This window comes from Mustelus asterias, chromosome 11 (assembly GCF_964213995.1).
Source record: "Mustelus asterias chromosome 11, sMusAst1.hap1.1, whole genome shotgun sequence".
Lineage (NCBI taxonomy): Eukaryota > Metazoa > Chordata > Chondrichthyes > Carcharhiniformes > Triakidae > Mustelus > Mustelus asterias.
This window is the reverse complement of record NC_135811.1, coordinates 28,421,168-28,565,346: the sequence shown is the minus strand read 5'-3', so window position 1 is coordinate 28,565,346 and position 144,179 is coordinate 28,421,168.

Below are 144,179 nucleotides of genomic sequence, written 5' to 3'. Positions count from 1 at the left end.
CTCAGGCAGTGCAGCACTCATGACTGCACTGAAGTGTCAGCATTGATTTCTATGCTCAACTCCTGGAGTGGGACTTGAACTTAGAACCTTGCAACTCAGGCATGAGTGCTGCCAACTGAGCCATGGCTGACACAGCTTTGAAAGATAAGTAGTTAAAATTAATGTTGTTATTTTTTAGTTGAGCAGTGATAAATGCCTCTTAAAGTGTAGGAAGAATGGTGCCACTTAGGCTAATTTACCAGTTTAATAATTGCAATCTGTCAAATTACGAAACTCACTGAGGCAATAGCAGACGATTCACAGGAATCAATCATGTGTCTCCAGATGGAATCTGAAGATTATATTTGTTATGACATATTTTAATTAATTACTTGGGAGAAAAAAATCTACGTACCAAAAGTACATAATATAGCTAAAAGTAATTTATTTCAATTTGTAATCTGTATACAATTGTGATGAATGGGTCAATAAATGATGAGAAATATCAGTAAAATAAATATAGTTACTAGCATGGTTCTCCCAGCTTTCTACAGCTGTCAGCTTTTGTTTCTTAAGTCCATCAGAGCTGATGTTGTTCTTCACTGAACACCTAATTTACTATGTAAAGATCATAACCTTCCTTAGTTTGCTGGTATTATACACGACGAGAATTTAGCTAACCTACAGATATTCTGTTTTATTTTAAGAGTTCATGCACTTTCATAATGTGGGATAATAGTCCTGGAAAATAGTATAATTCTCCTCTGTTTCTTTACAGAAAAAAAAGCCAATTTAAACTGCATCATTATTGGTGCTCCCCGAGGGAGCCCCTAGCCCCTGACTGCCTCAGAATTAACCATAAAGGTATCTCAATTCAGCTGGAACGTGGAAGGAGGAATCATTGGCTTTCTCACTCGTGTTAAAAAATGCTTTAGTAGTACAACTATCGAAAATGTCTACAAAGCCTACCTTTTATATTGTGTTTTCTCTCATAATTATGAATGCTTTATTCAGTGGCTTCTCTATCTGCCACACATGCACAAACATGTTGATAAATGGCATGTCGCACCTCCAGAGACACAAACACAGCAGATTAAACATTAGACTCATATCAATATGTCACTGAATATCGCCGGTGTTGGTTTTAGAAGGTTAGGTGGTATTAAGATTCTTCACGCAATTACCTGTTTGTAAATGTCTTCAGCTACTCCACATACAGAAATATGAGATTGCCACCAGAAATTTAATATAATTCTGGCAATAAATTAAAATGCCTAATCAGAGCTCAGCTGAGGTAATCACAATTTAGCACATTAACAAGGAGGAAATGCCATTTGTGGCCTTTATACGTTACAATGTAGGGAGTAATGCAAAACACCTACTGAGGCAGCATGGTTGCACAGTGGTTAGCACTGCTGCCTCACAACACGAGGGACCCGGGTTCAATTTTGGCTTTGGTGGAGGTGTGGAGTTTGCACATTCTCCTCCCAAACTCTAAACATGTGAAGGTTAGGTTGATTGGCCATGCTAAATTGTCCCTTAGTATCAAGGGGACTAACTAGAGTAAATGTGTGGGCTAATAGGGATAGGGCCTGGGTGGAATTGTGGTCAGTGCACTCGATAGGCTGAATGGCCTCCTTTTGCACTGTAGGGATTCTATGAAATGTCTATCTAGCCATTAAAAGCGCAAATTATTAATACAGAAAATAAAATGACTTATTTTACTGATGTTGAGGGAGCTATTATTGTACAGCAAGAATTTTTGAGGTGAGTCATGATCTTCAATATGGAGAACCTAACCATTCACACTGCAAGAAATAGCCTGGGAAAGATAACCAAGGTAGTTGCCCAGAGTTAGACTGGGAGAGGGCACTTCTTTTTGGCGGGCTTAGAATTTCATTACTCATGGAACTGCTCACAGCTTGCATGCCTGTTATGACCAAAAGTGACCCATGATGTAGACAGGACCATAATTTCCATATGAAATGGGATGTGTTGCCTGAAGCAGACACATTGGAGGTAGACTCCAAAATACAACTGTACGCGAAGTGGTAAGGCCTCCAATCCCAGTTTGACGTCAATAGCAGGGAAAATCAACTCTTCTATCTCCAAACATTGCTTCATCCTCTCTAGTTTTGGCATTTGAAGCTAAGCTAGTCTTGACATTTGAAATGCACATTGCTTAAAATAATAATTGCAGAAAATGCTGGAAATACTCAGCATGGCAGCAGCATCCAAGGAGAGAGTTAACATTTCAGGTTGATAAACTTTCATCAGAACTGGAAAATGTCCATGGTGAGGCAAAGGCTGTAGTAAGGACTGGTTCTGAGACATTCAGGCAGAACCCAATGTTTGTCTAACTGAGCACAAACTGACTCAATGTAGGATGGAATTTAATGTGCCCTGTATGTTGAATTTGGTGGTGGAGAGTGGCATTTAATAGGGTGGGAGGGTCATGGGTGGGGAACCCACCATCTTTCCACTCCACCCCAATCACCTCTGTGGCTGGGAGCCCCATGGATATGGACAGCTCTCACACCCTGCTGCCTGCCAACTGAGGCCTTTAAGTGGGCAATTAATTAATAAATGCCCACAATAGGGGCTTCATCCTGCCACCGCTGAGTAGTGGCTGGGTCTTATCGTGCAGAGTTGCTTGTGAGCTCCTGGAATGGTGGAGGGGAGTGGAGGTGGTGGGGGTGGGGGTGGGGGGGGGGGGGGTGATGGGGGGTTTGAGGGGGTGGGGGAATCCTCGTTCAAAGGCACTCAATGCACAATTGAGGGACCCAGCATCGGGGTGCTGGGGGAAATGGGGGCGGGGGTGGGGCCATCCTGCCTTTGCAAGGGACTCCCTCCCTTGTGACCCGCCCTCCACTCCCTGTGACCCCCACCCTCCCTCCCTCCCTCCATCATCCACCAATGGCCTGTGACCTCCTCTGGAAGGTGTGGTAATGGCAGCAGCCACGCATCTTCCCAATAGAGCTGCCAGCCTCTGATTGGCTGATTGCTCTCGGTACACAGGACTTCTGCCACCATGGCCCTTGATCCCTGCTGTCCAGTTAAGTGTCTGGCGGGCACGGCTCTTGTAGCCTCCACTGAGTCCAGCCCAGATAGGACATCCAAAGCTACAAGAAATGCTCAAACTTGACATTGCTAAGCTTTTATGTATATTGACCAATCTGACAGGTTGTGATGTAAGTACTCCTTCATCATAATGTTATTCCAGTCAATAGGGTGGTTGTTTCTCGAGGGCAGGAGAATTTTATGTGTTCTCACTATCTGAGGGGAAGAGGGTGTGGGGTGGTAGTCGGATTCAAACCTTGCACCCTTTGGCTTGGAGGTGGGATTGCGAATGGAAAGAGGTGCCAACACAACCGGAGAACCCAGGAATCTGAGGAATTGGAATGGAATCGCACTGCACTGTTGCAAAATGTATTGTTACTTAATGTTAAGAGGCTACTCATCATTTGGAAGGGTCTGAATATCTCAATACTTTGGACAAGCCATCAGGTCTAATATAATGCCTTAGAAAGTCAAAATCTAACTTATGACTTTTGACAACTATCATGCAAAATAAATTAAACTTATCTAAGGATAAATTATTGCCAATGTCATTCTTCATCCTGTGATAGTTATATTTGTAATTCAGAAAGGGAGTCATAGAAATACCTCATTGGATGAAAGAAAATGATTTGTCTAAATTATAAACTTTAGAAATAGGCAAATAACGAATAGATCACCTTAGTCTGCTTTGCATTCCAAATGTGATGACTGACAGTGGTGTTTATTTTAGACTTTCCTGATTGGGTGATACAGCCTTACTGAGACTTATTTCTAGAAGTGTAATATTTCACACAGCTCAGCAGCAGATTATAACTTAAATCCTTTAAGCGTCATTTATTAGTGTCCCATCATTTTTGTTGTGCACGATTTACTTTCTAAATTTGCTACAATTCTGAAAGATAGGACCTGGTAGGATTGGAATGGTGGGTTAGGGGTGAGGGTGGGGGGCCTTTCAGGCTTATTGCTCCATTCCCGTTGGAATCCTATTGGCTACTTAAGTGTCTGGAATGAAACAGGCAATGTTATGGACAGGGTGAGAGGAAACTGCTGAAGTTCTCTTCACAACTATCTGTAATTAATAGAGGAAGATGTGTCTGCATGTGTGTGTGTCTGCGTGTGTGTGTGTCTGCGTGTGTGTGTGTGTGTGCGTGTGAGTAGTGGTGTGCAGTAAGTAGTCTCACAACACCAGGTTAAAGTCCAACAGGTTTATTTGGTAGCATGAACTTTCAGAGCGTTGCTCCTTCACCTGATGAAGAAGCAGCGCTCCGAAAGCTCGTGCTACCAAATAAACCTGTTGGACTTTAACCTGGTGTTGTGAGACTACTTGCTGTGCCTACCCCAGTTCAATGCGGCAACTCCACATCGTATGTGTGTGTGCGTGTGTTTACCCCTCAGTGTGTGAACAATTTAAAAACCAGCAGCAAGCTTTTTGTGTGTTTAAATATAGGAAGAGAATTGTTTATTTGCACACTCACCCTGAAATCTAATGCTATGCCACTCACACACTCAATCGCACACACAGACACACTCAGGAAAGTACAACTGAAGATGAGAGGGCACTTTTTCACATTATAAGCAAAAAGAATAGTTTGTAATTCATATGATTGTCTTCATCTTAAAAACATTCTTTGCAGGCCTGATGAAGAAGACATTTTCCACTCAGAAGCATAGTTTAAGCGAATTCAACAGCCATTAACCCAAGCTTCTACCCAAATGCTGCAGGACCGACTCATTTCTGCTAATAGGTCATTCTTTTTGTATTTTACCATTTTCCCTTTTGCTTGTTTTATTGTTGGCAAATAACATCAGACAATTGGAGAGCTGACACAGGCTGATAGGAAATCTGCAGTTTAATGTGTGCAATGTTGTGAGATGTTTTACACGCTGAACTAGCATTAGTCTATGTTACAGCTAGTCCCTGTGGGACCTATTTAAATTCTGATTTCTTATCTGTACGACTACAGTTCTGCACTCATTTCATTGAGCATGCCACATCAATTTATAACGGTATTTTATAATTTAAAAATAGTTAAGTATGGAAGGATAAAATCCATCAAGGTTTTCTGTGCATGTGCGGACATGTGCGCATGTGCAGATGGATATGGCGGTCATCTTTGTGGCCATCTTGAATTGGCAGGAGACACAGGCTGGGATCTTCTGGTCCTGCCCGTGACTGGCATTGTCATGGGCAGGACTGGAAAATTTGAAGAGAGATCGAAAGTCAACGTCCGTGATCCAGTGGTCTCATTACCCTCGGGCACAAGTCCTATAATGGCTGCTAATTCTTGTGAGCGGCCAAAATTGAGCTTTCTGCTGGTGAATTCCCTGCCCCCGCTAGTGACGTGATTTGGGCATGAACATTATTTCAATATATTTACATATTTTTACATATTATTAAAGGGATTGACTCAGTAGTGTCAGACCACAGCACATGCCACCACATCCCCCCCCCCCCCCCCCAACCCCCACCCTCCCCCCCTCACGTGGCATAACATCATGCTGGCATGAATTACTACTGATTTTCAAAAGTGAAAACAGGTTGTGATGACCATGCCGTGGGCAGTGCCAAGGGGGCACATGAAGGGGGCAGTGCCAACGGGACTCTAGCAGTGGGGGGTGTTACCCTCTTCCATTGGGGGAGAAGGTTACCCTCATGTGTGGTGGGGGAAGAGGGCGCATAGCAATGCCTATGGGGTGGGGAGTAGAGCAGAGAGCCCCAGTGCCTGCTGGGGTGGGAGGGGGGAGGTGGGGGGGAGATGTGTGAGCTCCGAAGCCTGCAAGGGAGATGTGTTTCCCAACTTTGATGTTGTGGTGGGGGTCTGCCCTGAGGTTGACGTTGTGGTGGGGGCGGGGGCGGAGTGGTTTCACTAATGTTGGCATTGTTGTGTGGGGCTATCTCACTGTTGGTGTTGTGGTGGTTGGGGGAAGGGTTGCACCAATGCTTGTGGTGGGCATCCCGATCTCTGTGGGGATATCCCAGTTTATGTGAGGGGAGGGGTGGGACCTTAAATTTAAATTTAAAATGGACGCCCCGATCTCAGAATCCCGGCTTTGCCGACGTTTTAGGCCCTGCCCCTCCAGCTAGCTGTATAATCCTCGCCAGCGCTCTGAAATTGCACAGAGTGTTGATTGATTAGACAAGAAAAGGCGAGTATGAAAACAACGACGTTCACACAGCTTTTCTCACCTGATCCAACACAGTGCAATTCTGGAAAAATTCCACCCAGCCTCTGGTCTTTCTCTACAAATGGTCCCTGTGACAATGCCCGTCGCTGGCAGGGCTGGTAAATCCTGCCAACAGTGTTTTCCAGAATGGTGGTGGTCTTGGGTTGATTGGCCACATCATAGAAGCGTAGAATCCCTACAGCGCAGAAGGAGGCCATTCAGCCATCAAGCCTGCAACGACCATAATCCCACCTAGGCCCTATCTCTGTAACCCCACATATTTACCCTTTTAGTCCCCCTGACACTGAGGACATTTTAACATGGCCAATCAACCTAACCCACACATCTTTGGGCTGTGGGAGGAAATCGGAGCACTCAGAGGAAACCCACGCAGACACGGGGAGAATGTGCAAACTCCACATAACAGTGACCCGAGGCCAGAATCGAACCCGGGTCCCTGGTACTGTGAGGCAGCAGTGCTAACCACTGTGCCACCATGCCGCCTGGCCCTATTTTATTGGTTGAAGACATTTATCCTGAGGGGGTTAAGATCACCTTTTTTATTTCAAAATGGATCCATTCAGAAATATCTTCTAATGGTATCAGAATATGTGTCGCTAACAACTTTTCATCTGGGATATTCCCTTTTGTCTCCAGTTGGAATGCACAAGCCAGGTCACCTGACCTTCAGCGACCATCTTGGCAACACATTGTCCACTTTTTAAAGGAAAAGTCAATTTCAAAGGATATACATAAAATCATAGAATCCCTACGGTGCAAAAGAGGCCATTTGGCCCATTGAGTCTAAACCAACTCTCTGACAGGGTATCTTTCTCAGGCTCTCTCCCCTTCCCTATCCCTATAACCCCATATATTTCCCATGGTTAATCCATCTAACCTACACATATTGGGACTGTGGGAGGAAACCAGAACACCCAGAAACCCACATAGACATGGAGAGAATGTCTAAACTGCATACAGACAATGACCTGAGGCCGGATTTGAACCCTGGAGCTGTGAGGCAGCAGTGCCAACCACTGTGTTACTGTACTACCCTTGTGCCACCGTGCTTTAAAAGTTGTGAATATATGACCTGCTGTTGCTGGGCATAACAGGCAGGAATTTCACGAATTAACGTAAATTAGCTTCTATTATGTCAATTAGACCAGGGTGACTAACCGTCACTTACTTTATGCCTTATATTTGAGGCTACATCTGTGCCTGGGGTCAATTTTAAAAAACTCTTTCCTGGGATATGGATGTTGCTGGCAAAGCCCACATTTGTTGTCCATCCCTAATCGTGGTTGAACTGAACCACATGGCTCTGGGTTACATGTCGGCCAGCTTGGGGTAAGTACAGCAGATTTCCATCCCTTAAGGGATATCAGTGAACCAGGTGGATCTTTACAACAATCAAGGATAGTTCCATGAATACCATTATTGAGACTTGCTATATATTCCGGATTTATTAATTGAATTTAAATTCCAGCAGAAGTCATGGTGGGGTTTGAACCCATGCCCACAGAGCATGAAACTGGCTTGTGGATTACTAATTTAGTGATATTACCACTACACCACCACCTCCCCTGAATGCTGTCAGACACTGTTTTTCCTGTGGTTCTGTGTCTTCACCAGCCCTGGCAGCAACCCCCTGCCACCCCGCTCATTCCAGAGTCTCCCGTAATTCTCTCTGGGACAGTTGGCCTCCCTGAATTGGGCCCTAATTGCATCTGAACCCGAGCCTCGGGAAGGAAGCCACTGTGGCTTTCCTGCCAGGTGCGTGTAGGTCAGCGGCTGCTGGAGAGGAATAATCCTCCAGGCAAAATGGAAAACTCTTTGTTTTGGGGCCTGGAGATACAGGAATATTCCCTTTGGAACACAAGGAAAATCACGGCCTACACTGCGCGAGAGTGTCCTCCGCCTTCTATCATGTGGGAATCTCTCAAAGCTCTCCTTCTACTGAACGCACAACTTACCTGTTTGCCATGCAGTCATCTTTGGTTCTGCTTGGCGGCCTCCAGCTGCCAGAACCTCACCTCCTGCTTGTCGGGCAGCTGCCGGTTTCAGGTGGGCAGGGGATCGAGGACCGAGAATGAATTATCTTGCATCTCAAACTTATGCCAGCGAATGCATTGTGCGTTTTCCCAACCGTTTGCCCGTCGGAAATTCACTGGGGGGTTAAAACTGAACTCAAGTATTTAGACACCCTGTGCACCATAATAACCTCTTTGCTGTCAACATGTGTTCCAGCTTTGATGAGAAGCCTCCTTCCCTTTCCTCTATTACTTCAATTCAATTTCCATGAAATGATAGCTAGTTTGTGTGAATCTTTTTTCCTTTAGACATCGTTTTCCATCCTTTTGTAATCAAGGTAGTGGAAGAATTTATTTGTACAAGTCAAATAACTGATTTCAAATGCTCAAGCAATTAATTGAATTTATTTCAATCAACTTCGCATCAGATGGCAGTGAACCCGACAATGGGACATTGGAGGCTGAGTATCCACACTCGGGTACTGTTTAAAGAGTCTATACATCTTTCAATCTGAGGATCCTCGTATTTATTTCCTTTCACTAGCTACCTTCAGGTTGCCATGATGTGGAGATGCCGGCGTTGGACTGGGGTGTGCACACAGTAAGTAGTCTCACAACACCAGGTTAAAGTCCAACAGGTTTATTTGGTAGCACGAGCTTTTGGAGCACTGCTCCCTTCATCAGTGAGTGGACTTTAACCTGGTGTTGTGAGACTTCTTACTGTACCTCAGGTTGACCTCATCTATGCCATGAAGGGAGATAAACACGAGTAACGTCTTTGAGAAACCACTCTAAATAAGGCCAAAGTTGACTTGTATTTATCGTCATAAATGGGAGTGTCCACTGGGTTTGTGATTATTTAGCTGCAGTAAGCAGCGTGTAATCTGATAGTGATCGCTTCAGAAAATAATTGAGTATCGTTTTCTTAATCCATCAAATTGATCTGTGGTTTCTTGATCCTCTTACATTTTAATAAGAGGTGGTTCTTGCACACCCAGAAGTAATTGATGTTGTAATATTTCCCCTAGTTTTAAGTCATAATGTTACTCCATCGGGAGAGGGTTGGAAGATTGACCATCTACAACAGGTCTATCAGCTATCCTTTCTGGTCTTTGTAAATGTTGATGAGCTCATTCACGGAGTACATTGTTTTAATTGCTTCATCAGATTAAATAAGGAGGTTTACAGTTTGTAACGTGATGCAAGTTACATTAATTGGCAGCTCTATAGCTCAGTGGCTCCCATGTATGGTGAAAACGCCCCCAAGTGTGCTGTGAAAAGAGTTTCAAAATGATTCAAAATTCGTGTAATTAAACTAAAACTAACCTTCGTCTTGGCATCTCCAAGACCCGAAAAATCTGGGAAAGAACTGCACATGCATGGTTTAGATTTTTATGTTGGTTAGGCCCATATGTTTGGGGTGGCATGGTTGCACAGTGGTTAGCACTGCTGTCTCACAGCGCCAGGGTTAGATTCCTGGCTTGGGTCGCTGTCTGCAGAGTCTGCATGTTTTCGCTGTGTCTGTATGAGTTTCTTCCGTGTGCTCCGGTTTCCTCCCACAGTCCGAAAGACGTGCTGGTTAGATGCATTGGCCGTGCTAAATTCTCCTTCAGTGTACCCAAACAGGTGCCGGAGTGTGACTAGAGTTTCACAGTAACTTCATTGCAGTGTTAATGTAAGCCTACTTGTGACACTAATAAATAAACTGAAAACTTGAAACCAACAAGACTTGGAGCTGAAGACAAAGGTCCCACATGCCTGCACAAGAGGTGTAAATTCAACAAGGGTGCAAAAACCCTGGGAGAAGCAAGAGAGACAGAGAGAGGTTAAAAAAACAAGCGAGAGAACAGAGAGAAGTTGAAAACACAGTTCCCATGAGGGAAGAAGACAGAGAAAACAGGAGGTGTACCTCAAACTCTTTTTATAGTATTGTGCCATCATATATAAAAGGTTGGGAACCACTGCTTTAGCTTTGAAATTCTAATTTCAAATGTTAAATAATGGTGTTGAAAGAGTGGACTAACATGTGTGCGTCTTTTCAGGAAGAAGTTCCTTTAATCAACATCTGGTTTGATTATTCCTGTGAGTAATCCCAGGCTCTGGTAACTTTTTGGCCAACATTTCAACATTGACTTCAGCATAACAAAAGGTACAACATGAGAGTCATTCTTAAACTGGGCTGAAACTCTTATTATTTCATACAAAATCGGCTGCCTGTTAGCTCAGATGGTTAGAGGGTGGTGTTAATAACACCGAGGACGGTGGGTTCGATCCCTGGAAAACTTGTCCACAAAACTCGTCCGTTTGAAGCAGGTACATTATGTTCAGTTGCCATTGATCACTGCGCCACTGCAAAAGGCTTTCTACCCGGTACTTGTGCTCCACTTGCAGTTCATTTAGAGGCGGCGGTGGCGTAGTGGTCTGGACTATTAATCCAGAGATTCAGGGTAATATTCAGAAGACCCGGGTTCGAATCCCACCACGGCAATAAAAAAATCTGGATTTAACATTCTAATGATGACCATTGCTGATTACAATAAAAACCCGCCTGGTTCACTAATGTCCTTTAGGGAAGGAAATCTGCCATCCTTGTCTGGCCTACATGTGACTCCAGAGCCACAGCAATGTGATTGACTCTCCGATGCTCTCAGTTCAAGGGCATTTATGGATAGGCAATAAATGCTGACCCAGCCAGTGACACCCACATCCCAGGAATGAATACAAAAACAGAAAATGCTGGAAAATCTCAGCAGGTTCTGATGAAGAGTCATTTAGACACGAAACGTTGGCTCTATTCTCCCCCCACAGATGCTGTCAGACCTGCTGAGATTTTCCAGCATTTTCTGTTTTTGTTTCAGATTCCAGCATCTGCAGTATTTTGCTTTTATTTTTAAAAAGTAGTTGGTGCTGGGGGGTAGGTACAGGAGAGATGTTAGGGGGAAGTTTTTCACACAGAGGGTGGTGGGCGAGTGGAATCGGCTGCCGTCAGTGGTGGTGGAGGCAAACTCAATAGGGTCTTTTAAGAAACTCCTGGATGAGTACATGGGACTTAATAGAATGGAGGGTTATAGATAGGCCCAAAAGGTAGGGATATGTTCGGCACAACTTGTGGGGCCGAAGGGCCTGTTTTGTGCTGTAGTTTTCTATGTTTCTATGTTTCTTCATTCAGTGAGGCCATTTCCTCAATATTTTTAGGAAATACCAAAAATAGCTACTTTGTGCATAACACCTGCCAAATAAAGGCTGACCAACTGATTAAGCACATGAGTACAATAAGCATATGTTCACCGAATTCCGTTCTGACTATGTGCTGCTCAGTAGGAATACAATAACACCGTAACTGCAACCCATTCAAAATGAAATTTTAAAAAGCTGGAATTGAAGGGAACTTTTAATCTTGTATTTTTAACCTTTATTTTTCATGTTGGTAAAGAGACAACTATTTGGTTGGCACGTCCTAGCATTAAGAATTTAGCTCACATTTCTTTTCAAATTAATCAACATAGACTTGCTTTCAGGTTTAAGCAAAGGCAACCTGACAGCAAGACAGTCCTGTTCCTTTCATGTTAGTTAAAAGCAGCCTTGCTGCTGGACCCTAAATCAGTGCGCATTTTTCATCTTACTCCAGAATTAATGATCTTGAAAAGTGACTTTGTTTTCGACCATTTTGGAACCGGTTAAAGTGGTTTCCTTTCTTCCTGAGGTGATCTACATAATGGCTTTCTGCTTCATTCTGTGGTCGTTGCTTTTTTTTTTGTTCGAAATGTGCTGATACGGAAACCTATTAAAATAAAGCTTAAAAGCAGACGGATATCAAGATTTTTCATCCATTGTGAATTATTTCATTTGTTCTTGCAAAAAACCCTTCTGCCAAATCAGTAAATTGGTAATGCTTTTTAAATTTGGGAGTTGGACTCAGTCAATTTAACCTCAGATAAATGTTTGATGATGATAATACTGTAAGAAACAGAATGCTGGTCTGTTAGTTAATCACAAGTATTTCCAAAACAAAAAGTGCAGTTGCCCAGCTTAAACCGACTGTTATTTTTCCAAATAAAATGATTATTGTCTTTACCAATTCAGGTTAGATTTTCTCCAGACCCCATATGTAGTGGAATTGTAAACAATTTCTTCTCTCATGTGTTTCAGAACTCAATGCAAGTAGAAATGAGAATAATTCTTGGAACAGCATTGGGCCAAATGCTGCTGAGTGTGGCTGTTGGTTAGACTTGCACATGCCCAAGGACTTTTTGTGGGTTTTGCATGACAAGGTCCTGTCATCCAACTACTGGGGAAGCGCCATGATGTCTAAGGAACACCTGGAGGTGCCTGAATAGGACAAGTGACTGCTGAGTCTCCTTAGCCTATCAGATTGAAGGATCATCAATGAGCGCAAAGACTCAATCAGGGAGTGCCAGTTAGAATATTGAATTCAATGTCAAACCACATAGAAAAAGTGAAATAGAGAGGGAAAGAAAGACTTAATTAAAAATGAGAGATATTAGAGACAGAAAGAAATAATCTATTTCTTTTTAAAATCATCGAGAATAGTTGAAAACTGAATAAATAAGACTCTACACTTGCAAAAGTTGCTTTTGATGCCAGAGAGGTTGTGATGCTTTAGATATATTTTGTAATCTGTTTTGTTAATCTTAAAATTCATGTATATTTGTTAAACTGTGGGGGAGTAAAGAAGTATTGTATCATAATCTAACTTTGCATGTTTAATTTTTTTCTTCTTGTTAAAACTAATTAGGGTCCAGTGACTCTGTTCCTGCATATTTAAAAAAAGAGTAAAAGTTACGGGGTGAGATTCTCTGGTCTTCCAGCCTGATTCCCGGCAGTGGAAAGCAGTATGCTGTTTGCTAGCAGGGGAACTAAACTTGCCAAATAAAGCTCGGACTTGTCCATTCCAGTGTACCCTTTGTTACGATCCCAGTTGCTGTTATAACTGGGCAGGAAGATCCCAGAAATGGCTCAAAGGGCTTTGGCTGGAATACTCTGGTCCCATCAGCGGCGCACCCCTTGCCTGTGGGTTTCGCTACGGCGTTGGGGTGGCAAGTTTAATTCATAACTATGAGGTGAGCATAGAAACTTCAAGCCACGCGATGTATTTGAATGGGAGCCAGATGGCAAGATGTCATTTTCTAGAAGCTTATGGAGAAGCAGACCGATCGGACAGCATTCCCCAAACACATTCCCGTGTTTATGTAATGCTGATCTGGAATTGGAATTTGCTGTCTGATTTCTGTGTAAGTATCAATGAATGCTGTTAGCCTCATCACTAAATATACACCAAAATCCAGCCCATTGAGACTGTGCCACCATTTCTTCCCTTGCTGGTACATGCCCGTGATCCAGATCATAGGATGCTTATTGGCTCAGAGGTATAAGAATACAACAGACTATTTAAATCATCTTGCAAGGGTTTCAGCCATTTTATTCTACCCCCTCCCCCTTTCATCATACCAAGCTAACAGCGGACGAAGAGAGTAACTCGCAAGTGACAACTCAAAACGGCGTAATTTAAACAAAAAAAGTGTAACAAGTTAGGGTTTTGATTTAAATGTTCTAGCAATGCTTTCTTTCGTGTTCGTATATAGCCTTAAGTAAAGAACAAGTCCAAATTCAGATAGAGAAAACACAGTTTTTTCAGACTATTAGCCCACTGCCCGTGGGAGTGCTGGCCGGGATTGGAGTTGATGGATGACTGACCCTCTGCAACGTGAAGCCTGTGAGATTTTAACTCAGATCGGCCTGGGGCCCACTATCCTCCCACCTGCACCTGGCTGAGAGCGGGATATCAGGTGGCAGGAAGCCACAGCCAAGGCCTGACATCTGCTTGGTATGGCCCCTGCTCTGACCAAGACTGCAAGAAACTACAAAGGGTCGTGAACAAAGTCCAGTCCATCACGCAAACCAGCCTCCCACCCATTGACTCTGTCAACACTTCCCGCTGCATTGGAAAAGCAGCCAGCATAATCAAGGACCCCACGCACCCCGGACATTATCTCTTCCACCATCTTCCGTCGGGAAAAAAATACAAAAGTCTGCGGACACCTACCAACTGACTCAAGAACAGCTTCTTCCCTGCTGTCATCAGACTTTTGAATGGACTTACCTTGCACTAAGTTGATCTTTCTCCACAACCTAGCTATAACTGTAACACTACATTCTGTAATCTCTCCTTTCCTTCTCTATGTACGGTATGCTTTGTTTGTATAGCGTGCAAGAAACAATACGTTTCACTGTATAGCAATACATGTATCAAATCAAATCAGAGAGGACATTGACCTTTTCTGATCCTGTGCAAGCCAGTTACCCTGGCGTCTTCTCAATAGCTAAGCACATTTTGATGAATAAAACCAGCTTTTCTTTGCTTTGACTGTGATTCACTCCAATGATTGTGTGGCAAGTATTTCCATCTTGTGCTGTACATGTCAAAACCAATTCATCCTCGACTTCCAATATGTTCCTGATTCAACCTTGCTGGTGTTTTTTTTCCAAATATTGGACAAGAAACAGTTTTGAGAGGGATCCAAGGGAAAAGGGAAAGGGGTCAGCCTTCCAAGTGGTTCATTCATTTTTTAAAAAAACACAGCGGAACTTTATAAACATGGTTTTATTTTGAAAAAATTATGTTTTCCATTCCAAGGCATGTGATCAGATAGAGAAAACACAGTTTTTTCAGACTATTAGCCCACTGCCCGTGGGAGTGCTGGCCGGGATTGGAGTTGATGGATGACTGACCCTCTGCAACGTGAAGCCTGTGAGATTTTAACTCAGATCGGCCTGGGGCCCACTATCCTCCCACCTGCACCTGGCTGAGAGCGGGATATCAGGTGGCAGGAAGCCACAGCCAAGGCCTGACATCTGCAGCCACGCAATGAACTTGGCAGCAGACAGACTCTGCCATGTTGTAATGTTAACAGAGAGCAGGGTCAGGTTGGACTTTCCATTTCCTCATGAAAAGTGTTTTTAAAATTGCAGCTTCACACTGGGCTGAAGTGACGCTGGATCACACTGGCAACCTGACTCTTGAGTTATCCTCATACTTTTCTTTGTGACGCAGAGGTGAAGCTGTTTTGTGTCAATTAGAAAGGGCGATATAATTGGACATTCAGTTTGTCGACCAGCTGCACATATCACTTGCATTGACATTTGAGACACGTCAACTATCTTCTCTTCCCAATGACCTAATTCTTACAAACATTGCCGTCCTCAAGCAAAATCTGTTTAACTTTGCTGCTCTGGCTTTGAGTTTTACTGAAGGAAATAAAATAAATGATACAATTTGGACAAGGCAACAGTTGTGCTAGAGTTTCATAGAATCCATTGACTCTGCCTACACTTCCCGCTGCCTCGGAAAAGCAGCCAGCATAATTAAGGACCCCACGGACCCCGGAAATACTCTCTTCCACCTTCTTCCGTCGGGAAAAAGATACAAAAGTCTGAGGTCATGTACCAATCAACTCAAGAACAGCTTCTTCCCTGCTGTCATCAGAATTTTGAATGGGCTTACTTTGCATTAAGTTGATCTTTCTCCACACGCTAGCTATGACTGTAACATTACATTCTGCACTCTCTCGTTTCCTTCTCTATGAACGGTATGCTTTGTCTGTATAGTGCGCAAGAAACAATGCTTTTCACTGTATAATAATACATGTGACAATAATAAATCAAATCAAATCAAAAATCAAAAAACATAGAAACATAGAAACTAGGAGGAGTAGGCCATTTGGCCCTTCGCACTTGCTCCGCCATTCATTTTGATCATGGCTGATCATTGAATTTAATATCCTGATCCCCCCCTTCCCCTCCCATATCCCTTGATCCCTTTAGCCCCAAGAGTTCTATTTAATTCAATTGGATCAATAATTGTCTTGTTAAAGCTGAGTGAAAGGAAGATATCTGTGAACTTATTTCCCAGTCACATCCCACGTTTATCTTTTTTGTCTTTAAATTTATGATATTCTAGGAATTTAATGCGAATTTATGATATTCTAGGAACAAACATGTTGGCTGGGATTTTCTGCCGGCATCTACTGGGATGAACACGGTAATGTCGGTGGAAAGTCTCGCGAGACCGCTGAAATGAGAATCTCGCAATGAGATCTTGTTCTCTGATTATCCCCTCCCCTTGTCGGTGACGTAACACGGTTCCCGCGGAAAGGGTGGGAACCTCATTTAAACACCTTTTAATAAATTGAAATATACTTAATGGGCTTCTCTGTCATATGATCCCCCACGTTAACAACTGCTCTTGCAAAACATAAACACGCTGGAGGCACCAAGGTAAATATAGCCCTTGGGGGGCTAGGGAAACATTTGGGTAATTCCCTGACACTGTCCAGGGTAACACTGGGAGCCGGTGCGATGCAGATCTCCACTCCACCTGACGAAGGGGCAGCGCTCCGAAAGCTAGTGGCATTTGCTACCAAATAAACCTGTTGGACTTTAACCTGGTGTTGTTAAACTTCTTACAGGGTAACACTGCCAGGGGACAATGTTAGAGACGGGCTCTCTGGGGAGCGCCATTCAGGAGTTCCCCTTATGTTTGGTCGAGTGGGGGTTGCCTTACAACCTGTGGGAGGGGGGAATTCCCTGTATCCATGGGGACGGTGGGTTGCCCAGGAGCTTGTGGGGGTGGGGGGATTATTCTTTTCAGTGCAGACTGGAGGGCGCCCCATCTCTGTGGAGCCAGCGTCGCTGGCTCAATCAGGCCGTGCCCTGCCAGTGAGATGACAAACACTATGGGTGGGATTTTCCGGCCACGCTCACCCCAAGACTGGAAAATCCCGCCCGAGGCCAATGGACCTTTGTATGGATCGCCACCACCCCCGGCCCCCAGCTGCTACGATTCCCGTGGCGGGCAGGACAGGAAAATTCCACCCTATATCTCCAGATTGTCTGTGCACAGAGTGCCATAGAAGGTGGAGCGAAAACTCGGCTGTACAGCTGGCAGGCTACAAGTTGATTTTCTCACCTCAGCCAGCTCTCGGTTCAGAGAGTGCAGAGTTATGTCCATTGCGTGGACCAGTGTAACATCATGAAATTCCACTTCTGTACCATGAATGGGGAATGCTGCCTATGGCCCACTGCCCACCATTTGTGGAATTACATTAACTAATCCTAAATGTCTGGTAGATCTGTTCAAGATGTGCGCTTTGTTTGCGCTCTCGTTTGACTGAATACAATCAAAATATTTTCACAGATAAACCATTTGGATGGGTCGTTTCACTATAAATGTTAATTTTGTAATGTGAACTTGCTTGATGTGACTGTGCACCAAGGGATTGGAACAATGTGAATCACCTCACTGACCATCAAAGCTGATTGTGTAATCTGTGTATAGCTGTCAGGCAAGGCTCCATGCTGAGCACAGCCTCGCTGCATTTAGCCTGTGGAATCAAACCAGTGGATACTTGTACAATACCCAAAACCTGGCTGTCTGAAAACTGAACATTTTGTAGTTTGTACACCGTTTTTATCAGCATGAAGAAAGCTTGCTGCTGATTGACAAACTGTCATACATTAGGTTACCTTGAAGGTATCTTCAACCATGACCGCCGACAAAGAATACAATGGGCGCTCTTCTCAGGGCCCGTTCACTGCAGGGGCAAACGCCGTTGTGGCCGTTAAATCGCATGAGGGGACCACCGCAGGATTTGTGGCGGCAAGAACTCAGTTTGAGATCTTCCCCGCCCCCCCACCAACTTAATCAGGTTCTTGATCAGAAAGAGCAAACCTGATATCCATGAAATTGACTTAATTTTAATATCATTATACGCTTAGCACCATTGCTTCTGGGCACATTAAAGGCTCACGCCAGTGGGAACCACTACTGGCTTCCAAAATGAAAATCTGTTGTGATGACCATGCCAGTGGTGCGGAGATAAGTATAGTCTTTGGGTGGTGAGGGACAAGACTGGCCAGTGCCCATATGTGTGTGGGGGCCTTTATTTTTACACTGTGAGCCACCTGATCTCACTGGAATTCTGACTTCCACACAAGTGTTTCCAAATTCCACTCTTGAATAAACATGCCTTGGAATCTTCCTGCAATCATGGCTTTCTCTTGGATACCTTCACCATGGATCCACTTCCAGGATTTCAATCTCTCCTTTCAGTACTCCTCTGCCTTGAATTACCACACACATTCAAGCTTCCACACAACTTCCCAGGTACCTAACCTCACCAACAGAACACCACAGCTCCACAGGCTATATTAAGGTGTCACCAGCCTTAGAATTACTTCAGATGTCTGGCTTCCTGTTGTCAACTTCTCCAAGTCTGCACCTTTCAACCCCGTCTTTAACTGAGAGCCCCTCTCTGCCCCTTTCTTTAGTTTCAGTGAACAGTCCTTTGTTCAGATTCCAGTTCTTTGTCCCTTAGACTTCAATCTTACAGGGGCTTTTCTATCACTCCTCAGTTTCTCAAAAACTTTGTTCTTTAGCTTCTAGTCCTTGCTTTCTGCCATTTATTCCATTGTCCTGCCTCTGCTGGAAGTTTCTATGAGAGCTGCCTTCTTGTCAGATGCCTGGTTCCAACTGAACCATAAATGCTTATGCTTTTCAGTGTGGGCCATGGTTGCCAAGCAACAACCTAGTCTTGCTTTAAACCCTGTTCATTCTCACATCGTAAACCCTTTTATTACAATGCAGGAACAATTTAAAATGACCAAAACCCACAGACACGTAGGCATCTTTGTTTAACATGAAACTAACTAAAGTTTCAACCCTCTCTTACATAGAAACACAAAATTAAATTTACTTAAAGCTATATTTTATTTATAATACCCACAAATACAAATATTGATTACTTAAAGCTACCATTGTTTCCTGACAAATGTAGGGAACCAATTAATTGGCCCGTCCAGTTAAGAAGGCCCTCCAGCACTTATAGATTAGCAGCCCCACCACCAGAGGTAGAAGCTGCCAATGTAGATAGCAAAAAGAATGGGCACCTCAAGATGGAGGTGCTCTCTTAAGATCTTTTACAAATTGGTAAATACAAAGAGGCCACAACTGTCTGGCCATCATCACAGAGAATTACCCATTGGGCATCCAGGGGCTGCAGCTTTGGCTCTTTAGCTATGCTGGATGCAGGGATGGGGTGGGGTACCCTTGCAAGATGGAACGCTAGCTCCCAGCTTTGCCCACTGGGATGCCGCCTCCATCCTCACAACATGAGGAAGGCTGGAGCAGTGGCCAGGTAAAGGTAGGAGGGATGGTGCAGGCCGACTGGGTGCTCTTTAAATGTGGTGCCCCTACTTTCAACACCATAATTCCAGTTGGTGTCAACCGAGTGGCCTTAATAAGCTTTTTTATGCGATCTAACAAGCTACCCAGTGTTTGCAGGCAGGTGGCTGTCATTCCCTCCCCGCCCCCCCACTCTCCAGTCTGATCTATGGCAAGATGGCCTGGAGTTGGGCACATGCCAGTAAACGGACATGCCAGCCAGCTGTAGGAAACTGCTGCAGGATTCACTGAGCTTCAGTCTCTCCTCTTCAGCTGAATGGAAATAAGGCCCAGGATGAGGAAGGGAGAGTTTGTTTGGAGGAAGAGAGAAATGGACCATTTGGTCAATGATTGCAGCCGTCAGAGCCACATCTTCTAATCTGAACATGGCAGGTAGAAACCTAGGATGGAATCTCTCAACCCGTCAGCAGCTGGAAGCTTGGCGCATGGGGAGATTAATTTGCCACAAGGCCAAAAATCAGTTTCCCAACGGCGAGATGAGCTTTAACAATTAAGTTCTTGGGAATCAAATGGAAGGTTGAAGGTGGTGAAGCTTCCTAACAAACAATGTTGGAATGACCTTTTGCATGCATTAGCAAGTCATCACTGCTCATTAAAAGGCCACCCCGCCAGAATTAATCCCCCCTCCAAATTAAGTTCCCCACCAACAGGAAATTAGAACATTCACTTTTATGACTGCATGTGGCAAGGTAGACTTAATCTATGATTAATGGTGAGTTGCTGCTGTATTGTCCTCTTCAGAGAGGGTCCATGAATGCCAGCCTATGTTCGAAACCAGATGTTGGCGAACAAGCTGCATGGAGGACGACAAAGGAAGGGAGGGAAGTTTAGTGAGTCATTACAGTGGGCCATCCACCTGTGTTGTGTGATTCTGCCCTTGAAGTGGGGACTAAATCCCTGAGAGGTGAAAGAGCTGCTGTTGAAATAAATGTGGCCTGTTTGCTTTTTCCAGAAGATGGCATGGCTAGCAGGGAGGAGCGTCAGAGACCATGGCCGAGATCCCCGACTTTGTCTGGGCCTGTGATTCTCACTGCTCTGAATGTAGATTTGGCCGAGCGCCAAATTCTCCGTTCTCGCTGGCAGTGACAGCGGGGCGGCCGCCATTGGAGAATTCCGGCCCATGATGCTCAGCTGCACCATGATCAGAACTAAAATTCCATTAGCAAACACTGCGGGGGGGGGGGGGGGGGGGGTGGAGAGATTGGGGGGGGGGGGGACACTGAAGCCACTGTGAACAGTATCATAAAAATGCAAGAGCCTTGCCCCCCCTCATCCCCATGGCATTGAATGGGAAAGAGCTTCTCTGTCACGACAGAACGAGGGGAAGAACAGTGTGTCGAGGACACTTTTCCAAAGTTGTACGATTCTATCCTGATTTGTACACCTTTCCACTCGCTTTCGCTACTCCTCCAGCACACGATGAGCAGAAGGCTCAGACCATCACTTCCACTGCGTGTTTGAGCCTGACTGCAGACAGATTGAGAAACAATTTTAAACAAACATCAATTCAAGGTCTCAATTCCATTAGTCTCACCTCCTTTCAGACTGATCAGCTCATTCACGGAATAGAATTGTACACAAACAGTGCTGTGGCTGTGCGGATTTGGATGTTAGGCACCTGGTGTCCATTAGTGTTTCAGGCTTCAAATCTGCCAAAATGAGTTCGTGTGTGATTTTAGCCAGTTTCTCCCTGCAGCCTTTTGCCTGAGTGCGTCAAGTTAAGAGATGAAGCAGGGTCACAATCGTGAAAGGTATCCACCTTAGGCTATTCAGAATACAGGCACAAAAAAAATAAGCAGGCAGGTGCGGTCAGGCTGACAGTGATGAATAGAGAAGTATTCTGTCAAATTTAAAAGGGCTGACAAACAGAACAAAAAAAAAACTGCTGCTGCAAAAAAAAATGTTCAATCCATCACTCTTTTAATTACTTTAAAACTGTCCTGTTAAAAAAAGGCAAAGAAAATGCAGCAAGTTGTGAGATGATTAAAGAGTGAATTGGGTAGATTTTAGCTTTAGGCTTATAAATGGCAGGCCTAGGGTGGAACACTTGACAATTTTGGTGGGTGGAAGGCCTCGTCAGGCCTTCTTATATTGCAGCTGATAAAAATGGCGGCTGCATGGTAACAGGGCAGTACACGGTGCACAGCGATTTGAACCCACTGCCGCCACATTGTGCCAGGGCAGATTGGTTAAAGTTATAATATTATAATATATTAATATATCGCCTTCAAAAAAGGCTTTGAGAATTTTTTTGCCTGAACCATGACTTTACCATGCATAGGGCACACATTTTAATTCACCCGCCTAGTGCAAATGGGGCATCAGTAGCTCTAAAATAGCAGAGTTGCTCTTACCATTCTTATCCGACATGGATTCCACCCCTTGTTATATTTTGTGGGGTTCTTCTGCTAAAAGTAAAGTGAAGTTTATTTAGTGGTCACAAGTAGGCTTACATTAACACTGCAATGAAGTTACTGTGAAAATCCCCTAATCGCCACACTCCAGCGCCTGTTCGGGTACACTGAGGGAGAATTTAGCATGGCCAATACACCTAATCAGCACATCTTTCAGGAAACTGGAGCACTCGGAGGAAACCCACACAGACACGGGGAGAACGTGCAGACTCCACACAGACAGTGACCCAAGCCAGGAATCAAACCTGGGTCCCTGGAGCTGTGAGGCAGCAGTGCTAACCACTGTGCCACCGTGCCACCCATGGTGGCCTAGGCATTTGCTTGCGTCATTACTGTATGACATATATGGAGACCCCCAATGGAATTCCGAGGGACACTGGACAGAGTAACACTCCGCACGTACTGCCCATGTAATGCAGAGAGGTCTCCGAGAGCTAAGTACAAGATTACTTTTGTGGAGCAGGATGCTCCACAGCGATACTCTGGGCTGCTATGTACTCCCCCCAGCTCCCTCCCATGGAAAGGCCCGTCGACCTCAGGTGGGATTTTCCGGCCTTGGCACGAGTGTGGCTGAAAAATCTTGCCCATAGTGTCCAACATTAGATGTGATTCTGTGATTAGACAACATTTGCTAAATAATCCTCAGTGTACTAAATATTTTGTATGACTGAATCAAATTGTAGTTAAAGAATACGAGCTAAGTTTTAAGATTCAGTCAGACTTATGGTGCGGCATATTTGCATGCATTGGAAGCTACATATATTAATACACAGGGCCCTGTTCTTTGCAAACCGAAAGGACAGTTATGCACATTGCACCTATTTTAGTTGAACAAAGTACGTGTCAGTGATTCACTGGTTCATTCCTCAGGGCAATGCCTTTGCCAATCAAAGTCAAGCTGCGTGGTTTAAGTTTCAAATAATGCTCGGCAGTCACCATCAACTAGTGTATTCTCCATGCCAACACCTTTACCAATCAGAGTCCACCTGCTAACTAATCAGCACCCTCTTCTCATACAGTATATAGTTGTTTTCCACTGACATTTGTATCTTGCAATTGTCCTGATGAGTGCAAGATTAAAAGCTTTGACGAAATGTCTTTTTTCAGCAATGTTCAAGTTCTGCACTACCAAACGACTGTAAGTATATCTCATTGTACAAACGTCCCTGGTGGCCTGAGTGTGACTCTGAGTACAGAGGATGCTTCTCTTTATTTATTTTATTATTGTCACAAGTAGGCTTACATTAAAACTGCAAAGAAGTTACTGAGAAAATTCCCTAGTCGCCACATTCTGGCGCCTGTTCGGGTACACGGAGGGAGAATTTAGCATGGCCAACGCACCTAACCAGCACGTCTTTCAGACTGTGGGAGGAAACCGGAGCACCCGGAGGAAACCCACGCAACATTGGGAGAACGTGCAGATTCCGCACAGACAGTGACCCAAGCCGGGAATCGAACCTGGGTCCCTGGAGCTGTGAGGCAGCAGTGCTAACCACTGTGCCACCCTACTGTTGTGCGTACAGGGAAATTCAGGCTGTTCCCAAATGGTGCGGATGATGCTGCTTTAATGATGAAGACCCCTGGAATTGTTCAGTAGAATCTTTTGATAATGAGGACTAAGTATGTGGCAGTTCAAACGAAAGGATCAAACACCTACAGCTCACAGTGCTGGCTGGAGACTGAACGTAATCTTGGAAGAGAAGAAGTATAATGACGGTGGAATAACTCTATATTGAAAAAAAAGCTACACAAACTTTTAGTCCAAATGAGGTATTTCTTCATCCATTCCACACTCCTGGCAGATACGTACAAGGAATGATGTCATTGATTCTCATTCCTGAAATACAGATAACAGCTCATTTTTTGGTAAGTTAAAGGGAACAGTGCAAATCCAACATGTTCCTGAACTTTGAAATTTGAGTTTTTAAGTGATGCCAATTTTCATGGAGTCAGCACAGTTCCAATATTCCCCTCTGATTTGACCATTTGCGCTGGTTGCTGCGCCAAATTTCCTGAGGGCAAATTTTCGGGGGAGGTTTATATATGATGCCCCTCCCCCCCATGAGAAAGGTTTTTTGCACACCGACGGACTTTAAAAGATAAGGGCTGCCTCACAGGGATAATGTGCTGCCGGACAGCTGTAACAAGCAGGGAGTGCGACTGCTGCCCCTCAGTGGCCAATTGGCCAGCAGCCCCTGCAGTACCGGCAGCGTCAGAACTCAGTGGAGGGCGCTACTGAGACCTCAGGCAGTCTCACAAAGAAGACCGCACGGAGACTGGAGTGAGGCTAGTCTGTCTTCTTTTGGGTGGGGAACGATCTGACTCCCTATGGAAAAATGGGAAGAGGAGTGGTAGAGTCAGCTTTTAGATGCCAAGGTGGGAGACACTAAATAAGGGGTACCTTTTTGGGGGGATGTTTCCTCCACTTTGCAAGGGCAACTCCCCCCTCCCCCACCGAAGACCTCAAACAATGGAAAAGTGGGCTTCCCATTCTCAACCACCTTCCACTGTCCAGCATCTGATGGCAGTGGAGACAATATGAAGCCCTTAATTGCGGCTTAATTGGGCAGTTAAGGGCCTCAATAGGCCTAAGGGCAGGTAGTCTAGTGAGCACCATACCCATCCATCGTATCATGGGGAACGGATCAGGAGTGTGCAGGTGGGCTGTGGGCTAAACCCCCCGTCATATCTTAGAAAAATGCCCCTGCCCCGGGACAGGGTGGGTGGATGCAATTCTCTCCCCAGTTCCTGGTGACCTTGAAGCATAAACTGTATTCAATGGAACTCAGACACGCTCATTGTATAATAAACAAAATCTCAGAGATCCTACAGGATGTTTTAGCCAGAGCAACTGGCTCCGTGATAAAAGGAAGTTATATTTCAAATTTGTATCAGCATTGTTTATTACTTCATTGCTTGTTTTTCTGCTTGATATGTTCTGAATGGTGTCTTTTGTTTTGGTCCAGCTTCTTCCCGAATTGTCATTAATCTTCATCAGATATGCAAGAACGCCAGTGATAGTTGCTGATTTACGTAAACACAAAGGGACAGAATATAAGTTAGTGTTTGTTTTGGAACATTGACCCTTTGAAAACTGCTGCACTCTTTCTGAAACCGAACTACTGTACGAGGAATTTGTGTTAGCATTCTCTAAATGTTGGTGATTTATCGCTGTAATCTTAGCTCGTAATAAGAGTCCTTACTTTATAAAATGACTTGCCTGGCACTGCCCACAAGGACAAGCATTGGGTTGATTTGAGCAATTAATGGGTTGGCTGGCAGAGTTGGCAGCTTAATATTGTTAATAATTTCTTAATCAACGATGTTAGGTGCAAATGGAATGAACATAAGTTCCCATTTGATTTGATTTGATTTATTATTGTCGCATGTATTCGTATACAGTGAAAAGTATTGTTTCTTGCGCACTATACAGACAAAGCATACCATTCATAGAGAAGGAAAGGAGAGAGTGCAGAATGTAGTGTTACAGTTGCGGTAGGTCCATTCAAAGGTCTGATGGCAGCAGTGAAGAAGCTGTTTTTGAATCAGTTGGAACGTGACCTTAGACTTTTATATCTTTTTCCCGACAGAAGAAGGTGGAAGAGAGTATGTCCGGGGTGCGTGGTTCCTTGCTTATGCTGGCTGCTTTTCTGAGGCAGTGGGAAGTGTAGACAGCGTCAATGAATGGGAGGCTGGTTTGAATGATGGACTGGGCTTCATTCATGACCCTTTGTAGTTTCTTGCGGTCTTGGGCAGAGCAGGAGCCATGCCAAGCTGTGATACAAGCAGAAAGAATGCTTTCTATGGTGCATCTGTAGAAGTTGGTGAGAGTTGTAGCAGACATGCCAAATTTCCTTAGCCTCCTGAGAAAGTAGAGGTGTTGGTGGGCTTTCTTAACTAGAGCATCTGCATGGAGGGAACAGGACAGATTAATGGTGATCTGGACACATTTCTGAGGTACAATTGAAAAGATGTCTTCAGAAGGTCAAACGCCCGCGGTGTTTGTTTTTACAACATTTTGAAGTTGAGATGGTTAAGAAGGAAGACATTTTTGACCAATACTATGTCACTTATTACTCTTCCTCTATCTCTTCATTTATTAAACTGGTATCAAGAAAATTCAGTTCTCTAAAAATGGCCACACGCTAATGTGGCAGTGAACATCAGCTGAGCTCAACAGCGGAACTGAGTCCTTGTCCAGAGCTCTCTGGTCTCGAACACCCTGCAACCGCTGCCAGCGAGAATTTGGCACTCAGCCAAATCTCCATACACTGCAGCGGGACTGGAGAGTGCTGCACCTCTGCCAGTGCAGCACTCCCTTGGTTTTGCCTCGGGTACTACCAACTAAGCCAAGGCCGACACATTGAGGGCATCTTAGCTGTCTCATTGATTTTTAATGGCCGCTCAGCAAAAAAGCCCAGGAGGTTTTGGGGCTTATTTTTGTGGACCCAGGGAAAGTAAGCAAAACGCCTCCTGAGCACCCAATAAAACTCGAGCCAACCGTCAAACTGATGAAAATCCTCTCCGATATTACCTCATTCACCTCACTCAACACTAATCTCCAAAGCAACTCAGACACAGGGTAGGATTTTCCCACCCTTCCCGTCGGTGGGATCCTCCAGTCCTGCAGAAGGTGACCCACCTCCATGGTGGGTTCCTCCCTCCCAATCCCCCACGGTGGATTCCCCAACAGCATTACTGGCGAGCAACGCAAATGACCACTGACCTCAGTGGGACTGGAAGACCCAGCCGGTGGCCAATGGCAAGCTGTCTCCGCCGCCCGATAAAGGTGGGGGTGGGGGATTCTCACCCTCCCAGTCGAGAAGATGCAGGTGCCAAACAGGCTGCATTTAAATGAGCCACTTACATGTGAGTCACAGGTTCAAGGCCCAATCCAGGGCATAGGTACAAAAATCCAGGCTGTATTTTTTTTTGCGGAAGTATATTTATTCATAAAATATTGAAAAGAACATTACAAAATATTTCAAAATGGTTATCGCAGAAAGTGCAATGATATTCCAAATTTCTACATAGATCAAAAAAGTTGCACTCTGAGGTGTCTCAATACAATTGTTGTACATGTAATATTCACCATACACACTCAATGTGCATCATACAGCCCAAGGGGTTTTTATATTTTCCACCCTCTCACTGTACTATGGTTGAAAGGTCTTAGACAGCGACCTTCCCCCATTGTGCCTCTGCAGCAGCTATCCCAGGCTTTAGTGCATCCCTCAGTATAAAGTCCTAGATCTCGGAATGTGCCAGTCTGCAACACTCAGTTGGGGTCAACTCTTTACACTGGAGAACCAACATGCTTTGGGCAAACCAAAGAACATCCTTCACCGAGTTGATGATCATCTAGTAGCAGTTGATGGTTGTCTTGCTGTGCATCCCTGGGAACAGCCCTTAGAGCACAGATTCCTGCTTCATGGAACTGCTCAGGATGAACCTCAACAAAAAACACCTTGGAGCAAATTTTCTCCGTTCCATGGAAAGGTCCGTTGACCTTGGGAGGGATTTTCCAGTTTCGGGGCAAGCGCAGCCAGAAAATCCCACCCCTCATGTCTCTCCAAACCTCCTTTGCAAAGCCAAATGCCAGAAAGAGGTGAACAATGGTCTCTTCCCCACCACTGCCAGCTCGAGGGCAACATGCAGAGGGGCACGACTCTGAGCATGTCATAAACATCTGACACGGAGGGGCTGTCTCACCACCAGCCATGCTAGGTCTTGGTGCTTGTTTGAAAGTTCTGGCGATGTGACATTCTGCCAAATGAGATTAACAGTCTGCTCAGGGAACCATCTGACAGGATCCACCATCTCCTTTTCCCGTAGGAGCTCTAGAACGTTACCACTGCCTATGGGCTGGTGGCCACAGGTGTACCTCTGTGTAAATCTTTCCATGAGGTATGGGTGATACGGCATGGTTCAAACACTTGGAGCTTTCCGCGGTAGTGTGGCCAGACCCATCCTTTACGACACCCGAGACAGGTAAAACCGCAGCCCGGCTTGGTGTATTCCAGGGCAGTGCTGAGGGAGTGGTAAGATTCTGGCTGATGTCTTTCAGCTGCCGGAATTTTACTGACGCGCCTGTCCCGGAATCGGGGCGGGTGAAGTTCACTGAATAGAATTCTCCGTTGGCCTCAGGCAGGATCTTACGAGCCTCAGGCGGGCGAGGCGGTAAAATTCCAGCATTTAAGTTGGCTCTATCTACCTGCTTAGGAGAAAGAGTCCATGGCACTATTTCAAAGAGGGGCAGAGTGCCGGTTTTCCAGGCTAATATATATTTCTCAATCAACATTGCAAAGACAGAATGGTTTGTCATTGCCACATTGCTGTTTGTGAGAGTTTGCAGCACACAAACTGACTGTCCCCTTTCCTACACCACAACAGTGACTACACTTTCAAAGTACTTACTTGGCTGGAGGTGAGCCTGGCAGAAATCAAAGTGTGAAGCTGTTGCTCTACCTCATACCAGTTTTGGACACAAGTCAATGTCTCCCCATTATTCTTTGGTAGGTCTTATGAAAAGAAACGGGTGTATTTTGAAAACTGAAAAGATTTTTCATCATTCCAGAGCATTTACTCATCAGGTACTTTTGTCTAACTTATACATCGACTGGAGACACACACATGCGGCATTAACTGTAGGGAAGATTACTTTCTTTCACAGAGGATTATGGGTGTGTCTGAAGCCACAACCTTTCTCTACTGATCATCAACATACTTGAATGTATCTAGGCCTTTTGCAAGAACTGCAGCAAGCACTATTAACAGCCAACTATGTAGATGGTTTCAGGAGCTATTGCAAGAAATACTTCTAGTTCCTTGCCAGTTCCTGGCAAAGATCTTTGTATTAATTAAAAGTTACATGATAGTGGAAATCCAGAGCCTTTGGCCAGCTTAACAATCTTTATCCACTAATTCATTGCATATTAACTTTAATGTGTAGTTTACTCGAAAATGTCAACTGGGACCTAGGTTGTTATTCAATATGGCTCTCAAGTACCAATTTTGTGGCAGGTTGGTCATTGCAGCATTAGGATATTTTTTAGTGAATTGGTAAATCTCCATGCTAACTGGATGTACCTTGCACTACGGCAAAATGTATTTACCAAAACAACCAGTTGAAATGAGCACAAAGCAGAAAATGGCGACGGTAACTGAGCTACTCTCCTGGATTAAATTTACTTATATTTACTCAATTTCGAAACATGTCAAACTCAATTTTTCCTTTCTGTTTTCACTCACCTGTTGCTGTGGTGAATGTGGGCATCCACCAAATACGCTTTGGCCAAACAAGTGTATATTTTAATTTTAAGGCATGAACATTTAATTACTTTAATCACTACCACATTATCTAGAAATATTCATGTATATTAGTGAAGAAAATCAGTGACAGACATATCATCCAGTCAACTCAGTCTAGCCCCAGGAGAAAGTCTTCAATGATTTGGATAATACTTGGAAAAGTCATATGAGGAGTATTCATAGAATCCCTACAGTGCGACAGCAGGCCATTTGGCCCATCGATCCTGCACTGACAACAATCTCACCCAGACCATATCCCCACAACCCTACATATTTACCCTGTTTGTCGCCCTGACACTAAGGGCCAATCAACCTAACTCACACATCTTTCGAACCGTGGGAGGAAACCGGAGCACCCGGAGGAAACCCACGCAGACACGGAGAATGTGCAAACTCCACACAGACAGTTACCTAGGCTGGAATTGAACCCAGGTCCCTGGCGCTGTGAGGCAGCAGTGCTAACCACTGTGCCACCATGCCCTATTAAGGAACAACTTCTTAGGATTGACGGTACATTGTCCCTATAGAAGAGTTGTCTTTCCCTCCAGAGGAAAATGTAAACAGAGTGAAAAAGAAAGGATAAACAGGATAATACAAGAATGTTGAAAATTATAAAGTAAGCTGAGAAAAGTAAGAAATATTATGCAGAACATTTGATCTTGTTTAAACATTGTTTTGCTTAACTGCGTGAACATGAAGAATATAAAAAATATCCAATCATTCCATAAACAATAAATCATGTATAATAGAAATGACTCAGGGTAATGGATCACACCCTGAACTCAATATGACATTTTGCCTTCTGCATGGAAATTTTTAACTATCTCAGAACAGTGGATGACATTAAGAAGACTTAATAAAGGCATGATTTTGTTTTCAAGGAAAGGTGAATCACACTTTGCACAATTTATCCAAGCATTTTAGACTCTAAGACCATGAGAAATAGGAGCAGGAATAGACTATTCAGTCCTGCGAGCCTGCTCCACCATCTAGTAAGATTATGACTGATCTCACATACACTGCATCCACGTTCCTGCCTTATCTCCTTAATTTCCCTACTGATTTTAAACCTATCGATCTTAGCTTTGAAAATGTGCAAGGACTCGGCCGCCACAGCTTCCTGGGGTAAAAATTTCCAAAGATTCACCACTCTTTCAGAGAAGAAATTCTTCTACAAATCCGTCTTAAATAAGCATCTCCTTATTCTGTGACTGTGCCCTCTGGTCCTACACTTTCCTGTGCATGGAAACATCCTCCCAGTACTTACCCTGTCCAACCTTGTAAAAATTATATGTTTCAATAATATTACCTCTAATTCTTCTGAACTCCAAGGAGTACAGACCCAAATCATTCCTCATATGGCAGTCCCTCCATCCCCAGGATCATCCTGGTAAACCTCCTCTGTACTGCCTGTGATAATATATTTTTCCTTAAATAAGGGACCAAAACTGTACACAGTATCCTAAATGTAGCCTCACTAGTACCTTGTATAATTGCAGCAATACCTCTGCTTTTATATTCCAACCCCTTTGAAATAAAAACTGGCATCCCTATTATCTTCTGCACCTGTATGCCAATTTTCTGGGTTTTATGAACAAGGACCCCCAAAGTCCCTTAGCGCTTCAGCTTTCTGCAGTCTCTTTTCATTTAAATAATAATCCACCTTCTCATTCTTTCTTCCAAAACGAACAATCTCACATTTTCCCACATTGAATTCCATTTGCCAACATTCTGCCCACTCACTTAACTTATCAATATATCTCTGTGAACTATTTATATCCTCCGAAAACTCTGTCTCCTCCCCCATCTTTATACTATCTGCCAATGTGGTCACATTTGTGTTCCTTCCTCCAAATTATTACTATATATTGTGAAGAGTTGAGGTCTCAGCATTGATCCATTTGGCATTTCACTGGTAACTGCCCTCCAACCTGAGAAAGACTCCTTTAATGTTTCCCTTTTGCTGTTTCATTAATTCAAGGATACTTTTACTGACTTATAACGATTCCTAAAGAAAAGATTGTGATCTATTTGTACCTTTGATATTCTGATTACTTCAAAACAAATGATACTAATGAATCAAGTCTGTTGTTTCAGCTTTTGCAATAGTTATACTTTTAGTTTATCTGAAGGTCACAGTTTACCCTTTTCTTCCTCCAAACGTGCTTTCTTCCATTTGGTGAAGCAGTGGCATAGTTGTATTGTCACTAGACTAGAATCTAGAGACTCAGGGTAATGCTCTGGGGACCCGGGTTTGAATCTCACCACGGCAGCTGGCGAAATTTGAATTCAGTAAAAATCTGAAATTAAAAGTCTACTGATGACCATGAAACCATTATCGATTGTCATAAAAACCCATCTGGTTCACTAATGTCCTTCAGGGAGGGATATCTACCGTTCTTACCCATTCTGGCCTATATGTGACTCCAGAGCCACAGCAATGTGGTTAACTCTGAAATGCCCTCTGGAAGGGAGGGCAATTAGGGATGGCCAATAAAAGCTGGGCCCAGCCTGTGACACCCACATGCTGTAAAATGAATAAAAGAAAAAGAAGCCTTTCTTTGCCATCCTTTACTCCCCAGTGGCAGACGATTTGTTGGTTTAGTTCCGACTATTTTGTTTGGCTGTTCATCAGGAAGAGATGTCCAGAGCAATGCAGCTGCTAAGCAACAGTGATGCTCCCATTCCTATGGGGTGTGCAGAATTTCAGTTTGTGCCTCCTAACCAATCCTGCTAAGTCTGCTGGGAGCCCACAATTAGCTATTTCAGAAGTTCACATCAAGGCTCTGCCAGTTCATGAAGTAACACATTGCTGCATTAAAGCACGATACTGAATCTCTTGTAAATTCTATCTATTCCATTGAAAAGAATGTCCAATAACTTGACCCTTTATCAATACAAGAAAAATGCAAAATTCCTCAGGTTGGCATTTTTCAAAGACACATTATAAAGAGGACATTCGTTATGCTTGAATATGAAGGTTGTCATAAGCATTTGTTAGAGGATAGGCTAATAAGAGACAAAGTGAAGAAAATACAGCAGCCACCCTAAACAATATGAGTGACCAGATCATAAATAGAACAGGGGCAGGATTCTCCCAGCTCGCCCATGGCAGGTTCTGTAATAGGCGGGCATGCAGAATCGGACAAGAGCCAAAAAGCTGGAAACCCGCCAGTGTTAAATTATTTTGTAATTCTCCCAATATCAGGTGAATGTCGGGTCGGTCTTCCAGCTGGCAGGTGGTGCGATACTATTTGCATTCATTTGCATCTCATGAATGCTCATTAAAATAGCCGCCCTCGCCGGTGTCCCATCAGGCCATCCAATCTTGTGTCAATCCAATCCAGCGGGAAATCACATTGGTCTGAAAGCCGATTGATAAAGAATGGCGTACACAAGGTGGTCCTCGGTTTGTCAGAGAATTCGAAGTGAGTGCAACATTTCTGCCCTCGTGCTGCGCTGCTGCTGATGCATTGTTCACCACTCTGCCAGGACAGGCCAGTTCCTGCCCTCCATCTCCATGCCGAGTTGGTCTTCATGGACAGCACCGTGCTGCTGGAACCATGGGTCCTCCTGTGTCACCGAGTCTGGTCAGTACAGTGCCTGCGGTTGGACTGTACAGGGGTCTCCTTCCCCCTGGTACCACACCAGTGTCTATCTGGACGGCACTGTACTGCAGCACTCATGCAGCCACCACAACAAAAGTCCAGAGATCAAATTTTCCACGCATCCCACCACGTGTTTCACATCGGCGGGTGTGGCCCACCATTGACTGGTGGCTGGATCTTCTGATCCCACCATTGTCTACGGGGTTTCCTGTTGAATGCATCCCTCATTGCTGGGTAACCTGGGGTGGGGGATACATCATCGGCAAGACTGGAAGATCCCATTGGCGTAAATGGCTGGAAAATTCCAGTCAATATGTTTTTAATCCACTGAATTCAACAATCTATTTATTTAAAATGAACTAGCAGATCTTCTGTGATGTTGATGCTGTAAATGATAGGATTCCCTGTGTTACAACGATAAGGGTATTTATGTCCTATTGTGGCATTGTCGTCAATGTCTAGATGGATAAGGCCATTGCTGTGAATTTACAGTCACTGAATAAATCTTCCCATTTTTATTAATTGGTGTTTTTTTGGTGGTTAGGCAGGCAAATTCAACAATTTGGTTCATTATTTTGGGAAAAAGTAAATAAGTGGACATATCGACATATAGAAATGATATTCTCTAATTTAAAGAGGTGAATTTCAGCTCCTGTGCAGTAACCTCAGCAAATCAATGAAGGAAAGACTTGCATTTATATAGCACCTTTCACATCCAAGTGCACTTTATAGCCGCCAATTAAATACTTATTGAAGTGTAGCCTTTCGTGTGCAGGAAATGCAGCAGCCAATTTATATACAGGAAAATCCCTCAGATGTGACGATGACTCGGTAATCTGTGTTTGTGATATTGATGGAGGAATATTGGCCAGGGCACCAGTGATAACTCCACTGCTCATCCTCAAAATGATTCCATGGGATCTTTTATGTCCAACTGAGAAAGCTGGCAGGGACGGGGTTTAACTGGGTCTCTTCTGAAAGATGACGGAGGCGATTCTCCCATTCCGACTCACTAATCTTTTGGCGTGTTGGGAGATGCGAGCGTGTACCGATGCGTGGAATTCGCGCATGCGTCTCCCACCTCCGGAGACCACAGAACCACGCAGGAAGCTGACGGGAAGATTAGGTAAGTATTTTAAATCTATTTAATGTCATTTGCATGTGATTATTTGGCCCGGGACTGAATTCTCTGGGCCTGATAGCATCTCCCACCCCGCCAGTTCAATTTCACTCCGGCAGGGTTTAGAGTAGCTTCCCACTTTCAGGGAACTAGCAGGAGGCCCCATTGAAGTCAAGGGGGGAAACTGAGACCCCCAGGGGGGTCAGGCAGCAGGGGGTGGTGCCCCCGGACATGGACACCCTGGCAGTGCCAGTCTGTGCTCCTGGCACTGCCCAAGGGGCAAAGTGCCCATGCCCAAGGGGCATCGGGCAATGCCAAAGGGCTGGGGCCTAAGGAGCAGGGCCTGCTGGGGGCGAGGCCTAGGAGGCGGTCAGTGGGGGTGGGGAGTCCCGCTGCCACTCTGCCATTTGGGTCTGGTTGATGCAGGAGGGAGGCCAGTGGTTGGGGTGGGCTACGGGGGTGGTCTGCCAGGGGGGTCTGTTGGGGTGGGAGGGGTCTGCCTCCCAGGGGGGGGTGTGTCTCCTGTGGGGGGGGGGGGGGTCTGCCAGGATGGTGGGAGGAGGCAGGTGATGCAGGGGAATTGTCACTGCTGGAGGGGTGGGTAGCTGGCGATAGGGGTGCTCCTGGATGGGGGAGGGGTCGGGGCTGGCCCAGGAATGCTTGTGTGGGCCACAATCAGGCCATGATGGGAGCTCGGGAGGCAGCACTGTGAGGGTCCCAGGCTAGCCAGTGATCGAGCTGACCAACAAACAGCAGGCTGACAGATAGGGCCACTGCGCATGCGCAGAGTCCTGGAACTGTCAGACTCTGGGGTGAATACGCCCCACCCCGCTCCCCCCCCCTGAACTTTTAATGATATTCATGATTGTGACCTCTGCATTGCACAGAGTGTGGGAGATTCGAGTCTGAACTCCCACTGAAAAAACAATCATGAATTATGCCATTTTTCCCATGAATTCAGTACTTAGAACTTTTTTGGGAGAATCGCCCTGACATTTCTGATATTGCAGCATTCCCTCAGTGCTCCTCTGGAGTGTCAGTCTAGATGCTCACGGTCTAGGACTTAAGCCACAGCTACAACACACAAGAGCTTACAAGTGCCCAAGTCAGGTAAGAAGGCACTAACTAGATATTAAACTTTATCTGATCAACTGTTGATAGAAGGCTTTCCTATTTCTGGTCTTGGTTGCCAATTTATAAATTACCAGCCATCCAGTTAGTAGCTGGTAGAGAATAACAACTCTTATGAAAGACTTCAATGTTTCCCATCACCTCCTTGTTGTGTGTATTTTGGGAATGGCACTGCACTCTGACATAAAAACAGAAACGTGTGTTATATATACAGCATCTTATTGCTTCTCAATCTCCCAAAGCAGTGAACATAGAATTCATTATGCTGTGCGTTTGGTAAATGATGTGGAGATGCCGGCGTTGGACTGGGGTAAACACAGTAAGAAGTTTAACAACACCAGGTTAAAGTCCAACAGGAAATAAACCTGTTGGACTTTAACCTGGTGTTGTTAAACTTCTTACTGCGTTTGGTAAATGGCAGTTTTGCACACAGCTGCTAAGTGGAAAGTGGTGCTTTTATCTCCCAAACAGCAATGAATCAAATAATTGGTTAATCTGTTTTTGACAGCATCGGTTGAAGGAGTAATGTTGGTCTGGAGACCTCTGACTCTTCTTCAAGTATAGCAGGAGCAAAATGGCAGCACAGTGGTTAGCACTGCTACCTCACCAGTGACCAGAGTTCACTTCCAGCTTTAGGTGACTGTGTGGAGTTTGCGTGTTGTCCCTGTGTGTGCGTGGATTTCCTCAGGGTGTTTGGAATAGGTTAACTGCAATCTTCCACTTTAGACCTAATTTGTTAATTGTTTAATTGTTTAATAGAACTCACCGGGATATATAATGGGGTTACAGGTGGCACTGGGTATTGGGTGTGTGTATGTGTATGTGAAGTTGTAAAAGAGAATAAAGTGAGTTTGTGAAGAAGCTGGACTTACACCACCTTTATTACTGGACCGCAACTGAGAGGCTTAACACTGGGTGCTCTGGTTTCCTCCCACACTCTAAAGATGTGCGGGTTAGGTTGATTGGCCAAGCTAAATTGCCCCTTAGTGTCAGGGTGATTAACAGAGTAAATACATGGGGTTATGGGGATAGGTCTTGGGTGGGATTGTTATCGGTATAGGCTCGATAGGCCAAATGGCCTCCTTTTTCACTGTGGGGATTCAATGATTTGTCCACCTGACCCTGAATTTGAACTGGAGCTCAGAACTGCATTGCCCTGACAAATTTAATAAAAATTAATTGATTTTCTATCCTGTCCTCAACAATTACTTCATTATAAAAACAGAAGATGCTGAACAAACTCAGCAGGTTGGGTAATTGTTTCTCTCCATAGATGCTGCCAGACCTGCTGAGTTTACCCAGTATTCTCTGATTTTTATTTTAAATTTCCAGCGTCTGCAGTATTTTGCTTTTATTTATCTCAGTTCCTTTCAAGATACCCTCCCCCCCCCCCCAACTTCAAGATACCCCTAAAACTTTAAGTGCTTGATAAACAAACCTTGTGAAACATCTGGTGCTGAAGTGCCACAACATCTCATAAAGAGCATGATTTTCAGCTTTCTGACCTACTTTCAACAGACAATTCAAACAGGTGCATGGATTAGTTCAATGATAAATTATCTGCATTCATTTTGTAATCACTCAGCTAATTTACTGCCCGAAACATGGAATTCCTAGGGGATTACATGAAGCAAGCATGACAAATTACTGGTCATTCACTTGGCCCTCTGCAGGTCCATTTAATTAATATTCTTTCTCACAACTGTGGCCAAAATCCCGACTTTTGCATCATAAAAGCGTAAAATCAGGAAAATGAAAGCACAGTTCAGAATGATCTTACAGAAATTGCCGTCTATTTTTACAGTTGATATTTATCGAGGCAAATAGTTACACCCACGCTGTTTTTCTTTCCCTTTGGGGAATAGTGAGCAAGTGGTAGAAGAATTCCTAATCTAATTCTCGGCCCATTGAACCGTGTTATGAACACTCATTCTGTTGCCAACAAGTCCTGATGCTGGACTTGAACCCAGAACCTCTGGTTCAGAGGTAGAGGGGCTACCACTGAGTCACAAGACCTCCGATTTTTATCAAAGATAATTGCTTGTTATTCCATCCTGAGATCTATTGGGTCACTAAGCTTTAAATAGGAATGATATTATAATCAGTACTCTTCTCATACAGATGCTGAATGCATCTGCACCAAGCTCCCCTTTGGGATCTTGGTTACTGTAAGAAATCAAGGGGCTTTGATGAGGATTAAGTAACAAAAGGCTTTATTGTCAACGAATAATTAGCAGGATTATATATGTGGGGTTATGGGGATAGGGCCTAGGGGGGGATTGTTGATGGTGCAGATTCGATGGGCCGAATGGTCTCCTTCTGCACTGTAGGGATGCTATGATTATGTATTTACACTGAAAGGCTCAGACAGAATAACAATGTGACTGTCTAACATTCCTCCTTGGCACCAAGTGATGATCCTCCCCGACCCAGGCTACGCACCTTTTCACCCGTTTGGCTAACAGTCCCACCCCTGTGTTCCATAGGATCCAGCCCAATCACGTAGCCCTCAGAGAATATCCCCTTAAAGGGGCCATGCTACCACACTCCTTCCCCCTTCACCTCTGAAGTCACCTAAGAAGGAAACAAAAAGAAAACGTCATTAACATAAGCAACAACTTTCAGAAGAACATCAGGAGTGCCCCAAGGCAACCTATCATAAGTTTAGTGGATTCAGCAAATTCCGAACTCTGGAAGAGCGTCTCAACTCTGAGTTAGGTTCGTCTGGTAATGAAGAATCAGGTCGGGCCGAGGCGAGAGGTGAACTCATCAAACAAGGCCAATGACCCTTAATTACCAAGACAGGTAACTATACCATCTGATCCTTGTCGGACATTCTGACAATTGCTGCAATGTTTCTCCTGTATATGTAGACAATATATCTAAAGGCTTGTTCCAGTTCAATGGTCAGAGGCCATTTTGAAAGTAACAAAATACCTGCTCCCTTATGACTGTAGCCGTAACCCCTGTGTTGACTTCCATTTTAAGAGACCTGCCGTTTATCATCAAAGCTATTCTATAGGGAGCATTTAGTCAACACTGGTTAAGGGTAACTGATTCGAGTTATTCGTCAAAGGGGTTAAACTAACCGTTGTGGGGCATTTTTTGCACATTCTGTCTTGACTGCTTCACTCTGCACCACGCTTGTAAATGGCCCTTTCAGTTTCACCTGAAACACGATGCAGGCAATCTTACCAAAAATGCGGCCGAGCGAACGAGACAACGGGAGAGAATCGCACTCATTTTTTGGGCGAACTCCCAGGCGCAATCGTCCGGCACTTAGAAACAAAGAGTCCAGATGTGACTCACGCCAGCAGGGGGAGTCACATCGGGAAGCACCCCCCTGCCCCTCCCCCGACCACCCCACCTACCGCCCCCCCCCCCTCCCACCCTTGGACATGGCCCCCCTTGCCCGATCGCGTGCCCCCCAATCCCCCCCGGAATTTGAATTTGATTTATTATTGTCACGTATTGGGATACAATGAAAAGTACTGCTTCTTGCGCACTATACAGACAAAACATACCGTTCATGGAGTACATCGGGAGAAGGAAAGGAGAGGGTGCAGAATATAGTGTTACAGTCATAGCTAGGGTGTGGAGAAAGATCAACTTAATATAAGATAGGTCCATTCAAAAGTTTGATGGCAACAGGGAAGAAGCTGTTTTTGAGTCGATTGGTACATGATTCCAGGTTTTTGTATCTTTTTCCTGATGGAAGAAGGTGGAAGAGAGTATGTCCGGGGTGTGTGTGGTCCTTGATTATGCTGGCTGCTTTTCCGAGGCAGCAGGAAGTGTAGACGGAGTCGATGGATGGAAGGTTGGTTTGTGTGATGGACTGGGCTACATTCATAACCCTTTGTAGTTTTTTGCAATCTTGGTCAGAGCAGGAGCCATACCAAGCTGTGATACGTCTGGAAAGGATGCTTTCTATGGTACATCTGTAAAAATTGGTGAGAGTTGTAGCAGACATGCCGAATTTCCTTAGCCTCCTGAGAAACTAAAGGCGTTGGTGGGCTTTTTTAACTATAGTGTCAGTGTGGAGGGACCAGAACAGGTTGTTGGTGATCTGGACACCCAGAAACTTGAACATCACCCCCTCCAATTGCCACCCCTGCGGATTGCCCCCAAGGTCATCGCCCACGCCTCGATTGCCGCCTCAACCAATTGCTGCCTCCCCCCCGATCACCGCCCTGAATGATCGTCGCCCCCACCCCCCCCCCGATCGCCGCCCGACCAATTCCCCCCAATGCCGAATACCCCCCTTCCCCTCCCCCTCCTACAGAGCACTCCTGCCTCCCTGTCATGACCGTGCCCTGCCAGGGCCCTGCCAGGGCCCTGCCCTGTCATGGCCCCACTCAATCAAGGCCCTGCCCCTTCAGGCTCCTCCTATCCCATCAGGCCTCACCCCATTGGTAGGCAGTGCCAGGGTGCCAGGCTGGCAGTGCCTGGGTCCCACTGGTGAGGCCATCATATCTGGTCCCTATTGGTGGAGACCATTTGTGTACCTCAATGGTGAGGACCTCCACCGATGAGCAGGTAAGGTCAAGTGAGTCCAGATGATAGCTGCCCCGGCATTGCCCAGGATGTGAATTCTGCTTACATTTGGCCAGGTATTATTTGAATAGCTATTGAAAAAACAAGGTTTGAAATAATTGGACAGAATTTCATCTTCACTATTTGGGCAGTAATATAGATTTCCTTATGGAACATGACTTATTTTAATTCCATCACAATTGGAAGAACTCCACAGAGATTCAACCCTTTGATGCCAATGTAAAACATCCTTTTGTTTGGGAACTTATTATAGCAAAGTAAAATCTTGCCACCATATTGGTGGTTTAGTCGATAAATATTGAATAAAAAACAGATCCTAGGTCTGCCCCAGTAGTTCTGTATTGGGCTATTTATATTATGGTCAAGATACAATACAATGGAATCTACTTATTTAAAATTAGTACCGTGTAATGAGATTTGAGAAGAATACATTTTAGGATTTTTCTTGCTGTTTTGAATACCTTATTTCTTAGTCCTTCATTTCTGCCGCACTCATCATTATTATCGGTGTGATATCGGTGAGATCACGGTTGCTTCGCGATGGAGGCAAATATGCATTGAGCAAAATTTTCCGATCCTGCTATCGGCAAGTTTTGTGGCGCATGGGGCAGCATGGGGGCACAGTTGTTAACACTGCTGCCTCACAGCACCATGGACCTTGGTTCAATTCCAGCCTCGGGTCACTGTCTGCGTGTTTGTACATTCTCCCCGTGTCTATGTGGGTTTCTTCCGGGTGCTCCAGTTTCCTCCCACAGTCCAAAGATGTGCAGGTTAGGTTGATTGGCCATGCTAAATTGTCCCCTAGTGTCAGGGCGATTAGCAAGGTAAATATGAGGGGTTACGGGAATAGGGCCTGGGTGGGATTGTGGTCGGTGCAGACTTGATGGGCCGAGTGGCCTCCTTCTGCACTGTAGGGATTCTATGAAAATTAGGAGGGAGGTCAGAAATTGGATTCCTGCTGGCGGGAATTCAGTTCTGAATTTTCCACTCATTACTTTCATGGTGTCTGATGGTGGGTCAGTTTCCTCACGGATTGATCCATGTCAGGAACGCCATTCGTATGCATTACTATGTCATGCATGCTCATTGGCCACCTGGATCTATGAGTTTGTGTTTCAGCTGCAAGAATGAATTAAGGATGTGTTAGTAGCACAGACACAGCTGTAGGGCTAGACATTGAGTATCTGTTTGGGAGTGGGAAGTCTAATCTACCTACTCGTTACTCTTGAATCAATTGGATCTATCAGTCCCCAGGGAGAAGTAAGATTGAATATTGAAGCCTGCGCTCAATGCTGCCTCTTGATGGCAGTGATCCAATCGAGGAGGGGAAGGGCCCAATCCTGCCTCACACAGCCTTAAGAGGAGGCTGGGCCTCAGCGCCATTGTCCAGGGGACCCCCAGCAACACCCAAAGGTTGAGGAGGTTAGACCAATTCCACAGAGTCGACTGAGGAAGACTTTTCTATTTGGAGGTGAATGAAAGACAAAACCATGCTGATGCGGGATAAATCACACGGGAGGCTGGATGTACCCGGGAAATAAAGGCTTTTATTGCCAACAATAACGGAGCTACTATATACAATATACAATCCCAGACTAAAGGGTCACCAGGCAGAGCAGTGACCTTTATACCTCTCCCGGAAGGCGGAGCCAACTGGAGTGTACCATAGGACTATATTAACAGGTAGAACAGCCCAACCCTAACCCCAACAGTAACATATCTACAGACTCATAGTGCTGGCCAAACCATGGCTCAGCACTCCTGGTGGTAACCAACAATGGTTCACCACACATGCATGTCTGCACTTGTCATGTGAGCTGGTAGTTCATTTCTGCCACATTCTGCGGGAGGATCTAATGCCCCATGGACTGGGAGGACATCCCCTGCTAGTGCTCCTGAATGTCATCGCTGCACTCAATGCTTTTGCCTGTGGTCATTCCAGGGATAAGCAGGGAATCAATGCAACATCTCACAATCTTCAACACATAAATGTACCAAGGAGGTGACAGGTGCCCTCTACAGTAAGGCTCATCATTATGTGAAGTTCACATTCGATGAAGCTAGCCAGGCTGCTAGATTTCAGGGGTTTGCGACTATCCCAGGTTTCCCTGGAATACAGGGTGTAATTGATTGAGAGCTCCATCGCAACATGCTCCCTAATGTTCATTAACAGGAAAGGGCGCCACTCCCTGAACATTCCACTGGCGTGCAATCATCAGAGGCACATCATGTACATTTATGCCAGCTTCCCTGGGAGTTCCTGTACTCATCCATCCTGAGTAACTCCCAGGTACCTTACATATTCGAAGGGCCTCAGCGATTGCAGGGGATAAGGGATTGTTTGCTTGGGGATAAGGGATATCTGCTCAAATGATGGCTCATTGCACCCATGCATCTTTCTCAGAGTGCCTTGGATGAGGGATACAATGCGGCACATATGTCGGCATGGTCCATCATCAAGTAGACAATTGGCATCCTGAAGATAGGTTTCTGATGCTTGGACTGCTCGTGTGGGGCTCTGCCGTGTTCTCCTCAGAAGATATCCCACATCATCGTGGTTTGTTGCACCTTTCACAATCTGATGATTCAAAGGGTGAATCCTTTGCCAGACGGAGACATGGAGGAGGATGAGGGCACCTTTGATGTTGAAGAGCAGGAAGGACAGGAACCTGAAGAAGGAGATGAAGGCCTGCGCCCACTTGAGGAAGCCATTGAAGAAGCATGGCTTGGAAGATGTGATGATGTGGAGATGCCGGCGTTGGGCTGGGGTAAACACAGTAAGAAGTTTAACAACACCAGGTTAAAGTCCAACAGGTTTATTTGGTAGCAAAAGCCACACAAGCTTTCGGAGCTGCAAGCCCCTTCTTCAGTTGAGTGGGAATTCTGTTCACAAACAGAGCATATAAAGACACAGACTTAATTTACATGAATAATGGTTGGAATGCGAATACTTACAACTAATCAAGTCTTTAAGAAACAAAACAATGTGAGTGGAGAGAGCATCAAGACAGGCTAAAAAGATGTGTATTGTCTCCAGACAAGACAGCCAGTGAAACTCTGTGGGGGTTACAAATAGTGTGCCATGAACCCAATATCCCGGTTGAGGTCGTCCTCGTGTGTGCGGAACTTGGCTATCAGTTTTTGCTCAGCGACTCTGCGCCGTCATGTGTCGCGAAGGCCGCCTTGGAGAACGCTTACCCGAATATCAGAGGCCGAATGCCCGTGACCGCTGAAGTGCTCCCCAACAGGAAGAGAACAGTCTTGCCTGGTGATTGTCGAGCGGTGTTCATTCATCCGTTGTCGCAGCGTCTGCATAGTTTCCCCAATGTACTTTGCCTCGGGACATCCTTTCTTGCAGCGTATCAGGTAGACAACGTTGGCCGAGTTGCAAGAGTATGTACCATGTACCTGGTGGATGGTGTTCTCACGTGAGATGATGGCATCTGTGTCGATGATCCGGCACATCTTGCAGAGGTTGCTGTGGCAGGGTTGTGTGGTGTCATGGTAACTGTTCTCCTGAAGGCTGGGTAGTTTGCTGCGGACAATGGTCTGTTTGAGGTAGTGCGGTTGTTTGAAGGCAAGAAGTGGGGGTGTGGGGATGGCCTTGGCGAGATGTTCGTCTTCATCAATGACATGTTGAAGGCTCCGGAGGAGATGCCGTAGCTTCTCCGCTCCGGGGAAGTACTGGACAACGAAGGGTACTCTGTCCACTGTGTCCCGTGTTTGTCTTCTGAGGAGGTCGGTACGGTTTTTCGCTGTGGCGCGTTGGAACTGTTGATCAATGAGTCGAGCGCCATATCCTGTTCTTATGAGGGCATCTTTCAGCGTCTGGAGGTGTCTGTTGCGATCCTCCTCATCCGAGCAGATCCTGTGTATACGGAGGGCTTGTCCGTAGGGGATGGCTTCTTTAACGTGTTTAGGGTGGAAGCTGGAGAAGTGGAGCATCGTGAGGTTATCCGTGGGCTTGCGGTACAGTGAGATGCTGAGGTGACCGTCCTTAATGGAGATGCGTGTGTCCAAGAATGCAACCGATTCCGGAGAGTAGTCTATGGTGAGTCTGATGGTGGGATGGAACTTGTTGATGTCATCATAGAGTTGTTTCAGTGATTGTTCACCATGAGTCCAAAGGAAGAAAATGTCATCGATGTATCTAGTGTATAGCATCGGTTGAAGGTCCCGTGCGGTGAAGAAGTCTTGTTCGAACCTGTGCATGAAGATGTTGGCATATTGAGGTGCGAATTTGGTCCCCATGGCTGTTCCGTGTGTCTGGATGAAGAACTGGTTGTTGAAGGTGAAGATATTGTGGTCTAGGATGAAGCGGATGAGATGTAAAATTGCATCTGGAAACTGGCAGTTGTTGGCGCTGAGCACTGAGGCCGTTGCAGCAATGCCATCGTCATGGGGGATGCTGGTGTAGAGTGCTGAGACATCCATTGTGACGAGGAGTGCTCCTGGTTCAACTGCTCCATGTGTGCCGAGTTTCTGTAGGAAGTCCGTCGTGTCGCGACAAAAGCTGGGGGTTCTTTGTACAATGGGTTTCAGGATGCCCTCGACATAGCCGGAGAGGTTCTCGCACAGGGTCCCATTGCCCGATACGATGGGACGGCCGGGTGTGTTTGCCTTGTGTATCTTCGGGAGGCAGTAGAGATCTCCAACGCGGGGAGTACGTGGGATGAGAGCACGGAGGGTGTTCTGAAGGTCCGGATCAAAGGTCTTGATCAGAGTGTTGAGTTGACGGGTGTGTTCTTTGGTTGGATCTGCAGGTAACTGTCTGTAGTGTTCCTCGTTGTTTAGTTGTTGGTACACTTCTTTGCAGTAATCCGTTCTGTTCAGTATGACGATGGCCCCTCCTTTGTCTGCTGGTTTGATGACAATGTTGCGGTTGGTCTTGAGAGCGTGGATGGCGTTACGTTGTGCTTGGGTGATGTTCGGGGCTGTCTTGTGAGTGCGGCTGATGAATTTGGTGTTGACGCACCTCCTGACGGCTTGGGCATACATGTCAAGTCGAGGGCAGCGGCCTTCCGGAGGAGTCCAATTCGACTCTTTCCTCTTCGGATGCACTGTGGATCTCTCTGTCGGCTGTTCCGGTTCATTGGCTGTCCCATTGTGTTCGTTGTTGGCCTCTTGGGGTTTGTGGAAGAACTCCCTCAGCCTCATTCACCTGATGAATTCCTCTGTGTCTGCTGCGAGACTGATGGGGTCTATTTTGGTGATGGGGCAAAAATTAAGCCCTCGGCTGAGAACTTCGATTTCATCTGGTTGAAGTGTGTAGTCCGATAAGTTGACAATGGACTTCCCTGCAGTGGTACTGTTTTCTACTGTGGTACCGGGGGAGGCTTGGTTGCTGCTGGTGGTGATGTCGAGTTTCTCAAGTTTCCTGTTCTTGGTGTGCATGTAGATGGTCGCAGACGCTGCGACAACGGATGAATGAACACCGCTCGACAATCACCAGGCAAGACTGTTCTCTTCCTGTTGGGGAGCACTTCAGCGGTCACGGGCATTCGGCCTCTGATATTCGGGTAAGCGTTCTCCAAGGCGGCCTTCGCGACACACGACGGCGCAGAGTCGCTGAGCAGAAACTGATAGCCAAGTTCCGCACACACGAGGACGGCCTCAACCGGGATATTGGGTTCATGTCCCACTATTTGTAACCCCCACAGAGTTTCACTGGCTGTCTTGTCTGGAGACAATACACATCTTTTTAGCCTGTCTTGATGCTCTCTCCACTCACATTGTTTTGTTTCTTAAAGACTTGATTAGTTGTAAGTATTCACATTCCAACCATTATTCATGTAAATTAAGTCTGTGTCTTTATATGCTCTGTTTGTGAACAGAATTCCCACTCAACTGAAGAAGGGGCTTGCAGCTCCGAAAGCTTGTGTGGCTTTTGCTACCAAATAAACCTGTTGGACTTTAACCTGGTGTTGTTAAACTTCTTACTTGGAAGATGTGCTCAGGCCATACTGCTGGCCACAAGATTCCAGGAGGAGTGAGGTGCAGGCAATGGAACACAGCCACTTTACAACCAGTAGCATCAAGAGCAAGTTTAGCATTCAGACTTGCACCTTCAACCCTCATAATTGACCAGGCCCTAATCTTTGGAAAAGTCAGCAGCAAACCCTGCATCTATGCTCTCTGGGAAGTGAAAGTCAGCACGACAGCGCAAACGCAGGGTCAGAAAGCTAGATGCAGTTACTGCCACCTTAATGAGAAACTTCTAGCGGACACTGAAATGTGCTTTGACACTACCCATGAAGGCAGCTATCTCATTTTGAGAGGCAATTGCAGCTAACTCTCCACTGAGCATATCTAACTCCATGCTGTCTTGTAAGGAATATCGGTTACTAACGCATTTTGCAAACACTTCCAGTAGAGAATTCCTGACATAACACAAGGATCGGGTAACTAGTGTGACTCAGCTACACATCACATGGGTGTGAGGTTCATCAAGGGAAGTGATCACTGAGTGGGAGCATGGCTCACCTTCCCTATAAGAGAGGACATCCATGCATTTGCACAATGCTTTCAAATGACAAGACCATTCTCATGGACAGCACATGTATTTACAAAGGTGTTGCCTATGGCACCTGAGTAGTCAAACAGCTGACAGGTTTGAGCTTTCAAGATGGGTGAGGAGTGAGAGAGAGTGTCCTCTCAAGACATTCTGTTCCCGTCTCTTCAGTGCTATTGGTTTCTACACAGATTTGTTTTATTTCTGTGGTCCTTGCAATAAATATGATTTGTTAGCTGGTCAGTTTTGATCTTATGACCACACAATCAGTACTTCCATTGTCCAAATAAATAGAACATAGAACAGTACAGCACAGAACAGGCCCTTCGGCCCACGATGTTGTGCCGAGCTTTATCTGAAACCAAGATCAAGCTATGCCACTCCCTATCATCCTGGTGTGCTCCATGTGCCTATCCAATAACCGCTTAAATGTTCCTAAAGTGTCTGACTCCACTATCACTGCAGGCTCATAAATGATTCAAAGTTAGAAACCATTGCCACACAATGAGAAATGCACGGGTGTTGTTCACACCTGCTTATTATGCACTGGTTTCTCTGAAGCTCTCTTTGTTAACAATCAATCTCAGAGACAGTGGGCGGAATTTTACCGGCATGCCAGCTCCGGAATCGGGGCGGGCAAGGTTCCCAGAATGGGAATCTCTGCTGGCATCGGGTGGGATTTTACGATATCGGCCGAGCGAGGCCGTTGAATCCCAACCAGTCAGTCCAGGGTTCCATGGTTTTTGAGTTTTGAGAAACAATAGGTGTCGTGAATTCCACAAATGGCTTCATCTCAGCACACCAGCCAATAATTTAGCCAGGGGTTTTCCGGAGACTTGATGTAATTCTGAGCCTGTGCAAAAATTTTAAAAAGTTACCTGACTCTTGGTGGCCATCTGAACAGTTGTTGCTTTAGTCTTTCTAAAACTAAGTGATTTTCAGCTAGTGAAGACATCAAGTCATTTTTGATAGAAAGCCTGGATTCACAACAGTATTGGAAAGGAGGTGTGTGTCCTTGTACATGAGTTACAGGAGTTTAATATGCCGCAGTTAGCAAACAATTTGAAGGTCAGATGTCATGATAGCCTTTACTACAAATATAAGGCTTATGTTTTCTGAAAGTATAGAGGACTTTGATGTGACCATATCTGGAGCGCCAAGTGCACTTTAGGACCCCTTACCAAAGGAAGGATATATTTGCCTCAGCGCAATGAAGATTCATTCGATTGATACCTGGAATCAGAGTGTTATCCAATGAGGAGAGATTAAATAGATTGTGCTACATTCTCCAGAGTTTACAAGAAATGGCGCCGACCTTGTTGAGAAGTATAAAATTCTTCAAGGATTTCATAGGCTAGGTGCTGTTGTTTCCCTGGCTGGAGAGCCGAGGACTGGGGGAGGGTGAGGGGGAGGGGGCCATGGCCTCAGGATAGAGGGAGTCGGAGAGGAGAAGAAATGTCTTCACTCAGAGCGTTGTGAAGCTTTGGAATTCTCTACCCCGGGGGGGGGGGGTGTTGAATACATTCATGTTGGAGATTAACAGATTTATGGGCATTAAATGAATATTTTGAATGAATACTTTTCTTCAGTGTTCACCAAGGAGAGGGGCCATGTTTTTCAGGAAGAGAAGGTGTTACAGGCTAATAGGCTGGAGGAAATAGATGTTCAGAGGGAGGATGTACTGGCAGTTTTGAATAAACTGAAGGTCGATAAGTCCCCTGGGCCTGATGAAATGTATCCTAGGATTCTTTGGGAGGCGAGGGATGAGATTGCAGAGCCTTTGGCTTTGATCTTTGGGTCCTCACTGTCCACGGGGATGGTGCCAGAGGACTGGACAGTGGCAAATGTTGTTCCTCTGTTTAAGAAAGGGAATAGAAATGACCCTGGTAATTATAGACCGGTTAGTCTGACTTCGGTGGTTGGTAAATTGATGGAAAAGGTCCTTAGGGATGGGATTTACGACCATTTAGAAAGATGCGGATTAATCCGGGATAGTCAGCACGGATTTGTGAAGGGCAAGTCGTGCCTCACAAATTTGATAGAATTTTTTGAGGAGGTAACTAGGTGTGTTGATGAAGGTAGGGCGGTTGATGTCATATACATGGATTTTAGTAAGGCGTTTGATAAGGTCCCCCATGGTCGGCTTATGATGAAAGTAAGGAGGTGTGGGATAGAGGGAAAGTTGGCCGATTGGATAGGTAACTGGCTGTCTGATCGAAGACAGAGGGTGGTGGTGGATGGAAAATTTTCGGACTGGAGGCAGGTTGCTAGCGGAGTGCCGCAGGGATCAGTGCTTGGTCCTCTGCTCTTTGTGATTTTTATTAATGACTTAGAGGAGGGGGCTGAAGGGTGGATCAGTAAATTTGCTGATGACACCAAGATTGGTGGAGTAGTGGATGAGGTGGAGGGCTGTTGTAGGCTGCAAAGAGACATAGATAGGATGCAAAGCTGGGCTGAAAAATGGCAAATGGAGTTTAACCCTGATAAATGTGAGGTGATTCATTTTGGTAGGACAAATTTAAATGTGGATTACAGGGTCAAAGGTAGGGTTCTGAAGACTGTGGAGGAACAGAGAGATCTTGGGGTCCATATCCACAGATCTCTAAAGGTTGCCACTCAAGTGGATAGAGCTGAGAAGAAGGCCTATAGTGTGTTAGCTTTTATTAACAGGGGGTTGGAGTTTAAGAGCCGTGGGGTTATGCTGCAACTGTACAGGACCTTGGTGAGACCGCATTTGGAATATTGCGTGCAGTTCTGGTCACCTCACTATAAGAAGGATGTGGAAGCGCTGGAAAGAGTGCAGAGGAGATTTACCAGGATGCTGCCTGGTTTGGAGTGTCGGTCTTATGAGGAAAGGTTGAGGGAGCTGGGGCTGTTCTCTCTGGAGCGGAGGAGATTGAGGGGAGACTTAATAGAGGTTTATAAAATGATGAAGGGGATAGATCGAGTGAACGTTCAAAGACTATTTCCTCGGGTGGATGGAGCGATTACAAGGGGGCATAACTATAGGGTTCATGGTGGGAGATATAGGAAGGTTATCAGAGGTAGGTTCTTCACGCAGAGAGTGGTTGGGGTGTGGAATGGACTGCCTGCAGTGATAGTGGAGTCAGACACTTTAGGATCATTTAAGCGGTTATTGGATAGGCACATGGAGCACACCAGGATGGTAGGGAGTGGGATAGCTTGATCTTGGTTTCAGATGAAGGTCGGCACAACATCGTGGGCCGAAGGGCCTGTTCTGTGCTGTACTGTTCTATGTTCTAAAAGGGAATCAAGGGATATTGGCTTCAGGCAGGAAGGTGAAGCTAATGGAAAAGTTTAACCGTGATCAATTGAATGGCAGAGCAGGCCGGAGGGCCAGTATGACCACTCTTATTTCTTATTAGTGTTTGACATTTGAATGTCTCTTTATCAGCAATCTAAATCTGATGAAAACACAGTTCACATGACAGGCTGTGCTGAGACCTGTCACGAGGCACTTCCCTACAAAGGAATCAGGAGGGTTACTGCACTATTTTTTCAATGGCCTTTATTTTTCTGTATTTAAAACAATCACATTTAGCTTTTTCAATGTGGTGGGGGAAAGATGTCACCATCCTCTTGCATAACTGTAACATTTCCTGTTCTGCATTTTAATCAATCTGATTCTAGACTGGGGATTTCATTACGAGTTTAATTCAGGCTGGTAGTGTACTAGATAACATATTTGCATTAGACTCCCTTGTGTATTGTCTTAAAGGAGTTTGACCTATTAACCAGAGCACAAAGTAAATTAAATCCCTTTGTAGAATATTATGAGCTGATTTTGTAATGAATTTTCAACACTGTCTCAAATTCATTTGACGGAAATCTTGCACCAGAAAGGAAACATCATTTAGTCTGCGAAACTTCAAATGCAGGTGCTTGGGGTCAAAGGATGGCCAATTACTTCTTTTGATCCCTTTTAAAAATTGTGTTTCTTTTCTCTTTCACTTAAAGTATTTCTAGGCTATAGAACTTTATTGGAGTTGCATACAGCCTGTTCCCAGACCTATGCTACGTTTGATCTGCTCTTTATGGAGGATGGAAGTTAATTTTAACTCTATCCACCTTATGTAAATTGGACAGGTTAGTTGCCCACCGTGGAACTACTGGGAGTCGAGCATTCTTGATTTTAACATGCTCAACTGAGTAGGTCACAAGAACCTTCTTCCTAAGATGGCGGACAATATTCTTTGCATGATCTTGCCAGGTCCTGATAACATCTTCAGGTCCCAATTGCGAATCTAATTTGAGCGGGAGTGGATTTCCCGGCAAAAAGAAGATAGAAGGGAAGAGGAACGGGTCTACATGAAGCCTCGGGGGTCGAGAAGAAAAATGTAAGATTACCACGCCATGGACTCATACCCACTGCCACCATCTTCCCGAGTATGAGACTGCCCTGAGATAGTCCCAGCAGCCAATACAGTCACCTGCTGGGCCATACAATCTTCCGGCACTTTCCAATGTCCTCCTGCTGGAAATGGTGGAAGTCAGACATCGGGATTTAAATGGGGTTTGTGAGGGGGCAGAAATGGGCCTAATTTCTGGAGCAGTGAGTGGGTTTCTGATTTGCCACCCAAATCTGGAGTTGAAATCTGGTCAGACGTTCTCTGCTTTTATTTAAAATTGGGAGCGAAGCTGAAATCACGCACCTTTTTCTTTTCTGTGCCTATGTTCTGTTTCCCTTCGATCACCCCTCCACATCCAGAAATTGGAGTGAAATTGTTAACAATGATCTTCTTATTTTAAACCTGTTGTTGCTTGTCTTCTATGGCCTGGTTAATGAGCTCTCAGTGAATGCCATGATGTGGAGCTGCCGGCGTTGGACTGGGGTGGGCACAGTAAGTAGTCTCACAACACCAGGTTAAAGTCCAACAGGTTTATTTGGTAGCACGAGCTTTCGGAGCACTGCCCCCTTCATCAGGTGAGTGGAAATACAGTGACTGAAAATACAAACAACCAGGTATTAGTTGAAATGGAATTAAGTCAAGAACTGGCTGCACTGTTGACTTTTGCTGCAATTGCTGTATTAATTGGATCAGCATTGGCAGAACAATGCAAGGACCCCCCCCCCAGAGAAATCACATGGGCATGGAGCTGACATGTTCCACGCCGACCCAAGCCATAAATCACTGTGGTGCAGACTAACAAGGGCTGAGTGGGGCTTCCACCCACTTATAGGGGTGGAGGTCCCACCCTCTGGGGCCGCATCAATTGGCCTGCAGTTCCACCAGTCCTGGTGCAGCTCCAGGAAAGCGTCAGTGACAGCTGCATGGACTGCAGGAGAAGAAGACCAAAGCCCGTGGATTCCCACAGCAAAACAAGCCTAATTGACTCTGAATTATTCACTTCAGTATGATGTGCGTGCTGCCCATCTCAGCGCCCGCCTGTCCCCTGGATTATGAGGGAATGCTTAGGGATGGCGGGATGGGTGCCGTACTATTTTACACTCCCCCTTCCCCTAAGGGAAACACACCATCAGGTGTACATACAATTTAGTCCGCGAATAGTGGGGCCTATGCCAGATATCGAAAAGCTAAAGGTTTAAATGTTTACGGGCGGCATGGTGGCACAGTGGTTAGCACTGCTGCCTCACAGTGTCAGGGACTCGGGTTCAATTACCGGCTTGGGTCACTGCCTGTTCAGAGTCTGCACGTTCTCCTCTTGTCTGCGTGGGTTTCTTCCCACAGTCTGAAAGACATGCTGGTTAGGTGGATTGGCCACGTTAAATCTTTCCTCAGTGTACCTAAACAGGCACCAGAGTGTGACGACTAGGGGATTTTCACAGTAACTTCATTGCAGTGTTAAGGTAAGTCTACTTGTGACACTAATAAATAAACTTTAAACTTTTAAATAAATCATTAGAAGTACATAGAAAGCTAATGTGAAAATGTTCAACAAAAATCCCACAATGAATAATATGAAATATAATTTACTTTCTGTTTCTGATAATGTAACTGAGAGGGTGACTATAAAATAGAAGCAATGACTTCATCTCAATTTGTGAATGTGTAAATCAGTCTTTTAAAATCCAATGTCAGTGAATCAGGCTGCACAAACTATCTTCTCTGCTTAATTTCCTCCAGTTTCTCACTCTCTATGGGTAAATGGACATCCTTGGCATATAATGAAGTTGAAAGACTATGAAACAAGACAAGATGGACTGCCATTGGAGGTGAAACAGGTTGACCTTTGGCAGAACCCCCCCCCCCCTTGCGAGGAGTGCAGGTACTCCAGCCTACCCTGGGTGTCACCCTTCAAATTGATCAGCCCTTACTCCCAGCCACTTCAAGAAATCGGAGGCCAACTGGAAAATCCCAGTCAAGCTCCTTAAATTTAAGCATGGTTCTTAATAGGCTTAAAGCCTGCCCAACTTATGGGGGTTGGCCGCCTCCCCAGGCCCTGAACTCGCCACCCCCGGAATGACCAGTGCTGAGCATCTCAAAAGTGGCGCTCCATCCGGCACTTGTATTTTTGGGACTCCCCACACCTCCTGTTCCTGACCTCAGGGTGGGAGGGGGTGGGGGAAGGTGGCTGAAACTTCAGCCCAACGTAAGCATTATTGTAGAAAAGTCATAGTTGGTCAATTTTTTGTTGGGATGGCTAAGAAAATACATGAGTTGACTTGGGGGAGAAACAGAAGTAATTAACATTTCTGTACATTGGTGCAAAACAAACTGTCATGGAAATGCCTGTCCTCCATTTGAATAATTTCTCTATTGATGACATGGGCAAAACCCAGGCTTCCTGCTACAGAACATGGGGTGAAGACACTTCCAACCATTGTGTAAAATGGAGCACATATTAAGGTGCCGTTATCTGTGTTTCTACTTTATTACTTCATGATTACTGAGCTTTACCAGACCTCTCTTGGATATTAGAGTGAAAGGATACTCTTTAGTCTTTTGTGGACTGAGGGTTTGCAATGTGGCTGCATCGCCACAGTCCTGGTCACATTCTATTACTTGCCAGCTTGTCCTGTACAAAGTGTGGAACTGGTTTAGCACCTGCTCTTGTGAATGGGTTGGGAAGATTTGTAACACACGCCTTGTATAGACTACACGTTGAGAGGGGGAAGTGGCAAGTTGCATGCAAAAGGTGGAATTGGTTGTTTGAAAGAAAGTGGATACATTGCCAAACTACCAGAATTTCCCTGAGAAGACCAAACCACAATGACAGCCAGATTTTTGTAAGCAGCTTTTTGATTTGGTTTGATTTATTATTGTCACTTCTATTGGGATACAGTAAAAAATATTGTTTCTTGCGTGCTATACAGATAAAACATACCGTTCATAGAGTACATAGGGGAGAAGGAAAGGAGTGGGTGCAGAATGTAGTGATATAGTCATAGCTAGGGTGTGGAGAAAGATCAGCTTAATGTACGGTAGGTCCATTCCAAAGTCTGACTGCAGCAGGGAAGAAGCTGTTTTTGAGTCGGTTGGTACATGATCTCAGATTTTTGTATCTTTTCCCAACGGAAGAACATGGAAAAAAGTATGTCCAGGGTGTGTGGGGTCCTTGATTATGCTGGTAGTAGAGAAAGTAGAAGCATTGGTGGGCTTTCTTAACTATAGCGTTAGCATGGAGAGACCAGGACAGGTTGTTGGTGACCTGGATGCCTAAAAGCCTGAAGCTCTCGACCATTTCCACTTCATCACCGTTGATGTAGACAGGGGCATGTCCTCCACTCTGTTTCCTGAAGTCGATGACTATCTCCTTCATTTTACTGACATTGAGGGAGAGATTATTGTCATTGCACCAGTTCACCAGATTCTCTCTCTCTTTCCTGCACTCTGTCTCGTCATTGTTTGAGATCTGACCCACGACAATGTGGTGTCATCAGAAAACTTGAAAATGGAGTGGGAACGGAATTTGGCCAAGCAATCATAAGTGTATGACTTGGACACTGGAAATTCCTGTGTAAAAGGAAGCATAAGATGGACAGGATTGGCAGCTAAACATTACAGGATTTAGATGCTTCAAGCAGGATAGAGGGGAAGTAAAAGGGGTGGGGGGTTAGAGTCATAGAGTCATAGAGGTTTATAGCATGGAAACAGGCCCTTCGGCCCAACTTGTCCATGCCGCCCTTTCTTTTTTAAAACCCCCAAGCTAATCCCTATTGCCTGCATTTGGCCCATATCCCTCTATACCCATCGTACCCATGTAACTATCTAAATGCTTTTTAAAATTGTACCCGCCTCTACTACTACCTCTGGCAGCTTGTTCCAGACACTCACCACCCTCTGTGTGAAAAAACTGCCCCTCTGGACACTTTTGTATCTCTCCCCTCTCACCTTAAACCTATGCCCTCTAGTTTTAGACTCTCCTACCTTTGGGAAAAGATATTGACTATCTACCTTGTCTATGCTCATCATTATTTTATAGACCTCTATAAGGTCACCTCTCAGCCTCCTGTGCTCCAGAGAAAAAAGTCCCAGTCTATTCAGCCTATCCTTATAACTCAATCCATCAAGTCCTGGTAGCATCCTAGTAAATCTTTTCTGCACTCTTTCTAGTTTAATAATATCATTTCTATAATAGGGTGACCAGAATTGCACACAGTATTCCAAGTGTGGCCTTATCAATGTTTTGTACAACTTCAACAAGACGTCCCAACTCCTGGATTCAATGTTCTGACTGATGAAACTAAGCATGCCGAATGCCTTCTTCACCACTCTGTCCACCTGTGACTCCACTTTCAAGGAGCTATGAACATGTACCCCTAGATCTCTTTGTTCTGTAACTCTCCCCAATGCCCTACCATTAACCGAGTAAGTCCTGTCCTGGTTCAATCTACCAAAATGCATCACCTTGCATTTACTAGTTGATTTACTGGTTAAGGAGAATATCACAGCTGTACTGAGGGAGGACACCTTGGAGGGTTCAGAAAGTGAGGCAATATGGGTAGAGCTCAGGAACAGGAAGGGTGCAGCCGCAATGTTGGGGGTTTATTACGGGCCTCCCTACAGCCAGTGGAAGATAGAGGAGCAGATATGCAGACAGATTTTGGAAAGATGCAAAAACAACAGGGTTGTTGTGGTGGCTGATTTTAACTTTCCCTATATTGACTGGGACTTACTGCTGGAGGCTTGGATGGGGCAGGATTTGTAAGGAGCGTCCAGGAGGACTTCTTGAAACAGTATGTAAATAGCCCAATGTGGGAACGAGCCATATTAGACCTAGTATTGGGGAATTAGCTGGGCCAGGTGATCGAAGTTTCAGTAGGAGAGCAATTCGGGAACAGTGGTCATAATTCCATAAGTTTTAAGGTGCTTGTGGATAAGGACAAGAGTGGTCCTCGGGCAAAGGTGTAAAATTGGGGGAAGACTAACTACAACAACATTAGGTAGGATCAGAAGAGTGGAGATTGGGGGAGGCTGTTTGAGGTTAAATCAACATTCAAGATGTGGGAGTCTTTCAAATATCAGTTAATTGGAATTCAGGAGTGGCAAAGATTCTTAGGGACTGGAAAAGATTCTTAGGGACAGGATTTACTCACATTTGGAAACAAATGGACTTATTACTGATAGACAGCATGGTTTTGTGAAGGGGAGATCATGCTTCATTAACTTGATCAAGTTTTTCGAGGGAGTGATGAAGATGATAGATGAGGGAAAAGCAGATGTTGTATACATGGACTTCAGTAAAGCCTTTGACGAGGCACCTCATGATAGACTGGTATGAAAGGTGGAGTCACACGGGGTCAAAGGAGAGCTGGCAAGATGGATACAGAACTGGCTTGGCCATAGAAGACAGAGGGTAGCAGTAGAGAGGTGCTTTTCTGAATGGAAGGCTGTGACCAGCAATGTTCCACAGGGATCAGTTCTGGGACCTTCGTTGTTCGTAGTATTTATAAATGAACTGGAGGAAAATGGAGCTGGTCTGATTAGTAAGTTCGCAGATGAAACAAAAATTGGTGGAGTTGCGGATAGTGAAGAGGACTGTCAGGGGATACAGCAAGATGTAGACCGGTTGGAGACTTGGGCAGAGAAATGACAAATGGAGTTTAATCTGGACAAGTGTGAGATAATGCATTTTGGAAGGTCCAATGCATGTAGGAATTATACAGTAAATGGTAGAACTCTTAGGAGTATTGACAGGCAGAGAGATCTGGGCGTGCATGTCCACCAATTGCTGGAAGTGGTAACGCAGGTGGAAAAGGTAGTTAAGAAAGCATTCGGCGTGTTTGCCTTCATCGGTCGGGGCATTGAGTATAAAAATTGGCGGGTCATGCTGCAGCTGTATAGAAACTTAGTTAGGCCTCAGAATATTGTGTACAATTTTGGTCGCCACACTACCAGTAGGATGTGGATGCTTTGGAGAGGGTACAGAAGAGGTTTATCAGGATGTTACCTGGTATGGAGGGCATTAGCTATGATGAGAGGTTGGATAAACTTGGTTTGTTCTTACTGGAACGACAGAGGTTGAGGGGTGGCCTGATAGAGGTTTACAAGATTTTGAGTGGCATGGACAGAGTGGATAGTCAGATGCTCTTTCCTTGGGTAGAAAAGTCAACTACCCAGGTGCGTGGGGAAAAGTTTAGAGGAGATGTGCGAGGCAAGTTTTTTACACAGAGGGTGGTGAATGTCTGGACGTGCTGCCCGGGGAGGTGGTGGGAGCAGGTACGATAGCGGCATTTAAGGGGCAACTAAACATGAATAGGATGGGAATGGAAGGATACGGACTCCGTAAGTGCATATGGTTTTAGTTTAGGCAGGCATCATGATCAGCGCAGGCTTGGAGGGCTAAAGGGCCTGTTCCTGTGCTGTACTTTCCTTTGTTCATTGTATAAGGAGTATAGTAAGGGGCTGAGGACACAGCCTTGCGGCGTGCCGGTGTTGAGGATAATCGAGCTTTCTTCAAGGTGAGCGCGGTTGCTTTGCTGCAGACTGCAAAATCTAACCCATAATTCCAAAGTATACTACCAATTAATTTAATTCATAGTATCCAAAATGAACACCCATCGAAAGTAGATGACAGTTATTAAAATGTCAATGTAGCTTAGTGTAGAGAGGTGAAAATAAGTTCACGTGTGAATGCCTTCAGAAGCTTAGATCGGGATCATGGCTTTTCCTAATTAGCGATGAGCAGGCTTATTGAATGATACTTTTAGCTGCTCTTCCATTGACTTTTTCCATGCCGAATATAATTATATGTGAGATGTAACATATTGCAGTATGTTTGTGTTATCGCCTGGACAGTTGATAACGAGAATTCTGTAGCCATATGGTTTACTTTTAACAAGATACAAGTGGGAGGACAGAGAATCCAACTTTATCTTGAAAGTACTGTAGGTATCATTGCAATTGCCCACTGGTCCAAGTTCCTTTCATCTTAATTACAGCACCCCATGATGATAAAGTAAATCATGAACAAACGGAAGTAACATTTCTGGCACCAGCAGGACCTAATTAGAGATAATTAATGCCAACAAGCAGTAATATTTGTCGAAACTCAATTTTCATTTATTAGGGATCTGATGAAAGCTTTATGGTCCCCTTGCTGTATTGTACAATGCATTTTCTGATCATGTCCTGCAGACTGCTCAATGAACAGACTGACTTTGTGCTTGTTGTTTTCTTGAACATTGTACGCTTCCTTCATTCTAATTGGGCGGGGGGGAAAAGCAAATTTGAACAAAACTGTGGTCTTAATTGTGTGAAGTCATTTAACCTCACTCACCCAGTGGGTCAGTGCTGGAGTCAGAGCGATTGCCAATTTTACAACTTGCAGAAAGTAAAATTAGGCAGGATGTAAAATGGACAACTGATTTGATCTGATTGCCATCAGTTTCCCGCTGAGTAGATTAGGTTAAAATTACCCCCAATTTATTTTATTCGCTTTCTTGCATGAGACAAAAGTCTTGATAAGAACAGCATACTAAAAGCAGTTCATTGTTGCTGGGTCTGTTCTTCACCCACATAATTAATAGAATGATCTTAACAACAAAGATAAACTTCCCTGATGGCTTAGTGGGTAAATGCACAACTCAGACAGGAACTGCTTCATACAATCCCAGGTTCAGTCACCAATCCATACCAACCTCAACCAAAGTGCCGGTGGAGTTGCAAAGGAGACAAACGTTAGGGTTCCCGTTCTTGATCACTGACAAGAGAGCTGCGTTGGAAACTATGCCAGTGTAAATCATCAGTGAAGACAGGATTGTTGCTTTATCTCACTGGCCAACGTCACAATGGGTGGCTGGCTGAAGACTGGCTTAGGGGGCTGCTCACATCCATCAAACTGTATTCGAGTACAAAATACAGCTTTTCAAGAGAGGAGGGGGGAATGGGAAAAAGTTGTGCGGGAGAAATAACAAAGATAACAGCAATAAATGATTACATTGTTTTTGTGCTGTACCATTCCTGTTTGGATGTTTGAATAAATGGACAAATGGGTCACCTATGTGTTCAGTCAGTTATTTGAATGGTTATGTTTGGTTTTGGGATTCCAAACTGTTAGGGAAGCTATTGCAATCTTCCTGTAAAGAACATGAATGGAAATTCTGATCAGGATTTATGCACCGTTCCTTTCATGTGCAATGTTGGTCTTCTTGTGAAAATGAAAGCTGATTATGGTGACATATATATTTCATATTCCATTCTGTCTTGTTACACTCTCTCCCAATCCCATCCCTTGATCATATTTGAAGCTGGTTGCTCTGGTCTTCCTCCACTGTTTGCCGTGATGCCTCAGGTACACCAGGCTCAAGGGGCTGAATGGCCTACACCTGTTTCTAAATTTTGATTGCTATTTGCCTAAATTCAGATTTTGGATTTGAGGATTGAAGTTTTCCTTCTGACTGAAGTTATCCTGATACCTTTGGAACTGAATAAAGTGACAAGTCTCCGTCTACCATTCTGCATATCGATGTTAAATGAACAGCATGTAGGTCTGTAATACAGTTGAATTTTACTTAAGTATTTGCATAATTCCTATAACGATATAATTGTGCAGCTTATGAGACGGATGATTGTTGCAGTATACTGCTCCTGTCATTTAGCTTTCTGTTTATTTGGATTGCCATGAACTTTATCACAAGGCTAAGACAAATGAAAGAGAATACTGTGTGGGTTTTGCCACAACATAAGGAAGCCTGTCTCCTGAAAGGCAATGCAGTTAATTTTATATTTATAAAATATGACCTGCGGAGGCCAGAGAACTGCAGCTCAAGAGGAAACATTGTGCAGATATTCACTCTCTTGAAGTGAGGTGCAGATTCTCTTGACAAAGAAACCAGATGCTCTGCTTCTCCGTCAGTTGAAACTTTCCCCTTAATCTTCGAGGCATGATAATCGTTTCTATAAGAAGATTAGGAGGGCCTCTGACTCCACAGAATGTTTCTCAAAATTTGCCAAAAATGGCCTGGCAGATCAAAGCTCCCATTACTTCCTGACTGTTAAGTGTGACTCGTACAGCACATTCATTCTGAATAAGGAGAGATTGGTAACTACGAGAGGCATTCTATCACTGTGCTACTGACTGCTGTTAAACCAAACAGTTCAACATTGTTCAACATTGGGCACCATTATGACAATGCAACTTTTTTTTCTGGTTTAAGAAAGGACAAAAGTAATATTGACAATCCATTATGAATTATAGCTCATTTAGTTTAAACCACGCTATTCTGATTTATACAATATTAATTGGTTAACGTAAGTGGGATGCAAAAGCAGCTAGTTAAAAATTAAAATGCGTCATTAGTAATGCTTTTCCACAAGATTTTTTTAACATTTGAACAGCGTTTAAATATTGTGAAAATACTTATTGCAAATCGGCCTATTCTTTTCATTTCATTTCATTTTATTTTGGGGCAGAAAGCAACTCAATTAGGATATTGTAATGCCACAAAAAATGTTCACATAGGATGCTCAATTATATATATATATATACTTTTTGGCTAAAGTTTTAAAGTGTATTTGTAGAAAGGCCCAGTGCAAGACCTAATGGATTGTATCTTGTATAAAATGAAGGATATAAATAGTTTCACGCTCGTATTTGTTTTGGGAAACTATTACAGCCTTTACTTTACGTATGAGTGCACCACATAAATGTTGATCGTAACAGCTGGTGAATGAATAAATTGACGTCTTAAAATGTGGTAATGTACAATGTGGAAGACAATAAACTGAACTATAAACAATGGATTTATAAGTGTATTATCTTATAAAAAGTGCTGTACCAGCCACTGATATCATACAATCAGCCACATGACATTTTCTTTGCCAAACTAATTGCGCTCAGCCACCAAATGTTTGAAAGCAATTACACCAAGGTTCAGTCTGTTAGGGTAGGGCCAATGTTTTGCCCTTTCTCCCAGGGAGCTTCTAGGTATGCCGGGTACAAAATATCGGTAAGGGAAATGGACACTTGCTTGGCCTGGTTTCCACTCTTCTAAGATGCTGGTCACCTCTCTGCCACCGCAGTATTAGTAAGGTTAAAAACTCATCATTTAAGGAATCTTGAACACGAACCACCATTTTACAATTTCCCAGTGATGGGGCTGCAATGCACTACATTATTGTCCAGACTTCCAAATAGTCTCTCGAGTATTGATAGCAAAAGTATGATGAGTGCACAATCCTTTTATAATATGCTGCACCCGACACATTACAAAGCAATCTGTGGTTACAGTACTATCCGGGTCGTAATTATACCATGTCTAATTTGCAAGTATTAATGGGGTCCCTGTTTGAGTCAGTCAAGTACCTAGAATCCCAACAGTGCAGAAGGAGGCCATTTGACCCATCGAGCCTGCACCAACAGCAATCCCGCCCGGGCCCTATACTCGTAACCCTAACTATTTACCCTACTAATTCCCCTGAGACAAGGAGGCAATTTAGCATAGTCAATCCACACATCTTTGGAGTGTGGAAGGAAGCTGGAGCACCCAGAGGAAACCCACGCCGACACAGGGAAAATGTGCAAACTCCACACAGACAGTCATCCAAGTCCGGAATTGAACCCGGGCCCCTGGTGCTGTGAGGCAGCAGTGCTAACCACTGTGCCACAAATAAACTGCCTAATACAATTGTCTATTTGATATGGTGGCAGATGGGAATGGAGGGATAAGGTTTTAGAGGTGATTTTAACTGCAAGTTGCCGTATTGATGCTGGGTTGGTGGGATAAATTGGCACACTATAGTTCTGGTTATAAAGCTGGGGATATAAAGTTGCTTTGTTGATTGAGTATGGAGTTTATTAATTGTCTGAAGTTCCTTTCAATTTCACCCCCAACTATTTTTGTACCTTTCGTGAATTACTTGTGCCATCCAGAAGGTATTTGATGCAGTGCTGCACAACAGGCTTATGAGCATTGTTATAGCCCACGGTATAAAAGGGACAGTAGCAACAAGGATATGAAATTGACTGCGAGTGACAGGAAACAGAAAGTAGTGGTTCATTGGCCTTTTGCAGGCTGGAGGAAGATTTGTAGTGGAGTTCCCCAAGGGTCAGTGTTGGAATCCTTGCTCTTCTTGATATATATTCATGACCTAGACCTTGATGTACAGGGCACAGTTTCAAAATTTGCAGATGATACGAAACTAGGGAGCACAGTGAACCATGAGGAGGATAGTGCAGAACTTCAAAAGGACATTGACAAGTTGGTGAGTGGCAGACAGTTGGCAGACGAAGGTCAATGTGAAGGAATGTGAAGTGATGCATTTTTGATAGGGAGAACATGGAGAGGCAACAGTACCACTCTAAAGGGATGCAGCAACAGAGGGACCTGAGTGCATATGGGCATAAATTATTGAAGGTGGCAGGACAGTTTGGGAAGAGTGGTTAATAAAGCATAAAGTATACTAGGCTTTATCAGTAGAGGCATAGTGCACAAAAGCGAGGAGGTTATATTGAACTTGTATAGGATGCTAGTTTGGCCTCTGCTGGAGTATTGCATCCAGTCCTGGTCATTGCACTTGAGGAAGGATGTGAAAGCATTGGAGTGAGTGCAGAAACGAGTCACGAGAATTGTCCAGGGATGAGGAACTTCAGTGATGGATTGGAGAAGTTAAGACTGTTTTCCTTGCAGAAGAGAAGACTGAGGTATTCAAAATCATGAGGAGTCTGGACAGAGTAGATACAGATAAACTTCTCGCACTTTTGAAAGGGTCGCGAATGAGAGGGCGCAGATTAAAGTAATTGGCAAAAGAAGCAAAAGTGATATGAGAAAAAACTTTTTCACATAGCGAGTGGTTAGGGTCTGGATTGCACTGTCTGAGAGTGTGGTGCAGGCAGGTCCAATCAAGGCATTGCAAAGGGCATTAGACCGTTATTTGAAAAGGAACGATATGCAGGGTAACGGGGAGAAGGCAGAAGAAATGAAGGCCCGTGAAATGTTCATTCTGAGAGCCAGTACAGACACGATGGGCTGAATGGCCTCTTCCTGCGTTGTAACAATTTTGCGATCCAGTTTTTCTCCTAATGTACAATATAGTTTGCACTTGTTCATTGACTTGCTGTTGTTTTCTATTTACGTGTTTTATGTGAATTATTTTGCACCTGTGTTGCTATGTTAAATTCAGCTATCTTTTCAAGTTATTAATTGAGACAAGTATCTGGGATCCCAACATTGATTCCTGGGACACTTTTCTCACCCTGACGTCACTGTTTTAACAATTACTGATTTTTACCCTTCACCCGATTTCTTATCCATTCTCAAGCTTCATCTCAAAACCTGATTTTAAGGTGTAGCCTTTCCTATGAAGTTTTGTCAAAGGTGTTTTGCATAGTCTAGCAGCACCATGTTGTAAGACGTTCCACAGTACACCTGGATTGTTACGTGGATGAGTAGAAATTCCCTCCAACAAAGCGGGGGGAAAACAAAACCATTAGGAGCTGGATATCTTTACTCTCGCACTCCAATGCTTTTGCAATAAGGGCCAAGATGCCATTTGCTTTCTTAATTGCTTGCTATCCTTGCAGGCTAACCTTTTGTGTTCATTGTACAAGTACACCCATATATTGACATTTACAAGTTTCGCACCTTTTTAAAAATGTTCTACTTTTGCTATTCCTTCAACCAAAATGAAGAGACTCACACTTGCTCACATCGTACTCCATCTGCCACCTTGTTGCTCACTTACTCGGGCTGTCTATACTGCTTTGCATCCTCTCTGTGTCCTCCTCACAGCTTGCATTCTGGCCTATCGTTGGTATTGTTAGCAAACTTAGATATATTCCTCTCTGGATGGAATTTTCCCAAAAAATGATTAAGGGCAGGATTCTCCAGCCATTCACACCCTGCTGCCACTGTCAGAGAGGACGTAGAATTTGATACTCAGCCACATATCCATTCACTGCAGCGGGACAGGAAAATCCCGCTGGCGTGAACAGCCGGTGGATCCCGCCTTAAGTGGAATTAGTCACAGAATCATAGAATCCTTACAGTGCAGAAAGAGGTCATTCAGCCCATTGAGCCTATATCAGCAACAATCCCACCAGGCCCTTTCCCCGTACCTCACGTATTTATCCTGCTAATGTCCCGACACTAAGGGCCCGATTTTATCATTTTCATTCTGAGTGCTGAGTCTGGGCGTGATGCAGATCCGACTTAGAAATCTGCTTTCAGGCGCCCCCATACGCACTCAGCCTGATAAAAACATCTCCAGTCCCATTCGCGCTGTGGGCGGGGCTTAGCGCGGCCGAAACGATCGGAGCTCTGAACTGCGCATGCGCAGTTAGAAAAAAATTTGAAAAAGCGCGCCCGTGTCAGATCGCTCCCGGGCCGCAGAAAGCGGAGAAAGTGGCTTGGGAGCGAAAAGCGGGAGCGAGGGTGCACACACACATCACTGTCCCCATTATCAAATCCCCCACTACACACACACATCACTGTCCCCATTATCCACCCACCCCACTACCCACACACATCACTGTCCCCCTTATCCAGCCCCCCACTACCCACACACATCACTGTCCCCCTTATCCACCCCCCCCAACCCACACACATCACTGTCCCCCTTATCCACCCACCCCACTACCCACACACATCACTGTCCCCCTTATCCACCCCCCCCCCAACCCACACACATCACTGTCCCCCTTATCAACCCCCCCACTACCCACACACATCACTGTCCCCCTTATCAAACCCCCACTACCCACACACATCACTGTCCCCCTTATCAACCCCCCCACTACCCACACACATCACTGTCCGTCTTATTCACCCCCTCACTACCCACACACATCACTGTCCCCCTTATTCACCCCCTCCCACTACCCACACACGTCATTGTCCCCCTTATCCACCCCCCCACTACCCAGACCAATCACCACCGCTGCTCCCCTCCCCCCCCACCAATCGCTCGCAAAGTGGCAGCGGGCCCCCAGCCCCCCCACTGCGCCCCCACCAGAGATCCATCTGCCCCCCCCACCGCCTGTGATACATCTTACCAGTCTCCGTCCTCCCCCCACACCCCCTGATAACGATCTGGCCTCACTCATCCCCCCCCCAGAGAATGGTCTGGCCTTACTCACCCCCCCCCCCCCCCCCCCCGCCCCCCAGAGGAACATCTGATCCGCCTCCTCCTCCCTCCCCCCCCCCACCAGACAACAATCTGGCCTCACTCTCCTCCCCCCCGCAACCAGAGAATGATCAGGTCCGGCTCCCTCCTCCCCCTCCACCACTGATGTGAGTCAGAGAGCCGTTGGAAGTTCGGAAGGCGCTCTTCAGCAGCTGGAGCGCCCGATTCAGACTTTTATTTAGCAGGTCCATTACGGCGCGGTTCCGGATTGGCAAACGCGGTGGTAAAGGGAGAAATGCTGATAAAGTTGGGCGGGAAGTTCATTAATTCAATTTTAATGCATGCAAGTGCATTTAAATCGCCGTTGCTCCCATTTTGGGCACGAATTGAATCGCCGCCATTCCCGGGTCTTGGTAAAGTGGCAATCTGCGCGGACGTGGGCACGGATTGCGTTAATGGCCTCTCACCCGACTTTACCACGTTTTGGCGCCCGTTTGCCCTAAGAGTCAATTTAGCATGGCCAATCAAACAAACCTGCACATCTTTGGAGTATGGAAGGAAACCGGAGCACCTGGAGGAAACCCACGCAGACATGGGGAGAACGGGTAGACTCTGCACAGACAGTGATCGAAGCCTGGAATTGAACCCGGGTCCCTGATGCTGTGAGGCAGCAGTGCTAACCACTGTGCCACCGTGCTTCCCTTTGATTTGAATTTGGTGAGATCCTTCACATCTTTAAAATATATACCTGACCGACAGGTTTATTTGATTTTCAAAGGTGCATTTTTCATTTCTTTTGTTCTTGGTGAAACATCAGACGATGCTAGTCATATATATTTATATTCCAAGTTTATAATTGCAGCTACAGTCTGTGGGAAACGTCTTTGGTATCAGGCATGAGAGATGTATCTGTGTTAAAAGCCTAGAATTCTAGTAGTCACATCCCCTTAAAATTGTTAAGGAGATTAGTCAGCAGATTCTTTTCCTTCCTAATCCATGATTTCTGCTTTTAAAAAAATATAATGAGGAAGTTGTTCCTTCTGTCTTTGTGCTACAGATAATAATGTGTGCTTGATTAATCTATGTCTGAATCAATTTTGCTATCCCTTTTGGAAAATACTCAACGTATCAGCTTATCTGCCATCCAGGGTCCTTCAATAGTTCACAAATCTCTCTCTTGGCCATTAAACCTTGTTCTTGCATTCAATCAGATTAGGGCTGGCCTGAATCTTAGCTCCAATAATTTTCCTACTTTGGTTCCATATTCCTTCACATGATTACTAACGAAAAACTAGCAATCTTCATTTGAAATTTTCAATTGGCTAGCCTTGCAGCTTTTTGGGGGTGAGATTTTAAGATTGATGCTACATTATTTCTAAAGAGGATGTCACGGTGACACAATGGTTAGCACAGAGACCCCGGTTCAATTCCAGCCTTGGGTGACTGGAGTCTGTATGTTCTCCACATGTCTACTTGGGTTTCCTCCGGGTGCTACGGTTTCTTCCCACAGTCCAAAGATGTGCGGGTTAGGCCATGCTAAATTGCCCCTTAGTGTCAGGGGGATTAGCAGGGTAAATACGTGGGGTTTCGTGGATGAGGTCTGGGTGGGATTGTTGTTGGCGCAGACTCGATGGGCCAAATTGCCTTGTTCTGCAATGTAGAGATTCTAGGATTCTATGAGCAATTCCTGATAGCATACCTGAATCGTCTAGATCCAATTTAAAGGTTGTACCCTTCCCCAATTTTGTTCTACATTCAACTACCAGCTGAAATTGTTTCTCCTCCCTATGTTATTAAATGCTTCAGTCATCTTAAACGTATCAACTAGATCACTCTTTAACCATTCAAAAAAATACAAGCCTGATCTGTCCAATCTCCCCTCGTAATTCAACTCTATTAGCCCTGATATCATTCAGGTGAATTTACACTGCACTCTCTTCCATGGCCAATATATTCTTCCTGGGATGCAGTTTTCCAAACCGGATGTAATTTGCCGGGTGCAATTTAACCCAAATTTCCAAAATCAATCGTTATTTTTGTTTTGGTTTGCTGCTGTTTAGCGATTTCTACACATGGGTCCTGAAATCTCTTTGTTTCTTTTCGGTTTCAAGCATCTCCTCAGTTTCTAGCTTCTCACCATCTGGACTACTTTCCTTGGCTCCAAAGTGATTAACCTCACACTTACATTACTGAAATCAGGCTGACAGAGCTTTGCCCATTCAATTCAACTATCAATGTCCCTTTGCAATGTTTCACTCAATACCTACACTAACCATGCCAAGTTACAATGCCGTTGCCGTTAGCAACCTTAGATATCCATCTCTCTATTCCTTTACCTAAGTCATCGATAAATATATTGAAAGGCTGAAGTCCCAGTACAGACACCTGGGGACACTACTAGTCACATTCTGCCAATTGGAGTGCGAACAGTTTATCCCTTTTCTCTAAGGTGCTCCTGGCGCACCCTCTTTTTCCTAACAACATTGTAAAAATGCTTTGATGAGTTTGATATTCCTTGCAAGTTTCTTTTTATTTCCCTTTTCATAGTTTTTACAATCTGTTTTGTCATCCTTTGCAGATCTCTGTATCTGTCCCTTTTGCCCATCTCTGAGATTTTCTTTGTATTTTTATTTACTTTCTTTTTTAAATTTTCTGTTGTCTCTTATCTTTTTACTGATTTATTTTTGGGAGGTAGAGCTGTTGCACTTGGGGGTATGAAGTGTTACTGTATTGCATTAAAAATCATTTTTGAACACTGCATACAGATCTCTCTTTCTATCTGTTTTACCCATTTTACTGTTGATTGTCGCTTCTCACCGCATTGAAGACAGCCTTGCGTAAACCTAGAAGCTGTTGTGCACTTTGTCCCTTCAATCACTATGTTGAACTCAATCATATTATGATCACTATTAGAAAAGGGTTTTCTTGACACCAGGCTCCAATTCCATGTAATAATGTGAGAACATGTGAAATGGTCTATTTTGGCAGGAAGAATTTAAAAAAAGCTTATTAACTAAATGGTGACAGATTGCAAAGCTCTGAGGTGGAGAGGGATCTGGGTGTCCCAGTGCATGAATCACAAAAAGCTAGTATGCAGGTACAGCAATAATTAGGAGAGCTTATAAAATGTTATAGTTTATTGTGAGGGGAATTGAATACAAAAGTAGAGACATTCTTCATTTATACAGGGCATTGGTGAGACCACATTTGGACTACCGTGTGAAGAATTGGTCTCCTTATTTAAGGGAAGATGTAACTGTGTTGGGAGCGGTTCAGAGAAGGTTTATTAGGCTAATACCTGGAATGGGCAGATCATTTTATGAGGGACGAATGGACAGGTTAGGATTGTATTCACTGGAGTTTAAAAGAGTAAGAGGTGACTTGATTGCAACCTTTAAGACCCTGAGAGGTCTTGACAGGGTGGCTGTGGAGAGGATGTTCCTTTTTGTGGGAGAACCTAGAACTAAGGGTCATTGTTTAAAAATAAGGGGTCATCCTTTTAAGACAGAGATGAGGAGAATATTTTTCTCTCAGAGGGTTGTGAGCCCTTTCCTCAAAGCCAGTGGAAACAGAGGGCAGGATTTTACAACCTTACTCGGGTGAGATCATAAAATCCTGTCCGAGGCCAACGGAGAATTCCGATTCCGGGGCGGGCGAGGTGGTAAAATTCCGGTCAGAGTCTTTGAATGCTCTTAAGGCAAAGCCATTTGGATTATTGATTAACAAGGAAGTTAAAGGCTATTGGGATTAGGCAGAAATGTGGGGTTGAGGTTACAATCAGATCAGCCATGATCTTGTTGAATGGCAGAGCAGGCTAGATGGGCCGAGTTGTCTACTCCTGCTCTTAATTCTTATGTTTGTATGTTCATTTTTTCTCACATTCTTTTGTACTGAATCTTATTGTGTGCCATCTCTAAATAAATGAGATCCAAAGACACTCCTTTAATATGCGCATTCATGAAAGCCTCAAAATTTCAATGAGGTTAGTTAGGCATGGGTTAGCTGTTAGAATCCATGCTGACTCTCTCTGATCAGTGTGTATGGGTCTGGGTGTTATATCGTGCTGTCCCCAATACCTGATTCAGGTACTTTGCATGAATCCTGTTCATTTTCCATTTTGGTTATGTTAAAAATATGGCACAGGGAAGGAGTGTGAAATATAATGTAGTTAAACTGGATTTTATGTGCCCTGTAGAGTCATTAAAGTTTTATTTACTTTTATATGCCTGTTGCAGAAGAACATTCTTTTGAATCCCCATCTTCTAGTGAGGTACTCATGCTGGACTCCCACAGTGCTTCAATGGATGCCAAATTTTTATTGAGTGTTCCCGTAAACAATTACATTACTGCAATGTTGTCATCCAGGTCTTGTTTTGATCATAAAGAAATTTGAGATTAATGCCAAATATCCATATGCAAAATATAGAGAAACAGAGGGGAAAAAAATAATCAATTCTAAATACCTAGAGATGCGCTGGACAAACCTTAGCCCTGAGTTTAATTCGGAGGAGAGTTTGAGTGGATTCAGCTCGAGCCAAGAATGAAACTGGTGATGAGTTCACTGTGATGTTTGTGCCATGTTAACCCCCGGGCCTCATGTGCTGAGTCCAGCCTGAATCTGGTGTCAATTACTTCACTGCCGTGAGTCAGCACACAATTGTACAGCCACAGAAATGGTCCACAGCGATGGAAGAGAGGGGCTGTCTCTGTCCCTTTTTCCTCAGATCCCCTCTAAACCACTTACTCCTCACCTTAAATCTATGCCCTCTGGTCATAGAAACCTCTGCCATGGGGAAACGATTCTTACGATCTACCCTATCTATGCCTCTCATAATTTCATATACCTCTTTCAGGTCCCCCCTCAGCATCCTCTGCTCCAGGGAAAACAAACCCAGCCTTTCCAGTCTCCCCTCACAGTTGAAATGTTCCATCCCATATAACATCCTGGTGAATCTCCTCTGTACCCACTCCAATGCAATCCTTCTGATAGTGTGGCAAACTGTACCAATGTATTATGAAGTTGTACCATGACCTACTGATCTTATATTCTATGAACTGGCTAATTAAAGCAAGCATCCTGTATGCCATCTTCAGCACTCTATCTACCCATGCTGCCACCATCAGGGATTTCTGGACTTGTACACCAAGGTCCTTTTGTTCCTCAATACTCCCGAGGGACCTACCATTCATTGTGTATATCCTACCCTTATTAGACCTGCCAAAATGCAACACCTCACACCTAAGAGGATTAAATTCCATCTGCCATTGCCCTGCCCAATTTACCAGCTGATCAATATCAGTCTGTAGCCTAAGACTATCCTCCTCACTATTAACAACACCAGCAGTTTTTGTGTCATCTGTAAACTTACTAATTATACCTCTACATTCAAGCCAAGTCGTTATTGTATATAAGAAACAGCAAGGTTCCCAGCACTGATCCCCTTGGCACATCGCTGGTCACAGGCTTCCAATCACAAGGACAACCCTCCATCATCACCCTTTGCCTCCTATTAACAAGCTAATTTTGGGTCCAATTTCCCAACTTGCTTTGGATCCCATGGTCTCTAATCTTTTGGGCCATCCTTCCATGTGGGACCTTGTCGGAGCCTTTACTGAAGTCCATGTAAACCACATCAACTGTACCCTCATCAATATATTTAGTTACGTTTTCAAAAAACTCAATTAAATTATTTAGACAGGATCTTCCACCAACAAATCCATGCTGGCTATCCTTCATCAATCCTTGCCTTTCCAAGTGTTGATTAATTCTGTCCCTCAGCAGTCTTTCCAATAATTTCCCTACAACTGACGTTAGACTAACTGGCCTGTAATTACTTGGCTTATCCCTGCTGCCCTTCTTGAATAAAGGTACCGCATTAGCTATCCTCTAGTCAGCTGACACTTCAACTGTGCTGATGTGGAGATGCCGGCGTTGGACTGTGGTAAACACAGTAAGAAGTTTAACAACACCAGGTTAAAGTCCAACAGGTTTATTTGGTAGCAAAAGCCACACAAGCTTTCGGAGCTGCAAGCCCCTTCTTCAGGTGAGTGGGAATTCTGTTCACAAACAGAGCATATAAAGACACAAACTCAATTTACATGAATAATGGTTGGAATGCGAATACTTACAACTAATCAAGTCTTTAAGAAACAAAACAACATGAGTGGAGAGAGCATCAAGACAGGCTAAAAAGATGTGTATTGTCTCCAGACAAGACAGCCAGTGAAACTCTGTGGGGGTTACAAATAGTGGGACATGAACCCAATATCCCGGTTGAGGCCGTCCTCGTGTGTGCGGAACTTGGCTATCAGTTTCTGCTCAGCGACTCTGCGCCGTCGTGTGTCGCGAAGGCCGCTTTGGAGAACGCTTACCCGAATATCATGGGCATTCGGCCTCTGATATTCGGGTAAGCGTTCTCCAAGGCGGCCTTCGCGACACACGACGGCGCAGAGTCGCTGAGCAGAAACTGATAGCCAAATTCCGCACACACGAGGACGGCCTCAACCGGGATATTGGGTTCATGTCCCACTATTTGTAACCCCCACAGAGTTTCACTGGCTGTCTTGTCTGGAGACAATACACATCTTTTTAGCCTGTCTTGATGCTCTCGCCACTCATGTTGTTTTGTTTCTTAAAGACTTGATTAGTTGTAAGTATTCGCATTCCAACCATTATTCATGTAAATTGAGTTTGTGTCTTTATATGCTCTGTTTGTGAACAGAATTCCCACTCACCTGAAGAAGGGGCTTGCAGCTCCGAAAGCTTGTGTGGCTTTTGCTACCAAATAAACCTGTTGGACTTTAACCTGGTGTTGTTAAACTTCTTACCCTACTTCAACTGTGGCCAGTGAAGATTTAAATATCATCGTCAGGACCCCAACAATCTCCTTCCTTGCCTCCCATTGCAGCCTGGGATACATCTCATCAGGCCCTGGAGATTTATGCATCTTTATGCCCACTAAAACATCTCCAAAGAACAAAGAACAAATAAAATTACAGCACAGGAACAGGCCCTTCAGCCCTCCAAACCTGTACCGACCATGCTGCCTGACTGAACTAAAACCCCTTATCCTTCCGGGGACCATAACCCTCTATTCCCATCCTATTCATGCATTTGTTCAGACGCCCCTTAAAACTCACAATCGGGAAATTATCGGCCAGTAAGTTTGACGTCGGTGGTGGGCAAGTTATTGGAAGGTGTGATACGGGATAGGATCTACAAATATTTGGATAGACAGGGACTTATTAGGGAGAGTCAACATGGCTTTGTGCGTGGTAGGTCTTGTTTGACCAATCTATTAGAGTTTTTCGAGGAGGTTACCAGGAAAGTGGATGAAGGGAAGGCGGTGGATGTTGTCTACCTGGATTTCAGCAAGGCCTTTGACAAGGTCCCTCATGGGAGGTTAGTTAGGAAAGGGTTCAGTCGCTAGGTATACATGGGGAGGTAGTAAATTGGATAAGACACTGGCTCAATGGAAGAAGCCAGAGAGTGGTTGTGGAGGATTGCTTCTCTGAGTGGAGGCCTGTGACTAGTGGTGTGCCGCAGGGATCGGTGTTGGGTCCATTGTTGTTTGTCATCTATATCAATGATCTGGATGATAATGTGGTAAATTGGATCAGCAAGTTTGCTGATGATACAAAGATTGGAGGTGTAGTGGACAGTGAGGAAGGTTTTCAAAGCTTGCAGAGGGATTTGGACCAACTAGAAAAATGGGCTGAAAAATGGCAAATGGAATTTAACGCAGACAAGTGTGAGATATTGCACTTTGGAAGGACAAATCAAAGTAGAACGTACAGGGTAAATGGTAGGACTCTGAAGAGTGCAGTTGAACAGAGGGATCTGGGAATACAGGTACAGAATTCCCTAAAAGTGACGTCACAGGTGGATAGGGTCGTAAAGAGTGCCTTTGGTACATTGGCCTTTATAAATCGGAGTATCGAGTATAAAAGTTGGAGTGTTATGGTAAGGTTATATAAGGCATTGGTGAGGCCGAATTTGGAGTATTGTGTACAGTTTTGGTCACCTAGTTACAGGAAGGATGTAAATAAGATTGAAAGAGTGCAGAGAAGGTTCACAACAATGTTGCCGGGACTTGAGAAGCTGAGTTACAGAGAGAGATTGAATAGGTTGGGACTTTATTCCCTGGAGCGTAGAAGATTGAGGGGAGATTTGATAGAGGTGTATAAGATTTTGATGGGTATAGATAGAGTGAATGCAAGCAGGCTTTTTCCGCTGAGGCTAGGGGAGAAAAAAACCAGAGGGCATGGGTTAAGGGTGAAAGGAGAAAAGTTTAAAGGGAATATTAGGGGGGGCTTCTTCACGCAGAGAGTGGTGGGAGTGTGGAATGAGCTGCCGGATAAAGTGGTAAATGCGGGGTCACTTTTAACATTTAAGAAAAACTTGGACGGGTTCATGGATGAGAGGGGTGTGGAGGGATATGGTCCAAGTGCAGGTCAGTGGGACTAGGCATAAAATGGTTCGGCACAGACAAGAAGGGCCAAAAGGCCTGTTTCTGAGCTGTAATTTTCTATGGTTCTATGGTTCTATGGTATCTGCTTCCACTACCTCCCCCGGCAGCGAGTTCGAGGCAGCCACCACCCTCTGTGTAAAAAATATAATACGTAATATCTAATACCCATCCTTGCTACCCTTTGCTGACTCACTGCAATATCATTGAGAGTTCACTGACATCTCAGCTGTGCCAGTCTGCTCATTGGGAATGCACAATTCAGCAGGGTGGCCCTTTAATCAGCTCTCCAAGTGCCCAGGGTGCCTGCAGAGCCCCCCAGCGGCAGGGTTTGTTCTCGTTATACATTTTCTCTGTGCAATCACGGCTGGAATGAAGATAGTGGTGGTGACGGTCTCTCACTGCTTGGAGTCTCCCTGTGCGAGTACGGACACCGTTCCCCTCTTCATCACTGAGGAAGTGAACGTCAAAATTACCCTCCCTCATACCCCTCTCATCTCTCCCCGTTGATGCGCGTCAATTGAACACGAGGCACGAAGCTTCGGTAACAGAAGGCTTTTATTGTCTAACAATGGAACTTAATAGAACGTTAACACACTATCCCAGACTGACGAGGTCCCGCCCGAGCAGGGGGTCTTATACCTCTCCCAGGAGGCGGAGCCTGACTGGGATGTGCCACAACAGTAACAACCACAGGTGTATCAAACCCACCCTAGCCCAACAACAACATTAGAACAATCCCACAGTGGGAACACCCTAGCCCAACAACAACATTAGAACAATCCCACAGTGGGAACCAACGATGGTTCACCACATTCACCCCTCCTTTGAGAACAAAGGCCGGCGGGGTACGAAAACAGACTAAAATGTCAACAGATTATAAGTTCAGACGGTCTGGAGGACCGCACCATCGTTGTGACCTCCTCAATACCGGCGGTGACACCGGAGTAGGTGCTTGCGGTGGCGTTCTCCCCAAAACAGCGTCCAGCTGTTCTCCCACGGACTCACAGGCCGGTTGACCCTGATGAAGCGGTAGTGCAGGGGATCCCGGTACATTCTGCGATGGCGCCGATCTCCGGGGCTCAGGCAAGCTGTGCATTGGAGTAAAACTGTTAAGCACTGGTCCCGGTGCTGTCCGCGCCACGTCCGGGGAAGAAATAAGGGATAAGGGATTCGTCACTGGGGGTATGGGAGCGACAGGAGTTGCTACGTCCCCTGCGGGCGCCAGGTCTCGGATCGAGACTGTGTCCTCTCGCCCGTCAGGATATGACACATAGGCATACTGAGGGTTGGCGTGGAGGAGGTTGACCTGTTCGACCAAGGGGTCGGACTTGCGGGCCCTTACATGTCGCCGCAGAAGGACGGGTCCTGGGTACGTCAACCAGGCTGGTAAAGATATCCCCGAGGACGACTTCCGAGGGAATGAGAACATCCTCTCGTGGGGAGTAGCATTGGTTGCCGTACACAGGAGGGAGCGAATGGAGTGAAGCGCATTTGGGAGGACCTCCTGCCAATGGGAGACTGGAAGGCCTTTGGACTTCAGCGCCAATAGGACAGCCTTCCAGACTGTAGCATTCTCTCTTTCCACCTGTCCGTTACCCCTAGGGTTGCAACTCGTGGTCCTACTCGAGGCAATCCCGTATGAGAGCAGGAATTGCCTCAAGTCATTACTCATGAACGACGAGCCCCTGTCGCTATGGATATAGCTGGGGTACCCGAACAGGGTAAAAAGATCACGGAATCCTTGATCACCGTGGCAGTCGACGTGTCCGCGCAGGGGACAACAAACGGGAACCGGGAGTACTCATCTATTATGTTCAGAAAGTACACGTTCCGATCTGTTGAGGGAAGGGGGCCCTTAAAATCCACACTCAGCCTCTCGAAGGGGCGAGTGGCCTTGACCAAATGTGCCCGGTCAGGTCGGTAAAAGTGCGGTTTGCATTCCGCGCAAATCCGACAGCTCCTTGTCACCGACCTGACGTCCTCCACCGAGTAAGGCAGGTTGCGGGCTTTGATAAAGTGGTAGAGCCGAGTGACCCCAGGATGGCACAGGTCATTATGGAGGGCGTTCAAGCGATCCTCCTGCATAGTAGCGCATGTTCCGCGCGAGAGGGCATCCGAGGGCTCATTGAGTTTCCCTGGACGATACATGATATCGTAGTTATAGGTGGAGAGTTCAATTCTCCACCGCAAGATCTTATCATTCTTGATCTTGCCCCTCTGCGTGTTGTTGAACATGAACGCCACGGACCGCTGGTCCGTGATCAGGGTGAACCGCTTCCCCGCCAGGTAATGGCGCCAGTGTCTGACGGCCTCCACAATGGCCTGGGCCTCCTTTTCCACCGCTGAATGCCGAATTTCGGGGCCTTGGAGGGTGCGGGAAAAAAACGCGACGGGCCTGCCCGCCTGGTTTAGTGTGGCGGCCAGGGCGAAATCAGATGCATTGCTTTCCACCTGAAAAGGGATGGATTCGTCTACCGCGTGCATCGTGGCTTTCGCGATGTCGTGTTTCAATTCCTTGAAGGCCAATTGGGCCTCTGGCGTGAGTGGAAAAGTCGTGGACTTAATAAGCGGACGGGCTTTGTCCGAGTAGTTGGGGACCCACTGCGCATAATAGGAGAAGAAGCCTAGGCATCTTCTCAGTGCTTTTGCGCTAGCGGGCAAGGGAAGTTCAGCAAGGGGGCGCATACGATCGGGATCAGGGCCAATGACCCCGTTTTCCACCACGTATCCCAGGATGGCTAACCGGCGCGTACGGAATACACACTTCTCCCTGTTGTAGGTCAAAGTCAGGCGAGATGCAGTGCGTATAAAGTTCTGGAGATTTGTGTCATGGTCCTGCTGATCACGGCCGCAGATGGTGACATTATCCAGGTACGGGAAGGTAGCCCGCAGCATGTTCTGGTCCATCATTCGGTCCATAGCACGCTGGAAGACCGAGACCCCATTGGTGACACCAAATGGAACCCGAAGAAACTGATACAGACAACCATCCGCCTCAAAGGCCGTGTAGTGTCGGTCCTCTGGGCGAATGGGGAGTTGGTGGTAGGCGGACTTAAGGTCTATGGTGGAGAACACCCGGTACTGCGCAATCTGATTGACCATATCAGATATGCGCGGGAGGGGATACGCATCCAGCTGCGTATATCGATTAATGGTCTGACTGTAATCAATGACCATCCGGGGTTTGTTCCCGCTCTTGACCACCACAACCTGTGCTCTCCACGGACTAACACTGGGCTGTATGATCCCTTCTTTGAGGAGTCGCTGAACCTCAGATCTGATGCAGATCCGATCTTCAGTGCTGTAACGCCTACTTTTAGTAGCGATGGGCTTGCAGCCTTGTACCAGATTCTTGAATAAAGAGGGTGTGGTGATCTTTAATGTAGAAAGATTGCATGCGGGGCGCTTTGGACAATTTGGAGACTGCAGCTGTTCCCCTACTGTCAGCGAAGGGAGTGGCCCACCGTACTGTAGGATCACACTCTTCATGTGGACCATAAAGTTTAGTCCGAGGAGAATTGGTGCACAAAGATGCGGCAACACAAGGAGCCTGAATCGCTCGTAAATTGTGCCTTGCACTTTCAAGGTTACCACACAACTTCCTAGCACAGGGACAGACCGGGACCTTGATGCCATAGAGATTGTCTGTTTGGCAGGTTGAATCTGGAGTCCACACCTCTTTACAGTGTCAGGGTGAATAAAGCTCTCAGTGCTCCCGCTGTCAAACAGACAATAAATTGCACGACCATTTACCTGTATATCCATCATCGAACAGTCCAGCCTGTGGTGCTTAGCCTGGTTCAGGGTGATCAATGCCACCGTTGGTCCGTGAACGTCACTGCAGGCAGCTGAGGTCGATGCTGAGGACCCCTGCTGGTCGCTCATGGTCATCGTCGACCAAAATGGCCGCCCCCATGAATCGCACATGGGTGAGGGCGCCAAACGCAGCGACCCCTGGTGGTCATCCTCCTCCGACTCCGTCGACCACAATGGCGTCGTCCTGGATTCGCACGTGGACGAACCCCGTGAGTACTTCGACGACGATGGTGATGATCCCCGTTCTGAAGGGTCACAGGCTGCACTGCCGTTCTTGGGCTTCGATCTGCACACCTTCGCGTAGTGCCCCTTTTTACCGCATAGGTTACAGACCACCGCTTTAGCGGGACACTTTTGTCGTGGATGCTTGGCTCCTCCGCAGAAGTAGCACCGCGGGCCGCATGGGGCTGCAGCCGTTGTCGGGTCCACATGGGAGCACGCCATAACACTGCACTTCGAGCCCGTGGGGCGAGGAGGGATTTGCGACTGCTCCTGCCATGTTGTCTCCACGTGGTCCTCCGGATACAGGACCAAGCTCTTCGAAGCCGCCTCAAGCATTTCAGCTAATTCCATAGCTTGGGTCAGGTTGAGATTCCCCGTTTCTAGCAGCTTGAGACAGATGTATGAAGACCCTACCCCTGCCACAAACGCATCTCGGGCGAGGTCATACATGTACTGCTCAGCCGACACAGCTTTGCAGTCACAGCCCCTGGCAAGCTGCAAGAGCTCATTGGCGTAATCCTCCATGGTTTCGCCCGACTGCCGACGTCGTGTAGCGAGGAGGTAACGAGCGTGGATCTCGTTGGGAGGTTTCGTGTAGCGCTTTTTTAAAAGCTCGAGGGCCCTCGGGTAAGTGGTGGCCGCACGGATCGCGAGGTAGACTGTGCCGCTTACCCTCGCATGGAGGACCCGGAGTCTGTCATCATCTGTGGTGACCGCTGCGGAGGCTGCCAGGTAGTCTTCAAAACACTTCAGCCAGTGGTCGAAGGTGTTAGAAGTGCCCACCGCACGTGGATCTAGCATCAGACGTTCTGGCTTTAGGATTTGCTCCATACTCTCCTTTCTTTTTTTTTCTTCCGTCGAGAGCTTATTGTTAGACAATAAAATTGATGCGCGTCAATTGAACACGAGGCACGAAGCTTCGGTAACAGAAGGCTTTTATTGTCTAACAATGGAACTTAATAGAACGTTAACACACTATCCCAGACTGACGAGGTCCCGCCCGAGCAGGGGGTCTTATACCTCTCCCAGGAGGCGGAGCCCGACTGGGATGTGCCACAACAGTAACAACCACAGGTGTATCAAACCCACCCTAGCCCAACAACAACATTAGAACAATCCCACAGTGGGAACACCCTAGCCCAACAACAACATTAGAACAATCCCACAGTGGGAACCAACGATGGTTCACCACACCCGTGCATCCTATTGTTCTTGTGGGCATATCCAGTAGTTAACCCATGGGCATTTGGAGGTGGGGGTGTCTATGCCTGTGTCTACCTTGGGCCTTAACATTGTGAAGCCACTTGCATTGCTAAACACACATCCCCACACACATCCTGGAATTCCCCTGCTTTGCCAAGCAAGACCTCGCCCTGCTGTGTTCGAACTTGCCAGAGGCCACTTCCTGAGACAGAAAGTCCCATCTCAGAAACCCGGTGGCCCATCAGTGGCCTGCAGCTCTCCAGTACCAGCAGCGCCACTGGGAGCGGTGGCCAATGCTGGTAATGCACTTGGGGCTTGCGCAGGCGAGCTGCACTGGATCAGGGGTTGCAGGTGAGTCTGGGGGTGTTCATGAGGCAATGTTGGGAGTTAGGGTGTTGGGGGGATATGATAGAAAGTCGGGGGGAGGGACAACCTTGCAGGTGGGCAACACTTTGGGGTGACCTCCAGGGGCCATAGAATCATAGAATCCCTACTGTGCAGAAGGAGGCCATTCGGCCCAGTGGGCCTGCATCGACCACAATCCCACCCAGGCCCTATCCTCGTAATCCCACACATTTACCCCGCTAATCCCCTGACACTAGAGTCAATTTAGCAGGGCCAATCAACCTAACCCGCACATCTTTGGAGTGTGGGAGGAAACCGGAGCACCCGAAGGAAACCTATGCAGACATGGAGAGAACGTGCAAACTCCACACAGACAGTCCGAGTCCAGAATTTAACCCGGGTCCCTGGCGCTGTGAGGCAGCAGTGCTAACCACTGTGCCACCCTGCCACCCCAGGGGTCCAGAGGGATGTGTAAAGGAGGGGAACCATCCCCCTCCTCATCCCCCCACCTCTGCCACCAGCCTATACTGGGAAACCTTTGCGACTGGCTGTTTGGCCTCTCTCGCTGCAGCTTGAACACTGCCCGAGGCGGGTTGAGGCCCATTAAGCAGGTAGCTATTGTCCATTTAAGGGCCTGAATTAACCAACAGGCTGGCAAGTTGCCTGACCCCACCCCTGCCACTGGTAAAATTACAGTCGGGGCAGGGGCGGATAGAGGGTTGGTAGGCAGGTTGCCCACATGATTTTGTGTGCCCTCCCACCTTCAAACCCACTGCTTGGGCGGTGGGGGGGGGGATTGTAAAATCCAGTCCGATAATCAGGTTTGCACATTACCTGCAAAAGGAGAGGACTTGATGGGATGAATAACCTTTTTCAGACATATATCCACTCGTACAGTTCTCTGAATCATATGCGTACTCTCCCTACATCGTGCCAGCTGACAAGTGCCAGAATTCCCAGAAAACATGGATGCGTTCCCACGAGGGAATCAGTTGCAGATCACAAGTAGACGACAAGGAGCCAGACACACCCAATAAACCACCAGAGGCTTAGGAAAAGGGATCAGATGCCTGCTTATTATAGACTGCCGGGAATCAGAAACAGACTGCCAATAATTCGATGTCTTTCCCTGGAATGTTAAGTAGGATTTCTGCAAATATAAAATAAAATTGCACCAAAATCATATGTCCTTAGCTCTGAACCAAGTCGCAGGTGGCAGCTGCTTTCTATAATCGCTGCGGAAATGGGACACAGTTGGAAAAGCTGTCCTTTCAGTGGAGAAGCGCGCTGTGGCATTGCATTCCGCCATTTCAGAGCAGGGCCATGAGATCCCAAACTAACTACATTCAGCTATTTGCTAAATGATTCAGAACTGATTAATCTAGGGCCATTTCTTGCTGCAAAACAATAAACGCTGTGTTAAACTTCCTTGGAAATGCAGTAAAATGGATACTGTGTTAAACCATCTCCGAGTTACGCATATCCTTCGATATAAGAGGGATGCAGTAAAATGGACCATTGTTCTGAAAAATTATAAAAGCAGTAGCTCCACCAAGATACAAATTATGCAATAACCGTAACCTGTATAAGCATAATCCTTGTATTTTTTGTAGTTTTATGGAAATTATGGGCGGCACAGTGGTTAGCACTGCTGCCTCACAGTGCCAGGGACCTGGGCTCGATTCCCGGCTTGGGTCACTCACTGCCTGTGTGGAGTCTGCACGTTCTCCCCATGTCTGCGTGGGTTTCCTCTGGGTGCTCCGATTTCCTCTCACAAGTCCGATACACATGCTGGTTGGGTACAATGGCCATGCTAAATTCTCCCTCAGTGTACCCGAACGGGCGCCGGAGCTAGGGGACTTTCACAGTAACTTCATTGCAGCGTTAATGTAAGCCTACTTGCGATACTAATAAATAAACTTAAACTTAAAAAAAACTTACAACTTATTCTATTAAGTGAATATCGTGTGACCTCAAACACAGGCCAATATCAGGTAAATAAGAAGCAGCCTGTAACTTCTGCCCCACGCTTTTGAGTGCAACAAAGAACATTCTGGCTCTGGATCTTGTCGAGAGAGCTTTCAGGACGATATCCACCAATAGTCACAGCCTGAGAGAAAAATCACCCTTAGCTAACCAGGAAACCTCTGCTGAAAAAGACATCGTAGAAGCTGCTAATCTGTGTTTTGTTTCTCAAGTGCCAATTTGTCTTTGTTTAAAGGAGTAGTGGGGTTGGGGGGGGGGGGGGGGGTGGTGTGGGGGGGGGTGGTATTTGAGAGTTAATGATTGAAATCTTATCATGAACTGACTTCAATCTCCCTGTATTTGAAAATTAAAAGATAATTGCAACGGTTCAACCTGCTGCAATGTAAATAAAAGACACAAGGCTGATTAAAATGCATGTTTGTAAAGATAATGTTGTTTGGTTTTGAATTATACACTCTCCCAATTGAATCTAAATAAACGCCATTGACATACAGACTGTGACCTAATTGGAACTGTTCCTTATGGTCATCATGCCCCCTGGCAAATGTAACGTACGCTTGTACAAGATGGTTTATTTGACTTATGTCCATTCACTTTCTCTGATTATCATCGCTTTAAGGAGGCCAATCTGGATCAAAAGCTATTCCATTCACTTGTTGCAATGCTGCCAGACTGTAGCGCTATCTTGTTAACTTATCTTCATGCTGTCAGTCGAAACTAATCTCCAGAAGAAAAGGATCTCATCTGGAGCACATAAATATTATTAGCTTTAATCTTTTTTAGATTTGTCTGATTAACCGTTTCTAATAGCAGTTAACAATAGCTATTCTTGTTGGTGAAATAACCATGAATTGGATTCAATTAGATTTTGAGTTTGTTTTTTGGAGATAGATTCGGGTCTGCCCAGTTCACTCCGAGCATTGGCTTTGCAACTTTAAGAATGGAGTAAAAACATTTTTTAAATGGCAGCTTTCCCTTTTCTGATCAGCGCTGGTACTGCTTATTCCAATAAGTCTAGTTGTGGGATTGGTCAGTAAAAGTATTGATCCAGCCTTTGATTTATTTGCAGAATTATAGCTGGTCCACCCAGCTCCAGAGTGGGATCTTATTTCAATCAATAAATGGTTAGATATTTGACTTATAGTCAATTATAATCTTGCCTCTTTCCTTAAGCTTTGCAGGAATTTGGGGGGGGGGAAGCAGTAAAAGTGACCGATTCACAAATAGAAGGGAAAGAAAAATCTGGGTTGCATCATGAGTCTGAGCGCTATCCATTCATCTCTAGAATCTGGGATTAGATCCAGCCCAAAGTGATTGGATCATATTCCTGCTGCCTGAAATCATCTTCATTAAATTCAAACCGGGGCTAGTTTCAACTCCTCATAGGCACGTGTCCAATATGGGCTCAGAACTACCCATATCAGCAGCAAATGTTGCTAATACAGCCACTGCACATGAGGAACTATTAAGGATGGCTGGTGTGAGGATTCGGAGAGGTTTTCTGAGGTTGTAGAACTGATTTACTTTGCAGCAATGACATCTACTATAGCATAGGGCAGAACTGTCAATGGCTGGCATGATTGTAAAGGCTCTGACTTGTTACGCCCGTGACTCAATCCTCTGGAAAGAATGGGAGTGTGTGCCATGCTGGGATATGGGTATGGATGACAAAGCTGTGAGGTTGCCTGCAGGTGGAGCATGAAGAAGCAATAATGTTTGGAGGTTATATTTTGCAACTTGCACATGGACAGCAGTTGCTGGCATTCATAGAATCCCTACAGTGCAGAAGGGACCATTTGGCCCATCCACTCTACACTGACTCTCTGACAGAGTATCTTCCCCAGGCCCTCTCCCCTGCCCTATCCCCGTAAACCCACACATTTTGCCATGGCTAATCCATCTAACCTACACATCTTTGGACTGTGGGAGGAAACCGAAGCACCCAGAGTAAACCCACGCAGACACAGGGAAAAATGTGCAAACTCCACACAGACAGTCACCCAAGGCTGGAATTGAACCCAGGCCCCTGGTGCTGTGAGGCAGCAGCGTTAATCACTGTGCCACCGTTGCCACCCTTGATTTCGTTTGTTGTCATTTTCAGCTCCACTAGACTTATTGGAATCTCTCTTTGCCTTAATTGCAATATGGCTTTGTACTTACTTCACATCTGCAATGCTTCTGATAAAAGATCATGAACCTGAAACGTTAACTCATTATCTCTCTCTTCACAGATGCTGCCTGACCTGCTGAGTATTTCCAGCATTTCCTGTCTTTGTTTCTGACTTCCAAAACCAGGAGAGTTTTATTTTGTACTGTTGGGTAGTTTTCCAGATTCTGTAAATTGCCTTTCTACATCTGTTTCCAGGTGCAGCAAGTACCGTGGTCAGCATTCAGCCTGTCTGCCACCTCCTGGCGGACATAGTGCATTGCTGCTCTCTGGGAAGGATGTCTCGGAGTGACAATCAGGACAAGCCTAAATGCCTATTCCTTGTGCGGTGATGGACTGCCAACTATACCAGTCACCAAACATAGGGGTTTTAAAATGTCCTTTGGCAAAAATGGGGCTGCATTATAAAGCTTATTACAGAGTTTGGGGCCTGTTCCATCCTTGTTGTCAAAGTCTGAATATATTGCTTGAAATTTTCTCAAAAATCCTTTTGGTTGCAAATAATTTAATGGGTCACAGCTAATTGGTATTGTACTGCTTCTGATATTCCAATATCATTAAGTATTAAAGGTATGTCAGAAGCAGTGTGAGGGCACTCGGATACCAAGAATGATTGTTACATAGGAGCAAAGAATGGGCACAATCCTGCCCCCACCCCCTCCCGTGTTTCGCAGAGATGGCCCATTGTTCGTGCCACCTGCTGCTGTCGGCGACACCGGAAGATCCTATCGACGGGAATGGGCGGAAAATCCCACCCGATGTCTACAGATCGCAAAAGGCAGCAGGATTGGTAGGTACAGTACACAGGACACTTTCCTTTATTGGTTGTATTGATGAAGGTAGGGCAGTTGATGTCATATACATGGATTCTAGTAAGGCGTTTGATAAGGTCCCCCATGGTCGGCTTATGATGAAAGTGAGGAGGTGTGGGATAGAGGGAAAGTTAGCCGATTGGATAGGTAACTGGCTGTCTGATCGAAGACAGAGGGTGGTGGTGGATGGAAAATTTTCGGACTGGAGGCAGGTTGCTAGCGGAGTGCCACAGGGATCAGTGCTTGGTCCTCTGCTCTTTGTGATTTTTATTAATGACCGAGAGGAGGGGGCTGAAGGGTGGATCAGTAAATTTGCTGATGACACCAAGATTGGTGGAGTAGTGGATGAGGTGGAGGGCTGTTGTAGGCTGCAAAGAGACATAGATAGGATGCAAAGCTGGGCTGAAAAATGGCAAATGGAGTTTAACCCTGATAAATGTGAGGTGATTCATTTTGGTAGGACTAATTTAAATGTGGATTACAGGGTCAAAGGTAGGGTTCTGAAGACTGTGGAGGAACAGAGAGATCTTGGGGTCCATATCCACAGATCTCTAAAGGTTGCCACTCAAGTGGATAGAGCTGTGAAGAAGGCCTATAATGTGTTAGCTTTTATTAACAGGGGGTTGGAGTTTAAGAGCCGTGGGGTTATGCTGCACTGTACAGGACCTTGGTGAGACCACATTTGGAGTATTGTGTGCAGTTCTGGTCACCTCACTATAAGAAGGATGTGGAAGCGCTGGAAAGAGTGCAGAGGAGATTTACCAGGATGCTGCCTGGTTTGGAGGGTAGATCTTATGAGGAAAGGTTGAGGGAGCTAGGGCTGTTCTCTCTGGAGCGGAGGAGGCTGAGGGGAGACTTAATAGAGGTTTATAAAATGATGAAGGGGATAGATAGAGTGAACGTTCAAAGACTATTTCCTTGGGTGGATGGAGCTATTACAAGGGGGCATAACTATAGGGTTCATGGTGGGAGATATAGGAAGGATATCAGAGGTAGGTTCTTTATGCAGAGAGTGGTTGGGGTGTGGAATGGACTGCCTGCAGTGATAGTGGAGTCAGACACTTTAGGAATATTTAAGCGGTTATTGGATAGGCACATGGAGCACACCAGGATGATAGGGAGTGGGATAGCTTGATCTTGGTTTCAGATGAAGGTCGGCACAACATCGTGGGCCGAAGGGCCTGTTCTGTGCTGTACTGTTCTATGTTCTATGTTCTATGTTGTAGCCTAGAGCAGGGGTCTCCAAACTATGGCCCGCGGGCCACATCCGGCCTGCAGCGGGCCGCTGGCCTAGAGTATAAAGAGTAGGAGGTTGTGCTAGAATGGTAGTCCAACTATTGCGCGACTGCAGCTCGAGTGCTTCACACATTGCATTTTTAAAAGTTCATTCATGGGACATGAATTACAGAAAGGATATGAACACACTGGAGAGGGTACAGGAGAGATTTATGAGGATGTTGCCGGGAAGAATTTTAACCATGAGGAAACTTTTACAGATGCACCATAGAAAGCATTCTTTCTGGTTGCATCACAGCTTGGTATGGCTCCTGCTCTGAACAAGACTGCAAGAAACTACAAAAGGTCGTGAATGTAGCCCAATCCATCACGCAAACCAGCCTCCCATCCATTGGCTCTGTCTACACTTCCCGCTGCTTTGGCAAAGCAGCCAGCATAATTAAGGACCCCATGCACCCCGGACAATGTCTCTTCCACCTTCTTCCGTCGGGAAAAAGATACAAAACTCTGAGGTCACGTACTAACCGACTCAAGATCAGCTTCTTCCCTGCTGCTGTCAGACTTTTGAATGGACCTACCTTGCATTAAGTTGATCTTTCTCCACACTCTAGCTATGACTGTAACACTACATGCTGTACTCTCTCATTTCCTTCTCTATGAATGGTATGCTTTGTCTCTATAGCGCGCTAGAAACAATACTTTTCACTGTATGTGAATACATGTGACAATAATAAATCAAATCAAATCAAATCAGAAAGATTGGAAAGCAAGGGTTGTTTAATTGGGAATAGAGGAAGTGGAGAGGAGATTTAATCGAAATATATATAATTATGAGGACCTAGAGAGATAGGAAGGATTTTTCCCATTAACAGAGAGCCAATAAGCAGCGAGCATAGATTTAAGGAAATTGGTAGAAAAATCAGAAGGAATTTGAAAAAGTGATATTTTCACCAGAGGGTGGTGGGGTTCTGGAACTCGATGCCTGAATGGATGATCAAGGCCAAACTCCTCATCCCATAGTTATGACATAACCTACGGTAGTGTAGACCAAGCACTGGAAGGTGGTAGGAGAACCCCATGAAGGGCCATGTGACACACATTGCCTTGGTGATGGGTTTTGAGATGGGAAGGGTACTGAGGAAACCATTGTAATATTGAATTACAGGCTGTCCTGAGATATCACTGAATTTCCCCGACTGGTTAATCTGCCAGGGTCCAGGAGAGAGAGAGCAAATAGGTTCACCATTCAAGGATGCAGATAAATGTTTATGCTCTGACTGGTAAGACTAAATTCGTGTGAGTTAAATGAGGCTGGAAGATTTGCCTAGAGGGAGAAATCTCCAGGAAAATTTGCACTTTGGAAGACAATTCTGGTGTTAAAGGATTCCAGGGAAAGGAAATAAATCAGAAGTAAACCAATGGGAGATAAGAATCATTTTGAGATAATTCTGGGAGATTCTTCTCTCCCAAAGGATCATCACTGTGTGGAATTCTCTTCCTCAGAAAGTAGTGGAGGCTGGGTCTTTGCATTTATTTAAGGCAGAGTTGGACAACATTTGTTAGGCAAGGGAGTGAAAGGAAGCAGACAGGAAAGTGATGCTGAGACACCAATCAGATCAGCCACGATCTTATGGAATGGGGGAGCAGGCTCGAAGGGCCAAATGGCCTTCTGCTGCCCTAATGTCCCTAACCCCGCCATCCCAGCCACCCGACACTCACTGTCGACACTCCAATGTTGAAGAATTAACATTCTGGTGAGATACTGAAGAATTTGTAGCAGCTGTCGGAATACCCCCTTGTGAGAATCATCAGCTTCCAAAACGTGAGGAAAGAAAAGAGGGAGTCACTGAGAGAAAACCTGAAGAAAATGTAATCGCTAGAAAAGATGATGGATCCAAAGCTCTTGATTAAGATCAGTGTCCAACAACCTGCATAATGTAATCATGTAAATATTGGCAAGGGCGCAATGAAGATTGACTGTGACGCGCCTGCCTCACACCTGAGTAGTGCAGCTTAAACAAGGTAGTGAGGAATGGCTTGCATCCCGGGAGCATATTGGCAAATTGCAACATCAGGAGAGGAAGGGTGCTTGTTATGCATGGAAATCAAGTTTTCACATCCTTAGTTAGCTGCTGTAAAATCATAGAATCCCTACAGTGCAGAAAAGGCCATTTGGCCCATCGAGTCTACACCGATTCTCTGACCAAGTATCTTACCCAGGCCCTCTCCCCCACCCTATCCTCTAGCCCCACATGGCTAATCTATCTAACCTCCACATCTTGGGGCACGAAGGGGCATTTTAGCATTGGCCAATCCACCTAACCTGCACATCTTTGGAGCGTGGGAGGAAACCAGAGTACCCGGAAGAAACCACGGGGAATCACAGGGAGCAATCACGGGGAGGACGTGCAAACTCCACACAGACAGTCACCCAAGGCCGGAATTGAACCCAGGTCCCTGGCGCTGTGAGGCAGCAGTGCTAATTACTGTGCCACCATTTGACAAAGAGGTAAATGTAAACTAGAACTGGATTGGCTTATATCCTAGAATTTGCTGAAATATTGGTTCTGTTGCTGAGGGTAGCTACCTCTGAGCCCACTGAGAATTTCACAGTAGCTCTTAATGATAAATTGTGCTAGCAATGTTATCTTTATAATAAAATAGTTCTTTTGTTTTCCTCTGTCAATAGAGGGTTAAAATCTTCAAAGACGCTGCTTCAAAATTGTAGGTTGCATTAAGCTTCTAATATATCTATAGTAGTTTTGATAGTCAATATTATGATATCTTTGAATTCAAGTCACTCTTAATTAATTAAGTTCTTAAGAGAGCTTCGTGCTCCATAGTAAAACAGAAATGAAACAAAACGCGTTTTGGAAAATCTGGCAATTATTAATCCTTGAGCATTGCCCATGTCAAGAGTCCCCATGACTAAATAGTGTGGAAAAGCTAAAGATTTTAACATTGTAACTTGGCAAATTAGAAACGTAGAAACAAGTATAAAAACATTGCTGAATCTTCCTTTCTTTACTGAGCCTTCAATCCTGTTCAATGAAGCTAACTGGGTCTAGGATTCTAGTCAAGGGAAAATTAGGAAAGAGAGAGGGGGAAACAAATCCTTATAGATAGGACATATATACATTATAATCATATGTCCAATGTTTTACCGACTCTATCAAATAACAAAATATGAAAGTGAGTTTAACAGTATTCAAAACACAGGGACCAAAATAAAATGTCTCCATGAGCACAAAAGCCGGGTGAAAAGGTTAACTATACCACTATCAGCGCCATCATTGTTGATGCTAAACCAAGTGTTCTATTCTTTTTATAATAGAACTGCAGGGCACTAAGTCAAGTTACCTGTCACATCTGACTGACTTACATGGTGGGGTGCAGAGTCTTGGCGAATCACACGCAGGTTTGATAAGATGAAGGGTCATTCTTCTTTCCCAGATGTCAATTGGATCTGATTTAATTGGAAGGTTTTTTGAGTCCCTCCACTCAAGTGAATCATGTTTAGCAGTCAACAATTTGTCTTTTTGTTGAAAAGCTTATTATCGCTAAGCACTTACCCTCGTCCGAATTACTCAACTGCCAACCAGAAACAATGGTCTTGATATCGTAAGTTCTTTTTTTTTTGTTTGCAAGAGCACGAGATTGTGTTTGTTGCAATTTGCTTTGCCCAAAGCATCTGTAAGCTCATTTTGTCAGAACCTTGCTACTGTGGGAGGTTAATGAGGTTTGCTGCTGTGGCAACACTTTCGGAATATTGTACTGTTATCATGCTTTCATAAGCAGGCAACAGACAAGCAGAAACTAGTACATTATTTATTGACATGGATACTGATTTACTGTAATTGAACATTGCAAAGAGGCAGAGTTACAAATTACTGAGCATTTGTTTACACACCTTTGCAAAAGAAACTGTTCTCTTTTTGGCCTGCATATTGATCTGAATTTAATCTTTGTTCCTTCTGGGTTTTCTGAAGGGAATGGATCATTATGACGTGAGGGGGCTTTAGCACTTGACTGACGCATACAGTAGGTCCTTGCTTAATGCTGTAGTTGTGGTCCTGAAAAGTGCAACTTTAAATGAAACAATGTTAATTGAATCAACTTTTCCCTAGTAACCAATATTAAAAAATGTAGTCAGGTTCTGTTTGTCTATTCCAAATTGGGTGGGGAGGTGGGAGGAGGCGGGGGTGGGTTGCCCGAAGATGTGCTGGGGAACCTCCTCCACTTACTCTCCCCGGCCGTTCACAGGTAAGGTTTACATGGCAATTGTCCGGAAGTGCGAACTTCCCCTGGGAAATTGCCCTGCATTGGGACCCTCTGGAAATCCGATTTAAATCGCAAACATAAATCACAAAAGTATTTGGATAAATACATGAATGGTAAAGGGTTAGAGGGATTTGGGCCAAACGCGAGCAACTGGGACTAGCTGGGGTGGCACCATGGTCGGCATGGACTGGTTGGGCTGAAGGCCCTGTTTCTATGCTGCACTGCTTTATGACTCTAACCTTGGATGGTTCCAATTGGGTGACCTGAATAGTTATCCAGGAAAAAAATGGAAGAATTAAAAACATTTCCACACGTACATTCTTCATCTTTCTCCCCTTCCTCCTCCACAATGCCTGACCCGACCCAAAATCCCCGCTGAGACTCACCCCCAAATCCCATCCTCTACCCCCCACACTCCCCCCCCCTACCCCCCACCAAAAAACACCCATCCCCAAATTCCAATCCTAATCGCTTACTTTACACACTTATCTTCTCTTTGGCCTGTAAAAGACCCTTTAAACTTGGCTGAACCTTAAACTTGCCTGGTCTACACCAGCTGGTGCTGATAAAATGGTGGTGAGGCCTCTGTGAACCTAGTAAGAAGTTTAACAACACCAGGTTAAAGTCCAACAGGTTTATTTGGTAGCAAAAGCCACACAAGCTTTCGAAGCTCTAAGCCCCTTCTTCAGGTGAGTGGGAATTCTGTTCACAAACAGAGTTTATAAAGACACAGACTCAATTTACATGAATAATGGTTGGAATGCGAATACTTACAACTAATCAAGTCTTTAAGAAACAAAACAATGGGAGTGGAGAGAGCATCAAGACAGGCTAAAAAGATGTGTATTGTCTCCAGACAAGACAGCCAAGACAAGACAGCTGTCTTGTCTGGAGACAATACACATCTTTTTAGCCTGTCTTGATGCTCTCTCCACTCCCATTGTTTTGTTTCTTAAAGACTTGATTAGTTGTAAGTATTCGCATTCCAACCATTATTCATGTAAATTGAGTTTGTGTCTTTATAAACTCTGTTTGTGAACAGAATTCCCACTCACCTGAAGAAGGGGCTTAGAGCTTCGAAAGCTTGTGTGGCTTTTGCTACCAAATAAACCTGTTGGACTTTAACCTGGTGTTGTTAAACTTCTTACTGTGTTTACCCCAGTCCAACGCCGGCATCTCCACATCATCTCTGTGAACCTGACAGAGTTACCCCTCAACACTAGGCCCGGGGACATGCTGCATTGCCTGGAGCTCGTTTGGCCTGAGTTGGAAGGTCAGGCGAGACAGGGTTGAAAAAAACATTCAGGTAATTTGGGCGGCACGGTGGCACAGTAGTTATCACTACTGCCTCACAGTGTCCGGGTTCGATTCTGGCCTTTGGTGTCTGCCTGTGTGGAGTCTGCACATTCTCCCTGTGTCTGTGTGAGTTTCCTCCCACAGCCCAAAGATGTATGGGTCAGGTGGATTGACCATGCTAAATTGCCCCTTAGTGTCAGCAGGGTAAATGTGTGGGGTTACAGGGATAGGGCCTAGGTCTGGGTGGGATTGTTGTCGGTGCAGACTCGATGGGCTGAATGGGCTCCTTCTGCACTGTGGGGATTCTATGGTTCGATGAAGGAAGTAGTTGTGGAGTGGTATTCTGAATGCCATTCCAATGAAACTCAGGCTAATTTGTTCAGTGACTATTTCACAGGGTCTTTGCCTTTATTGTTTTTCTTCTTTTTAATGTCTTTCTAACTCAGTCGTTCGTGATCTTTGGGCCATCCATATTTTTTTTAATTATTGACTTTTCTTCTTGTCTGTTGTCCTGAGATAAATCTTGTATTTTATGCAGCCCATTCTGTAACCACTTGGTCCCTTTCCATGATAATTTTTCCATGTTTCCCTTTGATGCATCAGCCAGATGTACACCCAACTCTTCCTGTGTCTTTGAAATGGCTTTGGAATAGACAAACTGACTCTCATCTCTAAGTGGTTTACGAGATGGGAGAAATCCCAGAAGACTTCAGTAAATCAATATTTATCGTGCTCCCTAAAATTTCGGAGCAACCGGATGTGAACTCGATCGCACTATCAGTCTAATCACAGAATGGTAAAAGTGTTGTGATGCAGAAGGAGACTGTTATTAAAGGCGCTGTCGAAATGCGCGTTTTTGTTGCTATGAACCCGGACCTATGAACCTATGAACCTGGTTGGTCTTCAGTTCGTTAGACCACGTTTTCTGCAGAGGGATAACGAATGTGGCATTTGTCTTTTAATATCCTTACAATGAGCAAGTTAAACAATTATATATCCATTCATACATCTTATTCTCCAATAAAGCTCTTTCTACAGGGCTTTGAAATATGTCCCCCACAATGAAAATGTCGTGGATATATAATGAAGTGTGCTAGTGTAGATCAGATAACATTAACGGTTGTGAAAATAGTTTGCTACGAATTTTTAAAAATTCTTTCATGGAATGTGGGCTTTGCCGGCTGGGCCAGCACTTATTGCCCATCACCGAGGGGACACCATTACTGAGGATCTGGAGTCACATGTAGGCCAGATCAGCTAAGAACAACAGATTTCCTTCCCTAAAGGACATTTTGATTTTGATTTGATTTATTATTGTCACATGTATACAGTGAAAAGTATTGTTCCTTGCATGCTATACAGATGGATTTTTATTACAATTGACAATGGTTTTGGGTCATCATTACACTTTTAAGTCCAGGGTTTTATTGAATTTAAATTTCATCATCTGCCATGGTGGGATTTGAACCTGGGTCCCCAGAGCATTGCCCTGGGTCTCTGGGTTACCAGTCCAGCGACAATACCACAATGCCATTGCCTCCCACTTTTAATGTAACTGCTGCTAAAGATTTGAGTTTGTTGACACCTATACCAATTTTCTGATAATTCTGGATTTCTATCTTCAACTGTTCATTTACTCACTTACTTTTGTGACACCTTTTTAGGGCCTGTTTCTCTGGTTTTCCTTCATTTCTAGTCTCTCCTGTGTCATGTGCCTGGCAAGACCGAGAGGACAAGGAAGTTACTAATAGTATTTTATTCAAGATACACATTTGCAGTCCAAAAGCTGAATCGAGGTGTAATGTTTCATACTGTTATGACCAAGGCCAGAAACGCCCAGGTGTTTTATGAAGTTAGCCTGCACCCTAAGTTTTACATTTGATTTTGGCAAGGGTGAGGATGGTATCAGTCAAGTGACCCGCTAGGAAGCTTTTATCAAACAAAGTTTATTTAAGAACACCGTTAAAATATAATAAAAAGAATTAGCATAACTCTTACCAATGACAAGATTCAAACATGATACAGTACAAATCTTAACAACTAGCTATCTATGTTGTTCCAAGTCAAACTCCATCCCATAGACATACACCCCTCTTCAGAATTGGCACAAAAACAGGTGATGCAGGCCTTTCACCTTTTTTACATGTGCTGTGAATTAGTCCTTTGAATATTGGAGCAAATCTCTGTGGCTTCCCAGTTCTGGAACTTTCTAAAAAGCCTCTGGAGAGAGAGACAGAGAGAAAGAGAGACAGAAAAACACTGTCTTTGGTGTGTTTTGGGGCAGCACGGTGGCACAGTGGTTAGCACTGTTGCCTCACAATTCCAGGGACCCAGGTTCGATTCCCGGCTTGGGTCACTAGCTGTGAGGAGTCTGCACGTTCTCCCCGTGTCTGTATGGGTTTCCTCCGGTTTCCTCCCACAGTCTGAAAGACTGTGCATTGGCCATGCTAAATTCTCCCTCAGTGTACCCGAACAGGTGCCGGAGTGTGGCGACTAGGGGATTTTCACAGTAACTTCATTGCTGTGATAATGTAAGCCTACTTGTGACACCAATAAATAAACTTAAACTTTAACTTCTCTCACCAAGTCTTGGCAGAAACTGAGAAAATTAAACTGATGGTTCGGCACAGACAAGAAGGGCCAAAAGGCCTGTTTCTGAGCTGTAATTTTCTATGGTTCTATGGTTCTATGAAACTAGACGTTTCTCTGAAGCATTGCTATCCCTAACCATATAACATAAACTGTCAATCAAGATGCACTCAGCAATTCCCAAAGGTCCATAAAACCTCAGGACACTGTATTAGTCCAGATTAGTCCATTATATTGCTTCAGTAACAGTTAGAGGACACTGGGTACAGACATCATGGTGCCAATACAATCTTGCAGAGGAACATGATTAAAATACATTTCTTAAAGGCACAGTATCATCACAATATGTTGGCTGAATAATCAGGTTAAGAACATGGAAATGTAACCATCATGTAGCAATAAAAATAGACAAATTCAGCAGGTAAGGGGTCTGGTGGACAGGATATTAAAAGATCGAATGTTAAATTAAAATGATAAATTAACACACTTTTTCTACGTCACACAGGCACTAAAGTGCACATAAATTATATAATTTCATCACTTCATTAAGGACCAGAACAATGTAAGTAATAGGCTATATCAGTACCTTTCCAACCTGCATTTAATAGGAATGAAATTAGTTGTACCTCTGAATTTCCCCTCTTTTGGGGGGGATGGGGAGGGGAGGTGGGGAAGAGGAGGTTCTGTGCATATTGCGGGAATCCTTCCAAAATATTACGCTCCCCATTCTTTGTATCTCCCCCTAGCTTCCAAAACCCTCCCACATCCTCCTCCCACGCACTCTCAATGATCCACAATCCTGCCACACCCAAAGGTCCATGGTGGGTTTTGAAATGTAACCAGTCTGATTGACACCTCTGGCTTCCAGGTGACTGTGCCATGAGGCTGCCTCTGGGGGCAGACATCTTAAGATCAGTTCAATAAAGGCTTCTCACTGAGAACGCACTGATGAAGTACACCGGTCCTTATAGTTGACTTTATCTGAGTCATGTCCCCATGTTACCTTCTTCACGGGGAGTGAGTGTAGTTCCAGCAGTGTCCACTACTGAGTTCTGGCATTACTAGGGCTACTAAAAGCTTCAGGCCAATCAGATTGGACAGCCGCTCCCGAGGGTAAAGACTTCCTGTCCCTGAGGGGTGATAGTCCCATTTGCACCTCATCAAGGGCACCCCTAGCTTATTATAGTGGGAGGGAAGCCTTAGCAACCAACTTTACTAATGGGGGAGGGGTGAGTAATACACCTCTCCCCAACATAATGGGGGATAGTGCCTTTGCTCATAAGCAGACTCCACTTCTTTTCCATGGGCTAAATTTTACAGGGGTCGGTTGGGGGCGGGGGGAGGGGGGGGGCGTGGGGGTGCGGTTAAAGGAGTGTGTTGCTCACCTCTGTCCACCCCACCGCCCCTCCCCACCGACCCACATAAAATATAGCCCATGTAAAAGAAATTGAATCTGTTTTTGAGCAGAGACACAAAACCCCATTATGTTGTCAGTGGACTGAAATGTCTTTTACTCTTGGCTGGTAAGTGAAAAGCAAATACAGAAGGGTTTAAGAACAAATTGTTTGATATATTCTAAAGGTTTCAAATGTAAAGTAACAGGTCAAATGTTGGTCAAATGAAGGCCTGGGGCACTACTCTGGATTCTGATAAAGCAGCTCCCTCCTCACAACACCATCCATCGTGACTGCTCCTTATTTGGCACTGTCTGAATGCCCAGACCTTTCTCTATTCAGATTTTTTAGTGCAACTGCTCTCAATAAATCAGCATGTGACTCAACCATAGTTGTGGTTTCGGCAAAGAATTTTGATAAACTATTCAAAACTCAGGTACTCCTCCTAACTTAGCTGTTGCAGAGTTAACTCTCAGTAAGATATGTGGGGCTGTTCCTTACATTCTCAGTTCTGGGCCATTAGGCAGAGCATGTTGTGACAGCTGATTGTTTTATCTGAATAGGAGGGAAACCAAAACCTGTGGATGACCTTCGATGTGGCAATCATGGAGAGCAGGTATGAAGGAAATCAATCTCTGATAACCCCATCCTTCAGACCCAAAAAACCTGATGGAGACAAGAGGCCTTAAAGGGGAGAGGGTAAAAGAATGGTGGGGAGGAATAGAACTTTTCAAATGTTTACAGTGTAAACATTATCTAAGAAATTTTCCTGTCCCGCCTGCGATGGGACAGCCGGGACACAGATCATGCAAAGGTCCGTTAACCTTGGGCGAGACTTTCTGGCTTTGGGGTGAGTGCGGCTGGAAAATCCCGCACTATGAGGCGACCATTTGAATTTGACTCATCTTGATCCATGCAATTGTGAATGTTTTCTGTTACAAAGAAATGCATTTTATCTGAGTTTCACGTGCGCGATGGTAGGCGCGATCTTATCTGCCGTTCACGCCACGCTCCCTCTGTAGCAAAGTCGGAGAATTTGGCGGCCAGCCAAATGGGAAAATCCCGCCGGCATGAACAGTGATAAGATTCCGGCAATTGCGAGGTACAACACAGAAGCGTGCAGATTTCATCCTCCAAATGGAAATGTCTGTGTTGTTGGCTTTTACCTGTGATTGGCGCAATGCTCAGAGGGGCAGAATATGTTTTTGCAAATAATTTTCTTTATAGTTGAGGAGCTACATTCTTTAATAGGTGACACTTCACTAAGCATTTCTGTCAAGAAAACATAGCACATTTTTTAAATGAACAATGGATGCACAAGTAATGTTTTCACCCAGAGGGTGGTGCCAATCTGAAACTTTTTGCCTAAAAGGGTGGTAGATGCAGGATCCTTTATTACATTAAAAAATCACCTTTGTGTTATGAGTTGCATTTTGTATATTCAGTAGGTCTCACAAAGAGGTTCTGAGTCTTGTACTGATAACACATAACTACGTATATATTTGCAGTATATTTACTATGACCTAACTTCATGCTTGCTTCTACACAGGTCTCTGCCCAGTCCACAACTGATCTAGGCAGAGGGCATGTGCCTCTTTACAACACAATGGGTGGAATTTTCCCGTCCCTCCCGACACGGGAATCATAGGAGGCGGGGCTGATCATATAAAGGCCCTTGGGTGGGATTTTCCGGTCTTGGGGCGGGCTCAGCCAGAAAATCCCACCCAGCATGTTTCCCAGTCCCACATTAACTCTTGCTATGCAAGGTCTCCTTATACAGCAATATGCACTTTACTGCAATATACCTTTAAAGGAATACAGCATGACTAGAAGGAAATGTGAGATGTGATCCAGTTTTAGCTTCACTTTTGCTTTCAGCAGAGCACACACGCACAGCTCTGCAGCTTTAATGTCTCAAGCTTTATGCCTCTGTATAAATGCTTCCACGTGCCTCATCTCAATAAAAGGACACACAGCATGCTTGCACAATCCTTGACATGTCTTTATATCAATCATCACACACACAACATTGTAGGCAGCAGTAGTTCCTTCTAAACGACATGTGTTCATCCTGGCAGCAGGATTCAGTACAAGTGTGACATGGTGAATGGTCCTAGATCGTGCTGTGTGGCATGGGACGACCTTTGACATTCTGGTTAGACTACAACAGTGGAGAGCATTGAAATCACAGCGTGGTGACCGCACAGCAAATCTTTGAAGACACAGGTTGGGATTTTCCAGCCACGTTCGCCCCAAAACTGGAAAATCCTACCCGAGGTCAACGGACCTTTGCATGGTCCACCACCCCGCCTGCTACCTATCCCGTGGCAGGAGGGACAGGAAAATTCCCCCCACAGGTCAGAATATTGCTCAGATTAAAAGCTGGGAAGCAGACGGATCCCTTGTGGTGAGTGGGACAGCACATTGAGTGGCTCATCACTGAGTTAACTCTGTCAGAAAAGTGGCCAGGGTGTGGGCCAGGTCAGTAGTAAGGGAGAGAGAGTCAACCAGACAAAGGTTTGGGCCAGAGAAGGATGTGATGAAAATGGGCTGTGATTCAAAAAAACACATGGAAGCAGAAACAGTGACACACACCCCAGGTTCTACAGGAGAAGGAGGGTCAAAGGAATATTGTCAAAATGTCCACAAAAATCCCCAATTGAATTTGAAAGCATTTGACCTAATATCCAAATTCAAGATGTTTAAACAGCGTACAGAGCTAAGCTTTCTTGATTCAGGTGGGTCTGAACCAGACAAGAAAGCCATCAATGTTCACCTAGCAATTGGGAATGAATTGGGACCAGAGAAGACTAAAGGAGATTGGCTGCATGGCCATTTGCCCCTTTGCTGCTGCCAGGCTACAGAGGATGGGGGTCCCTCAAGTGCAAAACACTTCAAAAAGGCAGTGAAACCACAGACTGTCAAACAGAATTAGACTCTGTCTGCATTGCCAGGTTCAATGGGGTACTTGAAGTGCTCTCAACTGTGAAGAGAAATCAAAATAAACACAGGTGGCTGGAGGATGATAGAAATCCATTGAGCTGTCTGCTGAATCTTTTACAAGGCACTGCACATTGAAGCTGTTACAGATCGAAGCCTCAGCAACTCCAAATCAAAGCTGTGTACATACACTGGGGCTGAGTGCACAGCTCTGTAGACTGGAACACCTGTGAAATTGATATCTCCTCTCTGTCAGAGGACTTCAAAGGGGTCTGCTCTCACCTGCAGCTTCTGAGAAGGAGAAGGGAAAATCTCTGCTGCGGAATGGAGTGCTGCAATGATCTAACATCCTGCCAAGTGGCTGGGCACATGGAGATTAAAGTTACCCGGCCACTTCAGAATTTTCACAGCTGCAGATGTTGATCATTGGGCTGCCTGAAATCACTATGCCAGGGGTGATCTTCAGGTCTGCCAGGGCTAGAAGGGGCAGTTCAGCCATGACACCCTATCCCGGTGGAGAGTGGTGAGGTCAACACCTTGCCCCCAGCCTGAGCCCTCCCATCCCCCTTGACCCATGAGGGACCCGTCATCTGCAGCCTGGCAGCAGCAGAGAGGCAAATGACCACTGAACCTACCTCCCTGAGTCCCATTGGGGCCCAGGGCACCAGGCCAGGATGTCAGTGCTAAAGGGGAGTGCACCGTTGGCACTGCCAAGGCGTGTGGCATACACAGAGGCTTAGTGTGGGTCTGAGGGGGCAGGAGGTCGGTGTGGGGGGGGGTGGGGGGGTCTGAAGGGGAAGAGGGCCTGGGTGGGGGATCTGAGGGAGGGAGGGTGCCTGTGGGGGGGTCTGAGGGTGGAGGGGGCTGAATGGGGAATGGTGGGGGGTCGCGTCAGGCCACCCCTCATGTGTGCGTGGTGTGGAGGGTGTTACCTGCTATTTGTGGGTGGGGGAAGAGGATGTCCTTCTTTGGTGAGGGGTTGGTGGTGCTCCCCTGGTCAGTGGGGGAAGCACCATTTATGCTTTTGTGGGATGGAGGCCTGTCTCCAAGCACGGAGATTGGGTCGCCATTTAAAATGGCGGCTCGGTCTCGGAACTGTGGGGCTGACCGATGGGTGTCCACGATGGCTAAATTAACATCCATCAGGTGGGAGAATCCCACCTGGTAAACGCTGCTAATGTCAGTGAGAAACCCTCCGGATTGCCCACTGGTGTGGGCCCAATTCGGGAGAATCACGGACAAGGTGTTTACACAATCCCTTTTGAACAATTGATAGCTTTGTATCATTATAACACACGCAACACACTTTAGGTGCTGTAACCTACAGGGCTCAGAGGGCAAGAGCTGGAGAGTGGGATTCCACACACAGTGGGCTGAATGGCCTCCTTCTATAGTGTAAATCTTTTAATGTTTTTAAGGATTCTCTCATCAGATTAAGAATAAGCTGGGTGAAGATGGTGGCACAGTGGTTAGCACTGCTGCCTCACAGCACCAGGGAACCGGGTTCAATTTCAACCTCGGATGACTGTCTGTATGGAGTTTGCACATTCTCCCCGTGTCTGTGTGGGTTTATCTCCGGGTGCTCCGATTTCCTCTCACACTACAAAGATGTGCGGGTTAGATGGATTGGCCATGGTAAATTAATGTCAGGGGGGATTGGCAGGGTGGCGTTACGGAGATAGGGCCTGGGTGGGATTGTGGTCGGTGCAGGCTCGATGGGCCAAATGACCTTCTTCTGCACTGTAGGGATTCTATGGGCAAAAAGATCGAATGCAGCGTACATAATACTTTTGACAAGTACATGTCTTTTGACAAGGATGCAAATTTTAGGTCATGTTATGGGCTACATGTTTCAGATTGTTTATGTTACAGGAGATGGAGAGAAGAGTTTGAACGTGGCAGGCTGGGTGGCACCATTAACATTTGTCACTCTTCAGGTAGATGACCAGCTGTAATCTATAAAAATATAAAAGCAAATTACTGCGGCTGCTGGAATCTTCATCTGTCACAGCTTACACTTCTCTGCCGTTTGACCATTCACACCCTTTATTCTCTCTGTGGACGGCCATTAGCAGTCTTTTCCCCTGGTTTCTGTGGCTATGATTCATCTTTCATTCCCTCACCCTGCAGTGTAAATATCTCCCACTTTCAATGCCTTTTAGCTTTGACAAAGGGTCATCTGGGCTCGAAACGTCAGCTCTTTTCTCTCCTTACAGATGCTGCCGGACCTGCTGAGATTTTCCAGCGTTTTCTCTTTTGGTTTCAGCTGTAATCTATGTTCAGCTTGATATTACAGTGAAAAGCTGAGTAAAAGGGGAGCGCAATGATTTTGAAACTATGCTCCAATCCTCAGAGCAGCACTGAAACACACACACTTAAAGGGTCAGATATTCAAAATGGGGATTTGATGGCTTTCAATTATTGCGAGAAGGAGAATGTTCTCCTTAATGCTGAAGCGAGATTGTGCTCTGTATTAATCATGCTTTGCTGGGCCACTTCCAGCATGTTGCTCTTATAAAATTCTGGCAAGTCTTTGCATCAATCTGCTGGAAACACTTTCGGATTACTTCATGAATGCTTAGTGTTGGCACAAAACACTGCTTTTCGAAGCCAGTGAAAGTGGATAAATCAATGCCTTGAGGCATTGGAAGGTACAGTCTCTATGGGTGCTGATGCACTGATAGACAATAAAGCGTCGCTTTTGGTGTTCTTTATGGTTAGCCAATTTTTAACTGAAGAAATTAATTAAAAAGATAAAGCCTAGTAATTGCCGTTCAATATTTTCATAAATGACAACATTTTAGAACATTCAGTGACTGTGATTTTAGTAAAGACTTAACCCATTCAATGGTTTGAAGTGGTTTATCAGTTTAGCAGTTAAAATTTAGTCGTATTTTAACAGACATATTGGTCTGAAATGTGCTGTTTTTCAAATAATCTATGTTCAAGTTAATCATGGTGTGAGTGCCACATTGCTACATTCCTTAATTCAGCTTCTCCAGCCATGGTAGGAGATTAACATCACCTTTCGACTGTTTAGATGTCAACACGACACAGGATGCTCTTGGAGTCAACATAGTTTTGGAGATGAACTGTGCACCAGTCATCAGTAATGGACTCATTAATCTACTGTCTGAACCAGGAGGATCCACAGATCACCGGAACAGTGTTCATGATTAACCGTTAGCCTAGCTCATTAATGTGACCTCCAGAGATATAAGCCGGAATTCTACCGTCTCGCCGCCACAGAATCGGAGTGGGCGAGGGGCGGACAACGGAAATATCCGTTGACCTCAGGCAGGAATTTCTGGTCTCGCTCGATCGAGGACATAAAACCCCGCCCATGGCTTTCACTGGACATGCGGGAGCAGTGGCAGGGGATGTGATTTTTCCAACTCAAGACTCCAGATAATTCTGCAAGACAACTAGCGAGATTCTTTGGCCTCAAAGCCACGCATTTCCTGCTGGTGGGAGGTAGAGCGTTATTTGCTCACGGCAGGATTCTCTGGTCCTGCCGCTGTCAGTGGGAATTCCCATTGACATCATTCCACGCCAGTGGAAAACACATGGGCAGGGGTGCGCTGCCGGTAGAATCGGAGAATCCCAGCGGCATGAATAGCCAGAGAATTCTGGCCCATATCTTATTATGTAGGACATTCCTGGTTACTCAAGCAGTAGGAAGCTTTATTTTTATTTGTGCATGGGAGATGAGCATTGTTATGATCCGGTTAGGCAGTAACTTTTTATTTAAAGGAGTCAAGGTGCTGCATGGGGAGACTGTTAAATAAGTTAAGAGCCCATGGTGTTAAGGGTAAGATCCTGGCATGGATAGAGGATTGGCTGACTGGCAGAAGGCAAAGAGTGGGGAGAAAGATCTCTTTTTCAGGATGGCAGCTGGTGACTAGTGGTGTGCCTCAGGGGTCGCTGCTGGGACCACAACTTTTCATAATATACATTAACGATTTGGAAGAAGGAACTGAAGTCACTGTTGCTAAGTTTGCAGATGATACAAAGATATGTAGAGGGACAGGTAGTATTGAGGAAGCAGGGGGGCTGCAGAAGGACGTGGACAGACTAGGAGAGTGGGCAAAGAAATGGCAGATGGAATACAATGTGGAAAAGTGTGAGGTTATGTACTTTGGAAGGAGGAATGGAGGCATAGATTATTTTTTAAATGGGGAAATGCTTAGAAATCAGAAACACAAAGGGACTTGGGAGTCCTTGTTTAAGATCCTCTTAAGGTTAACATGCAGGTTCAGTCAGCAGTTAGGAACGCAAATGCAATGTTAGCATTCATGTTGAGAGGGTTAGAATACAAGAGTAGGGATGTACTTCTGAGTACATTTGGAGTATTGTGAGCAGTTTTGGACCCCGTATCTAAGGAAGGATATTGTGGCCTTGGAATGGGTCCAGAGGAGGTTCACAAGAATGATCTCTGGAATGAAGAGCTTGTCGTATGAGGAACAGTTGAGGACTCTGGGTCTGTACTCGTTGGCGTTTAGAAGGATGCGGGGGGATCTTATTGTAACTTACAGGATACTGCAAGGCCTGGATAGAGTGGACATGGAGAGGATGTTTCCACTAGTAGGACAAACTAGAACCAGAGAGCACAACCTCAGACTAAAGGGACGATCCTTTAAAACAGAGATGAGGAAGAATTTCTTCAGCCAGAGAGTGGTGAATCTGTGGAACTCTTTGCTGCAGAAGGCTGTGGCGGCCAGGTCATTGAGTGTCTTTAAGACAGAGATAGATAGGTTCCTGACTAATAAGGGGATCAGGGGTTATGGGGAAAAGGCAAAGGATGGGGATGAGAAAAGTATCAGCCATGACTGAATGGCAGAATAGACACGATGGGCCGAGTGGCCTAATTCTGCTCCTATGTCTTATGGTCAAAATTTGAAATCCCGGTTGCTTACTAAGGGAATAAAGACACAAATTAATCTTGACTATACAAAGTCAAAAAAGTAAAACAATTAACAATATCTGTCTTATACTCCAGCATTCAGAATTAGCAAGAGGTAAATATGAATTAACAGACAGACTGTGGCCAAACATTCTACTGTACGTTAAATGGCAGATGTGACCAAGACAGATCTCACATATATGCCAGCAATCGACCCAGATATCAGTGACCATTGTGAATCACAATATATTGCTAAAACTCTGTCTCTCTCATCAGGGATATCAACTCTTCCCTTTCAAAGATAGCTTCTGCATTCTCATTAAAGCTGCTCCAATTTGGACTGCCTGATGACAGCTCACCTCACAATGGCTCAATCGCTCCTCCTTAGACTGTGTTCTACAGGATTCACAAAACTGCCCTCCTACCTCATCACACTTCCAACTCTTTCACAGACTACTAGCTTCCCTAAGCTGACATTACCTCTAGGTTCCTCTGAACTCCGGTCTTCAGCTGCACCGAGCTATAAATGGCTCCGAAGATTTCTCAAGATGGAGTCAATGGGTGGGAGGCTGGTTTGCGTGATGGACTGGGCTACATTCACAACCCTTTGTAGTTTCTTGTGATCTTGGGCAGAGCAGGAGCCATACCAAGCTGTGATACAACCAGAAAGAATGCTTTCTATGGTGCATCTGTAAAAGTTGGTGAGAGTCGTAGTGGACATGCCAAATTTCCTTAGCCTCCTGAGAAAATAGAAGCTTTGGTGGGCTTTCTTAACTATAGCGTCGGCATTGAGGGGACCAGGACATGTTGTTGGTGATCTGGACACCTAGAAACCTGAAGCTCTTGACCATTTCCGTTTCATCTCCGTTGATGTAGACAGGGGCAGGTCCTTCACTATGTTTCCTGAAGTCGATGACAATCTCCTTCGTTTTACTGACATTGAGGGAGAGATTATTGTCGTTGCACAAGTTCACCAGATTCTCTATCTCAATCCTGTACTCTGTCTCATCATGGTTTGAGGTCTGACCTGCAACAGTGGTGTCATCAGCAAACTTGAAAATCGAGTTGGAGGAGAATTTAGTCACACAATCATGGGTGTATAAGGAGTATAGTAAGCGGCTGAGGACACAGCCTTGTGGGGCACCGGTGTTGAGGATGATCGTGGAGGAGGTGTTGTTGACTATCCTTACTGATTGTGGTCCGTGTGTTAGGAAGTTCAGGATCCAGTCGCAGAGGGAGGAGCCGAGCCCTAGGCCATGGAGTTTGGGGATGAACTTTGTAGGAATAATGGTGTTGAAGGCTGAGCTATAGTCAATAAATAGGAGTCTGACATAAGTGTCCTTGTTATCCAGATGTTCCAGGGTTGAGTGTAGGGCCAGAGAGATGGCGTCTGCTATGGACCTGTTGGCAATAGGTGAACTACATTGCATCCAGGCAATCTGGGAGGCTGGAATTGATTCGTGCCATGACTAACCTTTCAAAGCACTTCATAATGATGGATGCCCACTTGTGCAGATAATGGGTGGTATTTTCTGGCCACTCTCGCCCCAAGGCCTGAAATTCCTGCCTAAGGTCAATGGACCTTTGCACGGTCCACTGAATTTTCTGTCCCGTCCATTACGATTCCCATGGCGGGTGGGACAGGAAAACTCTGCCCAATAAGTTACATACTATCGGTTAGCTCAGTCTATTAAATTCTATGCTGGAAAAGCACCAATTCTGTCTCATCATCCTGAAATGTGAAACAAACTCTTAATTTTCACAACCAAAAACAACAACGAATCCATCTCTAATATATGTTTATACTAACCATCTGTCAAAGATGTTTGACAATAATATTTATTTGAGAGTTTACTGTTTATTTACTTTCAGAATTCCATTATTTCCCATCTGCCTTCTCTGCGCTGATTAAATTAATTGTCTCATTTACCGTATGCTTTTTATAAGCAAGATATACAGTCTGTCAGAGCTCCCACATTTGATACCATCCATACTTTTAGTAGGCCCTTTCCCTATTACCTACATTGGCTTCTCAAATTTAGGAAAACCCAGCAGGAGAAAGCCTGCCTTGAGGCGAGAGACGGTTTTGTGGGGCCTTAACGAAAGCTTCAAGTTCAGCCCCCTTTTTCTGGCCTGCAGTCTGTGAATCTTGTCAAAGTGATATACTAGATGTGTCTGTTAGGCAGGTCAAATTTCATGTGGAAAAAAAAGTAATGAAAACTATTTTCATTCACAATATGGAGCAGCCAAGCCTGAAGCATGAATTAATGAACCATAGAGTTTATTAAGTCAAGGCAGGAAGCATGTCAGACTGAATGAAAACCATACAGAGTGAGCAAGACGACCCTCACTTCTCAGTGGGCACCCTGCCCGACTGGATGTGAAATATACAAGAAGGGCAGGAAAGCAGCACTGTACAAGCCTTAATTGAGCTCAAGCACTCTCGTAACTTTTAAACAAAGTTTTGGATATGAAGTTATGAGCATGTCATGTTAACTTCCACCAACAATGTGGAGAATATCAGAGTGTTACAGTCAGCTGCGTTTCAGTTAAATCATAAGACAGCATCAATAAACCCATCATCTGATTCCTGTAAATGTGTTGCACACTTGAGCAAAACCCCAAACATTACATCTGAGTTTGCATGGTCTTTTTATTTTGTTCTTTTTTTATTGCTACTATTGTTGGAGTTAGCCACATTGCTTTAAATTTCATTAGTGTCATAAGTAGGCTTCCATTAACACCGCAATGAAGTTACTGCGAAAAATCCCCGAGTCGCCACACTCCAGCGCCTGTTCAGGTCAATGCACCTAACCAGCACGTCTTTCAGGCTGTGGCAGGAAACTGGAGCACCCGGAGGGAACCCACACAGACAAGGGGAGAATGTGCAGACTCCCCACAGGCGGTGACCCAAGCCGGGAACCGAACCCGCTGTGAGGCAGCAGGGTTAACCGCTGTGCCACTGTGCCGTCCACATGCTTTCTCATGTTACGATAACTAATGGAGTTCAAATTAATGGTCCACCGTTTATTTTGAAAAAAAAGGTCTTCTAACAAGAAAAGACTTAACAAAATTATGAAAGTTGACCAGGGTCATAATAGAGCAGGTAACACAAAGCAAGAAAATTAATAGCCTGCCTTCTTTTTCTGATTGGTGCTGCTTTGTGTCAGTCTTAATGTGTAACGATGCTACTTATGGAATGACTATTATAAATATAATTTGATTGATAATATTATTTAAAAGGTTTTCATTGACAGTACATGCATGGTTCCATTGTGAGGCATTATGCAGCAGCGCAGGTTGTTGTATTAAGCTGTCACTTAATAATTTAAAGGTTACTCATTGAACTGAAATTAAAACATCTACAAGTTCTTGTAAAAACATGGTATGACTGTGATCAGGTCAATAACTTTTCACTTTAGAAATCCCAGGGACGAGAGAAAAAAAAACTACATGACAGGACATAATAAAATTGAAGAGAAGTGAGATGAAGCCATGGTTAGCGTGCACCAATCTTGCACTTCAAGAGGCCGCAGATTGCATGGATACCTGTTGGATAATCCAAATGTAATTCTTAGCTGAGCATAGCGTTCCAATATATTACTCTGGCTTCATTTGTTCCCACAGTGCAGAGTTTCTGATTCTCTTGTTACAGGTTATGATCCTCATAAAATGATTTGCATTTCATCGCTCAACCTGCCGAAAGTTGTTCATCCACCATCTGTCAGCCCGTTCTCACACTCACACCCTCTCGGAAAAGATCAATCTTTGTATAATTAAACGGGTTTATTTAGACTCATTCAAAGCGTAAGCGATGAAATTGTCTGAAGTGGAATTATGTGTGAAAAATTGGTGCTTTTTTTTCAGATGCAGCCATCAGAAAATCCTGGTCCCCTCCCAATCCTGACTTATTAATACCATGCCTGGGCAAATTAGTTATGCATTGGTCAATAGTTGGCTCCATCTGACCTCAGTGAAAGGGTGTGAAGCACCCTGTATTAAATAATCCCACTTCAAAGTGTGTATGATATTTCCAACAGATGGTTTCCTATTCCAGAACACAAAGGTACCTGTTATCAGATTTAGATAAGCTTTATGGAACAGTTTACCATGTGAGATAGTATGAATTATGGCCACGCACAAGTCGGGTCACAAATTGAAGTTCTGGCAATGCAAACATTTCAAAACAGATGTATAGTGTAGGTATTTACATTGATTAACCTAATGATAAAGTATTTATTTGGGTTTGAGCGGTGGGGAGGGGGGTGGAATATAATCTACCCCTCTTATCTCCTTTTGCAGCCGTTTAATGCAAATTCATTCTCTAGGTAGAGCTATGCGGGTGTCTGGCAGAGTGACAGAGGAACTTGGCTCCACATAATGAGAAGATTTCTTACTTCTGTATTTCTTGGGAAAAGTGTCAATACATTCAAAAATAATTCTAAAGTTCCTTGTTGGGGGGGGGGGGGGCGTGGGGGGCGGCGGGCGGAGGGGGGGGGGTGGTGGGTGGGAATGGGGCAAGTGAACTTTCCAGCCTCCCTGTGTTTCTTCACTTCCTGTCCCAGATCCTAGGGGCCCTAGGTATTTACATACTGGCCCGAACCATCGGAGTTGGGAAGTATGTCAGGAAATACATCTCAGAACGCTGCAGAGGTCCTGCATGTGAGGGAATTGTCCAGGAAGTTTAAACTTCCAATTGGCTGATTCCATACTACCCAGGACTCCGAGCACTTACCTGCACATTACCCTGGAATGTTAGAATGTTAATATCTGGTCTAGCAGATGGATAGCTCAACTGAACATCACAACCAACACCCCAATCCCCCAGTCAGTGGTTAGCACTGCTGCCACACAGCGCCATGGACCCGGGTTCGATTCCCAGCTTGGGTCACTGTCTGTACGGAGCTTGCACATTCTCCCCGTGTCTGCGTGCGTTTCCTCCAGGTGCTCCGGTTTCCTCCCACACTCAAAAGGTGAGCAGCTTAGGTGGATTGGCCATGCTAAATTGCCCCTTAGTGTCAGGGAGACTAGCTAGAATAAATGCATGGGGTTATGGGGAAAGGGCCTGGGTGGAATTGTGATCTGTGCAGATTCGATGGGCTGAATGGCCTCCTTCTGCACTGTAGGATTCTCTGATTCTATGAAGCACACCCCATCCCCGACCACCCAACTAACCCCTGACCAAATCCGACTAACCCCCCCAACCATACCCTAATACCTCTCACCGTCACCCAACAACACCCCAGCCTGACCCAACTACCCCCTGACCACCTGGCTAACCCCCCCAACCATACCCTAATACCTCTCATCGTCACCCAACAACACCCCAGCCTGACCCAACTACCCCCTGACCACCTGGCTAACCCCCCCAACCATACCCTAATACCTCTCACCGTCACCCAACAACACCCCAGCCTGACCCAACTACCCCCTGACCACCCGGCTAACCCTCCCAGCCATACCCTAATACCCCCCACTGTCACCCAACAACACCCCAGCCTGACCCAACTACCCTCTGACCACCTGACTAACCCTCCCAGCCATACCCTAATACCCCCCACTGTCACCTAACAACACCCCGGCCTGACCCAACTACCCACCAACCACCTGGCTACACCTTTTAACAGCTCAAATACTCCCCTAAGGCACAATCACTCCCTTGACCTCCCAACCACACACCAACTATTTGAGAGCATGGACTCTCCATAAGTCCAGTGAGCATAGGAGAGCAAGGGGCAGGACAGGACACGTTCACCCTTTTTTACAACAATAACTGCCCTATTCAGGTAAATTTTTAAACGTCTCAGATAATCAGCCCAGTTCAAACTTCCCAGGCAATTCCCTCATTTGTCCACGTGTCAGGACCTCTGCAGGGTCCTGACATGTATCTCCTGACATACTTTCCAACTCCAACTAGCCATCCAGCCGCTCAACTAACTCTCCAACCAGACCCAACCACACCCAACCCACTACCCACACCCAACCCACTACCCACACCCAACCCACTACCCACACCCCCCAGCTACCCACACCCCCCAGCTACCCAACTACCCACTCATCCACCTCACCACTCATCCACCTACCCCCCCCCCCCCCCCCCCCCCCATCCACTCACCCATTCACTCACGCGTTTACTGTAATCCACACTCATTCATTAAATTATTTGATTATTATTGTTGTTGTAAAAGGGGGGAAACGGGTCCTCTCCTGCCTCTGACACTCCTATGCTCACTGGACTTACCCATGGAGAGACTACGCTGCCCATTTCTGCTTCAGGCGGGAGCAGAAGATCCCGGAAGAAATGGGTAGCATTGTCAGGTTGGGAAAGACTTCACGGGCAGCGGCAATGTGTCCATCAGGACTACTGACCAGAAGATGCAGGCCGGTAGCCAGGCAACAAGAACACTGTGATGTGTACCGATATAAATGGACCAGCATTGCTGGCCCAAGAAGGTGGAGAAATCATTGTTTTTTATAATCTACGTTCAATTGCTTTCAGGAAACCAGCATTTAAATTTCTGCTTCTGGGCCCTTAGCCAAGATAAATATCAGGGACACAATCGTATTCCTTGTGCCTAATGCTGCTCAGACACATCAGACCTGCGAGAAACTAAGAAAGGTCGTGGATGTAGCCCAATCCATCATGCAAACCAGCCTCCCATCCATTGACTCTGTCTATACTTCCCGCTGCCTTGGTAAAGCAGCCAACATAATTAAGGAACCCACGCACCCCGGACATTTTCTCTCCACCTTCTTCCATCGGGAAAAAGATACAAAAGTTTGAGGTCATGCACCAACCGACTCAAGAACAGCTTCTTCCCTGCTGCCATCAGACTTTTGAATGGACCCACCTCACACTAAGTTGATCTTTCTCTACACCCTAGCTATGACTGTAACATTACATTCTGCACTCTCTCCTTTCCTTCTCTATGAACAGTATGCTTTGTCTGTATAGCGCGCAAGAATCAATACTATTCGCTGTATACTAATACATGCGACAATAATAAATCAAATCAAAGTCAAGATAGCGCACCAAGAGTCTTGCTTTCTAAATTGATTCCATGATATCGGGATAGGTTTTGATCTCACTTCCAGTTAAAGTAAGACAGGTTTTGAACCATTAACTGTCAGAATCAATAGATGTGTACACTTTGTGGAAAAAACACAGGTTATGAGGGATCTTTACTGACAGCAGTTTGACATAGATCAAAGTTGTTCACAATCGCAGGCACCACAGGCTTGGAACACCCATTCAATAGGGAAAGAAGCCATTTTTCCTGGTAGATGTCTTCAGAAATAAAGGTAGTTAAGGAAGGGGAATCTATGGAAGAATGGAGCAGAGTTTACATAACCAGCAGTCAACTTTATCTTTCCGGACCCATAACCTCTGAGCTCCAGGGCAGTATTTATGTCATGTGCTGTAGAAGGAGCCTTGGTGAGTTGCTGCAGTGCATGTTGTAGATGGTACACACTGCTGTCACTGTGCACTGCTGGTGGAGGGATTGGATGCTTGTAGATGTCGTGCCAATCAAGTGGGCTGTTTTGTCGTGGATGGTGTCAAGTTTCTGGAGTGTTGTTGGAACTGCACTCATCCAACCAAGTGGACAGTATTCCAACACCCTCCTGATTTGTGCCTCGTAAATGGGGCACAGCATTTGGGGAATCAGGAGGTGGGTTACTTGCTGCAGGATTCCCAGCCTCTGACCTACTCTTGTAGCCACAGTATTAGAATGGCTGGTTCAGTTTCTGGAAAATGTTAACCTACAGGACGTTGATAGTGGGGGATTCAGTGGTGAGCAAGGCCATTGAACATCAAAGAGAGATGGTTTGCTTTTCTGTTGTTGGAAATGGTGTCACTGCCTAGCATTTGTGTGGTGCGCATGTTACTTGCTACTTATCAGTCCAAGCCTGAATGTTGTCCAGGTCTTGTTGCACATGGACTTGGACTGCTTCAGCATCTAAGGAATGGTGAATGGTATTGGACACTGAGCAATCCTCAGCGAACATCCTAATAATGAAATACCTTATATTGGAGGGAACATCATTGATGGAATAGCTCAAGACAGCTAGGCTTAGGACATTGGCCCATGCTTTCCCCTGCCAGTTAGGTGCTACTGCCTTTGGTTGTGTGCCACCTTGTCCAGCAAGAGAACGAGAAGTGTGTCAGTGAGTGTGATGCTTAAGTGATGTGGATGTCATGGTTGAATAAGTATTTAAAACTCTAAGACTGGGGGTGGAAATTTCCTGTTGCACCCGCCACAGGAAGTGTAGCGGTGGGAGACAGAACATGCAAAGATCCATTGACAAGTTAGCAAGGAATGAGCTGAAAAAGGGGCTTAGGAGAGCTAGGAGGGGACACGAGAAGTCCTTGGCGGGTCGGATCAAGGAAAACCCCAAGGCTTTTTACTCTTATGTGAGGAATAAAAGAACGACCAGGGTGAGGTTAGGGCCGGTCAAGGACAGTAGTGGGAACTTGTGTATGGAGTCAGTAGAGATAGGCGAGGTGATGAATGAATACTTTTCTTCAGTGTTCACCATGGAGAGGGGCCATGTTTTTGAGGAAGAGAAGGTGTTACAGGCTAATAGGCTGGAGGAAATAGATGTTCGGAGGGAGGATGTCCTGGCAGTTTTGAATAAACTGAAGGTCGATAAGTCCCCTGGGCCTGATGAAATGTATCCTAGGATTCTTTGGGAGGCAAAGGATGAGATTGCAGAGCCTTTGGCTTTGATCTTTGGGTCCTCGCTGTCCGCGGGGATGGTGCCAGAGGACTGGAGAATGGCGAATGTTGTTCCTCTGTTTAAGAAAGGGAATAGAAATGACCCTGGCAATTATAGACCGGTTAGTCTTACTTCGGTGGTTGGTAAATTGACGGAAAAGGTCCTTAGAGATGGGATTTACGACCATTTAGAAAGATGCGGATTAATCCGGGATAGTCAGCACGGATTCGTGAAGGGCAAGTCGTGCCTCACAAATTTGATAGAATTTTTTGAGGAGGTAACTAAGTGTGTTGATGAAGGTAGGGCAGTTGATGTCATATACATGGATTTTAGTAAGGCGTTTGATAAGGTCCCCCATGGTCGGCTTATGATGAAAGTGAGGAGGTGTGGGATAGAGGGAAAGTTGGCCGATTGGATAGGTAACTGGCTGTCTGATTGAAGACAGAGGGTGATGGTGGATGGAAAATTTTCGGATTGGAGGCAGGTTGCTAGCGGAGTGCCACAGGGATCAGTGCTTGGTCCTCTGCTCTTTGTGATTTTTATTAATGACTTAGAGGAGGGGGCTGAAGGGTGGATCAGTAAATTTGCTGATGACACCAAGATTGGTGGAGTAGTGGATGAGGTCGAGGGCTGTTGTCGGCTGCAAAGAGACATAGATAGGATGCAAAGCTGGGCTGAAAAATGGCAAATGGAGTTTAACCCTGATAAATGTGAGGTGATTCATTTTGGTAGGACTAATTTAAATGTGGATTACAGGGTCAAAGGTAGGGTTCTGAAGACTGTGGAGGAACAGAGAGATCTTGGGGTCCATATCCACAGATCTCTAAAGGTTGCCACTCAAGTGGATAGAGCTGTGAAGAAGGCCTATAGTGTGTTAGCTTTTATTAACAGGGGGTTGGAGTTTAAGAGCCGTAGGGTTATGCTGCAACTGTACAGGACCTTGGTGAGACCACATTTGGAGTATTGTGTGCAGTTCTGGTCACCTCACTATAAGAAGGATGTGGAAGCGCTGGAAAGAGTGCAGAGGAGATTTACCAGGATGCTGCCTGGTTTGGAGGGTAGATCTTATGAGGAAAGGTTGAGGGAGCTAGGGCTGTTCTCTCTGGAGCGGAGGAGGCTGAGGGGAGACTTAATAGAGGTTTATAAAATGATGAAGGGGATAGATAGAGTGAACGTTCAAAGACTATTTCCTCGGGTGGATGGAGCTATTACAAGGGGGCATAACTATAGGGTTCGTGGTGGGAGATACAGGAAGGATATCAGAGGTAGGTTCTTTACGCAGAGAGTGGTTGGGGTGTGGAATGGACTGCCTGCAGTGATAGTGGAGTCAGACACTTTAGGAACATTTAAGCGGTTTTTGGATAGGCACATGGAGCACACCAGGATGATAGGGAGTGGGATAGCTTGATCTTGGTTTCAGATAAAGCTCGGCACAACATCGTGGGCCGAAGGGCCTGTTCTGTGCTGTACTGTTCTATGTTCTATGTTCTATGACCTCTGGCGGAATTTTCCAGTCTTGGGTGAGCGCGGCCAGAAAATCCCCCCCAGAGTGTGAGACTTGCAGCAGTGCTACCTAAGTATGTGAAGATGCAGTGGAAGCTATGAATGGATGATATGAAATGTAATGATGGAGATTGTTGGTGGGTGAGCGGTTGGGGTTTGGTGCATTAAGCAGTGAGGTTATTGTTACAGTTGGAGGAATGTGGCATTTGGAGAGGCACCCACTGATCTTGACCACTCATGTGAGGTCATTCAACTTCCTCTGGCGCCAGATCCTTGAGGCAATACTGCTGCCATTGATCCTCATGGCTCCCATCTTTCCCCCACTACCTTCTGAGTTTGTCTGGAGGGGCTCCTTGCTGCTTGTAAATAGAAGCCTCTCTTCTCCTGTTAACCTCCTGCACCAGGTCCTTCAATGCTGTGTTGGATAGCCTTGGAACCCAGTCTTGATTTGACTTGATTTGATTTATTATTGTCATATGTATTAGTATACACTGAAAAGTATTGTTTCTTGCGCACTATGCAGACAAAGCATACCGTTCATAAAGAAGGAAAGGGGAGAGTGCAGAATGTAGTGTTACAGTCATAGCTAGGGTGTAGAGAAAGATCAAATTAGTGCAGTGGTTCCCAATGGGTGCGGCGCGCCACACTGGTGCGGTGAGAGAGGATGGCAAGTGTGGCGGGAAGATTCAAGGACAATCAAAGAAACATTTAAACATGGATTAGATATTTTCCAAAGTGATTGTTTTATACTTTCTGGATGTCCCATGATCATATTATAAAGTAGTTGTGTTCTATGTTATGAATCAAGCACTGCTAGGAGTTGGTTTTTTTTGTTTTTGAATGTATTTCTTATCAATAAAAAATTCGGTGTGGCGCGAGCAAATTTTTATTCCGAAAGTGCGGCCCAGTGAAAAAAGTTTGGGAACCACTGAATTAGTGCGAGGTAGGTCCATTCAAATGTCTGATGGCAGCAGGGAAGAAGCTGTTCTTGAGTCGGTTGGTATGTGACCTCAGACTTTTGTATCTTTTTCCCGATGGAAGAAGGTGGAAGAGAGAATGCCCGGGGTGTGTGGGGCCCTTAATTATGTTGGCTGCTTTGCCGAGGCAGCGGGAAGTGTAGACAGAGTCAATGGATGGGAGGCTGGTTTGCGTGATGGATTGGTTTACATTCATGACCTTTTGTAGTCTCTGCCGTTCCTGAGATTTACCCAGGTCAAAATCACTTTTGCGATGAATTACAGCAGCTGCTGCAGCCAAAATGCACTTTCCTTTTAAGAAGTGCAGGTTTAAGTTACGCAGATTAACTTGGATTTTTGGTAGCCCCTCACAACCTTGCAACCAGCTACTTGACAACAGGCTTCGTGCAGACTCTTGCTGTATTCATATAAATGCACAGGCAACGCAAAATTTGCTTGCTTCCTGCATCAGAATGAGTAAGCGTGGATTAATTGCCTCTACCTTTGGGCTTTATCCAATATTTCCCCTGATGGATTTGTCTATTCCTGCCCCTGGGTCCCACCTACACAGTTAGCTTTGTAATGTCAATATGCAAATCCTCACTGGGGGAATACATTTCTTCTGTGACCTCGCCAAATATTAATTCAAACTTTTTACATTTGTTGTCATGCCGACGAAGAGTGTTGTTTAATCACATTTTGCGAACGAGTTCTTTCTTTTTTACTGCACCATGCGAACACACAATGCAGAATTAGTGTAATTCTCAGCTCTTTAGGCTTCTTGATATTTTGTTTAATTCAGCAAAAGACAAACAAAGATTGAAGGATCAGGATATCAAACTTTCCATGAGCTTATGATTGATGTCAGTAACATGCCTTGGCATGACAGTGTGCAATAGTGAACCTCAAGGCAAGATAAATATTTTGAAGATCTCCTTGACTGCTACTTTTGGTTGTGCTCACTAAAGTTAAAGTTAATTTATTAGTCACAAGTAAGGCTTACATTAACACTGCAATGTAGTTACTGTGAAATTCCCCTAATCGCCACACTCCAGCACCTGTTCAGGTCAATGCACCTAACCAGCACGTCTTACAGACTGTGGGAGGAAACCGGAGCACACAGTGGAAACCCACACAGACACGGGGAGAACGTGCAAACTCCACACGGACAGTGACCCAAGTCGGGAATCGAACCCGGGTCCTTAACGCTGTGAGGCAGCAGTGCTAACCACTGTGCCACCATGCCGCCCTCAGCTGTACCACTAAAGTACACAACCACCATTAGGACATTTCATTCTTCTGTGTCTCTTTTGGGGGAGCTATGAGGTAAGTAAACATAATTCCTGAACAAAATTACAGTGTGCAAACAAACATATGAAGATAGGAATTGGGAGCAGGATGAGGCCACTCAGCCCCCCCGGGCCTGCTCCGTTATTCAATAAGATCATGGCCGATCTGACTGTAACTTCAACCCCACATTTCTGCCTAATCCCAATAACCCTTCACCCTTTGCAAATCAGGAATCTATCCACCTCTGCCTGAAAAATATTCAAAGACTTCCACTGCCTTTTGAGGAAGAGAGTCCCAAAGAGGTTAGCAAGAGGACGTCATCCGCCCCAGAAGCCTCAGTCGAACCGACATCCGAGGTCACCATCGCAGACGCCAGAGCAGCCTTCTTGAAAGTTAACCCACGGAAAGCGACTGGCCCGGATGGGGTACCCAGATGAGCACTCAGATCCTGCGTGGACCAACTGGCAGGGATATTCTCAGATATCTTTAACCTCTCCTTATACTGATCTGAGGTCCCTACCTGCTTCAAAAAGATGACCATCATCTCTGTATCAAAGGAACGCCAGGCAACATGCCTTCATGGCTACTGCCCGGTGGCTCTGACATCCATTATTATGAAGTTCTTCGATAGGTTAGTCATGGCACGTGTCAACTCCGGTCTCCCAGACTGCCTGGATCTGCTACATTTTGCCTAGCGCCGAAACAGGTCCACAGCAGACGCCATCTTCCTGGCCCTACACCCAATCCTGGAAAACCTGGATAACAAAGACACCTACGTCAAATTCCTATTTATTGACTACAGCTCAGCATTCAACACCATTATCCCAACAAAACACAATTCCAAACTCCGTGGCCCAGGGCTCGGTTCCTCCCGCTGCGACTTCCTAGACTTCCTAACCCACAGACTGCAATCAGTGAGGATAGGCAACAGCTCCTCCTCCACGATTATCCTCAACACCGGTGCCCCACAAGGCTGTGTCCCCAGTACCTTACTATACTCCTGATACACTTATGACTGTGTGGCCAAATTCCGCTCCAACTCCATTTTCATTTGCTGATGACACCACTGTAGTGGGACGAATCTCAAACAATGACAAGACAGAGTACAGGAAAGAGATGGAGAATCTGGTGAACTGGCGCAATGACAATAATCTCTCCCTCAATGCCAATAAAATGAAGGAGATAGTCATCGACTTCAGGAAGCGTAGGGGAGGACACGTCTACATCAATGGTGAGAGCTTTTCTAGGTATCCAGGTCACCAACAACCTGTCATGGTCTCTCCACGCTGATGCTATGGTTAAGAAAGTCCACCAATGCCTCTACTTTCTCAGCTTGATATGGCTCCTACTCTGACCAAGACCGCAAGAAACTACAAAGAGTTGTGAACGTAGCACAGTCTATCAAACAAACGAGCCTCCCATCTTTTAACTCCGTTTACACTTCCTGCTGTCTCGGAAGAGCAGCTAGCATAATCAAGGACCCCAAATACCCCAGACATACTCTCTTCCACCTTCTTCTGTCGGGAAAAAGATACAAAAGTCTGAGATCACATACGAACTGACTCAAGAACATCTTCTTCTCTGCTGTCATCAGACTTTTGAATGTACCTACCTTTTTTAAGTTGATCTTTCTCTACACCCTGGCTGTGACTGTAACACTATATTCTGCACTCTCTCCATAGAACCATAGAAAATTACAGCTCAGAAACAGGCCTTTTGGCCCTTCTTGTCTGTGCCGAACCATTTTATGCCTAGTCCCACTGACCTGCACTTGGACCATCACTCCACACCCCTCTCATCCATAAACCCGTCCAAGTTTTTCTTAAATGTTAAAAGTGACCCCGCATTTACCACTTTATCCGGCAACTCATTCCACACTCCCACCACTCTCGGGACACCCTTTAAAAAGGGCACTCCAATCTCAAAATTTAATTAAATGGACACTCCCCCTCCATGAATAAGGGGAACCCCGTATACACAGAAGGGGAATCCCCCTACAAAGGATGAGGATTAACCCCCCCTCCCCCAATGGAGCACCATGGCAGTGCTCCCAACAGTGCCCCTGGCATTGTTCCCAGCAGTGTACCTGGCAGTGCCCTCTGCGTGCCACTGAACATTGCCCAAGCATGTCTCTCGACCCCCGAAGCTTACTGCCACCTCTGCACCCCTGGCATGGTCATGATGACTGGTTTTCATTTTCAAAACACAGTCGTGATTCGCGTCGACATTACGTCACACCGATGTGTCAAGGGTGGATTGTGGCATCAAGCCCGATAATGAAATTATAATTTATTTAAAAATATGTACATTAGGTTCATACACTTTCTGGGGTCTGACCACGCCTTGATCACGTCACTGGCTGGAGCGGGGAAACTCAGAAACTCAAATCTCACGGTTGAGATTTGCATTTCTGAGTTTGCACTTGATTTAGCAGCCATTGCAGAAATCTCCCACAAGGCTAATGCTAAATCACAGTCCAGGAGTTGCAAATTACCACAAGTTGCCAGATCCTTTGCTCTGTGCCATTGTTCGGTTTGCATCTCCACTTAACCTTCCTGTGAGTTTCATAGGGTTACAGTGTTTGCACATTAATTGCCATCAAGTTAAAAGTCCAGTAATTAATAGCCTGAATACCTTTTTAATGAAATGATCATTGGGCGGCACGGTAGCACAGTGGTTAGCACTGCTGCTTCACAGCTCCAGGGTCCCAGGTTCGATTCCCGGCTCGGGTCACTGTCTGTGTGGAGTTTGCACATTCTCCTCGTGTCTGCATGAGTTTCCTCCGAGTGCTCCGGTTTCCTCCCACAGTCCAAAGATGTGCGGGTTAGGTTGATTGGCCAGGTTAAAAATTGCCCCTTAGAGTCCTGAGATGCGAACATTAGCGGGTAAAATATGTGGGGGTAGGGCCTGGGTGGGATTGTGGTCGGTGCAGACTCGATGGGCCGAATGGCCTCCTTCTGCACTGTAGGGTTTCTATGATTCTATGTTAATAACCGTCAGTTAACCTCTGACCTAGGAAGTGAACAGTTCAGGGTGTGGATTCACATTCCTGCATGAAGTAAACTTTTGTGGAGATTATAAAAGTGTCAAGTTTTACATTCGTTTCTTACTTTTTGACTTCTATTTCCCTCCCTTGATCTAATCTTTATTTTCACTCCTTTTCTGTACCTGATCTGACATTGAATTACCCCACACTAATTCACTCTCCTTCCTCTGTTTCTATCTCAATCTTTAAATCTGATTGATTTAAGGAGATACGGGATGGGATTATCCGGCCTCGCTCGGCCCAAAACCAGAAAATCCAGCCCGAGATCAGCGGACCTTTCCATGGTCCCTCCCTCCCGCCCTCCCGCTCTGATTCCCGTGGCAGGCGGGACGGTAAAATTCACCTCAAGTTGTGTGTTTGTCCTGTTGTTCGCCAATGCAACAATCTTGTGGACAAAAAAAAAATGTTTGAGCAGAAGTAGGCAGGAAAATGTCTAACAGCTCAGTCTGTAAAATATCTCTGGCTCTGGTATACTTTGACTCTGTAATGTGGCAAAAAAGTGGTGGCTGATGTTTTTGCAGCCAACATTATTGTGGGTGCAATGCAGCACATAAAAACAAGACCAAATGTGTTATCACCCCCATGTTAAGTAAACTGGATACGTGATCAAACAGCTAATTCCTTTCCACAGCTTAAGATGAACACGATTTTATCTGTTATCTGATATAAAGAGGCTGGCTCATTTAGAAAACAGCAAACCAAAAACAAAGCAAGACTTGTGAATCAGCTGCTCTTTCTGCTGGTATCTGTTTGAGATAAACACCATCGAGGGATTGTACATTCAGACTAATTATAGAAAAGCGCATACCTTATTTTACGTTCAACTGGGTGGCACGGTGGCACAGTGATTAGCACTGCTGCCTCGCATCGCCAGGGACCCGGGTTCGATTCCTGGTTTGGGTCACTGTCTGTGTGGAGTTTGCACGTTCTCCCCGTGTCTGTGTGGGTTCCTCCGGGCGCTCCGGTTTCCTCCCACATCCTGAAAGATGTGCTGGTTAGGTGCATTGACCCGAACAGGTGCTAGAGTGTGGCGATGAGGGGAATTTCACAGTAACTTCATTGCAGAGTTAATGTAAGCCTTACTTGTGACTAATACTTTAAACTATTGGCCTTTTATTTAGATCTAAGGCTCAGCAGCTCAGAGTCCGAATAAATGTCGGTATTATTAGCCAATTGTGTTAATATCTGTTTGTCATAGATGCTGTCATAAGCTGGAATAACATAGAAACAGAGAAACATAGAACCTAGAAGCGGGAGAGAGCCATTTGACTTGTTGAACCTGCTCTGCCATTCATTTTGATTATGGCTGATCGTTGAATTCAATATCCCCCTTCCCCCCATCATATCCCTTGATCCCTTTAGCCCCAAGAGTTATATCTAATTCCTTCTTGAAATCACACAAAATTTTGGCCTCAACTACATTCTGTGGTAGTGAATTCCATGGATTCACCATTCTCTGGGTGAAGAAATTTCTCCTCCTCTCAGTCCTAAAAGGTTTATCCCTTATCCTCAAACAATGACCCCTAGTTCTGGACTATCCCACCACCGGGAACATTCTTTCTGATTCTACCCTGTCTAACCCTGTTAGAATTTTACAAGTTTCTATGAGATCCCCTGCCATTCTTCTAAACTCCAAAGAATATAATCCTAACCGGCTTAGTCTCGCCTTATATGACGGACCTGCCATCCCTGGAATAGTCCGGTAAACCTTCACTGAACTCTGTCTATAGCAAGGACACCCTTCCACAGATAAGGACACCAAAACTGCGCACAATACTCCAGCTGTGTCCTCACCAACACCCTATATAATTGCAGTAAAACATCCTTATTCTTATACCCAAATCAAAAGGTGAATGCGAGGCTGCAATTCAATGCATGGATCTGGATGTTCTTTTTTTAAACAGGGGGACATCTGCTTCCCATTCAAACCCATACATTCCATTACTGGACCCATCAGGATGTGGAGTGAACTCCCGGTGGGGTGATTCCTGGCACTAAGCAAAGTCTGGCCATTGTGTACAAGCATGAGGAGTGGTGGAGGACATTTACGGGGAGCAGAGAATCACCAGAGAACAGAAGAGGTTCTTAGCTCTTGGTTCTACTACTAATTATATGTGGTGATTGGGGAAAGGTTGGGCAGTTACCGCCTCAGTCAAGGCTGGAGAAATAAATTGAGGTCAGGTTCCAGTGTGACAATACACAATGCCAGCCCAATTTTCCCACCTTTTCCACAATTCCTGGCAGGCCAGTGAAGGAAAATCTAGCCCATTGTTATTAACCAAATAACTCATTGGCAGCAGACCATGCAGAGAGGTTGGTCAATACAGTGGCACCTCACGTGCAGATCTCCAATCATTGGATATGCCAAACTAAAGAAAGAGGACGAGGGGCATAGAAGAAGCAATACAACAGGAAGGTTATGGGCAGGGTGGTGGGGGGAGACTTACTGATGGAGTTTCAGATAGCAACAATGGGGGTAGGGCCTGGGTGGGATTGTGGTCGGTGCAGACTCGATGGGCCGAATGGCCTCCTTCTGCACTGTAGGGTTTCTATGGTTTCTAATACATTAGCTAAAAGGACAGCTGCCAGCAGCATTGGGTAACAAAGAATAACGGAAGGTACGTGTGGGAATGAGATTACCGAGGCGAGTGGGACAAAGCCATCGATGGATTTGATAGTGAGAATGAGAATCTTGAAGTCAAACTGCTGGAGCATCAGGGCCAGTGAAGCTCTGGGCAGGGGCGAGGGAGCTTGGCAATTTGTGTACCTGGGGATTATAGGTCCCGGCTCTCCGAATATGCCCTCATTTGTGGTGAATAGCTCGGAGACACCGCCAAAGTGAAGTCTGGCTAAACTGTATGTTAGGGTTTGGCAGCAGAAGATGAGATGTAAAGGCTGAGGTGGGTGATGTGCCAAAACCACTACGCCATAACTTATAGCATATGTCTTAGTGTTTTAAACAGCGCCAGGTGATTAAAAATCTTTGGCCAATCTTATCTGTTTGTTTAAGACACAGAATTCCACACAGTAAATCATGTACAAACATCTTAGTTTGCCAGTTTTGCCTCATGTCATTGTATGAACGCTGCCTATCTGGCTGTTGCTACTTCATAAAAAAAAGTTCGTCAAACACTTTTTTTTTCGGGAGACAATACCCCTTTAATTACTTGCAAGCCACAGTTTCATTATTCAACCCATTCAGCATCAGAGTGAACTATTTTGCTTCTTTTTGCATTGCCTGTTAGCTCTCCATTATTAATGTTGTCCAATTTGGAGAAAGGAGAATTGCAGACGCCAAACTTTGAAGCTAAGTTGATAGTTTAAATGCTCCTAGGTTTTGAATTCTGAATGCACGGTCATTATCTCTATAGCAGCAGTTTTTAATATTGCAATATAGTGGATAGCCTGTCAGATATTGTTCTTTAGGCTATGGATGTTGAATAAAATAGATGCCTTTAATAAAAACATTTTTTTCAATATTTTTGTCCTTTCTCCTATATGCAAGGCTCCACTATTGGCACGGAACTGTGCAAGATTTGCCATAGTCAGTTTCTGCAGGCTAAGGTTCCGACTGAAACTTTTTAACAGAAACTACTTGATAGCAATTATAAGTGGGGAACTCTGCCCCTTCCTCCTTCCCAACCTGGGGACATAGAGGACCAACTGTAATCCCCCATTGCTGCCAACCTAAGGTCAGCTCATTTGACACATATTAGGAATCCATTTTGGACATTTCTTGCCTCTATGCCAGAGAAGGAACTTATAATTAATGTATAAACTGCCTTATTATTGAAATGAGTACATTTATTCTAATCAGAAATTCAGGACTTTAAACTTTGAAGTTATTTGGGGGGTGAGATGGATCAAAGTATTTCAGCTGTTCCCACCAGTGGGATCTTCTGGTCTCGCCAATGGTGACCCCCTGCTACAGGTTCTCTGGTGGTGAAGGGTGTGAACAAGAAAATCCGTTGAAAGCGGCAGGACTGAAAGGTCCCGCCGCCAGCCAATGATGGGTCACTTCTGTGGCCAAAAAACATGACGTGGGGAAGTGGTGGGGGGCCGGGGGAGGGGGGGGGCACAAAATCCCGTCCTTTGCTCACAACACAAAATGGCCCTTTACAACAGAAAAGAAAATTGCTCGGATATAAAGAAGGCTGTGGATTTACCATCGCACACTTTCCACTACTGTCAAGTTCAATTTTACCACCATCACCCCCATCGAGTCCGAGCCACAAGCACGGCTAAATTTTAGGTGCAGAACTTTTCACTTTGGGAGGTCCTGTGTTGCAGTGAGTAGCATTGCTGCCTCTGAGCTAGAAGCTCTGTGTTCAAATCCCACTCTGGGACTTGATGGGCCAAGGATGGTGCTTTCATAAACGTGGCCAAACAGGTTGAGTGTCAACCTGCAAAATCCTTCCAGCACACCGATAGCAAGTGGTAAGAGCAGGAGAGACTCCTGGTCAGCCATGCCTGATGTGGAGTGGCTCCCCTCAAGGTATAAGCCTCAGGTGACAGGCTAGCGAACCATTCCAGGAAAATGGGAACAGATGAAAGTCTGCCTTGTGCACCACTCGGTGCGGGAAGAGAAACAACAACAACATTCCACTTACTTTCATAGTTGTCACAAGATACAAGTGTATTAAAAATAATTTGAGTTCTCCATGTCTTCTTGCACCATTTTTTATGATTGCAAGACAATTCAAGAAGATACTCCAGCTTTATTAACATATACAAAACTGGCACATCTGTTGGCAGCCTATAAAATGTTAATCTATACATAACCTTTTTTTTGGCTTTATTATTCCAATTGTCAGCCTTCTTTTGATTTTCACTGGAGTGTCAGATATCGTCCCTTGTCAACTATGTCAGCAGCACTTTCCTACAGATGGTCAAAATCCCCAGCTATTACCATGTTATTGCCTAAACTTTATTGAGGAATCAATTGCAAATAATAGTTTCTAATCCTTTAAGTACACTGCAAATGTACATTGACTACTATCACATGCATTCATAAATGAGACTCTGGCTCTCTTTAATAAAGAATGTTACCAGATAGAACTAGAGAAATGAACACAACTGTCGACTATCACCTTATTGTCGCTTTTGTTTTGCCAAAGATCTGTTTTACTTTTAGTCTTTTTTTGGGGAGGGGGGTGGAAGGGGGGAGTTCCCTTCTGTTTGGTAGGTCGGCCTGTTTTCTTTCAAAAAATCATCATCAAAGCTGTACCGAACTCCTGTACTTTATCACATAAAGCAATATTCATGCAGTTTCTTGAAAAATGGCTTTTCTGAACTAATCCAAAGAAATGTTTACAAGCAAGTAAATGAAAGATGGCAGATGATTGCGACACTGCACCACGTAATCCTCTTTGATTAAACTTTATAGGATGTTTGAGAATGTAGAGAAGATGCAGAGACAAGTGCAGGAGAATGTGTTCCAGGTACAATTTTGGTAATCGCTAAGCGCATTCAATGTGATGATCAGAGCCTGAAGTGACAGTGGATAGGCAGTGGTGTAGTGGTATATTCACTATAGACCCAGGGTAATGCTATGAATACCGGATTTGAATCCCACCACAGTAGATGGAGTTTGAATTCAATAAAATCTGAATGATGACCATGAAGCCATTGTCGATTATGAAATCTTTGTCGATTGGTGTAAAACCCCTGGTTCGCTACATGCTGTGCTGATCAGGTCTGGCCGACTCCAAGCCACAGCAATGTAGTGATATCAAACCAGGAGAAACCAAAGGAATGAAATCGGACAGACCATCTGGCATTGCTCTAGCCAGCGGAGGTGACAATGGCAAACCCAATTCTGTCGATCCTACAAAATCATCCTTACTAACATCTGGGGGCTTGTGCCATTGGGTGAGTTATCCCACAGACTAGTCAGCAACATAATCATACTCAAGGAATCATATGTTATAGCCAATGTTCCAGGCACAACCATCACCATCCCAACAGAGGTGGTGGCACATTGGTATAGTCAGGTGGGAGTTGTCCTGGGAGTCCTCAATATCAACTCTGCACCCCATGAAGCCTCATTATTCCAACAATACTGAAAACTTGTACTCCAGAACTTGCCCCACCCCTAGCCAAGTTGTTTCAGTATATCCACAGCATTAGCATCTACTCAGCAATGTGGTATACAATCCTGTATACAAAAAGTAGGACAAATCCAACTTGTCTAGTAACTACCTGATCAGTCTACTCTCGATCATCATAAAGTGATGGAAGGGGTCATCAACAGTGGCACTTACTTCACAATAAGCTGATCACTGACGCTCAGTTTGGGATCTGTCAGGATCACTCAGCTCCTGACCTCACTGAAGCCTTGGCTCAAACATGGACAAAAGAAATGAACTCTGGAGGTGAGGTGAGAGTGACTGCCCTTGACATCAAGGTAGCATTTGATTGTGTAAGGCATCAAGGAGCCCCAGCAGAACTGGAGTCGATGGGATCAGGGGAGAAACTTCCCACTGGCTGGAGTCATCCCGAGGACATCGCTTCAGGCGTTCCTCAGGGGAGTGTCTTAGATCCAACCATCTTCAACTGCTTCATCAATGACCTTCCTCCCATCATAAGATCAGAAGTGGGAATGCTTGCTGATGATTGCAGAATGTCCAGCATCATTTGTGATTCCTTGGATACTGAAGCAGTCCATGTCCAAATGCAGCAAGACCTGTACAATACCCAGGCTTGGGCTGATAAGTGGCAAGTAACATCCATGCCACACAAGTGCCAGGCAATGACCATCTTCAGCAAGAGAGAATCTAACCATCATACCTTGCAATTCATTGGCATCACCATCGCTGAATCCCCTACTATCAACGTCCTGGGGGTTACCATTGACCAGAAACAGAACTGGACTAGCCATATAAATATTGTGGCTGCGGTGGCAGGTCAAAGACTAAGAATCCTGCAGCAAGTAACTCATCTCCTGACTCCCCAAAGCTTGTCCACAACCTACAAGGCATAAGTTAGGAGTGTGATGGAATACTCTCCACTTGCCTGGATGAGTATGGCACCAACAACACTCAAGAAGCTTGACACCATCCAGGAAAAACAGACCGCTTAATTAATATAGAAACATAGAAACTAGAACCAGGGATAGGCCCTTCAGCCTTCAAGCCTGCTCCGCCATTCATTTTGATCATGACTGATCATTGAATTCAAAGCACCCCATCCACAAACATTCGCTCCTTCCATCACCAACGCACAGTGGCGGCAGTGTGTACTGTCTATAAGATGCACTGCAGCAACTCACCAAGGCTCCTTAGGCAGCACCTTCCAAACCTGTGACCTCTATCACCTGGATGGACAAGAGCAGCAGATACATGGGAACAGCACCGCCTGGAAGTTCCCCTCCAAGCCACTCTCCATCCTGACTTGGAACCATTTTGCCGTTCCTTCACTGTCACAGGGTCAAAATCCTGGAATACTCTCTCTAACAGCACTGCGGATGTACCTACACCACACAATGGTTCAAGAAAGCAGCTCACCACCACCTTCTCAGGGGCAAATAGGGATGAGTAATAAATGCTGGCCTAGCCAGTGATGCCCACATCAAGTAAATGAATTTAAAAAATCTAGCAATAAATGAACAAATGACTGCCAGTTAAAGAAAAAGCAATCAGCTGGTTCCACTTTAGTTCCACTTTAGTTTTGTTTCAGTTCTTTAGAATTATCCCCATTAGAAGTCATAACCATTGTCTTCCCTTTTCTTTTAAGCCATGAGATGCTTTACTACAAATCTTGGTTGCACTCAAATTCCTCTCATTCTATTCTAACTGCAATGCTAATCAAGTTAAAATCAACCCTTTAATGATTTTGTTAAAACGTTGCAGGGAAAGATTTGATGTGGATGTATATACACTTGCTCAATGGTTAAAGGGCAGGAAAAAAAGGCTAGTGAGGTCGGGGGGGGGGGGGTCATTTTTTGGGGGCCTGCCCTTTGCCTATTGCAGGCCGGTATCCTGTAGACACAACCTCTCCTTCCTTCCTATTTGCTCCCTCTCTTAAACCCACTATCTCTCACCCACGGCTCCTTTTCCATATTCCCAAACTCTCCCAGCCCAAGACCCCAGACTTTCCTGCTCCAGCGATCCCGGGCTTTGAGCTCCTCTCTGCAGCTGCAGTCCCAGCAGCTGCCACTGACACCCTCCTGGCACTGCCAAGACTGATTGGCCGACAGCTCCAGAGGATGGAATATCATCTCAATGAGGGGTGGAAGTCTCCCTTCGTCAATTAGCCACTTACCGCTTTATTGCTGCCGACTTCAGGCATGTTATCAGTCTGCTTCACACTGACGTGGTTTCACCAACGTGGTTTTGTGGTGCCGTCTGACACTCCCCCTCCCCACTCAGCTTAAAGTGTACCAAATACATATTCACATTACCTTTCAAATTATATTCAGGTACATCTCATGTTAGGGCACGAGATCAGAAACCCGAAGGTATATTATGAAATGATACTGAACCCCAACAATTTGTTATTTTGTCATTAATATGAGGATATTGGGTGGGATTCTCCCAAAAAAATTCTAAAGGCCCTATTTTATCATTTTAATTCTAAGTGCTGAATCTGGGCGCAATTCAGATCCAACTTGGAAATCTGTTTTCGGGGGCTCCCATTAGCACTTGGTCTGAAAAAAAAATCGCGGGTCTGAATCGCGCTGTGGGCGGGGCTTATCACACTTGAAATGATTGGAGCTCTGAACTGAGCATGCGCAGCGAGGAAAAAAAATTGAAAAAGCGTGCCCATGTCAAATCGCTCCCGTGCCGCAGAAAGTGGAGAAAGCGGCCCAGGAGCGAAAAGCGGGAGCAATGGCCTCCACAGACATCACTGTCCCCCTTATCCACCCACCCCCGCTACCCAGAACATTTGTGACCCCCTGTCCACTTCCCCCTCACCGATCGCCCGCAGAGTGGCAGCGGACCCCTCTGCAACCCCGGTCCCCCCCACCAGAGATCCATCTTACCCACCTCCCTCCTCCCCCCGCCACCCCCCCCCCCCCAGAGAATGATCTGGCCTCACTCCCCTGCTCCCCCACGCCCCCCCCCAGAGAATGATCTGGCCTCAGTGCGCCCACCGCCCCCCCCAGAGAATGATCTGGTCTCAGTGCGCCCACCGCCCCCCCCCAGAGAATGATCTGGCCTCACTCCCCCCGCACCAAAGAGAATGATCTGGCCTCACTCCCCCCACTACCAAAGAGAATGATCTGGCCTCACTGCCCCCCACCCCAGAGAATGATCTGGCCTCACTCCCCCTCCCCCCCAAGAGAATGATCTGGCCTCACTCCCCCCACACCAAAGAGAATGACCTGGCCTCACTCCCCCCCCCCGTCCCCCCCTTCTCCACAGAGAACGATCTGGCCTCACTCCCCCCTCTAAGAGAATGATCTGGCCTCACTCCACCCCCCACACCCCACCCACCCAGAGGTACATCTGACCTGCCTCCTCCTCCCTCCCCACCCCCTCACCAGAGAATGATCTGGCCCGCCTCCCCCTCCCACCTCCTCCAACCAGACAATGATTGGCCCTGTCCCCCTCAACCAGACAACAATTGGGTCTCCCTCCTCCCTCTCCTCCCCCACCAGAGAATGATCTGACCCGCCTCCATTCCCCCCCTGCCCCCCCCCCCCCCGCCACCACCGACCTGAGTCAGAGAGCAGTTGGAAGCTTTGAACTTACCTCTTCAGCAGTGGAGCGCCCGAAACAGACTTTTATTTAGCAGGTCCATTTCGGCCCGATTCCAGATTGGCAAACGCGATGGTAAAGGGGGAAATGCTGATAAAGTTGGGCGGGCAGTTCATTAATTCTATTTAAATACATGCAAATGCATTTAAATCGCTGTTGCGCCCGTTTCAGGCACGAATCGGATTGCGGCCATTCCTGGGTCTCGGTAAAGTGGCCATCTGCGCGGACTCGGGCGCGGATCGCGTTAATGGCCTCACACCCGACTTTACCAAGTTTTCGCGCCCCATAAGCACTCTGCCTGAAAAAATAGCAGTGATTCTGAATCACACTGCAGAAGCCTGTGGGCGGGGCTTAATGCGCCCGAAACCCTGCTTCGATCAACATCTCCAACTGCGCATGCGCAGAAAGATAAAATAGAAAAACGCTCCCCTGCCACATCCCTCCTGGGGTGGATAATGCTTCCCCCTGACCCCCACAGACATTGCTCCACCCCCATGACATAACTGACACCCTTATCCCCCCTCCCTCCCGCTACCCAGCCTGATCGCAGCCCCCTGCCTCCCATCACCCCCACCGATCGCACGCAGAGTGGCAGCGGACACCCCCTTTCCCCCACCGATCACATGCAGTTTGGTAGCAGACCCCCCCTTATTCCCCCACCGATCACATGCAGAGTTGCAGCGGACACTCCTTTTCCCCCACCGATCACACGCAGAGTGGTAGTGGACCCCCCTTATCCCCCACCATTCGCACGCAGAGTGGCAATGGACCCCCCCTGCCGCGGCCCCCCCACGCCCCCACCAGCGAGCCATCTGACCCGCCTCCCTTCCCCCCCCACCAGAGGGCCATCTGACCCGCCTCCTTCCCCCTACCAGAGATCCATCTGACCCACTTCCCTCCCCCCCCCCCCACCAGAGAGCCATCTGACCCGCCTCTCTCCCCCCCTACCAGAGAGCCATCTGACTGGCCTCCCCCCTCTCCCCCCACCACCGATCTGAGTCAGAGAGCTGCCGGAAGCTCTGAACTTACCTCCTCAGAAGCTGGAGCACCCGAATAGGACCTTTGCGGACCATGTCTGTTTCGTGTTGAATCTGGAAGGGCAAACGCAATAGTAAAGGGGGAAGTGCTGAGAAAGTTGGGCATTCAGCCCATTAATTCAATTTAAATGCATGCAAATGCATTTAAATTGCCGTCGCACCTGTTTCGGCTGCGGTCCCAATCTCAGCCATTTTCAGCCATTGGTAAAGGGGGAACGACCGTGGAGGTGGTCGCGGATCACGTTACTCACCTCACGCCCGACTTTATCAAGTTTTCACGCCTGAAAACAGGTGCAACTTGATGGTGAATTCGGGCCCTAAGTGTCGAATTTGCGTAAAACAATCACATCCCCAGCTAAAATCAATCATTAGCCTGCATTCTCAACATGTGAGCTGCCTGGTTTGCAGACAAATCGGCTCCATGTAAAACAGGGCTGAAATTTAAACATACACCTCACAAGAAACATGAGATGAATACATTTCTTAAAGGCACAGTATCATCACACTCAAGATAAGGGCCACTAACTTCAGATAAACCAGAGGTAGATTGTCACAAAGGAAATCAAATGAAGGCTCAATTTTTCCCATTTGTTTTATTGTACTTTTTTTTCTGAACGATATGGGATCGTAGAATCATAGAATGGTTACAGCAGAGGAGGAGGCCATAGAATCATAGAATCCCTACAGTGCAGAAGGAGGCCATTCAGCCTGTCGAACCTGCACCAACCACAATCCCACCCAGGCCCTATCCCCGTAACCCCACGTATTTACCCTGCTAATCCCCCTGACACCAAGGGGCAATTCAGCATGGCCAGTCTATCTAACCCGCACATCTTTGGACTGTGGGGGGAAACCGGAGCACCCGGAGGAAACCCATGCAGACGCGGGGAGAATGCGCAAACTCCACACAGACAGTGACCCAAGGCCTGAATTGAACCCGGGCCCCTGGCGCTGTGAGGCTGGCCCTCTGAACGAGTAATTGAACCAGTGTCACTCCCCCCGCCGGCCTTTTCCATGGTGCCCTGCAAATTGTTCCTTTTCAGATAATGATCCAATAACACTTGAAAGCTTCAATTGAATTGGCCTCATATTCTTTAAGTTGAGCTTTTGTCCCTCTGAACAAGAGAGTTTATAGTTTATTGTTTTATGCAAAATAAATGGTGTATTTTAGGGATGCTGTGTCTGAGTTAAATGGAGTGAAAAATTCAATTCTTATGATTTAAAAAAGTATAAAATACCATTTTTAGCAACTTGAGAATCACCGCACAGTTGAGTGAGTTGGAGTATCAGACTGCAAAGCCAATATGAAAGTCATGAAAATCCATTATTCTCTTTCTGTGGTTTTAAACAGAGTTATTCATCATTTCTACAGGCAAGGCTAAAATCAATGATCATCCAATGCTTTTACTGCCTGAAGTGATATCTTATTCCTGTTGTTCTCATACCTCTGTCATCTTTATGGGGCTAATTATGAGGTGATCTGTGCCCGTAACACAGCTGTATATTTCATGGAGACGGGCCACGTTGTTTAGCGTTGATGCCTATTCTGCTCCCATACACAGCACGGGTATATTGCAGTGTTGAAGCTTGAGGCTTGCAGAGTCCTAATCAATGTCTCAGAATGCATGTAAGTGATGCCATACTGCGGTCTGAGACTCTGAACAACATTGCTGGAACTCAGCGGCCAGCTAAAATAAGTGTTGCATTTTGGGCTCATTCAGCCACGATATTTGCCTGAAGAGAAATGTACTTGTACTTGAGAAGGTTCCATATCAATACATCCTATCCACATCAACACTTCAACCCTCTCAGTCATTTGTTTGTTTTGTTCATTTTCACCAAAGCCTTAATGGGACCATTGACACTTTTCTTTTGTTCATGGGATGTGGGCATCGCTGGCTGGGCCAGTATTTATTGCCCTTCCCTAAGGGTATTTAAGACATTGCTTGCATGGGTCTGGAGTCACATGTAGTCCGTACCAGGTAAGGACGCCTGATTTCCTTCCGTAAAGGACATTAGTGAACCAGATGGGTTTTTAAGACAATCGGCAATGGGTTCATGGTCATCATTAGACTTTTAATTCCAGGTTTTTGTATTGAATGCAAACTTCACCATCTGCCATAGTGGGATTCGAACCCAGGTCCCCAGAGCATTACCCTGGATCTCTGGATTACTAGTCCAGTGACAATATCACTATGCCACCACCTTCCCTTCTTCTCTGGTTGTTTGCAAGCCTTCCTCAACGCACTTCTCAATTTTATCTACATTGTTCTTCCTCATTTGCTTTTACCCTCAATTTCACCTTCAATTTTTGTCAGCACAAAGGTGTTGGATCTTCATTTCCAATGAATGGACTTGACTATCTTTCTTTCTCTAATTATACTGAGCAACCCACTCATTTGCCTTTCTGTCCATCCAGCTGAGCATCCTCCACCATACCCAGTTTGCAAAAGCTGTCATCCTCCTCTCATATTGTCTTCAGAGTCTAACTCTTGCATCTGCGATTCTGCACACTAATCACTGTATTAGATGTTATTTTCAGCTTCGTGCTGATGCTTTTGGACTTCCTGGTGTTATATAAGTCACTGACCTTGCCTCTTGCATGGCTCACCAAGTACCTAATGTGGGTTTCATTCTTGAATGTGATTTTGGTGTCAATCATCAAGTCAAGGAACTTGAAATGGCCCATTGCTTCTTCCTCGGTGCTTCCAATCTTGACTCTTCCATTGTCACTTGGGAACCATAGCCTTGGTCTTTGCCTCATTAATGGTCCAAAAGACACACTGGCTGGGGATTTCGCAGTATTGTGGAGACACTATGGACTTTCTAAAATGATAGGTCCCGCCACCATTTCCAACAGGTCCCGTTTTTACCACTGGAGGAAAAGGGGAGATGCGTGAATTACACATAAAGGAATATTAAACTCAGCAGTGCCATTTAAATTCAATGCTGAGTTCAAACACACACTATTTTCACTACAACAAATGCCTTATTTTGCAATGTAGGAATTACACATTTTTAGAGTAGCTACAAATTCACTTGAAAGGTAGATAAAGTCTGTAGAACTATTAAGCTCTGAGGGCTGATGGAGACCAGGTCCCTGCTGAGCCCCATGCAGATGAAGAGTCTCTGGACTTGGCCCTAAGACCTGATGGAGATGCAGAGACAGACAGGGGACATCAGGAGTAGCTGCCCAGAGCCAATGTGCAGACTGGGCCAAAGGCTGGAGGAGTCTGTCTATGTTCTGTCTGCTGAGGTGTCTCTGGCATGTGAGTGCTTGGGGCTGCCTCCAAGGAAAGAGTGCTGGCTGCCTTGGAGAGCCAGGTCTATCAGAAAGCATAGTGGCCACTGGACGTGCGCTCAGAGCTGCAGTCTGCTTCTCTAACTGTGGGTGCAGTGCAGTGGTGGCTAGGCGAGAAGGGGATGGTGCACCTCACCCTCCCTCCAAGTGTCCTTTCTCCTCAATGAGTCAAGAAGGTGTCATTGCACACGGAGAGGGAGGAGGAACTCCAGCCAGGCACTTCAGTGGTTTCATCCTGGGACAAAACCAATTGTGCCCTGCCATACTGCCCCCCTCCGCCGCAAGTCACCCCATCATCTCCAACAAGTCAGGCCAAGGAGGGTGCACTTGTACCTGCACAGGAGAGCCGGGGCCCACTAGACCTTGGGAAGCCAAAGGGCATCCATCAAATAGAGCAAAGCAGTGAGCAGGCTGCCTCCAACTCAGTAATGGTTATTGGGACCTAGACACAGCAGCTGGAAATGAAGATAAGGAAGTTTCAAAGGCACACAGTTGGCACAGATGTACAATCATTGTAGATAGTTTTGTCATTTGTAAATGTTCTGTTCAATTACACTGTTTGGAAATTTCCTAGATTCTCATCTTGCTACTGGTTGCTTCAATAGCCATGGGCACTTAAGGGTGGAACTTGATCCCTCATCAGAGTCAGATAATGCCCTCCTAGCAAGTCACTTCTCTCACAATATCAACATTGTGATTACTGAATATTCCGACATGAGGATGTGTAAGCATTGGCCATCTGTGCAGAGTGTGCAGCAAGGTTATTGCATCGCCTACTGTTGTTGCCCTGATGTGAGATCTGGGTGGATGCAGAGACCCTCAGGGGAGCTGAATTGGCTATGTGAGTAGTAAGGAATGCCTTAGATGCAGTGTGAGGGCTAAAAGAGTGAAGCTCTCCACTGTGCTCTGAACAATAGAAAACCAGAGGCTTCCCTCGATGCTAGGAGAATGCTGTGGTGGCATATCCAATCGGTCCTTGCTGTCCTTGGTCAGATGTAATAATGAGCTCATCAGTAGATGAAGGCTGTATGTAAGGGGGCAATGGGCAAGTTGGCCTTGACTGCAAGAAGGATTGAGCATAGGATTAAAGAGCTGTGTGTGCAGTTGACTGCAGCTTCATGAGGCCTCACATGGAGAATTGCTTGGTCTGCTTGTCTCCTTTTCAGGGGTAGAAATCCCTCATGTAAAGGAATCGCAACCCAAAGTGCATCAGATGCCATTAAAGGACCAGGGTATTATCCCAAGAGGTGAGACTGAATAGAATAGACCTGTGTGCTGGAATGTGCAGAGGACTGAGAGACTACCTATGTGAAGCATCGAGAACTCTTACAGGGTTCTACAGGGTCTATGCAGGAAAGATGTTTAACATGGTTGGGGTGTCCAGAATGAAGGATCACAGTCTTACACTGAGGCCATCATGACTGAGATTGTAGCTCTCTTTGAGGTGGAGGGTGGTGAGCGGTTGGTCCTCACACCCCATGGTGCAGTTGAGGCATTGTCAGCGAGTGGCCTCGAAAATTGCTTTGATACTTCCCGGGATGATAAAGATCTCAAGGGAGATGAGGTTACTGAGTACAATTGGCAATTGGGATCGGTTACAAGAAGTTCCCTGATCAAGGTGTAAGAAGGAGCAATCTGGAGGGGGCCATGCTGTTCTTCCCTGTGCCCCCCTGTTTCTACCTCTATCTGAAAGAATGCTGCCTGCAAGTTCTATTCTGCAGTGTGAGCATGTGTGAGAGTGAGAGGAGTGCTTTCCTACTGGTGTAAGAATTCATGTTGTTTTTGATGTGCCATACAGTCTTGGTGAGGGCATGAGAGGACACTGTGAGGGTGGCACGGTGGCACAATGGTTAGCACTGCTGCCTCACAGCGCCAAGGACCTGGGTTCGATTCCCGGCTTGGGTCACTGTCAGTGTGGAGTTTGCACGTTCTCCCCGTGTCTGCGTGGGTTTCCTCCGGGTGCTTCAGTTTCCTCTCACAGTCTGAAAGATGTGCTGGTTAGGTGTATTGGCCATGCTAAATTCTCCCTCAGTGCACCCGAACAGGCGCCGGAGTGTGGTGACTACTGGATTTTCACAGTAACGTCATTACAGTGTTAATGTAAGCCTACTTCTGACACTAATAAATAGAAATAAAATGTTATTTCTACTGATAGGTGGCCAGGGTCACGGGTGAAGGGAACAGTGTGCAGGTTCTGAAGAGTGCACTTGGCACAAGCAGTCTGTATATCAGTACATTTTGGGGATTGCAAACTCACTCCAGCTGCAGGGCTGCTGTTAATAGTGAAATTTAATTCAGCTGCCATAAATTAAAGTATATGCAAGCTATAATGTGTGATCCAAATAAGGAGCATCAGCCAGCCAGCCTGCAGAAGATTCAAAGCAAAATATAAAGGATAAGTGTCAGCAGCTTACCCTGCATGGAAACTATTAGCTATGAGATTATTATAGGCCTGTCTGCCACGTTGTTCCCTTGCAAGGGCCTCTGCATGTGCCTCCGTGACATCATGACCCTCATCATCACCATCCCCTTCATCATCCTCATCATCAGGGGTGATAGCTTGTTCCTGTCTTTCTCTCTCAGTCAAGACATCCCCCCTTTGCTGGGCAAGCTTGTGCAGGGAGTAATAAACAAGATGACCCGGGACACACTCTGTGGTGAGTATTAGCGAGCCCCACTGAGTGGCACAAACCTCTAAACCTCGTCTTTTGCAGACCTATCATTTGCTCAATAATGGCCCCTAAAGAGCGAGAACAGTACAGCACAGGAACAGGTCCTTTGGCCCACCAAGCCTGCACTGACACATGATGCCTTTCTCAACTAAAGAGAAACACCCTGGTAAACCTTTCTGTACCCTCTCCAAATCCTCCACATCCTTCTGGTAGTGTGGTGACCAGAACTGTACGCAATATTCCAAATTCGGGAACGGAGGAGCCTCAGCCCTTGACCTTGTCCAACAGGTACTTTCTCCCTGTGTGGATGAGGAAGGCAGCTGTCCTCTTTTTAGGATGAGGAAGACAGCTGTAAGGAGGATGAGCTAGCCGACCACTGCACCGTGGTACAGGAGGCCATTCAAGAGGGGGGAGCAACAAGACAAGTGGTAATTGTAGGGGATTCTATAACAAGGGGAATTGATAGGGGAGGTGGCTAGATGGGTGGAGAACTGGCTTGGTCACAGAAGACAGAGGGTGGTAGTGGAAGGGTCTTTTTCCGGCTGGATGCCTGTGACTAGTGGTGTTCCGCAGGGCTCTGTATTGGGACCTCTGCTGTTTGTGATTTATATAAACGATCTGGAAGAAGGTGTAACTGGGGTGATCAGTAAGTTTGCGGACGACACAAAATTGGCAGGACTTGCAGATAGTGAGGAGCATTGTCAGAGGCTACAGAAGGATATAGATAGGCTGGAAATTTGGGTAAAGAAATGGCAAATGGAGTTCAATCCTGATAAATGCGAAGTGAAGCATTTTGGTAGAACTAATGTAGGGAGGAGCTATACGATAAATGGCAGAACCATAAAGGGTGTAGATACGCAGAGGGACCTGGGTGTGCAAGTCCACAATTCCTTGAAGGTGACGTCACAGGTGGAGAAGGTGGTGAAGAAGGCATATGGCATGCTTGCCTTTATAGGATGGGGCATAAAGTATAAAAGTTGGGGTCTGATGTTGCAGATGTATACAACGTTGGTTTGGCCGCATTTGGAATACTGCGTCCAGTTCTGGTCGCCACACTACCAGAAGGACGTGGAGGCTTTGGAGAGAGTACAGAGGAGGTTTACCAGGATGTTGCCTGGTATGGAGGGGCTTAGTTATGAGGAGAGATTGGGTAAACTGGGGTTGTTCTCCCTGGAAAGATGAAGGATGAGGGGAGACTTAATAGAGGTGTATAAAATTCTGAAAGGCATAGATAGGGTGAACGGTGGGAAGCTTTTCCCCAGGTCAGTGGTGACGTTCACGAGGGGTCATAGGTTCAAGGTGAAGGGGGGGAGGTTTAACACAGATATCAGAAGGACATATTTTACACAGAGGGTGGTGGGGGCCTGGAATGCGCTGCCAGGCAAAGTGGTGGAGGCGGACACACTGGGAACGTTTAAGACTTATCTAGATAGCCACATGAATGGAGTGGGAATGGAGGGATACAAAAGAATGGTCTAGTTTGGACCAGGGAGCGGCATGGGCTTGGAGGGCCGAAGGGCCTGTTCCTGTGCTGTATTGTTCTTTGTTCTTTGTAAACTGGATTGTGAGTCCCGTATGGTATGTTGCCTGCCTGGTGCCGGGGTGAGGGACATCTCGGTTTGAAAGGATATTGGATTGGGACGGGAAGGATCCAGTTGTCGTGGTCCACATTGGGACAAACAACAAGGGCAAGACTAGGAAAGAGAACCTGTTTGGGAGGCACCAGGAGCTAAATTAAAGAACAGGTCCTCAAGGATTATAATCTCTGGATTACTACCTGAGCCACGTGTGAACTGTCATAGGGATGAGAAAATTAGGGAAGTAACCACGTGGCTAAAGGAGTGGGGCAGGAAAGAGGGTTCCATTTCGTGGGGTATTGGCATCAGTATTGAAACAGGACGGATCTGTACCATTGGGACAGTCTTCACCTGAACCGATCTGGGACCAGTATTCTCACGGAAAGGATAAATAGGGTCATCACAAAGACTTTAAACTAACAAGTGGGGTGGGGGGCGGGGGAGGGGGGGGGAGAGGATACAACTACAGAAAGCACAGTGGTTAATGGGAAGCAAAGCAGCAGGTTAGCATGTGGGGAGAAGGTTTCAACTACATGGAAAATTATCAAAAAAGTTAAAAGGAATGAGAACTCAGGAGATGTTATTAATGGAGGTGTTAGGATTCAAAAAGAAGGAAGAAAAAACTAGCATAAGGGCACTTTATCTGAATGCTCGTAGCATTCGAAACAAGGTAAATGAGTTGACAGCACAAATTATCACGAATGAGTATGATTTAGTGGCCATTACAGAGACATGGTTGCTGGGTGATCACGACTGGGAGTTAAATATCAAGGGGTATCAGACTATTCGGAAGGACAGACAGGAAGATAGGGGAGGTGGTGTAGCTCTGATATTTAGGGACGACATCAGGGCAATAGTGAGAGATGATATGGGTTCTATGGAGAAAAGGGTTGAATCCATTCAGTTGGAAATTAGAAATAGTAAGGAGAAAAGTCACTGATAGGCGTAATCTATAGGCCACCAAATAATAACATCACGCTGGGGTAGGCAATAAACAAAGAAATAACTGATGCATGTAAAAATGGTACGGCAATTATCATGGGGGATTTTAATATACATGTCGATTGGTCAAACCAGGTTGGTCAAGGCAGCCTTGAGGAGGAGTTCATAGAATGTATCTGTAATATTTTCCTCAAACAGTATGGAATCTAGAGGGAGCGAGCTATTCTAGATCTGTTCCTTTGTAATCATGGTGTGGAGATGCCGGCGTTGGACTGGGGTAAGCACAGTAAGAAGTCTCACAACACCAGGTTAAAGTCCAACAGGTTTATTTGGTAGCAAATAAATACATTTGCTACCAAATAAACCTGTTGGACTTTAACCTGGTGTTGTGAGACTTCTTCCTTTGTAATCAGACAGGAATAATTAATGATCTCACAGATGGGGATCCTCTCAGAAGGAGCGATCACAGTATGGTTGAATTTAAAATAAAGATGGAGCGTGAGAAGGTAAAATCCAATACCAGTGTCTTGTGTTTAAACAAAGGAGACTACAATGGGATGAGGGAGAAGTTGCTAAGGTAGACTGGGAGCAAAAGCTTTATGGTGGGACAATTGAGGAACAGTGGAGGACTTTCAAAGCAATTTTTCACAGTGCTCAGCAAAAGTATGTACCAGTGATAAGGAAGGACTGTAGAAAAACAGATAATCAGCCATGGATATCTAAGGAAATAAAGGAGGGTATCAAATTGAAAAAAAATGCAGACAAATTGGCAAAGATTAGTGGGAAACTAAAGGATTGGGAAATCTTTAAAGGTCAACAGAAAGCTATGAAAAAATCTATAAAGAAAAGTAAGATGGATTATGAGAGTAAACTAGCTCAGAATATAAAAAGAGATAGCAAAAGTTTCTACAAATATATCAAATTAAAAAGGAGTGGCTAAGATAAACATTGGTCCTTTACAGGATGAGAAGGGTGGTGTAATAACGGGAAATGAGAAAATGGCTGAGGCATTGAACAGGTATTTTGTGTTGGTCTTCACAATGGAAGACACAAATAAAATGCCAAAAATTGATAACAAGAAGGCCATGGTAGGTGGGGATCTAGAAACGATCATTATCACTAAAGAGGTAGTATTGGGCAAGCTAATGGAGCTAAAGGTAGACAAGTCTCCTGGTCCTGATGGAATGCATCCCAGGATACTAAAAGAGATGGCAGGGAAATAACAAATGCACTCATGGCAATTTACCAAAATTCGCGTGACTCTGGGGTGGTTCCCGCAGATTGGAAAACAGCAAATGTGACACCATTGTTTAAAAAAGGGGGTAGACAAAAGGCGGGTAACAATAGGCCGGTTAGCTTAACTTCTGTAGTAGGGAAAATGCTTAAATCTATCATCAAGGAAGAAATAGTGAGATATCTGGATACAGATTATCCCACTGGGAAGGCGCAGCATGGGTTCATGAAAGGCAGGTCACGTTTAACAAATTTACTGGAATTCTTTGAGGACATTACGAGTGTGGTGGACAACAGTGGATGTGGTGTATCTGGACTTCCAGAAGGCATTCGACAAGATGCCGCACAAAAGGTTGCTGCATAAGGTAAAAGTGCATGGCATTATGGGCAATTTATTAGCACGGATTGAGGATTGGTTAACTAACAGAAAGCAAAGAGTGGGGGTAAATGGGTGTTTTTCTGGTTGGCGATCAGTGACCTGTGGTGTGCCTCAGGGCTCAGTATTGGGACCGCAATTGTTAATGATTTACATAGATGATTTGGAGTTGGGGACCAAGTGTAGTGTGTCAAAGTTTGCAGATGACACTAAGATGAGTGGTAGAGCAAAGTGTGCAGAGGACACAAAGTCTGCAGAGGGATATAGATAGTTTAAGTGAGCGGGTGAGGGTCTGGCAGATGGAGTACAATGTTGGTAAATGTGAGGTCATCCATTTTGGTAGGAATAACAGCAAAATGGACTATTATTTAAATGGTAAAAAATTGCAGCATGCTGCTGTGCAGAGGGACCTGAGTGTATACCAAAGTATGTATGACAGGCTCACCCTCCTAAACAAGCGTGGGACAGCATCGCTTCTTTCTTCCTTTCCTCCTGCCATTCCCTGTTGACCCTGCCTCCGTTGCCCAGCCTTTATGCAAGTCTACAAGGCACCCAATCTCAGTCGAGAGGTTGGCATTTCTGAGTGGTCCCCAAGATGGCCAAAGTAGTGGCACTCACTCCAAAACGGTGGAAGAAGTCTCCCCTGCCAGGTACACGCCACTTACATGCAGTGGCAAATGCGAACATTCTCCTTTCTGACTGGAGGGACAATTAATTCCGGCAAGGTGACCCTTTAATGAGTGTGCATGAGATGCCAATGCATGCAAAAGGGCTTCCCAGCACTATTCGACAGAAGGCTCCACCCACCATTAAAGTGCCAAGAACTCAAGTGCCAAAGTTCATCCCACCATCAGGAAACTCACCTCTTTCTCAATTAAGTTCCACCATTTACCAAGCTCCAAGCTGCAGGAGGGTCCAGAAGATTCCGACCTGGGTCCGGAAGATTCCAGCTTAGGTCCAGAAGATTCCAACCTGGGTCCGGAAGATTCCAGCCTGGGTCCGGAAGCTCGTTCTAAGTGTTGGTCATTCTCTGCTCACTGGAACCAGTTAGAGGCCGGAATTTGACCTGCCCGCCCGCCACGGCTATCAGAGCGGGCAAGGGGCGGAGCATGGAAGGTCCGTTGACCTCGGGCGGGATTTTACGGTTTCGGGTCGAGCCAGGCTCTAAAATACCAGCAATAAAGTTACCTTTGACATGTTTGAACCTCAATCCCCATCGTTTAATTTTATGTAGAATTCTGAATTACTCTTAATTTATACCATTTACCAACTTGTGTGAGAAAGCCACAGATACTCGGGTGGCACGGAGGCACAGTGGTTGGCACTGCTGCCTCATAGCGCCAGGGACCTGGGTTCAATTCCAGCCTCTGGTGGCTGTCTGTGTGGAGTTTGCACATTCTCCCCGTGTCTGCATGGGTTTCCTCCGGTTGCTCCGGTTTCCTCCCACAGTCCAAAGATGTGGGGGTTAGGTGGTTTGGGGGCTATGGGGATTGAGCCTGGGTGGGATTGTTGTCGGTGCAGGCTCGATGGGCTGAATGGCCTCCTTCTGCACTGTAGGGATTCTATGACTTCCTTTACCAGCTGAAAAACCAAAAAGGCATTCTAATATAAAACAGGTGATATGTAAATCTGCAACCTGTTTTACACCTTTCACTCTTTTTATTTCTGTGGCCTTCCCATGGATCTTATGTGTTCAGTGCAACTCCATTTATTATTCCTTTAGCATAATTGTCTCCCTAGTTCTTTCTTTTGTAGTCATTTACTTACTCCATTAAACAGTGTGGGCAAATCACCATAATTAATGGTATTCTGAGACCATCTCAAATGTAACGATGTATAACCTGAAGCATGAATCATATAGATTTTACTTCCTTTCCATTGATTAAAGAAGCATTTGCATTTATCTAGCAGGTTGCAAAATCTCAGGAAGTCTCAAAGCACTTTAAAAGCCAATAAAGTACCTTTGAACAGTGGTCGCTGCCAGGAACCACACACAGACAATTTACAATGAGGTCCCGCAACAACAATCACTCAGTGTTGGTTATGGTGATGGGGGGGGATCAATTGTTGGCCGTGGCACCAAGAAAATCCTTGTGCTCTATTTGGGTAGTACACTGGGATCTGTTACATTCACCAGAGAGGGTAGACAGGCCCTCCATTTAGTGCCTCAGCTGAAAATAGCACATCCAACAGTCCAGCACTCCCTCAGTGCCACACCGATGTGTTACCTCAGATTACACATGTAGGTTTCTAGATTGAGGTTTGAAGCTATGATCATGTGACTCAGAGACAGGGGTGTTATCACTGAGCCAAGGGATTGGCTACTAACTGCATTATGAAATCAAGTTTCCACCAGTAACATCCATACAGTCTGGACACAGTTGGCTTAACCCGAGTAGAAAGCTGGGGAATTTTAAATGTAAATGAATTATGCCTAAATTTATGTTGTAGGATGTTAGTTACAGTTCGGTAGGTCTAAAGAAATCTTTTCAGTCATACCTGGGTTGACTATAAGCCTTTATTGACTCAGAACTCTTTACAAATGTACAGTGAAGGGGCTGCCTCCATGCTTGTTGGTACACATGTCTCTGTCTGACACTAGGTGCAGGTCATGTGTCTTCTTACATCACTGTGTGGGCGGTAATGTACCCAGTCTCACAATAGCCCTGTACGTGCCAGACCCTTCTACTACAATTTCCATTTGTGTTTTCCACGGTCTTTTATACTGGTTCAAGTTTCAATTTACCTGGTTCAAGCCACGCCTACGAAACAAGCAATGCCCCCAGATCAAAATTTGTGAGATTCCTCCCACAGCCCCATTTCAGGAAGTCTTTACAAATTGTGTTCATTTTCCAGAGGCACAAAGGGCATTTGTTAAAAGCTTCTTAATTTACTAAAAGGAATGGACTCGTGTCCACCAATTACGACATTAAGTGGTTTGGCTTTGTTTCTTTAAGTCATTTGCAGTAATTTTAAATCAGGTTACTCACAGATGGAGGGCTGGAGACACTAATTAAAAATGCTTATTCTTTCTAAAGACCCCATTTTCAGCTGTATTAATAAAACTGCACCAGGTTACCACTCTTAAATAAACACTCTTCAAAGAATACTTAGAAATGAAAAGAAATAAAAAGGAACAGTGACTTTCCATTGCTTCACCTAAACATGCTGGTGTACGGATGATTTTGTGTTTGTGATTTGGCAATTACATTTAGGCAGAAACCCTGCATTGCAACCTAAACAGCGTAATCCGAGTGATTAAGTGGTGCAATTTCCTGATGGCACTCAAAACAGAAACCCAACCCGATGTACTTATCTAATGAGTCAAATGAGATCACCCAATACTCTTCATCACAGTCCAAGTATCAGTTGTTTTTTTTTCAGAATTCAAACTCTTGAGTTTGGTACGGTGGCACAGTGGTTAGCACTGCTGCCTCACAGCGCCAAGGACTCAGGTTCAATTCCAGCCAAGGGTGACTGTGTGGATATTGCATGTTCCCCCCATGTCTGTGTGGGTTTCCTCCAGGTGCTCTGGTTTCCTCCCGTACTCAAAAAATGTGCGGGTTAGGTAGATTGGCCATGCTCAATTGCCCCTTGGTATCAGGGGATTATCAGGGTAAATATGCAGGGTTACAGGGATAGGGCTTGAGTGGGATTATTGTCAGAGCAGGGCCAAATGGCCTTGTTCTGCACTGTGAGGAATCTATAATTCTTGTCTCCTACTCTATGATATGCACACACATTTTCAATGATGTGTGGTCCGTTGTATAACTGATATCCCAAGTCAACAACCATTGAGACTGAATGGCCGGCTGGCTTGTAATTCAAGTGTCCAGTTTTAGTCAGTATCAAATTAAACTAAATAAAACAATGTCACCCTGTGCTGGGAGAGAGTGTCAAACAGAAAAGCGTGGAATATTCACTCTCCGTCTCCTTTGTCTACAGATCCGACTCCCTTAAGCGGTTTCAGAGTTCTTTTAGTGGCATGGAGTGATGTAGGTACCTGGTATATCCTGGCCTCTTGACTAAAGAACGAAATCAATGGGTATTGTGTGGAAAATGAACAGTGAAATACAGAGAAAAAATGCCTTTTGGTGTTGGAAGCAAGAAAATGAGTGCTGAAACAGTGGCATGTTTCGGGATCATGGGTTCATGTCACGCTGTCGGTGGCCCCCGTGGCTTGCCTCCTGGACTTGGGGGGTCTCGCTGGCTGTCCTGTCTGGGGACGGTGCACATTTCTTTGGCCTGTGCCTGGTGCTCCCTCCACTCACGTTGTCTGTGTCTTTGGGACTTGATTGTCCGTGGAGATTCGCATTCTAGTCACTGTTCTGTGGCTTGATTTTGTGTCTCTGTGTGCCTTGTTTGCGGGCGGATGTCCGCTCCGTCTGGCGAGGGAGCGGGGCTCCGAGGGCTGGTGGCATTTGCTACCAAATAAACCTGTTGGACTTTAACCTGGTGTTGTTAAAACTCTTACTATGTTTAATAACATCAAGGATGACAGTGGGTAAATCAGCCATTTTCACTGTGCAAGTCACGCTTTTACCATGCAAGCAACAGGTTTCGTTAAAATTACATCTCATGGCCTTTGTTTATTTAAATGGTTAAAATGAATAGATTTTAACCACAATTTAATAAAAACATATTTGTTATTTGTCATGATGTAATTCTATTAATGAACCACTCATTGCTCACATTCTATAAATAAAGCGGAGTTCTTTAGATTTATCACGGAGACATAATAGTGTTAACAGTTTACTACAGCTGAGTCCATTTAAATGAATACCAGATCCGAACCTAATGCTGTTCCAGTCACAGAATTCCAATGCATCAAATCACTTCCTGTTCATGTACATATCGAAACAGATTCAACTAAAGTTTGAGTCACCAAATTACAAATTGGTTAATAAAGGAAAATGACACAGTCTGCGGAAATTCTAAGCCAGTTAGTCCTTACTGCCTGTTGATAAGGCAATGTTTCTTGTCATTCAATTACACAGTGATCAGTCTTCAGTGATTAATTATTTAATAATCAGTCCACTGTATTGAGGAATCCTGGCCAACTGAACTCATCCAAGTCTTGGTTTAAGTTTTAAGTTTATTTATTAGTGTTGCAAGTAGGCTTAAATTAACAGTGTGATGAAGTTACTGTGAAAATCTCCCAGTCACCACACTCTGGCGCCTGTCCGGGCACACTGAGGGAGAATTCAGCATGGCCAATGCACCTAACCAGCACGTCTTTCGGACAGTGGGAGGAAACTAGAGCACCCAGAGGAAACCCATGCAGACACAGGGGGAACATGCAGACTCCACACAGATAGTGACCCAAGCTGAGAATCGAACCTGGGTCCCTGGCACTGTGAGGCAGCAGTGCTAACCACTGTGGTTTTGTGATCATTCGGTTGTACCCTAAAATAAAGCAGGAATGCTGGACATGTATAAAGGGTTAGTCAACAGCAAGGGAAGTACTGACTAATCCACTGCTGTTGGTTTAGTCAGACAATGGCATGGCTGCTCTGAATGCCTTAGTGATAA